This window comes from Micromys minutus, assembly GCF_963924665.1.
Source record: "Micromys minutus genome assembly, chromosome: 27".
Taxonomy (NCBI): Eukaryota; Metazoa; Chordata; class Mammalia; order Rodentia; family Muridae; genus Micromys; species Micromys minutus.
The window spans coordinates 38,608,542-38,736,464 of NC_137962.1; the positions used below are offsets into that span (position 1 = coordinate 38,608,542).

General features: G+C 49.2%; 7 protein-coding genes and 1 pseudogene across 12 annotated transcripts in view; 4 read left to right on the forward strand and 4 right to left on the reverse strand.

Moving 5' to 3' along the window:
* Positions 1–1,769: 1,769 nt before the first annotated feature.
* DNAL4 (dynein axonemal light chain 4) lies at positions 1,770–14,800 on the forward strand. Its single transcript, XM_080939930.1, has 4 exons — positions 1,770–1,871; positions 11,230–11,421; positions 12,704–12,787; positions 13,794–14,800. The coding sequence occupies exons 2-4, from the start codon at positions 11,353–11,355 to the stop codon at positions 13,956–13,958; spliced, it is 318 nt and encodes a 105-aa protein (XP_080796056.1). The 5' UTR covers positions 1,770–1,871; positions 11,230–11,352; the 3' UTR covers positions 13,959–14,800.
* Positions 14,801–24,391: 9,591 nt separating this feature from the next.
* LOC308438210 (glutathione S-transferase P-like) lies at positions 24,392–31,767 on the reverse strand (annotated as a pseudogene). Its single transcript, XR_013975676.1, has 4 exons — positions 31,637–31,767; positions 30,906–31,013; positions 28,837–28,979; positions 24,392–27,582 (listed from the first exon to the last, which is right to left on the reverse strand). The product of XR_013975676.1 is annotated as a glutathione S-transferase P-like (transcript).
* Positions 31,516–48,565, forward strand: SUN2 (Sad1 and UNC84 domain containing 2). 3 transcript variants are annotated; one of them, XM_080939516.1, is made up of 18 exons: positions 31,516–31,754; positions 34,259–34,420; positions 35,152–35,342; positions 35,471–35,611; positions 36,382–36,477; positions 36,808–36,901; positions 37,912–37,985; positions 39,491–39,618; positions 42,353–42,607; positions 43,090–43,167; positions 43,582–43,625; positions 44,055–44,220; positions 44,550–44,771; positions 45,049–45,133; positions 45,470–45,585; positions 45,675–45,842; positions 46,053–46,145; positions 47,071–48,565. In XM_080939516.1, exons 1-18 carry the CDS (start codon positions 31,519–31,521, stop codon positions 47,182–47,184), a joined length of 2,463 nt encoding a protein of 820 aa, XP_080795642.1. In that variant the 5' UTR covers positions 31,516–31,518; the 3' UTR covers positions 47,185–48,565. The 3 variants fall into 3 exon arrangements, with proteins under 3 accessions (XP_080795642.1, XP_080795643.1, XP_080795644.1); XM_080939517.1 differs by having other exon boundaries at positions 37,918–37,985; XM_080939518.1 differs by lacking the exon at positions 31,516–31,754 and adding an exon at positions 32,093–32,191.
* A 1,605-nt stretch (positions 48,566–50,170) lies between these two features.
* Positions 50,171–71,635, reverse strand: GTPBP1 (GTP binding protein 1; the record flags this gene model as incomplete). The annotated part of the gene is made up of 12 exons (XM_080939414.1): positions 50,171–51,567; positions 52,394–52,594; positions 53,675–53,853; positions 54,328–54,463; positions 55,175–55,357; positions 55,477–55,621; positions 57,679–57,793; positions 58,739–58,862; positions 61,750–62,098; positions 62,626–62,806; positions 68,537–68,648; positions 71,444–71,635. 12 exons carry the CDS (start codon positions 71,633–71,635, stop codon positions 51,475–51,477), a joined length of 2,010 nt encoding a protein of 669 aa, XP_080795540.1. The 3' UTR covers positions 50,171–51,474.
* A 3,060-nt stretch (positions 71,636–74,695) lies between these two features.
* On the forward strand, positions 74,696–88,481 carry JOSD1 (Josephin domain containing 1). Its single transcript, XM_080939787.1, has 4 exons — positions 74,696–75,815; positions 85,099–85,227; positions 85,344–85,538; positions 86,505–88,481. The coding sequence occupies exons 1-4, from the start codon at positions 75,631–75,633 to the stop codon at positions 86,602–86,604; spliced, it is 609 nt and encodes a 202-aa protein (XP_080795913.1). The 5' UTR covers positions 74,696–75,630; the 3' UTR covers positions 86,605–88,481.
* A 1,152-nt stretch (positions 88,482–89,633) lies between these two features.
* On the reverse strand, positions 89,634–91,359 carry TOMM22 (translocase of outer mitochondrial membrane 22). The gene is made up of 4 exons (XM_080939569.1): positions 91,238–91,359; positions 90,953–91,071; positions 90,461–90,578; positions 89,634–90,272 (listed from the first exon to the last, which is right to left on the reverse strand). Exons 1-4 carry the CDS (start codon positions 91,352–91,354, stop codon positions 90,198–90,200), a joined length of 429 nt encoding a protein of 142 aa, XP_080795695.1. The 5' UTR covers positions 91,355–91,359; the 3' UTR covers positions 89,634–90,197.
* A 1,232-nt stretch (positions 91,360–92,591) lies between these two features.
* Positions 92,592–101,800, reverse strand: CBY1 (chibby 1, beta catenin antagonist). Of its 3 annotated transcripts, XR_013975574.1 has the most exons (6): positions 101,747–101,800; positions 99,951–100,065; positions 96,004–96,109; positions 95,807–95,925; positions 94,035–94,668; positions 92,592–92,655 (listed from the first exon to the last, which is right to left on the reverse strand). XR_013975574.1 is itself a non-coding variant. In XM_080939220.1 (5 exons), exons 2-5 carry the CDS (start codon positions 100,026–100,028, stop codon positions 94,588–94,590), a joined length of 384 nt encoding a protein of 127 aa, XP_080795346.1. In that variant the 5' UTR covers positions 100,029–100,065; positions 101,747–101,800; the 3' UTR covers positions 93,996–94,587. The 3 variants fall into 3 exon arrangements, 2 of the variants coding, with proteins under 2 accessions (XP_080795346.1, XP_080795347.1); XM_080939220.1 differs by lacking the exon at positions 92,592–92,655 and having other exon boundaries at positions 93,996–94,668; XM_080939221.1 differs by lacking the exon at positions 92,592–92,655 and having other exon boundaries at positions 93,996–94,668; positions 101,621–101,747.
* Positions 101,801–106,460: 4,660 nt separating this feature from the next.
* Positions 106,461–127,923, forward strand: part of FAM227A (family with sequence similarity 227 member A) — a gene marked incomplete at its 5' end in the record, with an annotated part of 38,254 nt that continues 16,791 nt past the window's right edge. Inside the window, 10 exon segments of the mRNA XM_080939226.1 lie at positions 106,461–106,584; positions 109,476–109,570; positions 115,114–115,183; positions 115,719–115,798; positions 116,739–116,882; positions 118,457–118,558; positions 119,089–119,193; positions 122,395–122,518; positions 124,307–124,414; positions 125,644–125,726. Of these exon segments, the coding sequence (XP_080795352.1) occupies positions 106,461–106,584; positions 109,476–109,570; positions 115,114–115,183; positions 115,719–115,798; positions 116,739–116,882; positions 118,457–118,558; positions 119,089–119,193; positions 122,395–122,518; positions 124,307–124,414; positions 125,644–125,726 (1,035 nt within the window).

The following is a 127,923-nucleotide window of genomic DNA, read 5'->3' on the forward strand; positions in this document are numbered from 1 at the left end:
TTAAGGAGCAAAGCAAGAGCCCAAGGTGGGAGCCAAACCTGAATTAGAGATCTGGGGGACTCAAGAGAGCGAGGCGGCTCTCCCTGTTAGTGAGCACAAGACAGCCTGTAAGGAGCCCACCTTCCCTCATTCCATTGTAGGAGATCCTGGAATCTGCTCTGTAGAAAGATCTCTACCTCTGTGCTGGAGAACTGTGTAAGGTTCTTTTGCAGTTGGTGCTGCCAGCAAGGCAGCTGGATCTCTGTGAAATAAAGACTAAGAAGGCCTACCAATTGCTGCTGCTTAGCAGAAGGTCACTGGTAACCATGAGAGAGGGAATTTCAGAGACATCGTGGGAGTGGAAGCCAGATTGCGGTGGGCGGAAGAATGAATGGGAGGTGGGAAAGAAAAGATGGCAAACAGGGACCCCTTTGGGGGGCCGTTTGTGTAAGCGACAGAAGCGATAGCATCATCCCCCTCAAAAGCTGCCCTCTGTCTCCTGGAGAAAGTTGGCAAAGAGAATTAAGGAAATGTGGAGGCAGAGTAAGACTTGCCACAGACAGAACTTTCCAGGAAGGCAAGCTAGGAGCTGGCATTGGCTTAGCTGAATTCATGCTGACGAGTTTCAATCCAAGCCCAGTGTGTATTTGTGGTCTGTACACTCAGGCTAATCCAGTGTCCCAGATCAGACCTTGTCACCCTCCCTGAAGCTCTCCAGTAACTACAGTGCTCTAGTCTGACCTCACACCAGGAGGCATTTGTGTCTCAAACCTCTCCATCTACTACCCCCCTTCCTTCTATGACTTCACTTCTACTTGACCTGCTACCACGCTGACCCTGTGCCTGGAGCTACCGCTGTCCCACTGTTCCAATGTTCCCCAGGCATCTTGCTGTCCCACTTGCATTAGCCTTCTGGTCCTCTTGGGCTCTGCCCACCTCAAAGTTACACTTAAAAGAGCCAGTACCCTGCCGGTCTTTGCTATAGAAGCTTGTGCAATAAATGATTCTCTTTCCATTTCTTCTTGTGGCTCTCTACCGGTGGACTGTGCCTTCCCATAATCACCAGCTAGTGGAGCTTCATTAATGAGTACATGTTAGGCATAGAGTAAATGTTTAAATTATGGGGTATTTCACTGACCCTTTGATCCATTCCACCTTTTCACCTTCTCCTCAGCAAGCTGCTCTAACATTCTTTCATCGTTTCTTTCCAAGAATTAGAAGCATGTTCCAGACACCTGAATCTGATGAATGGATGGTACAGGTGTCTCCCAGCCCCTAGGCGAGGCGATTCTGGAGGGTTTGCACAAGAGAAAGATCTGGGTTCCTTCTCCGAGGTTATTCCTTGATTCTTTCCTCAGTCTCTCTAGTTCTATACGTCGGTTCAGACGGCATTACGGATGCTGTTACCTAAGTACTGTGTTGAGAATCAATGAGACAGTCACTGTAAGCACTAAAACACTGCATAAATTCTGGTTATCAGGCTCTTGCGGTCCTTGTAAAATAGCAACACAGTGTCACGACATCAACTAACTGCACTTGTCATTTTCGATGTCGAAAACTCCCAGGGCAAAACAGCTTTACGAAATTTGCTCCTTTCCAAAGACTACTTCTGCCTGAAGGCAGATGCTCCGGCAGGCTTAAGACGACTATGAGCGACGCCCCACCTCCTCGCCTAGGTCTTTGAGCCACGCCCCTCGCGTAAGCGCCGGCCTCCTAGGCCCCTTCGGAATTAATTGGCACTTCTCTACACCAATAATAAGTGAAATTTCTGTCAACGTCCGGTGACGGGACGGGACTTCCGTGATGGTTGCTAAGACACTCTTGTACGTTCCTTGACAACCCTGGCGGGGGTGCGCTGGTAGCGGCCTCGGCTCCGGCCCCCGCGGGAGCAGGTGAGGCCGCGGAGTGCGGTGGGCAGCGCGGCGGGGAGGACTGGCCCCGAGGGAGGGCGGGAGGACGCGCGGGGCGCACAAGGCCTGGCCCAACGCGAGGCCCCACCTAGGTCCCCAGCCCACGGTTCCCGGCCCAGGACTTCCCCTTGTCCCATGTAGGGGACCGCGGAGCTGGGCAGTGACATTGCCCACCATCACCACTCTGCAGGCCGTTCCTCCTCACTCATCTTGGGTCCTCTTTAACCCTATGCCCTCGCATCCTCCCTGTTCTGACTCCCGCAGCACTTTGTCCGCGCACCACCTCGCTGCTGGCTGGTGGTCTGAGTCGCCTCGTCCCAGACCACTTGGGTTTGGTGATTTGGTGACACTCTGGGATTTTAGGCTGACTATTGCCCGACGTGGGGGACTCAGTCTTCCCATCTATAAAGTCAAAATTGGGTTGAATGGTCGCAAAGGCCTTTTGGACTCTGTCGTCCTAGGTTGATGTTCTTGGACTCAACTGTCAGCGCCCCTTGGGATGTGTTCTCCTTCTAATCTTTTACATAATGCAAAGAGCTTGGCAAACCTAACTTGGATTCCCATTTGTGAGAATTACCTGAGACCTCTCTGGGCACCAGTCAGTGCACCTATGAGGCCAAGAGTCTGAAGCTCATCTCCTTTGGCAATTGAAGTACAAAGGGCCCAGTCCAGTGTAGATTCGGTACTTGCTAACTTGATTTTATCCCCCTGTGTGTTTGTGCGATCCCGTGCGTGCAGTTTCATGTACAGGCCAAAAGTCAACACTTGGTGTTCTACTCAATCACTCCCTACCTTGTTGTTTGAGACAGGGTCTCTCATTGATGCCAGGAGTTCAGCATTGGGCTACATGGCCAATGAATTCCAAGGATCGATCTTTCTAGGTGCTTCTCCAATGCTGGGGTCACAGGCATGGCCACCACACCCAGCCTTTTACACGGGTGCTGGGAAGAAAACTCCGGTCTTCATGCTCCACGCCCCTAATTTCTTTTTGTCTCTTACTACCTCACCATTTCCCTCCTGGGAGGAGCCCAGTGCTTTCCTGTGCCACCCACTTAGTAGGTCTGCAGGTGAACCTTAGGGCTGCTCTCTGGCTCTGTGTGGGGTTGGGGAGTGAGGGAACTGGAAGAGGTTGATATGGGGATGTGGGGGTCGGATTCAGAGCCTCCCTTTCCCAAGCATCATGACTCTGCCATCTTTTATTCCTGCTAGCATCAAGCAGGCCCACCTCTACCTGCCAATCTGTTCTACCTGGTTTCTTCCATTCTCTGTTGGCTCCTTCCACTGAGGAAGTTATCAAGTTACCTTGATTCTGTCTGGGCTATTGCTGTAGCTTCCTAGTTGCTTCCTATCAGTCCAACTGCCCAACCACTATGCTACCAGCTCAGAGAAGCCAGGCAAGGTGATGCATGCTTGCAACCTCCAAGTGCTTGGTCATAGCAGCAGTCTCAAGAGTTCAAGATCATCCTCAGCTGTTCAGTGAGTTCAAGGCCACCCTGTTTTGTGAGAGTGAAAACAAAATCCATACTTTTCTGCCAGAGTTTTAGGGCCCTCTACACTTCCATAACCCAACCCCAGCTTTTTTTCTTGCTTCTCAATTGTGTTCTTACTCCCAGTCCAGGGAAGCCTTGAACTTTCTCTCAAGACCACTGTTCCTCCATCTGGAGTCTCCTCCCATGCCCACGTGACTGGATTCCCTTGACGCCTTTCTGCCCTGGACCGCACTCCTGGGTCAGTTTTCATGCACACTGGACCCTCCATGTCAGCCGTGTTGCCTCTTGCTTAGTTATGGTGGAGTTGTCAAAAGCATGGGCGTGAAGTCATGTACACAGTGGGCTCTGGCTCTCCATGTCCAGATGGAGAGTCTCCGTGGGCTCATCAGTAGTTACATGGGGGGGACAGTGCCTGTCCGACAGGTTTTTTGGTGTGATGAATTTTTGAGAGAATTTGTGTAGAATCCTCTGTAGGGCTCTGGTTGAAGATCAATATTAAGTCAATATGTGTTTTTAAAAATTGTGTGTGCATAGACATGTTGTGTGTGTAGGGGTGCCTGTGTGAATGTTTGTACTCACACGTGGAGAGCAAAGATGGATGACTGGTATTTTCTCAATCACTCTCCACTTTAGGTTTTTTTAAGACAGGGTCTCTCCTCAAACCTATAACTCACTATTTGACTATACTGGCTGGCCAACAAACCCCAGGATTCTTCTGCCTCTGTGTCCCCAACACTAGGATGACATGCACATAGCACAGCACTCAAACACCTCTAGGTGTGTGCACTCCTGTAAGAGAGAAAGTGCTCCCCCAATGTGCAGATGGAGATCAAAGGAGAACTTTTTGGAGCTGGGTCTCTCCTTTCACATGGGTTCTGGGTTGAACTCAGGCATCTGACTCATGCAGCAAGCACTTTTGCCTGTGGAGCCATCTTTCCAGCTTCGCGCCCAGCTGTTTGCGTGGATGCTGGGGACCCAAACTCAAGTCCTCATGGATGTCTGGCAAACCAGCTGTGCTATCCCAGCTGCAGTGCTTAGGAAGTATTGTTGGATGGCTTTGGGTAGCCCTGTCCCCTCCCAGGAGGTAGCTGAAATATACTTTAGTTACATTTTGGATATCTTTTGGACTCCTGCCATGTGCCTGCCACTGAAATACTGGTTCTGGGACAGTAAACCAGACCTGGCTGGGGGGGTATTGTCTGGACTCAGGCCACATGGTGAGATTGTGATCACTTGTAAGATGTGACTGCTGATAGCAATTGTCAGCGGTTTCCTAGGAAATAAACCGTGCTGCATGCGTGCTGTGTGCTTCGTGCAATTCGATCCTGTGATAAGGTCACCTTTAATTCCTTACATTCAAATCTGTGGAAGAAGTGGGGCGGAGTCTGTGTAACCCATGCCATAAACAGCTGCTCTCATGCAGTCCACAGCTGCCAGGGCTGTGACTTTTTATTACACTTGTCTCCTACAAAAATGTTTGGGAACACATTTAAATGTGTGTATGGCCGTTGGGGACACATGGTGTGAGTCACTGTTGTTTAGCACGAGGTGTTGGACAAAGAAAATGATGAATTGCCTAGTCAACATATGTCTCTCCTAATCCCACCTCTCCTCCCCTTCCTTCCTTTCTCTTTCCCCTCCCTCTCCATGATCAAAGCATATCAGAGTTTTCACTGGGCCTCAGTGGGATTGAGAAAAAGTAAAGACCTTTGAGAAGCAAACTAGGCAGCTTTTGTATATGTAGAAAGGTAACTATTTTTAAGGACTGAAGTTATCCCCTCCTTCCTGTTAATCTCTCTGGCCTACCTGCCTGCCTGTGCCTTCCTGCCTATTCCTGCCTACCTATGCCTGCCTACCTATGCCTGCCTGCCTACCTATGTCTGCCTGCCTGCCTATGCCTGCCTACCTACCTATGTCTGCCTGCCTACCTAAGTCTGCCTACCTATGCCTGCCTACCTATGTCTGCCTGCCTACCTATGCCTGCCTGCCTACCTATGTCTGCCTGCCTACCTATGTCTGCCTGCCTATGCCTGCCTACCTATGTCTGCCTGCCTATGCCTGCCTACCTATGTCTGCCTGCCTACCTATGCCTGCCTACCTATGTCTGCCTGCCTACCTATGCCTGCCTGCCTACCTATGTCTGCCTACCTATGTCTGCCTGCCTACCTATGTCTGCCTGCCTACCTATGCCTGCCTACCTATGACTGTCTGCCTATGCCTGCCTGCCTACCTATGCCTGCCTACCTATGTCTGCCTGCCTACCTATGCCTGCCTACCTATGCCTGCCTACCTATGCCTGCCTACCTATGCCTGCCTACCTATGCCTGTCTGCCTATGCCTGCCTACCTATGCCTGCCTGCCTACCTATGCCTGCCTACCTATGTCTGCCTACCTATGCCTGCCTACCTATGTCTGCCTACCTATGCCTGCCTACCTATGTCTGCCTGCCTGCCTGCCTACCTATGCCTGCCTGCCTGCCTGCCTACCTATGCCTGTCTGCCTACCTATGCCTGCCTACCTATGCCTGCCTGCCTACCTATGCCTGCCTGCCTATGCCTGCCTGCCTGCCCGCCCACCCTTCTTCCATCCTTTCTTCTTTTTTCTTTAAAAAAATTTTTTTAAGATAGGTTTTATGCTAGGTGTTGGTGGCATGCACCTTTAATCCCAGCACTCTGGAGGCAGAGGCAGGTGGATCTCTCTGAGTTTGAGGGCAGCCTGGTCTATAAAGCAAGTAAGTACCAGAACAGTCAGGGATACTCAGAGAATGCCTGTCTTGAAAAAATCAAGCCGGGAAGGGTTGGGGGAAGATAGGGTCTCCGTCTGTTGCCTTGTTTGGTCTGAAACCCATAATATAGGCTATGCTGGGCATTACATACATGTGCTACCACACTCAGCTAGTCATAGAAATCTGATGCTCTTTGAGAATGGCAGCCTGGCAGCCCTGGCTTTGCTCCTCACTCTGGCCTAACCAGGGTAACCCAGGCCTTTGGGGATCCACTCATCACCTTGATCTTCTGTTGGTGTCCCTGGACCTTTTTTCTTACCTTGTCAGCTTTGTTCTCATTGGTTTGTAGAGGCAGAGGGCGGGCTTGTCAGAAAAGGCAGAGTTGTGATGACCAAGATGCCCAAGGTATGTCCCCGGTATGGGCATGTGGGAGGTGTGGAGAAACCACAGTTTTCAAAGAGCTACTGTACTGTTGCTCAAGCATAATCTTGGTTGCCAGGATTTACTTAAAGCATTAATGTGTCAGGTTTTCTCATACTATCAGAGATTAATGTCCTGCATAAAGAGATAAACATCTCTCAAGTGATCTTTGAATGGCCATTATGGTTGAGATGGCTTTCCCCCTTCCTTGGTCTGGTCCTCTATTGGCTAGAGAATTAATTCACTTATGCTTGCCTATAATAGACTAGCCATGCACGCAGGCTTTAGCCTTGGCCTCTATTACAGCTTCAATTTTCTCCCTAAAACTTTAAAAGGGGGGAGATGTGGGAGCCACAGAGGCCATTGTGGTCACAAGGTCACAAGGCAGACACGCAGAAGCACAAGGGGAACCTGGAATGTTAAACACACAGGTTACTTCCTCAAAGGACTGGTATCCTGCCCAGAAGGCTGGAAGCAGACATGACTAATAGCCTGGGGACTGTTGTCCTGTCTGTGTGGCCGAGATCACACTGGATCTTCCCCAAGACCCCAATCATGAGTTTGTCAATCTCCAGAACCATCTTTATGGAAAATGTCACATGTATCTTACAGAGAGTTAATGCAGTCATGCCTTGAGCTTTATTGTGCATGTGGGATTGAGTTAATTACCACCAGGAAAGTTTTCACCAAAATGTGCTATTAAATATGCCTAAAATAAACTATGCTAGTTCAGATTCCAGAAAGTTGAACCAAACTGGCTACGTAGTTATACTGAACCAAACTACCTTCTGGCCTCCCATTCATTGCTCTGATGACTGTGGTGGTCATGGAGCCCACCCCCTATCGGTAAAGGTGGGAGGCAGGCACAGAGAGGTGGCTAGCCTGGAGGATGCCGACGTTGGAGTTATTTCACTGAAGGTGAAGTCAGGAGGCTAGATTTGGACTACAAATGTTGGCTGTGTACTCTCAGGCCAGCTACCAAAGCTCCGTGAGCACCGGATGCCATATTCTCTCCCTCCCTTAGAGGCTGAAGAGTTGGAAGCCAGTCCAGTGGGCAGCTCTTGTAGTATTGAAATGAAGCAGCAAATGTGATGACGTGGAATGCAGCTGTGCCACTGCCTCCACTGGTCCAACCAAACCAGGCTTCACTGATGTGCTCCTGACTTCCTCCAGTGCTAAAGAAGAGGTCGACCCACAGTGGGAATGGGGAAGTCACAGTGTGCTGGGCCAAATGCTTTTGTGCATGATTGGCTCCTGGGAAGAAAGATGGCAAAGGTCCCCTTCCTGCCACCCCAGCAACAGCTGCTGATCCTTCCTGTGAGGTAGAGCCTGCCCAGTCCCCACATCCCGATGAGCACCTGTCAGACTCAGAACAGATATGAATTCAGACCTACCTACAGAACCTGTTTTTGGAAACACTGTTTCCAAAACTACTGGACACTCTGAAAGGGTCCTGTAGTGTCTTGGTTATGTAATGGGTTATAATCCTAAAGGCCAAGGATGTTCCAAAACATTAAGTGTTAGCACATAATGCACATGAGCACACACGCACGCACACATAGTTGGCAGATAGTTTTGGCTTTAGTTTCCAGAGACCATGTTCTCTTAAAGATTCTCCTCAAATACTCAAAAGCAGAGTAACAGATGGTGATTTAAGGTCAGTGTCACAAAGAACAAGGACCTCCCAGACAGGTGCACCGGCTCTGACAAGGCAATGGGGCAGCCCTGTGTGTACATCCTAGGTGAGGTTACATAAAGGAGTCCTGTGGGGAGGGCAGGCCCCACCATGGGCCAGATGGCGTTGAACTTTTGAAGCCCTGACTGTGGCACACTTACGTTACTAAAGACTGTGGCCTGCTCTGACTCAGCCTCTCTCAGGCATGTGCTCGCTCACACGAGAGATTGATAAGGTTATTAAAACCTCAGTTGAGCTATTTTGGGTAGCATATGTTCAGCAGGGTGTGCTAATCGTAGGAGAAGAACTGGAGCTGCACAGAATGATGCAGGGTCCTAAGAATCTCTTCCCTTTCTGTGTGGGAGTGCGTCATCACTAACAACCCCTCTTCCTCTGTAAGTCTTACCCGTTTGGATTGCCAGGGACATAAGCAGTGATTAGGAAAAGCTCTGTGTGTTTGAATCATGTTCCATAGCTTATCTGTTGAATAATGTTGGCTGAGTCCTGGCTGGAGGAGGGATAGCCCTAGAGGGCAGCCAGAACTACAGAACAGCGGGTGTTTCACACCATTCACAGGCTGTGTCAGCCTGCCAAGAAGGAGAAAGACATGTCCAAGAAGAAACCTGGGCCTAGCTGCAGCCCCTTGTTCAGGTCTCCAAAGCCAAGGAAGTAGGCAGGACTCCATTCTCTTATAGACCTCAATGTTCCACTGGTTCGTTGGCTTATATATCTATTTTGCAGCGTTAGGGATCAAACTCAGAGCCTTTCACCTGCTAAGCAAGTACTTTGTTATATCTGCAGGCCCTAGACATAAATGTTATGACTTGCTGTCCTCTACACTGTTGCTCCCTAGAACCATCCTGGGGATTTTGCTGAAGATTGTACTCTGGTAGCACCCCTGAAGTCCTGTGAGCTTCCATAGATTCTTTTTGAGGCTATAGGCATGGTGGCCTTTAATGGTCTTTAAATGGTATGCGCCATGTGTTCTGTGTCACCCCTGCCCCCACCGTACCCCTCCCTGTCCTCGGCCTGGCAGCCTTTCTTAGCACTGAGGATGAATCAACTTGAGTTGAAATACATAAGTGGAAGATGCTGGAGCAGCTGCTTCCACACTTTAAGTCATTCCCACTTGGGATTTTCAGAGGTAAACAAAGTGGAGAGCCCTGGCACCCCCTGCCGTATGAGGGTGGCTTGGGAGCCAGTGAAGGGTGCTACTAAAGCCAGGAGCAGAAGATGGGAGGCAGGCTTTAATGCTGGTGAGCAGAGATGAAGTCGCCCATTGGATTTTGTGAAACAAGCAACCTGACCAAAAAGTACAGTGAGATTGTGCTTGGTAAACAGCCAGCTCCTATGTAGAGACAAACAAAACCTGCTAAAAACCCAAGTTGTACAAATGCCCAGAGTTGGAAGATAAGGGGAGCCATCTGTCCCCTGGGAAGTCAGAAAACACCAGTGTTGTGGAATGGTGGAATCTGTGCCAAGCTTTGAGCCTTGCTTGAGGGTATCCACCAATTGGGGGCGAGGGGCACCAGTAGTGTCCAGCAGCATCTGGGCAGCTGGAGAGAGTACCCAGAAATCACAGTCACCCTGGGACCACAGGAAGGAGGTGGAGCATTTAAATTACTGCCAGGTCATCTGAGCCACACTTGTGGTCAAGTGTGCAGCAAGGACCCGTGTGAGTTCCTGGAGTGAGAGAGCTGCTCCAGGGTGACACCGGTAGGCCAGAGGTGGCAGCTCTCCTGCCTCCACTCCCAGGCCCTAGCTTCTATGGCCGTCAGCATGAAGTGCAGCACAAAGACCAAGTGCCAGGACTGGGCTGGCGAGTGATAGTTAATCCATAGGACCAGCTCCCAGCCTGTGTCTATAGTCCCAGCTATCGAGTGATAGTTAATCCATAGGACCAGCTCCCAGCCTGTGTCTATAGTCCCAGCTATTTGCAGACTGAAGGAGGGTCACTGGAGTCCAAAAGTTCCAAGCCAGCCTGGACAACCACTGTTTCAAAATTCATAGATATACCTCTTGGTTACTATGCTGGGCGTCTTGGAGTTGGGAGGCCTTTCGGTGAAATCTAATTGAGATCTAGATTTTAGAAATGCTGCTGTGACGTGTGGTCCCGTGTGTGTGCTCAATGGTTCTTCGTTGCAGTGATTTGCCCGCGTGGATGTCAGTATCCCTGAGAGGAAGCCCTTTGGTTTCCTTCTAGGATGGTGAAGAAGCATCCTAGCTTCTGCAGGGCTGGAGCTCATTCAAGTACAGTCTATCTGACTGTGAAAAGCTCTGCCTGTCACTAGATGCCCAGGTCTGGTGGGGGGGGCTCGAGTCTAGAAAGAGTCTAGAAACCCTGTCTGGGGGGTGGTGAGGGAAGGTCTAGAACTATCATTGAATCCCCTGGAAGCCAGAGGAAGGGGACAGCCACTAACTGAGACCCAGGCGCCTGCTTCACACGCCCTGTCTCATTGAGTTCCCTGTCCTTGGTTTGGCCTCAGTCACTGATGAGAGCTCCTCTGCCCCAGGCTATGCTGCTGGTCATTGGCTGAACCGGTACCAGCGCCTGGGCCTTCCAGCTGGACCAGACAGGACCCAATAGCTCTGGGGAGCGTAGGCAGGGACCATCAAGGCACCTGGTGTGCCAAGAAGGCCACCACATATCACTGTTCCTGTTCTGCAGAGCAGGGTCCTGAAGAAGGGATCCACCACTTGGTGACAGGCCTGAATTGTCAGTGGTCACCTGTGCATTTGGCTTCCTTCAAACCAGACAGGCTGTCATTGGCACTCAGAAACTGTCCTTGCTAATTGGGAGCTCTCAGCTCCATCCTGGGCCTGGCTCACAGTATCTGTCTTGACAATGACAGTGTGTTCTTGCAACATCTCGGGTTGACTCACCCTCCGTCTGCAGACATGCTGGCCATTTGGGAAAGGAGGCAGAGGCGTTGAGATGGGGAGGTGTCAGATTGTCACTGAGACAGTTCTAATTTGTGATGTGTGGTTTTGAAGCCAACTCTTCCCTCCTGCTTTTCCTGTTTTCTGCAGCACCCCTTGGGGAAAGACATTTTCTGCTCCTGCCAAGTTGGCACGGCCTGTTTCCCGAGACCGTCAGGAGCTCAGCACCTCCTGAAAGCCCTACTCTCCTCCTGAGGGCACGCTGGGAGGATCATGGGAGAGACCGAAGGGAAGAAAGAGGAGGCTGACTATAAACGGTTGCAGACCTTTCCCCTGGTCAGGGTAAGCCTAAGGAGGGAGGGAAGTGGCCAGCAGGCCCCAGTGCCTGCAGGTGGGTGGAGCTTGCAGTGAAGAGGACAGGGCTCTGCTGGCTCCACCCCAAACATTAAGTCACAGTGATTCATTCTTTCATTCATTCATTCAATCACCAGTTACGTTCAGGCTCCCTGCTGTATGTGGAGCGGGGTCCAGGCAATGTACAGATGGTGGCCAACAAGGCAGATGATGGTCTGGCTCGCATGGCGGCAGGCAATGAGTGCTGTAAAGAAAAACTGAGCTGGTGCAGAGGCCAGTGCCTGGAAGAAATCATATCAGTGCCCCTCATCAAGTTAGGTGACAGGCTTTGCAAGGACTTGAGGAAGCATCTGTCCCTCAAAGAAGCTGCCTGCATAGGAGGCTGAGTGGAACAAGTTTGTCATCACCAACACTGCTGACTTGAGCCCCTGAGGAGTGGCAGGTGTGAGCGTCAGAGTGGTGTGGGGTCAGCCTGTGCAGGCCTGGCTGGCAGCCACTTGAGGAACAGAGTGAGGAATGTAGCTTCTGTCCTGAGGACCAGGGAGCAGTGAGGGGATGGATGTAAGGTGTCATGTCGTTAGAAACTCACTCGCTGTTCTTAGGAGAGTGGATTCAGGGGAAAGTGCTAAGACTGCCAAAGCCCAGTGACGGAGGTGCAGTAGTCAAGCCCTGTAGTGGAGGTGTGAGGCTGGCCCCGGCCAAGGTGCTCACTAAGGACGGGATCTGGATATCAGGGGAAGAAAGTCAAGGAAATTGACTTTAGACAATCAGAGATTTTAGACAACTGCTTGAGGTTCCCCTGGGCAGTGGGACATAGGAAACCAGAGCCCAAGGAGGGTGACCCCCACCCCAGGCACAGCTGTGTGGAGAAAAAACTTGGCTGAAGAGGGAGAGGATGAAGATTGACCCAGGCCTCCATATGGGAGGAAGAGGAACCTGGCAAGCTGCTTGAGAAAGAAGAGCCAAGATTCAGAGGGAGTGGGGCCCCAAAAATGGCCAGGTCATCCCTTCTGGCTCTGAAAGAGCCCACTTCCTCTGGTGGGGCTCCTCCCACACATGTCCCTGGCAGAGGCACAGGCTCCAGAGCCCATTGCCATCGTGCCTGTTCCGCCCCAGCCGTAGGCCCCCAGCCAGGAAGAGCTCATTTGCCCAACGCTGGGCCAGGGAAGCCACCTAGTGTCCATGCCTTAAGCTTAAAGCCGAGAGGCTGGCCAAGAAGGCCAGGTCACGGCTAAGCCTCTCTCTGTTTGTCACCCTGCCCTGTCTCTAGCACTCGGACATGCCAGAGGAGATGCGAGTGGAGACCATGGAGCTATGTGTCACAGCCTGTGAGAAATTCTCCAACAACAATGAGGTATTGGCATCAGTGCAGGTGGCCCCTTGTGCCTCTGGTGACCCTGTGTGTGATAGGGTGGCTCCTGGTAGCCAGCTCCACAGTCCTGTTGGGACAAAGCGAGAGCCTTGTTTGGAGGTGGTCCCTATTCTGGAAGGCCAGTGAGAGAAGAGGGCGGCTCTAGCCAGGGTACCAAGGGCCACACCCAGCCCTTGAGGGAGGGAAGCCAGCAGGGTCTCCACAGCACCTCTGCCCCATACTCTTCAAGGGGGCTATGGGCTAGGCTTCTTGGGCTCTATCCCAGCCATGAGCAGGGGCCTGCCAGGCATTCATCCATGAATTCATCCATCCATTCAGAAAGATATTGCTTTAGGTCCTGGGACTGTGGCCACAGGTAAGTACAGCAGTGCCACTCATGAGACTGTAGTGAGAAAGATGGTGGTGGTGTGGCCACCTTGGCTGTGTTCTCAAGACAAACCATTTCTCAGCTCTGAACCCAGAGCCCTAGCCTGTAGTCTAGGGGTGACGGTGCCTCTTTCCTGAGCTATTGAAGTGATGGGAACACAGTGCTCAGTGTCTCCAAACCTCTTCATGCTGAAGGAAGCTTTTGGAAAGAGCCTTCAGGGAAATGATGTGCCGTTCGTACTGAGGTCTTTCTGAGGCTGCCACACCTGCTGGGAACAAGCTGTTCTCAGGTATCCTGCAGGGCCCATGTTATACCTCACAATGAGCACCCCACTCTTATTTCCTCTGGCCTCCACGACGGCCTTGGGCCCCTTTTCTCTGGGTCACGGCTGAGGGTGTTGGTGCTGGTCTGGAGCCAGAGTGGCTGAGCCAGCCCTCAGCCCAGCCTTCCTCAAGCCGCCATCTCTTCCAGCCTTCACCAGTTCCTGACTGACAGGTGTCCAGGAGCTGTTCCACTGCAGGAGGGAACTGTAGAAACGTCTGTGGTGATCCTGCGGGCAGACTGATGTCAGGCTGGGGCAGCAGCCTGCCACTGCCCCTGATCGCCCCCTCTCCCTTCCAGAGTGCTGCAAAGATGATCAAGGAGACAATGGACAAGAAGTTTGGCTCCTCCTGGCACGTGGTGATCGGCGAGGGCTTTGGGTTTGAGATCACCCACGAGGTGAAGAACCTCCTGTACCTGTACTTCGGGGGAACCCTGGCCGTGTGTGTGTGGAAGTGCTCCTGACCCCCACCCCTGCAGCTCTCCTGCCTGTCCTCTGGGCTGGGGGGCTCCCCAGGCTCCCCTAGGCAGAGCCTGGCTCTTGTGAGGAGAGTTGAGTCTTTTCGTTTGTCCTTGTGTACCAGTTTCCTGAGCCACACCGAGTGTGAGCTAGGTGACCTCTCCACTCCCAGGCTCTTCTTGTCTCCCTCTGAGCTCTGAGCTGTGGACAGGCCTCTCTGTGTGCATGAAGGGTGAGATGTGGCAGGTGAGGGGTGAGGCATGGGATTCTTCTTGAAACAGACTGGTCCCACCTTCCATCCCAGCAGCCCCAAAACCCTTCTGCCCCCAGGACTTCTGGGAAGTGTGTACTGCCCTTGTTGTAAGTGGCCATGTGAAGTGAGCTGAAGACAAAGCTCTTACGTCTCCTCTCATGAGACACAGGGCAGATCTCTCCTTGTCATGGGGAAGGAGTTCCCTCTCCCCTTCCGCAGCCCGGTCCAGGGCTGAACAGACCACCACATCTTACTGGACCAGCAGTTCACAACCCTGGCTTTGATACGAGGATCACAGTCTTCCGGTCCCCTTCTCCCAGCCCGAGCCTCATGAACCTTTCACACCACCTCCACCAGATCAGCTGCATGGCTGAGAGCGAGGGCCGTGGTGTAGACCGGCTTCTCAGAAGTGTTGCTGAGCTCCGGTGAGACACCTGGGCCCGGAGTGACCTCACCGTTAGCAGGGAAACCTGGCCTGCCAGGGACTTCATCAGGGACCGCATGCGATTTGTACTTCTTACCTTGCTGGCTTTTCTAGATTCTTTTTGAGTGTGGGAAGAAGGGTTTTAGTAGGAGGGTGAATCCTATTTTACACAGCGGTCTTATTTATATAAACATCTTGGTTTTTACAATTAAAATGACCAAAAACGAAACGTAGTCTATGGTGTATTGAACTTTCCTGGAACAAGGGCCCCGGCCTGCCCTACTCCACATGCGTGCCCCGTTATCAGGTCAACTGGACAAAGTTGCTGCGAAAGCCAGGGAGGGGTGAGTGTGCTTGTATGTGTGCATATGCACAGGGCACAGGTCTGGACAGGTGTCACCACAGCCATATGGGCAGATGTGAGCAGCAGGAATTAGTCCTCTTGAACCGGGTGGGAGGCAGCTCCCTGGCCCTATTGCTACAGAGAGATGGGCAGCCCTGTGCATGGAACTGGAAGAGTGACCAGGTGGGGTGCTTCAGGAGGTGGTGAGGGGGCACCAGCCTGGAATAGCTGCGGCTGATCAACGCCTGCCTACATCTGTTCTTCCCTTAATGTGCCACACGTGGGTGCTGGCAAATGAGGCTGGCTTAGCCAGCAGCCAAATTGAAATGGTGGCTGGGATTATGGGCCCAAGGTTTTTATATCTGGTCCTTTATTACATTCTAGGCCTCTGCAGCTTTGTCTGTAGAGTGGGTGCGACACTTGTCCCCCAGAGGTTACTGGAGCATTTGCACAGTTGATACCCCAGTGATTTGCACTGGGCCACTACTGTGACAGTTCCCTTGCCAGCTCACACTGGCTCACCTGGGCAGAATGAAGCTAATGAACCTAACCCACATAGTATCACAGTCACAGGCAGCAAGCTTGTCACCATGGATAGTGCTGTCACTGCAGGGGCCCCCTCCTGCTCCCAGGGAGTATGGTTGTGTGGCCACTGTCAGGCAGGTAGGTGATAGGGCACCACAGCAGAGTACTTCCCTGGCCAGTATCTTCTTCCTCCTTAACAGAAACATAATTATAGTGTAAGGGTAAAGTTAGAAAAGGATATTCTTATAGCTCGAAGTTAAGTGTCCCCTCCCAGTTTCCACCACATAAAATCATAGTTTACTACACAATGACAGCTCTGATGGTTAGTGTCAGCTGTCGACATCACCTAGAACCATCTGGGAAGAGTCTCAGTGAGGGACATCTACATTGGGACAGCCTGTGGCATGTCTGCAGGAAGTTAGCTAAGTTAATGGATGGGGAAGACCCAGCGCACAGTGGGTGGCACCATTACAGGGGCCCTGACTGTAAGGGTAGAGACACACCCCTGGCCATGGATGGGATATGACTGTCTGCTTCAAGCTCACTGACCTCCCCACAGTGACTATGATCAGGAAGTCAGATCTAAATCAAATCCTTTCTCCCTAAAACTTTTCTGAGGATATTTTATTATGACAGCAAAAATGAAACCAGGATAAAGCCTTAGTTTTTGTTTGGTACAAGGCAAGCATAGGAACTATCATAAATATTTCTGCACATACAGAGAGTATTTATTATAATTACTTCTATGGCTCAGCTAACGTGCTACACATGACCCCAAAACTATAGTCTGAGACAACTGAAAAGCCAAGGTTCCGAGTTGCAAAACCTCCTCTTAAAACGTACAGAGCAAGCAACATCGAGGTGGCTCAGTAAAGTGCTTCCCGCCCAGGCATGAGGACCTGAGTTCGGTCCCCAGAACCTTTGTAAAAGGCCAAGTGTGGCAGTATGCACCTGTGACCTGTGAGGTGAAGAGGCTGAGACAGGAGGATCCCTGGGTCTCTCTGGTCACCCAGTTTAGTTATAGCAACAAGTTTCAAGCCAATGAGGGACCCTGTCCCATTGAGGCAGGCTCAATGGCTGGGTGGGTGGAGTTGCCTGCTGCCAAACCCGATGACCTGAGCTCAATCTGTAGGACCCACATGCTGGTAAGAGACAGTCGTCACACACACACACACACACACACACATACACACACACACACACACACACACTCTACAGGGCCCTCCTATAGTTACTGCCCAGCCCTCTGCCTTCATGGTATAGTTCATAAATGTTTCTTTCTAAAAGGAGAAAAGGCCTTAGAAGACATACAGTTAAGACCATACTCACTTCTCAATCAGACCCTCAGTCTGCCTCGGCACGAGAACTATTACTAATTTGAATGGAGCTGAGATGAACCATTAAAAGATCTGTTTCTCCACAGCCGGAGTGGTCACTGCAATTGGGTTTGTGTTTACCTTCTTCCAAACACGCTCTACAACATCAACAGCTAACCGACTCCTTCAGGCTCCAAGGACTGTATCAGGTTAAATGGATACAGCATTTGGAAAAGGAAGAAGTTCTACCAGCAGTCAGAATCTAAACCTTTATATTCATAACTGTGTAAGGTGATCCAGCTGTCTTCACTGGCTTTTCCAGAAGAGACTACCTCTGCTCACATACATGGTGTGTGTGCACACACCCATTGTCCTTCTGGCTAATAGAGATTCGCCCCATAACGCTGTGCAGCTAGGTCACAGGGTCCTTTTGAAGATTTATTTTTAATTATGTGCTCATGTGTACGTCTGCAGGTGGGTGTGTGCATGTGCCAGCACAGTGCACATGTGTACGTCTGCAGGTGGGTGTGTGCATGTGCCAGCACAGTGCACATGTGTACGTCTGCAGGTGGGTATGTCCATGTGCCAGCACAGTGCACATGTGTACGTCTGCAGGTCGGTATGTGCATGTGCCAGCACAGGTGTATAGCAAAGTCCAGAAAGGGCATCATCCCCCTGCAGCCGGAATGACAGGTGTAGATGCTACAAAGAAAACTTGGGTCCTCTGCAAGAGCAGCAAATGCTTTTATCTACAGAGCCATCTCCTTAATCCTTTTAAATGTTGTGAACACCAATGTCATGATCTCTCTTCAATGTCCCAGCTTCATCTTTCAACACTAGGAGTCTTGGAACATGCATCTTTAGTATTGTTGTCTTCATCTTCATCACTGCCTGATTGTCCCCAGCTTCTTTCAACTGTTCAGTGTGTGAGTGTGTGTCTGTGTGTGAATGTATGTGTGTATGTCTGTGTGTGTGTGTGTGTGCATGAATGTGTGTATGTATGAATGTGTGTGTGTGTGTCTGTGTATGAGTGTGTCTCTGTGTGTGTGCATGTATGTGTGTGTCTGTGTGTGTGCATGAATGTGTGTGTGAGTGTGTGTGTGTCTGTGTGTGAGTGTGTCTCTGTGTGTGTGCATGTGTGTGTGTTTGTCTGCATGAATGTGTGTTTGTGTGTATGAATGTGTGTGTGTGTTTGTCTGTGTGTGTGTCTGTGTGTGTGTGTGTGCATGAATATGTGTGTGTGTATGTATGTGAGCGCATGTGCATGCCTGCATGTCTGTGGGGAAGAGAGGATGGGTATGTGCATGCATGTGTATAGGGTTGTGGCACTGTTTTAGTGTGTCGTTCAGAGAACAATGCATGGAAGTCAGTTCTGTCTCTTGACCATGTGGGTCGCAAGGACCAAACTCAGGTCAAGCTTAGTGGCAAGTGCCTTTACCCACTGAGCCACCCTGCTGGCCCTAATATTTGCTTTTGCTTGTCTCTTGTAGTCCAGTCTGGCTTTGAAGTCACCCTGCCTCTACCTCCCAAGTGCTGCATGTGTGCTCCCACACCCAGCTCCTTCACCCATCTTAGCAATGATTCTGTGAGGAGCCTCTGACAAGTTCTTATCATGCCTGTTTCTTTCTTCATTTTTTAAGATATTTATTTTCATTTGTCAGTATGTGGGTGATTTGCCTGCATGTTTGTATTTGTGCCAGAAGGTATCATATCACCGACAATGGACGGTTGTGAGCCATGCTGTGGGAACTAAACTCAGGCAACCCCTGTTCCTAACTGCTGAGCCTTCTCTCCAACCCCTCAAGTCTGTCTCTTTCTTTTTCTTTGTTTCTTTCTGTTTGTTTTCGTTGTTGCTGTTTGGAGCAGGGTTTCTCTGTGTAGCTTTGGCTATCCTGGAACTCACACTGTAGATTAGGCTGGCCTTGAACTCACACCAATCTGCCTCCCAAGTGCGGGGAGTAAAGGGGTGTGCCACCACCACTTGTCCTGTGTCTATTTCTTACAAGTTTGTTTTGGCCAGCTCACTGAGGCTATCTGGAGGGCCTCTTTTCTTGAGCCCAGGAGCTCTGCGTTCTGAGGTCCATGCCAGCCATGGTCAGCCAGGACTTCCCCCTCAGGGTGGCTGACAGCTGCAAAGAGAAGGCATGACCAGAGAGCACAGGCCTTGCTAGCCAGGGGGATACAGAGTTGGGAGCTGTATGGGAGCGCCAAGAACAGTGTGTGGGGCTCAGGAAAGCACATGTACTGCCTGGTGGAGGATGGAGGAAAGCTAGGAGGCTCACTGAAGAGGTTGCACCCAACTGGGCCTTAGCATTTTCTGGGGGAATGTTCTTCCTCTGTGAAAGTCCTGCATTTGACAACCCCCGGGCTTCCTCCCTTGTGACGTGTCATGTAATCCTTGGCAGCCCTTTGAGTCAAGAATTGCCCTCCCTCATCTACAAATAGAGGAACTCAGGCTACTTCTGCCCTCCGAGAAGGCACATCCACCTGCGTTGTGGCTCTCCACTGCTATCTGTGGTACTTGGTCCCCTCCTTCTGCTGCCTAGTAGGAGTCTGAGTCTTCAAGGGGAAGTGGACAGCCTTGTCACACACAGTTTGAAACCAAGTGCCTGAAGGAGCAGGACTGGTGCCAGCCATCTCAGAAAGTGGCATCTTAGTGCCCCTTGGGCACCACAAAAACCAAGAAGCAAAGGCTCTCAGGCCAGTAGAGCACACTAAGGGACTGGCTTAAAGGTAGAGGGCAAGGACTCGGTCATGGGCTCCATAGCAACCAAGGAGAGTAGGCAGCTGGAGGTGGGGGGTGTAGCTTTTGAAGTTCAGGGGGCCTTCAGAGAAGCTTCTAGTAAATATTTCATGTTGTCTTGGAAGTAGTTAGAGACGCCCCAGGAGCTCAACCTACTTCCTGTTTCTCAGAGGTCAACCTTATACCCAGCCCGGAAGTGTTTCCTCCCTCAGTGGCATCCTGGTCCAGACCAAGATTGTCCTATCCCAGCAGGCAAGCCTGATGCACAAGAGGCTCACTTCCTCAAGAGCCTTGGGACACACAGAGGCTGGTGGTGGCTGGTTGGTTCCTCCCCCAAGTTTGGAGGGGGATAGTTGGCGTAGGCCACAAACCACCCCCCCCCCCCGTTCTATTTTTCCTTTGTTCTCCTCATCCTATATTTAAAGCAACCACCTCCCACTGCCAGCTGCTGTCACCAATCCTTAGAAAGATGGTGGGGGTGGGGTGAGAGCAAGCCACAGAGGCAGAAGGTTTGTATTATTATTAATAAGACTTCTAGACTCTTGAGTGCACAGATGTGCTGGGCTCCGTGCTGAGCAGTCTGTACTGGGTCTGGTTTGGCTCTTCTGTCTGTTCTGGGATGCTGCTGCCTACGTCTCACAGGTGAGGAGTCGGGACTCAGGTAGTCAGCCTATGACAGAACAGGGCTCAGTTAGTCAGCCTATGACAGAACAGGACTCAGGTAGTCAGCCTATGACAGAACAGGGCTCAGTTAGTCAGCCTATGACAGAACAGGGCTCAGATAGTCAGCCTATGACAGAACAGGGCTCAGATAATCAGCCTATGACAGAACAGGGCTCAGATAATCAGCCTATGACAGAACAGGGCTCAGATAGTCAGCCTATGACAGAGCAGGGCTCAGGTAGTCAGTCAGCCTATGACAGAACAGGGCTCAGGTAGTTGGCCTATGACAGAACAGGACTCAGGTAGTTGGCCTATGACCCCAGAGCCCAGCTCGAAACTGCTCAGGTGGTTGCTTCCCACCTGAACAAGCTCCCTGCACCTCTGTGACGTCATCTGCAGAATAGGGATTGTCCTCCTTCCCCAGGTAGACTTTGGGACCCAGGAAGAAGTGGCCATGAATGTTTATGGATGTCCCCAGTGCTGGGGGCTCATGGATTTGGGACAGGGCTGGTGTGAAGCCTGAGGCTCCATTCCTTACACAGAGCATGGGGGTGGGACTCAGGAAGGCTGGGCTGAGTCTGGCAAGATGACCACTATCTCCATCCCTCCCTTACCACCTAAGCTCTACAAAGCTAAATCAGTAAAGGCAGGGTGACTAATGCACACCCCTGACCAGTGACAGAGACCACACGCAGCTGGGACCAGACCCTGACCTTTCATCTCGAGCTGAGACAGACTCCCAGAGTATGTGCACCCATGTTGGAGTTTTGCTACTGACCAAGCGGCACCCCATGCCATGTGTCCTAACCTCCAATCAGCCTGGTGTAACAGGCCAGGGAGATTACGTGAGAACCTTGATGCTGTGGATGAAATAACTCTCAGACATCTTGTGACACACCAGAGTGGAGCAGACTCGGGTGAGGTCCTTACTGTAAGTCAGTGGCTCAGGGACACAGCAAGAGCCTGACTGGCCCCCACTCTACCTGCCCAGTCATTCTGTGTCCGCTTGTGCCTTGTGTTCCTCCTCGGTGGCATCTGCACCTGCTGCACCTTAGTTACTAGGTTAACTGAGAAGTGCTGGGTCTGAGTTCTCTGTGCTTCCCCAGTGCCTGGCACAGGGCTCCACATACACCATAACGCATGTGCAGGTCACGTGTGCTTCCTCGCACATGTTATGGCAGCACTTAGGAAATTTAAGCGGGAATGTCAGAAATTTGAGGCCAGCCTAAGTTACACGGTGATGTCCAGGCCAGCCCGGACTAAAGCACAAGTTCCTCCATTTCTAACAAATAAAACACGCAGCCAAGAAGCACTCAGGAGGCAGAGGCAGGCAGATCTTTGAGTTCTAGGCCAGACTGGTCTACAGAGAGAGTTTCAGGACAGGCAGCGCTATACAGAGAAACCCTGTCATAAAAAAACAAACTAACTACTACTACTAATAAATATGCATTGTGACTAATGGAGCAAGTGAATAAAAGAATGATAATTGGGTGGCTAGAGAAGTGGAGGGATGGGTGGATAGAGAAACGATGGATGGATGGATGGATGGACAGGTAAGTGTAAGAAAAATGGAGGGATAGATGGAAAGATAGAGGGATGTGTGGAAGTGCTGGTAGAAAGATGAGTGGATGGAAGGGCAAGGGATAGAGGGATGAAAAGATGGAGGTATAGTGGATGGGTGGTTTGGGTACAGGACTCTGAAAGGGACTCCAGAAGGAGAGCTGGCAGCTAGGGGTGCCTGGCAGAAAGACAGGGCTCACATTCCCAGCAGGAGCCCTTTGTGAAACTTCTGGAGTCTTCCTTGACCACACTGAGGACAGAATCTTCTGGCTTTGGGGTCTGAAGGTCTGGAGTACTTGTAGAAGCAGAGGAACCTTCTGTTCTGTATGCATCCATTACCAAGCGTAAGACTGTGTACACAGCTTGGGAAGTGGGGAGGGTCCCAGCTTGAGCCATGATGGACAGGGTGAGACTCATATATCATGGGCAGGAGGAAAAGCATGGAGCAGTGGACAGGGAGTCTTACAAGAGAGCAAGGGAACACAAGAGGGACTGAGAACTCAGGCCTCATCTAGCTTTGAGGGGCTGGCGGGGTGGGGACTCGGGGGAGCAAGAGAGCCAGGCCAGTAAGAACCTGTCCTGCTAGCCAAAAATGGAGGTGGGCTGCAAGCCATGCTGCAGGCACCAGAGAGCAGCAACCTCTTCTCGGAAGCCCTCACTTGTACCCTGAGCATGATGATCTGGATGTAATCCCGAGACCCAAAGTTCCCCGTTGCTCTTGATAACAGCAGCTCTCCAACCCTGGCTCTAGAGCTTGAAGCACTAGAACGGCAGGTCATGAGCCACACTAAGCCCATGCCCTGGGGCACCAGTACCACCCATTTCCACCTTCACATCACCCAGATGAGCTGGACACAGCTGGGTCAGCTGTGACAGAAGAGAAGCTCATGATGTCAAGTAAGAGCAGGCCCATCTTAGGAGCCCAGCCCTCCCCAGCCTTGTCCCAACCATCCTGCCCTTTCTGTGAGTCTACCAACTGAACAGTTTTCTGATGCTGGCGGTGCAGGGCGACCTCTTGTGGCCATATGTGGGCATAACATGCCTATCTGTGCCTGCGGGAGACTTCGGGGTGGAGCGGCAAGCCAACCACTGGCCAGCCACCTCTTCAGGTTCATTAAGCCGAGAGAGAGAGAGAGAGAGAGAGAGAGAGAGAGAGAGAGAGAGAGAGAGAGAGAGAGAGAGAGAGAGAGAGAGAGAGAGAGAGAGAGAGAGAGAGAGAGAGAGAGAGAGAGAGAGAGAGAGAGAGAGAGAGAGAGAGAGAGAGAGAGAGAGTGGTTTTGAGTCAGATAGAAACAGACTTCTGCTCTTCTCCCACAAACATTTATCAAGCACTTCCTCCACACTCTCCCTGCATAGGTGATAGGTGCAGAGTCACAGGCAGCCTAGTAGATTGGCCCCCAGCCTCCTTGAATCTACAGGTCAGCTAGAGCCTGAGACTCCATTTCAAGCTCAGAGCCCACAGTGCCAGTCCAGCAGCTTCTGAGGCGTGCTCATGGGAATCCAGTGACCTGGCTGGTCCAGCACCAGCTACCTCCTTCTTCTACATGCTCTCTTCTTCATCATGAGGGTTGCCAAATCCAATACATCTGCATCTTCCTCCAGGGTCAGCCCCAAGAGGTCATCTGAGTGACAACGAGATGCTTGGGAAGCTTCTGATGGCACAAGAGTCCATTGCCAGGCTCATTGGATGCTTGATTTGGCTTTGCCTACAACGGGGCTATCCTGGGCTATCTGGGTAAATGCTGCTTCCACAAACCCCACAGGCCATGTGGGTGTGAGTGCCTTAGCTAGGGATATCAGGCAAGACCATCTCCTCCCAATTCCCAGTCCTCCTGAAAAGCAAGAGTGACACCTTGGGCTCTTCTCCATCTTGTGGCTGGGGTGTCACCTCCAAAGTGGCCCCCCAAAATCTCTGATCCTCCTAGAAAGTGACCATGCTGGTTAGTTTTTGTTTGGGGTGTTTTTGTTTGTCTTGAAACAAGGTTTCTCTGTGTAGGCCTGACTTGAACTCTCAGAGATCCACCTGCCTCTGCCTCCTGAGGGCTGGGATCAAAGATGTGCACCCTTAAGTCCTTATTTCAGACAGATTTGTCCAGGGAACCCCAATATGAGCATGTAGCATAAGGTAATTACCTTTTCTCCTGAACCTCACTGGATCTTTCCTTTGCTCCCTTCCTACGTTCCTTCCCAGATATCTAGACTGGCACCGTATGGTGCCTTCATGAGAGGCAATGACAAAACTTCATGCTCTGTAGGATGCACACGAGGAGAGGCCAGGATCAGAAGTGGATGGTGTGTGTGTGTGTGTGTGTGTGTGTGTGTGTGCCTGTGTGTACAGTTGCTCGCTCGCGCACTCCCGGGTACCTCTAGCATCTATGTACCTGTGCAGGTCTGGAGGTAAGCACACAGAATGCCATTGGTTCTCTAGGTGAGGAGAGGACCTGAGAGCAGGGAGGCCCACCTTGATGAGGTCTGTGATCTGCTGGACGTCTGCAGCGCACAATGAAGGTCCTGGTACTTCAGAGACAGAAGCTGGTTTTAGACCTGCAGGGGCCCCAGTAACATGTATCCCAAAGCCATCTAAGATGTGCCGCATAGATTTACCAGTTCATTCACTTTATTTTAATGGTTTTTAAAAGCTTTTGAAATAAGGAAGGTTGTGATGGTACAAACCTTTAATCTCAGCATTCGGGAGGCAGATGCTGGTATATCTGTGAGTTTGAGGATAGCCTGATCTACATAGCAGATTCCAGGCAAGCCAGGGTTATATAGAGAAAAGAAATACACACACACACACACACACACACACACACACACACACACACACAGAGTCACCACATTAAACCTTTACACTAACTATAAAGTCATCCTGAGATCGGAGAAGCTTGTCAGAGGCCCATATAACTAACACACCAATTTATGTGATTCTCCATGTAATGACCCCCGCACCCCAAACCTGCTTACGAGGCCTGCCTAGCAGGGCTGAGAGAACCATTGCACCCAGGGAAGGTCCTTGTCCTCTCTGGGGAGGAGGAGGAGACTGAGGCACAGAAGTCAGGTGACTGCCATTAACACTGCCTCATGGTGTTAACTTTGCCTGCTGCCAGATGCTTAGAACAACATACCTCCCAAGGACTAGAAGTCTGAATATTTAACAAGATAGCTGCAGGAGCTGTCCAGCCCCTTCCTGGCTCTTGGCCCACATGCCCAGCCAGTGTCATTACTCAGCAGGCACCCTCAGCCTCTGTCAGACAGTGAATTGTCTGGCCAGGCATGGGCCAGGGCCTACTTCACAAACGGGAGCCTCCACCCACTCCCAAAGGCTGCCTACAGCTGAGTTTCGTGTCAGTGGAAATACCAGGGTGAAGAGCTCCCTCAGCTCTCAAGACAAGCATTTAAAAAGAAATTAGGAGCTGGGTGGTAGTGCATTCCTTTAATCCTAGCAGAGACAGGCAGATCTCTGTGAGTTCAAGGCCAGCCTGGTCTACAAACAAAGTTCCAGGACAGTCCAGGCTACACAAAGAAACACTGTCTAAAAAAACAAAAGACAAAACAAAACACAGAAAGAAAGAAAGAAAAGAAAAGAAAAGAAAAGAAATGAAAAGAAAAACTAGGGACCTGGAGAGATGGCTCAGTGGTTAAGAGCACTGACTGCTCTTCCAAAGGTCCTGAGTTCAAATCCCAGCAACAGCATGGTGGCTCACAACCATCTGTAATGGGATCTGATACTGTCTTCTGGTGTGTCTGAAGACAGCTACAGTGTATTCATATATAATAAATAAATAAATCTTTTTTAAAAAGAAACTAGACCTGTGTATTTTGTGTGTGAGAGTGTTTTGCCTATGTGTTTTATGTGTGTGTGTGTATCATGTGCATGCCTAGTCTTACACAGCTCAGAGGATAGCCTGGAATCCCCTGGGACTGGAGTTACTGTGGACTGAGAGATGGCAAGGGAAAGACCACTGCAGTTACAGCTCATGAGCCTCACACTGGACTAGCATGGTTCTGAGCTAGCAGCACAGGCCCTTCCTGGAACACCAACTGGGTACACTCAGCCACCCTGCTATGTCCTTGGAGACCCCCATCCCACAACCTCTATCTTACATACCACACCAGTCCCTTCCCCTCTGATATTTTCTTCTAGATCATTTTGTCTGACACTCTACTAATCAGTTTTCCTCACCCTCCTAGAGCCATCTCTCCAGCCCCACTACCCCCCCCCCTTTATTTTAAAGACAGGTCTCACTAGGTAGCTCTGGATGTCCTGGAACTCACTATGTAGATCTGGTGGACCTCGAACTCACAGAGAGCCCTCTATCTTTTCCGCTGAGTGCTGGCTGTGCCCTGTTCTGCCTTGTTTTGTAAGAGTCTCTCATTGAACCTGGAGCTCACAGACTCAGCTCCGCTGGCTGACCAGCCAATCCCAAGGGGCCTCCACTCTCTGCCTCCCCAGTGCTGGACTCTAAGCAAGTTTATGTGGACCCTGGGGATCTGAACTCAGGTCCTCATGCTTTCAAAGCAAGTGCTTTACTGGTTGACCCATCTTCCTAGTCCTGGAGGGAGAAGTTTTTAAAATGCTATTGAAGTGATACTAAGAGCCTGGTTATGGGGCTCTTGTGGCCTTGTGACTCAGCTGGGACTTATGTCTTCTTGTGATATGCTGAAACTGGTCAGTAGTTCATCCCTACAGCCTAGTGGCCTGGCCTGCCTGACATTGCCAGAGCAGGGCTGTTCACTGCTGCTGCTGACTAAACAGGTGCTCATTAAAAACGAACACAAACCCCATCACTGATAGCCATCTAGGGAACCACACACTATACTAAGCTAATCCACATACCCTTTGTTAAGATGGGGATGTTGAGGCTGAGAAAAATTAAATAACATCCCACATTGCTCTTTGGGTGGGTCTGAGTCTCAGGCCAGCTTTTTTTTTTTTTTCCCCTTGTCTTATATTAGTCTGGGAAAAGGGGGACAAAAAGCTCTTGTCTCTTTGGTCCACTACTGTTTGCCATTGCCATTGATGGGACAGTTCACATGATCGGGAGAGGACAGAAAGGCTTTCATCTTGGGCTGGGCACTGAGGCAAGTCATATAGGCAGAGAGCAGAGGGAAGCTGTCCAAGCAGCCAGCGGCCAGATCTTGGTGGGTAAGCAGCAGGTCCAGCAAGCTGTAATCGGCAAAGGAGATCTGGTCACCCACGATGAAAGCTTTGCCTCTCTGGTACTGGTACAGCAGGGTCTCAAAAGGCTGCCCGGGCAGGTTCTTCACATAGTCATCCTTACCAACGACATCATAGTTGGTGTAGATGAGGGAGCCGTATTTGCAGCAAAGGTCCTCCACCTCATCATTCACCACATCCACCAGGGCAGCCTCCCTCTGGTCTTTCCCATAAAGCCCAAAAGAGAGGCCCAGCATTAGACTCGTAAGGGGTGAGGTCTCCATCCTCAAACCTGGGGAGCTGCCCGAACAGACAAGTGGGCTTGAGCAAGTCTTGTATCCAGATGTCTACGGTAACCACCTTCTCCTTCCAGCTCTGGCCTTGGTCAGCCAGCAGCATGTGCTGGTCTCACACCGCCCTCGAACTGGGAAGCAGACAGTGGTTTTTGGCGGTATGGCTGCTGCGTAGATGGAGGTGTGGACGGAGAGGTATCTCGGGTACAGATGCTCAGGCCAGCTTGTCAGAGAGACAACCTCCCATAGTCAAAATGTCTGACCTATACAGCCACAGTCAAAGATGCTAAGTCTGCCTCTGCCTTCCTTTTAGATGCTCGACCCATCCAGGCTATTCTCCTGGGGCCCATCCTAGAACAGAGAGAAAGGGGCGCAGAGAGAAAGGGATGTGCAGAATGTGGGCGCAGGCCTGGAAGCCGCTGCTCTGCTCAGCAACTTGAGTTGGGAAATGCCAGAGAAGACACCTAGGAACCTGTTGCTGAACAATTGGCAGGATCTCAAAGGGAAAAGGGCAAGCCAGGCCTCAGCCCAGCCCAAGCACAGGCTTGGCCTTAGGAGAGACCACAAGCAAGGCTCTGGGAGTGAAATTGAGGCCCATAGGGGCTCTGCATCTAAGGCTTCCTGAAGGCTGTGCCAGGCAGTGAGGTAATTAAAGTTCTAGAAGCTGTGTTTAGTTAGCATTTATTAGAAGCCCGGCACTGTAATGGGCGTGGGGTCAGAGATGATGGAGATACAGTCATTCCAAATAGTCTAGGCCAACAGCTGTGTGATGGGAGTGTCCACCTCAGTCAGAGACCTACATCTCTCACCTACTGTCACATCTATCTCGTGTCCTTCTCCTTGCAACAGACTCCTTCCATAAAACAGCTTTACTGGGCTGGCACCTGCTAACAAACTTTTAGAATGGTTGGATTAAAGAGCCTGTAGGTGCCTGCAGCCCCATGGCAGGGCTGGGTGGGGTGCCGAAACACCCCACGTCAGATCCCAAGGAGGCAGAGAAACAGCCTCTGGGTCTTGAGGGCACCAGATTTCTCAGGTCCTCACCCTCAGTTAGCTGCCAAATGTGTTCCTCCAGCCAGGAAGCACGACCTGCAAGTCTCCACCCTGCCAGGCTGGCCTGTGACGGTTAAATGACAGACACCAACACCTGACTGGGGCTGATGCTGACATTGGCAGGGAGCAGTAGGGGTGGTCTTGGCTGCACAGAGGAGAGGGGGCCTCTCACAGAAGTACTGAGCACTTGTCCCTCGCCACGGAGCAGGCAGAGCCACATAATTCCACCATCGTGTGGGGGCATAGCAAGCGAAGCCCCCAAGCTTGGCTCTAGGTCAAGGACAAACTGAGGGCTGTGTGCTCTCCCCACAATGCCTGTTCCTTTCCTTGCCTGACCTCCTGGGGGAGGCAAGAGAGTCCAGAAGGGTTCATTAACTTCTTCAAGGCCAGAGTCACTTGGTGTGTTGAGCAAAACGATGGCTATTATTCATGTTTTATAGAGAGAGAAAATAGTTCGGAGGGGTTAAAGTGACTTGCCCTGTCACAGAGTGAGCAAGCAGGACACGGCCCAGGTCCACCAGCCTCTACTGCAATGGCCCTTCCTCCACTCACCTGGACAAGAAGAGAGCCAGTACCCAGGAACATGGGTACCGTGTTGGAAGGGGTGGTTTAATCTTGGGCTGGCTCCACTGAGCCCTTGGCGTGTCCAGTGCAGGCAACTTCATCAAGTCGATTTGACGAAAACCTAAACATACCTGAGAAGAGGGAAGGAACCTCAACCGAGTGATTGCTTCCATCAGACTGGCCTGTAGGGAAGTCTCTAGGGAATTTTCTTGATTGGTGATAGATGTGGGAGGGCCCACTGTGGGCGGTGCTGCCCCTAGCCAGGCAGCCCTGGATAGTATGGGAGGAAACCCATGGGGAACAGCACGGCAGTAAGCAGTGGTCTCCTCTCCTCTCGGTTCCTGCCTCTGCTCCTGCTTGAATCCCTGTCCTGACTTTCCTCAGTGATAGACTACAATAAGGACACGTGAGCCAGAGAAGCCCTCTCCTGCTCCAAGTTGCTTTTGGCCCGTGCTTTATCACAGCAGCAGGGAACCAAACTAGGACATCAAGTTCATGTCCATTTCTTATAAATCGAGACAAGCATTGCACATGATAATAAAGTATCATTTTCTGCCCACATGGGTAGGAACATAACTGTATTATTTTTCTGGAGCGCTCGTGCTTGCTGTCTGTGCATGTGCTCAGACATGGAACTATAAAACGGGGAAGGCACAACCCAAGGCCAAAAAAAAAAAAAAAAAAAAAGAAAAGAAAAGAAAAGAAAAGAAAAAAAAAGGGGAGGACAATAAAGCCAGAATGTGGCCCCACTCTCCAGGCCAGTGTCATCCACTGTGATCGTACTCTACTTGGGGCAAACCGGCGTCTCTGCCCCTTCCCAACACTGGAATGATGAGAGAAAAAGCAAAGTAATGAGGAACTCGGTGGGTGACAGGGACACAGCTGCCTTATGAATGACAGGTCTCCCCAGAAGGGACAGAGGAGTGGCAAAACACAGGCCTATAAGCTCTCTCGGAGATCTGCAATCTGGTAGGGGCTGTCATGACAATGGATACAGTGGGGATCCCAGCACAGTTTTACCAAAGCCAAGACTTTCCTATGTCTCTCTATCGATTTCCTATAGTTGCTATGACAAATGGCTACAAACTTGGTGGCTTTAAAGCAACAGAATTATATTTCCCCACACAGTTCTGTAGGCTTGAAATCTGTGATCGGTCACTAACCCATCCATAATGAAGGTGTGGCAGGGCCCCACCACCTCCCTTTCTAGAGGGAGAGTCCATTCCTTGTCCTTTCTAGTTTCTGAAGGTTGTGGGTATTCCTCCTCTGTGGGCCTTGGTCACACTGCCCCGCCCCCTTTCCCTATCCCTGCCTTTTCCTGAAATGACTACTTGTCACAAGGCCCCTGATAATCCAGGATCATCTCACTCCAAAGTCTGAAAAGCCCTTCCATTTTGGATCCAATCAGAGAACCCAAGATTAGCACCCATTAATGTGTAGAGGCCTGCCATGCATGGGAATGGTTGCCTGCAGCCAGCCTATGGCATGAGACAGGAACCAGCACCTGCGGGCAGGGAAGCAGGCTCTGTGCTGGAGATAGAGGCTCCCCTGCTTAGTGTTTTCCTATGATCAATGTCTTCCTGACCAGCCAACATTCCCAGCAAGTGTAAATTGTTCAGAAGTAATACCAGTTAGCACCGTTGTCCAAAGATACTGTAAGGGTAGGCAGCACCCCGTTTCCAGATGGGACAATGGAGGTCTAGAAAGGAGGTCTGGTTTTATCTGGCAGAGGAGCCAATCCAACATGAGGGTTTTATGTTTCCTCATTTTCCTATTGCCTTCTTATACCAGCTTTTGCTATTTTACCATTTTCTTCTCTCTGTCTCTCTCTCTCTCTCTCTCTCTCTCTCTCTCTCTCTCTCTCTCTCTCTCTCTCTCTTCTTGGTATTTTAAAGTGAAGGACACTGGATCTCATCTTCCTTAGAAGAGATTGAACAGAAGTGTTTTATCCCCAGCCATCTTTTGGGGGTGGGGGTGGGGTGGAAGGAAGGGGACAGGTCCATGGGGTCAGGAACTCATTTCAGGGGCAAGAAAGTAGGAGAATGTCGCCAACCTACCTTCTCTTGCCACTGGTTGTGGATGAAGCCTTCCTTAAAACAGAAAAGCTGCTGTGAAACTTGGGGTTTCTGACTGGACATGGTGGTGCACTCTTTAATCTCAGCACCCTGGAGGCAAAGAGGTAGGTGGATCTGTGACAGTAAAATCTTGTCTTGGAAAAACCAAACCAAGCTAAAACCACAGTAAAAATTGGTGGTTTGGGAATTTAAAATTCAACCTTAAAATTAAGACAGTATTAATCTTCCAGATACAACTTCCCCTCTGGGTGGGTTCTACCTAAGAAACAGAAAACTTCCACGGACTGTTTCCCTCGGGTAAGGCTGGTGCTGACAAGCGTCCACACCATCCGCGCGCAATCCTTGAGCGCGGGACACTGGAATTAGGACCTTGTGCACCAGCACCTAAAGCCTTTAGGGCCCCGGCGCCGCCCACGCGTGGACTCGGGTGCGCGAAGGAACGCACAGGTCCCACAGCCTGGAGGTCGTACACGCCCCCACCTCCCACGCGCGGACTACAGGGCCCACGCGGAGGGCGGGCCGAGCCGGAGCCTTTGTGTTTAAACCAACCAATGGGCGGCTCCGGAGGGCGGGGCGGGCCGGCTGGGTCCGGCCAATGGTTTGTGGGCTGTCAGCGTTGACTGACAGGCGCACACATACACACTCGGCCACGCGCGCACCGCCCTGCCCCACTCGCGCAGCGCGGGTCTCCGTCGGCGGTATTGTCCGCTTACCGACCCCGCGCCGTCCCGCTTCTCCGCTCTGCGCGCGTCTCAGCCCCAGCCTCGGGCCCGACCCGGCCCAGCGCGCGGCGCCGCCCGGGGGACTCCGACGCGGCAAGAGCCACGCAAGGTAAGGAACGCGTTGGGCCCGCCTCCCACGGCCCCACGCCCGCCTGACCCGTGTCGCTGTCCGGTCGAACCGTAGGCCTGCGCCTCCATGTCCGGCCAGGCCGGGCCACTTCAGCCCCCGCGCTACGCACGCTCCGGGACACTCACGGGCCGGCGCCCTGACGCATCGCGGTCATGGGGAGGGCGCTGTCCCCAGGCGGGACTTCCCCAGCTGCCTCGGGGGAGGAAGGCAGCCAAGACCCAGCCGCTCCAAACCGGACCAGGGCAGTGCCACAGGCCGAGTCCTGGCACTGGAAGTTCCCAGCCTGCGCCACCGCCGCCTGTCACCGTTGGGGGGTGGGGTGGGGGGCATTTAGCTCAGTTCCAAAACAGCCTAACCCAACCAAAACAAAACAAAGCCATCGTGCGCCGGGGTGTGACTTAGAGCCAGGACAGAGGGTGAGCACTTTTTTGTGTCCCAGGGGAATAGAGTGGAAATGTCATGTATAATATTCTCCAGGACAGGGGCCATGTCTCAGGGGCCATGTCTCAGGGGCCAAGGCTCTGAAGTAGGAAAGGATGTTTTATTTGAGGGTTTTGTAACTAATGGCGGGATGGAGGAGTGTCTCTCCCAGCTTCCCACAGTAGACCTTTGTCATCTTGTGTAACCTGAAGGGACGCTATGGTAAACTATTTTGTGACAACAGGATGAAGTATGAAAGATTAAAGATAAGGTCCGCACAGCCCGGGGAGTGCTGGGAGGTGGCAATGGGCAGTGTCCCACCTCTCCACCTCCTCAGAACGTTTAGATTCTTGCCACAGCGGCGTGGGTACTGTATAAACATGTTGCAGTTTTGCCCCCTGGCAAAGGCTTCATGTGCTACAGCGGGGCAGGGGTTAAGAGGTGGAGGGTGTGGGCATCTGGAGCTGTCAGGTGGGGGCGGCAGTCATGGGGGGAACTACCTTATAAGGACTGGAATACAACCCAGGATCAAGGCAACTTCCTGCTTTGGCTACTACCAGTTGGTGCCTTTACCAGCACCAGTTAAAGAGAGTGGCATCCCATCTAGGAAGATGCCAGTTAGCCCAGACAGGAGGCTACTTGTCTTTCCAGCTGGATGAACCTGACCTTCCGGTTTCTGTGGTCGGGCTTTGGGTGTGCTTCCCACCATGGGAGGTTAGCATCCACCAGGAATGTCAGAAGCAGTACAAAGTTACAAATACCAGAAAGTCTTTTTGGATGAGCTTGGGATCTAAAGTTTTGTAATTCTGCTAACCTGGGCTGGGAGAGACCCTGGGTTGATATTCTGAGATTTGAAATTGGGTCCCAATGCTGAAAGATTTGTTTTTCTTCACTCGGGTAGTGGAAGGCTGTCTTTGGCCAGGTCTTTTCACTTTGGCCTTCTTATCAGTTTCACCCCAACCCATGTGGTGACTCTGACTGTCCCATAGGCCAGACTGACTGTAACACCACATAACAGCTCCACCTTCTGCTTTATTTCGTTAACAAATATTGGTTGTGTAACAGCTATGTGGCCATGGAGTTTACAGCTCTGTTCCAAGGGTATGCTGCATAGAGCAGTAACACTCCCTGAAGAGTTTGCAAACCTTTTGATGAAGTACAAATGCCCAGGTCCTGCAGCCTGTCAGGTCTGAGCAGAGACCTGGCTCTCACCCAGGGGCTGTCGCCCTAGGTTCCTCCCCATAGATGGGTGATGATGGCCACCTTGCTTGTGCCAGCATAATTAATAAGTAGGAAAGGAAATAGGCAGCCAGTAGTCATTCATCACTGTCACTGGTACATCAGGGTGTCACAGCACAGTGTGCTGAGAGGTTGCAGAAAACGGGCAGAATAAGATGCAGTCGGGATGTAGCTGGGTCTGTGAACCAGAAACTGTGACTGAAAACAGAAAGAAAAAAAAGGAAAGGATGGGGTCTGAAGAGATGGCTCAGAGGTTAAGAGCACTGGCTGCTGTTCCAGAGGACCCAGGTTCAGTTCCCAGCAACCACATGGTGGCTCACAACTGTAACTCTAGTTCTAGGGGATCTGACACCCTCACACAGACATGCATAGAGGAAAAACACCAATGCACATGAGAACAAATCCTTTAAAAAAAGGAAAGTATGCCCCATGGAAGGGGAACGATGCATGTGAGGTTGGACAGCTGAAGAGAATAAAGCACTGGCTGGGGAGGGGGAGAGAGGCTGGAGGGTACACCCCAGGAAGCATTGCCTGTCAAGTGTCAGTCCCTGCTTCACCTTAGAGGTTGAGTAAGGCCTGATTCTGGCTCCCACAGAACTCAGTGCCAAGGAGGAAAAAGATAAGCAACGTATAACTTAGGAAACCTTGTGAAAAGAGCCATGGAAGAAGCTCCCTGTATCTTAAGTAAATCCCAAGGCAGGTGGCAGACAGGAGTGTGGGCAGATGCCCTGGCTCACAGGGCTGCTTTGTCAAAGTGCACAGGGTGTCTGTTCTCTCCCCCGGGGACAGCCCCACACCTTACATGTTGCCCTGTCTCCCCCAAGTCCTTCTTCGGGAGAAGGGTTCCCACCCTGCCCCATCATGTCAAGACGAAGCCAGCGCCTCACGCGCTACTCCCAGGATGACAACGACGGCGGCAGCAGCAGCAGTGGCGCGAGCTCGGTGGCAGGAAGCCAGAGCACCGTGTTTAAAGACAGTCCTCTCAGGTAGGAGCAGAGCACACAGCCTTTCTGTTGCTGCTGCTGTTGTGAATGGAGACAATCTTGGTCAAGAGGGTTGGTTCTGTCGTATTCACTTCTGTAAGGATCCTGGGAACCAGGATGCTGCCTTCTCTGCCCACTGTGAGCGGGGGCCACCCAGCCTCGGGTTTAGTGTACAGGAAGTGGGGAGAAGCAGCTTCACACAAAAGCCAGGCAGGAAACAACCAAGTGTAAGCTAGGCTCCGGCAGCCAGTTGACTGGGGACAGGTGTGGCAGTCCAGCCACCTTCCCTAGGCCCACACTTTACATCTTCATCATGTGTAGAGCCTCAGTTGCTGTCCAGTGGCTCAGGGCGACATGTCTTGTCCTCCTGCCTCCCTGCAGCCATGAGCCCCTGAGGCTCTGGCTAGGTCTGGGAGGCCAAGTCAGCTTTGTCCAGATTTTCAGTAGGTTATGGAAACTCCAAGTGCCCCTAGGAAGCATGGGAAAACGTTTGGCTTTGAAGTTAGAAACCTGAGTTGGATGCTGTCTCTGTTTCTAACTGACGAGCTTGCCCATCTCTGGTGAGATTCATCGATAGATACTGGGAGCAGAGAAATACCTGTGCTGGATGTAGTTGGGTTGTCGGGCGCCTGGCAACAAGGTCTTCCCGCATAAAACGAGGTCATCAGGGTTGTTGGCTTTCCCTTCCTGGCTGGGCTCACCCCGCTGTCTTTCCCCTCATGGCTGTCCCACAGGACTTTGAAGAGGAAATCCAGCAACATGAAGCGCCTGTCTCCAGCTCCACAGCTGGGCCCCTCCTCTGACTCCCACACCTCCTACTACAGCGAATCTGTGGTTCGAGAGTCCTACATAGGCAGCCCCCGGGCCGTGTCCCTCGCCAGGAGTGCCCTCTTGGATGACCACCTACACAGCGAGCCCTACTGGAGTGAGTACCCCAGATCTAACTCCTAAGACCTGCTCTTCAAATTCCTCCCCTCTCAGTGTTCCTGAGATCCCTCAGGCCCACCAGGATGGAGGCTATGGGATCTCAGCAGAGCCCCTATCTCCTGCCAGGTGGGGACCTTCGGGGGAGGAGGAGGAGAGGAACAGGTGGCTCGGAGAGCAGCAAAGCCAATGGGCTCACCATGGAGAGCAAGGCCTCAGAGGACTTTTTCGGCTCTTCCTCGGGCTATTCTTCAGAGGATGACCTTGCAGGTAGGTGCTGCTTTGTTATCCCATGTGAGTGGGCTCTTGGGCGATGGGGGGAGGGGTGGGGGAAGAGGGAAAACTGAGGGCAAGGGGCACCCTGACAGTGTGAGATGACTTCACAACATGTCATGGGCCATGGGCACTTCACAGCTTCCTTGAGAGAGCTGGGGATAGAGCTTCAGTGAGAGAGAACTTGCCTAGCAAACATGTGGCCTTGGGAGGGTTTGAGTGTGTGAGTGTGTGTGTGAGTGTGCATGTACATGTGCACACCTTACTGGGAGTCTCTACACCAAAGCTCTCCCTCCTGGCCCAAGTTCTCCGTCACCTAGGTCTCTGTGTCTGTAGGACCCTCCTTCACTGGTCTGTGGGTGACAAAGAACCATACCACTATGTTTTGAGCAGTTTTATCTGAGGCTCAAACATGGTTAATACTGTGTAATTTCTGATACATGTCGAAGCAACCACCTAGAGATTGTTGTCAAGGTAAGGTTGCAAAGGGAAAATAAAATGTCAAGACCCGGGGATTTAGTTCAGGAGGCACAGTGCTAAAGCAAGCACAGGTCCTAGGTTCAATCCCCAGCACCAGGACAAAGACATCGGAAACTTCCCATCTCCTCACTTCACAAACATTCCTGGACCTACTGTGTGCTGGGCCTCACTGACACTCTGGGCAGAGGATGAGTGGCTTCAGCTCAAGGAAGAAGCAGGTTTCACATCTGTGGATCAAAGACTCGATGCTGTTAAGGAGCTGTTTGTTTCCCTTCCCTTCCCTGCAGGCTACACGGAGTCAGACCAGCACAGTTCAGGGTCAGGGTTAAGGAGTGCAGCATCTCGGGCCGGCTCCTTTGTCTGGACTCTGGTCACTCTTCCAGGTGCGTGCTGACTGTGTGCTAGACAACTTCTACCCTCTGCAGTCACTTCTTACTGTGATTAGTACTCAGGCTACAGAGTTGGGGGAGGCTTGCAGTGGACTAATCACTGGGCGCCGAGGGCTGTGGGAACCCCCTAGCAGGTTTGAGCAGGAGCTACTTCATAACAGGCTGAGTTATAGGAAGTCTGGTCAGGTGGGCTTGGAAAGGCGGCACTGTGGAGCGGAACAAAGGGGACAAAACAAACGGGTTGAGCAAGAGAGCATGCCGATGGGGGAAGGGCAGTGTGCTGACCGAGACCAAGTCTCACTTAGGCTTAACGCCACTTTTCAGGCCGCCTCTTTGGTCTTCTCTACTGGTGGGTTGGCACCACCTGGTACCGCCTGACAACTGCTGCCTCCCTCCTGGACGTCTTCGTCCTAACCAGGTGAGAGACTCCAGCCTTGATGAAGAATCAGAAAGACCTGGTACCACAGGGCTCAACAGAGAGTCTAAGCTTGGTCGTGGTCCACCATTCCTTGAAGGCTCCCCAGGCTCAGGCAGGCTTAGGCTGGCTTCCCTCCTGGTTGACTACCTTCTAGCAGTGCTCTGGAGCACAGGTTCTTGCTTCACCTAGATCCTTCCCAAGAACAACCAGACCCTTCCAGTCCTCAGAGAAAGGGTGGCTTTGTTCCCACTGGCAAACTGTGAGGCACTAACCCAAAAGAGGGGTTCTCAGAAGTGAAGTCCTGCCTCCGTCTGAGACCAGGACAGGCTACATTCCAGAAGTTCCTGCCCATGATCAGAAGTCATGAAGAGATTGTCTGAGGATGCTGTGGGGTCGTTCCCCAAGCTCCCAAACCAGGATAGAGGTTAAGGACTGGATCCCCTGGGCAGAGTACGAAGGCTAGACCAGGAGGAAATCGGGGTTCTTCTGCCAAGTCCAGGTCAGGGAGCATAGCTATTGCTGCTAGAAAGCTAGCCTGAGGTACATGGAGAGTCCAGGTCAGCCTGGGCTACCAGTCAAAATCCTATTTCTAAAATATATATGTGGGGGGAGGTGGTGTGTCTGGAGCCTTAAGTACTTAAGAGCACTTCACAGGACTTGAGTTCAATTCCTAGCACCCATATGGTGGCTCACAACAGTCTGTAACTTCAGTTTCAGGAGCTCTGAAAGTACCTGCACCCATTTGCACATATGTACAAACACACACACACACACACACACACACACACACACATAATTCAAATAAGTTTTAAAGTTTATAGAACCAAAGTTTTCCTATAACTCTTAGGACCTACAGGTACCATTCTAGTGGCCTGTCTGATCTCAGTCCCATGGGAAGCCCAAGGAACATGTTTTAACTCTAGTTCGGAATTCTAGAAAAGTCCCAAGGGACTGAGTGCAGATGGAGGCCCAGATCCTACTGACGTCTGTTTTCTGTCTGTCCTCCTGAGGTCCAGGCACTTCTCGCTGAAGAGTTTTCTGTGGTTCCTTCTGCTCTTGCTACTCCTGACTGGTCTGACCTATGGTGAGCAGGGGTGCAAGAGAGGGAAGCTAGAAGCAGGGGTAGGGTGTGGCAGAGTTGGGGCTAATAGAGATCCAGCAGACCATGCAGAATCCTGGGCCTACTTTTCCTACTCTCCCAATCCCACCCCAAATCTGCTGACTCAGGCTGCTCTGTCTGACAGTGTCCCAGGGCTGAGGGGCTATGCCGCATCTCCTGACCTTACTCTTGCTATAATACAGGGAGCTTCTGGGAGAAACGCCCCCAGACAGCCACTTTCCTGGTAGCAAGCAAGAACTCTGAGCTATTATTAGGAGCAGCTATTTTCCCTCTATTCCAAATCAGGACAGAGTCTGTGTGACTGGATTGTTTTCACAAGATCAAGTGAAACCTTTGGCTGCCTATAAGCTAGAAACAGCCAGAAAGGCTCTGGTTGAGATCGTAAGAGCTGCTTATCCAAGGCTCTGCCCTTTGTGCCTGTCACAGACCTTGTTTTGGTCTTGTGTTCCGCCTCTTATTGGACAATTTAGCTGAGTTTCCAGTTTCACGTGAGTTGGCTTTGTAGACCTAGGCTCACTCTGAACAACGGCAGCAGCAGTGCTTGCGTGTGTGGTTTTAGAGAGTTGGTTTGCTTTCATAGTCTTGTACTTCTCTTTCTGTGTAGCCCTGGCTGTCCTCGAGCTCACTCTGAACACCAGGGTGGCCTCAAACTCAGTCTGCCTGCCTCTGCCTCCTGAGCACTAGGATTAAAGGGGTGTGCCACCACCATGAGGCTTCTTTTATTAATAAAGAGGGCAGGGCATTTTTCCAAATGTTGGTTTCCTTTTTGTTTCCCGTTACAAGAACAACTTGTTCATACTCAGTGGAAACTGGCACCACCCTTAAAATAATATTACTTTATTACTCACGACCATGCAGTGTTTATCCTGCCGGCCCTGTCCCAGGTGTTAAGCACAGCTCAGTCTGAGCTGCACCAGTTCCTCATGGCTGATAAAGCCCATGTTGCCAGAGCATGTGGAGATGTGAGGTGAGAGGGCCCAGACCTGCTCAGGGAGTGTGTGGCCATGTTCACTGCTCCCCTCCCCTCCTTGCTCATGGCCGATAAGAGGCAAATGTGAACTTAGGCACTGTTTCTCTGTGGCCCGATCCTGGGCTCCCCACACCTTGAAATAGGTGCATTGTTCTCTGTGATGCCCAGCCATGGAGCCAGGGAGCTGCTAAGCCCACTCACAAATGTTCCCCGAGCCAGCTAACCCTTCTGGACAAGGCAGTCAATGCTAGTTGTGGTCAGAGCTCCCAGGGGACTGTTGGTGAGGGCATCCATCAGGGCCTGGGCTCCACCCCTGAATCTGTAAGTGGTAAAGGAAGGCGCTTTCTCCTAAGTCTAACTGTGGGCTGAGTGAGTGAGGACACGTGGAGGTGCTCTGAGGTCATGGGCTGTTATTTCCCAACTCTGGTAGAGCAAGACTCACAATGTGTGATAAAGGCAGTGACCAAGAAGATTCTAAGCACTCTCTCTCTGTGCCTAGGTGCTTGGCATTTTTACCCCTTAGGGCTACAGACATTGCAACCTGCTGTGTCCTCCTGGTGGGCAGTAAAGGAGAGCAGGAAGCAGCCAGAGGTGTGGGAATCCAGAGATGCCTCCCCTCACTTCCAGGTGAGTCTGAGGGTGGTGATCAAACTTCTCCAGCCTTGCTTTGCAGGTTGGAGAAGTCACACAAAACTCACACAAAGCCACAAAGCTATAACATCCTTCCTGGGCTGTTTGAGGTCATGGGGTAGCTAACTTTCCTCTAAATGCAACTTAACAACCCAAAAGTTATGTACATCCTCAGAAAGCAGAAGGAAGGGGCTGGCAAACGGTCTCATTGCTTTCCAATACGATTTCTCCATATTGCCAAGGCTTCTGTGTGTAACATCCTGATCAGGTACCTCCCACCCCTCCCCTAACTTCCACTGTAGCTTGAGACCTCAATATGCAGTGGCTGTAATTTGGAGAGCCAAAGGCACCAGGACAGTCTGTGCTCACTGCTTAGTAGGCCAGCTGGCCCAGGCCCTCACAGGGACAACTGCCTCTGCCTGATCTTTGTCCACCTGCCAAACTAGCCTGGGCTTTCTCCCATAGCAATTCAGCTGTGTTCTAGGAGGGAAAAACAACCCAGATGAGTTGGAACCTGGGGAAGCAAGTAGGAGGACCAGAGCAGATTCTAGGAGAGGGTGTGGGTGTGAGAGACAGCAGTTAGTGTCTTAGATCAGGGCAGGCCTAGGGTGTGCTCCTCAGGGGCCTGCATAGTTGAGGGTGACGTGGACATAGTACCAGAATGTAGTAAAAATATAGTTCATCTGAAACTGTCCCAGGGCTGGGGTGCTGGCTCAGTGCACAACATGCTTGCTGTGCGGTTATGAGACCTGAGTTCATATCACTGGCATGACTAGCACAGGCCTGTAATCCTGGTGCTGGGGTGGTAGGGTGGAGTCAGGTGAATCTCACTGTCTAGTCAGTCTAGCCAAAATGCTGAGCTCCAGGTTCGGTAAGAGGGCTTGACTCAAAGAATAAGACGGAGAGCCAAAGAGGGAGACATCTAATGTCTACCTCTGGCCTCCCCTTGTGCATGCACAAGCAAATGCACCTGCACATACATGTACATACATACATACACCTGTTAAGATCTGGTTCTTCCTCCAATCCATGTTCCTAGAAATGAGACTCAGACTCAAAATATATTTACAAATACCTTGGCCATATGGCTAGGGTTCTACTCTTACTAGATCATAACTAAAACAACCCAATTATTTTAACCTACATTCTGCCATGTGGCTGGTTACCTGTTCTTGGGTACCTTGTGTCTTGTCTCCTCACATCTTCCCCGGGCCGATCTCCTGTGCCTGGCCTATTTCAGAATCCTTTCTGCCCTCCAGATATCCCACCTTCTATTTCCTGCCTAAGCCATAGGCCATAGGCTTTTTAATTCACAGGCAATGCATTCATTACAATACACAAGATATTCTCTCTACACACATGCTTATACCATACACAAGAACATGGCATACACCACACACAAACCTCTTGGTCTTAGCAGGGCATGGTGGCTCACACCTATAGTCCTGGCACTTGGAAGGCTAAGGCAGGAGAATCACATGTCTTTACAGCTAGCCTGGGCTACATAGTAAACTGCAAGACAGTGTGGACTAAGAGGGAGACCCTTTCTCAACTGAACATCAACCCTGTTGCCCCACCCCCAAACTCTTAGTCCTCTAGCAAAGTGAACTCCACCTGCGCAGCTGAATTAAGCTTGGCACATTTTAAATATGTTCCAGCACAAATGATCTTATTTCTTAAAATAATGCATATTCTGTCATCTGCACATTCTTTTTTAAATCGATTCTTGAAGAGATGAAGGGCAGTTCAGTCTTGGACTACCTTTCATGTGACAAGGAGAAGCAAGGCCAGCAGAGCACAGCCAGGCTCTGCCCGTGGGAAGACTCAGTGAAGACAGTGCCTGGGAGGTGATGGCAGGGTGGGGCAGGGAGGCTGAGAATGGGATTCTGTGCTTGCTGCCTTAGGAGTTGTACAAGCATATGTTTAAAACAGCACGTCTAAACCCTGAGACCTCTGCCCCAAAGTCCTTTGCCCTTTAAGGGACAGTTGGAAGACTGGGTTTTGTAATTTCTCTTGGCAAAGATTTTGTTGTTTGGCCAACAATAGTCCTCATATTCATGACACACTCTTAGGTGCCACCCTTAGGCCTGAATGACTACATCTTCTCTAGCTCGTTCATTTAAATGAGGAAAGTGCAAAGCTTTCAAACAACTTCCTCTTTTTGAATAGTCATGTATGGAGGAACAAAAGCACTTGAAAGCCAAAAGCTGCCTCCTGCCACCTTACACAGCTCATGGGGTGGAGGCTGCTAGCTGGGCCCCTGTGACCATCCTACAAACCCACAAAATGTTCCTTGCTAGTCCCTGTGCTCAGATTCCCTCTCCCTGCCACCTTTCCCTGTCACATTGGGTTCTGATGGTGACAACATGTGGAGGGGGCTGGAGGCAGGTGGCCCTCCTCAATGCATACCCAGTATATTCTGCCAAATGCTACAGCTGCTAGCCATGTCCCACTGGTTTTTTCCTGTTTGTTTTTGTCCTAGAGAGAGTTTCACTAGTGCTGGCTGTCCTGGAACTCACTATAGAACAGGCTGGTCTTGAACTCACAGAGATCCACTTGCTCTGCCTCCCAAGTGTTGGGATTAAAGGCCTGTGCCATGTCTCAACTGTGCAGCAGGAGCCCTTAGAATCTTTCCCCTCTGCCAGCTGTCTCAATAGCCACACTTAGGAAGCCTTCTGGTGTGTATGCTCCCCTGGGCCATACCTCTGCTTTTTCCTTCTGGCCCCAACAGGCTGAGCAGCGTATTCTCTCCCGGGTTCACTCTCTGGAGCGGCGGCTGGAAGCTCTTGCTTCTGAGTTTTCTTCCAACTGGCAGAAGGAGGCCATACGACTGGAACGCTTGGAGCTGCGCCAGGGGGCTGCTGGCCATGGAGGAGGCAGTAGCCTGAGCCATGAAGATACCGTGTCTCTCCTAGAAGGGTTGGTGAGCCGCCGTGAGGCTGCCCTGAAGGAGGACTTGCAAAGGGACACAGTGGCTCGTATCCAGGTGGGGGACCATCATTGCCTGGGGGTGGGACTGCACATTTCATAAAGGTGATGACATAGAAAACCCTGACAGTCGCTGTGTCACATAGGGTCATTTTCCAGGTACCCTGTCATCTTCCATGGTGGGAGTCCCTGGCACAGTGCCTGACACAAGTGAAGTGTGAGGCACAGGTGGTGCTCTTTGTATTTCAGAGCCTTATAGCACAAGGCCAGGAGCTGAAACTCGGGAGTTAAGTAAACCCTAGAAGGAGCCCGGTTAGACTATGTCTAGTCACGGTGTTCCTCCAAGTGCAGCTGCAAAGCCCTCTCAGTGTGGTGGCACACAACTTTAATCCCAGCACTCAGGAGGCAAAAGCAGGCAGATCTCTGAGCTCGAGACCAGTCTGGTCTACATTGGGAGTTCAGGGACAGTCAGAACTATACAGAGAGACATTGCCTCAGAAGAAAAAACCACCAAAACCAAACAATTCTCATATCTGGTAGGAAGAACTGGCTACCCTGAGGGCAGAACATCACCAAGACTCAGAAGACCTCTTCAAGAAGATTGTCCAGGTCTCTCAGGTCAGTGTGCTAGGCTAGTGCACTGGGATCTCACCCAAACTTACATCTGTCCTTGGTTCTACCATGGATACTGCTGGGATGTCTGTCAAGTAGAAGCTGGTAGTCTCATGCCTTCCCTAGGGCCTGGACTTGCCACAGACAGATGTTCCACAGTGACCCCAGGGATGTGCATGGGGCAGGATGGTATTTGTGATTGGTGTGCCCAGTGAACATAAACTTACCGAGGTGGAAATGAGTCTGATAAGAGCTCAGGACTCACCTGAAATTCACAGGACTTCACCTGCTTTGATCTTTGCTGACAGGCTGGAAGACCTGTTTAGGGACATGGTTAAGCAAACACTCCGTTATAGAACAGGCTCTTGGACTTCTCCGAACTCATCATATCTTGTCCTTGCCCCTTCTTCCTGTTCCCAGGAGTCTGAAGCCCGTGTCCATCAGCTGAAGACAGAATGGCAAAGGTAATGGCAGCCATCTGGCCAAGGCCTGCTCTGACACCCCATTAGGGTTCTGCCTGGTTGGCTGAGACTTAGCTTAGGATCTTGCCTGTGGCCTCTAAGGTACAAGGCAGATTTGTAAGACCTGGGGGTGGCAGGGACAAGCACAGTAGTGAAACTGGAGCTTGTGGTCTAGTCTTTTCTGTATACCTTCTACTCCTATGACCAAGTTGTGAAGGCATGGGAGGCTGTGGCATTGTGAGCTGTGCTGTCCAAGCCTAGAGAGAATCAGGCCAGCATTAGCTGAGACAGGTAAGCCCAAGATCCTAGGCTGTGATCTACTGCCAGGCTCCAAGGGCATCCCTGGACATACACCTTATGATAGGAGTCAGTCAGGGGTTCATCTTCCTTCCTCAGCATAACCTTACCTTGCTTCCCTCCATCTGGAACTAGCATGACCCAGGAGGCCTTCCAGGAGAGCTCTGTGAAGGAACTGGGACGGCTGGAAGCCCAACTGGCCAGTCTGCGGCAGGAGCTGGCTGCCCTGACTCTGAAGCAGAACTCGGTGGCAGATGAAGTGGGCCTGCTGCCACAGAAGATCCAGGCTGCCAGGGCTGATGTGAGTGGGAAGTACCAGAGCCCTACAAATCATCCTTCCTCTGAGACCACCCACCTGGGAGGGGTGTCTGTCAGCGGGAGCAGTGTCTTCAGCCTGATGTTCTGGAGCACATTCATAGCTGATTTAATACAGACCTGGGCTCTGGGGAATCCTTTCTAATCCTGGTCACTGTTCCCTGGAGAGAGTAGTTCCTAACCTTTAACATCTTTTCCAGGGTCTCCATCCTTCCCTTCCAGCTCTGCTTCCTCCTCCAGTGACAGCCCACCCACCCTGTCACAGCAGCCCCTGCCATTCTTGCAAGCTTCTGAGTGACACTGCTTTGTCCGTAGGTGGAATCCCAGTTTCCTGACTGGATCAGTCAGTTCCTTCTTCGAGACAGGGGTGCCCGCAGTGGGCTCCTGCAGAGAGACGAAATGCATGCGCAGCTGCAGGAGCTGGAGAACAAGATCCTTGCCAATATGGCTGAGATGCAGGGCAAGTCAGCCAGGGAGGCTGCAGCTTCTCTGGGACTGACACTGCAGAAAGAAGGCGTAGTTGGGGTGACAGAGGAGGTAAGGGATGTCTACTCTCCCAACAGGCTGCTTTCTCCCCTAGAAGCTGTAGACCTGGTCATTCTTACACTGCCAACTCTTCATGTGTGTTAGAACATGATAGACCTTCCTGGCTGGAGGTTCAGGTGTATGTTCTGGGCCCAGTGTGGGAGGTGGAAGTGAACACAACCTGCTTGAGTATCACTGGTGCCAGGCCAGCGGGGCCAGCCCATGGATGTGCATGCAGTACCTATTATGCCCCATTCACAACCCACTGTCTGTCTGGGGTATGTTTTAGCAAGTTCATCGGATCGTCAAGCAGGCTCTGCAGCGCTACAGTGAGGACCGTATTGGAATGGTGGACTACGCCCTGGAATCAGGAGGTATGTGCTGCCTTTACCACGTCACCTTACCCTGGTCCTTACACTGGTGAGGCCCCAGGTCTGCCAGGAAGCACAGTGCTAAAGCACAGAAGGCTTGAGACCAGCACAAACTAGAGTCCCAACCAAGGCCAGGGATGGCTGAAGGAAGCCATGAGACACTGAGTGGACCCCTGCCTGGGAGTGGTTCCGTGAGACTGAGGTAGAGCTCAGGGGTGGGCCTGAGACATTTGTCCCCATGCCTTGGAGACAGGCAGTAGCTATCTGTGCTACTGAAACCACCATCTGAACTTACTGGGCCTCCCCGCTGTGAGGTTTAAAACCATTTTCCTGTGACAGGAGCCAGTGTTATCAGCACCCGCTGTTCTGAGACTTACGAGACTAAGACAGCCCTTCTCAGCCTCTTTGGCATCCCCTTGTGGTACCACTCCCAGTCTCCTCGAGTCATTCTGCAGGTGGGCACTCTGAACACAGTGGGGGATGCCCTGTCTCAGTCCAGAGCTCAATTAGAGGTCCTGTTCTGACATGCCTCCCACCCCTCCAGCCAGATGTGCACCCAGGCAACTGCTGGGCCTTCCAGGGTCCCCAGGGCTTTGCAGTGGTCCGCCTCTCTGCTCGCATCCGCCCCACAGCCGTCACCTTAGAGCACGTGCCCAAGGCCTTGTCGCCCAACAGCACTATCTCCAGTGCTCCCAAGGACTTTGCCATTTTTGTGAGTACCTGATTTTCATTGGGGTGGGTGTGGGGGTCTTTGCGAGAATCACACTGAGATGACTTTGGCAGTGAGAGACTAGTTTATTTAAAAGAGAGAGCCAGGGAGAGACCTGGCCCTTCAGCATGGCTGTCTGAAGCTGCAGTGAAGACACCAAGCTGGGAGATTGAGGTGGCCCTCCCTGACGCCTCCCTGTATGCTTTTCTGTAGGGCTTCGATGAAGACTTGCAGCAGGAAGGGACACTTCTTGGCACGTTTGCCTACGACCAGGATGGGGAGCCCATCCAGACCTTCTACTTCCAGGTACAGGGCTGTGTGCTTGTGGGGTGGTATCTCACACTCCCAGTCAACAGCAGACATCTTCCAGTATCTAGTATTTGCACTGCTGGGCAGAGGATTCAGGATGGCCCATCTTTCCACCCTCTCCTGTCAGTGACAACAGCAGCATCAGAGCTCTGATGAGGGGCTCCGCTGAAGTGAGTTCTTTTAAGGAAGAGTTGTGACAAGGAAGTGACTGTGAAGGTGTTCAGGATGATCAGTGTGCTAGGGCCTCGGGTTGGGCACATGGGTATCAGAGCTAGGCCTTAAAGGCAGATTCTGGGGCTAGGGATGTAGGTCAGTTCATTTTAAATTTTGGTTTATTTTGTGTGTATGAGAATTTTGCTTGTATACATGTCTGTGTATCATCTGTGTACTGGTGCTCTAAGAAGCCAGAAGAGGGCTTTAGATCCCTTCGAACCAGAGTTACAGACAATTACAAGCGACCATGAATGCTGGGAATTGAACCTGGATTCCATGGAGTAGCCAATGCTCTTAATTGCCTTAGTTCTTTAGTCCTATTTCACTGTAGCTTTGAGCAGAGTACAGGCTAGACACTTGAGAATAGAGCAAACTGTGTCCACAGTGTCCTGTGAACATTCTATGCATTGGTAATGCTCACTGTGACTGGGGATGAATTCACCCGTTTCAGGTGAACTGTGCTGGTCCTCAGTACTCGACTGTTCGGCCAAGGGCTGGCTCATGTGGGTAGTCACACTTAGGAACCCCAAAGTCCCCCAAGGCCTTTGGCTTGGAAACTCTGTTCTAGGAAACAAACTTTAGAAATTAAATTTTTTGTTTTTGTTATGAGCCCCAGGGCAGGAGACTGGCTGTGGAGTGGCTCCCACCCACCCCTTCTGCTGCTGAGGTCTCAAAGGACTGTGACACTGAATTCATCTTTTCTACCTAGGCCTCTAAGATGGCCACATACCAAGTTGTGGAGCTTCGGATCCTGACCAACTGGGGCCACCCTGAGTACACTTGTATCTACCGCTTCCGGGTGCACGGAGAGCCTGCACACTAGCCCTTTGAGATCTTGTGCCTGTTGCTAGCCACGTGGGAAGCTCACCGTTCCCAGCATCTACCCCTGCTCTGAGAGTAGGTGCACAGCACCCCACCACTGCTCGCACATGCTTGTTAGCGCTGACTTCCAGGAGCAAGAGTGAAGAGGCAGCATGTGTAGGACTGACTCCCTGCATAAGCCAAACAGCTCGTGGCTGCCTACAGGCTCCTGTGCTTCTCTTAATCTTCCCCCTAGAGCTAGGCGCCTACCAGGTGTATATATGTACCATACTTTGGGGGACTGTGAGTCAGGAAGTGAGGTGGAGGGACTGGCACCAGTGAACTGGTAGGTGCCAAAGCCATGGGCATACCAAGCCAGAGTCCCAGGGATAAGCTGGGGGTCTTGTGGCCTTTTAGGACAGTGCTTAGCACTATGCAGCTGGGACTGTCCATGGCAGGTGCCTGGTAAAGGACTCAGAAGCTGCATTGCTTCTCCAGCATGGAAGGTACCATGGCCCATAGGACCCCTGGGGTTTCTTGCAAACTGGATGGAGCCAGCTCCTGTGTGCCTGAGCACTGTCTGTGCCATCCTAAGAGATTCCCAGTTCTGGGGACCACTGCTTTTCCTCCTGATGTGGGGTGAGGGTCTGTTCTGTTTCCCATTCCTGTTGCATCCTGCCTGTGCTCCACAGCAAACTTTCCATAACCCCAGGGGAGGACCTAGCCCTGTATTTGGGGCTATTCTAGCAGGGTAGTCTAGAGGAGGGGGGAGGGACTTCGGGTTCCCTAATCCAGTGCCAATAGCCACGGTGTGGCCAAGATACCAGGTAGTGGGGCTACACTAGCCCACCCCATTTAGAGTGATCCTGTACACTCTAAAGCAACTTCCTTGGGCTCTCAGCTCTTGCTTAGATTGTTTCCTTTCTGGCTCCTCTATGGTGGCAGTTGGATGGGGGCTAAGAGGGACAGAGGGTGGCAGAAGTTACTTTGTATGAGGAGGAGGAAGAGGCTTTTAGATTGAACAGCCCTGCTGTATTATATATAGAATTCTCAAGGTCTGTTTTTTTTCTTGTTATTGTTCTTGCTTTTAACTGAAAAAGCTACAGGCTTTATTTCTAGCCCCGTTCTGAGGGGCACCAGCTGTTACCCAGTTTCTTGTTCCTGGCTCTGAGAGGGGCTTGGTCCTGCTTGGTCTGTGGAAGGGGCCAGGAGGAGTGGCTAGGCAGGGGCAAGCAGATGTCCCGTTAAGTGTTCTAGCAATGGCAACCTGTAGCCCTGCCCTCGGGGCTGCTTTTACGCTCTCCTGTCACAAATGCTGCACTGTTGATTCTTTCAAAACAAAACAAACCTCTCCAGACTCTAATTTACGCCTATGCAAAAAAATAAAGGATGCCCAGGATCAATGAATTGTCCTTTTTTTCTGATTGTCACAGAGCAACTCCGATGCTCTTGGGGGACACAAGGAACTGAATTCTTAGCCAAACCACAGTACCTAAAGATTTAGTCCTAATGCTCAGAGACCCAGGTCTTTGGTTTAAAACTCCAGCTAAGGTCCACTCCAGTGTTTTCTGGATTGGAGGGCTGTCAGGAGGAAATGAAATTACTTTAAGAGCAGTCAAGAACACCTCTGTGGAGGGTGGTGGAGGAGGAGGAGGAGGAGGCTTTTCTGTCTACTTAAACACAGGCAGAGGGCCTCAGGCTGATAGGTGTCTCCTGAAGGGCCAGGCTCTGGAAGGTGCTGGGGGAGACGCCCTGATGGTTACCTAGATTCAGCTCAGGTGATGCTTCACCAAGCCTGAGGTGCTTCCTACTGACTGTGGCATCTTGCTCAGAGCTGGTTCTTGCCATGGCTGAGAAAATGGCTAGAGTACAGGTTGGCCCAGGGCTTAGTCCAGAGCCCAGGGACACTAGGTCTGTACTTACACCAAGGGCATAAAACAAAACAGGCATCATGGGCACGAGAGCCCCAGCAAATAGCCCTGTAACTTGACATACACCACCAGGGTTCAGTGCCTCTGCCGCCTGCCCACATTCAAATCTGGGCCTCCCAGAGTCTGAGCTTCACACCATTATCTCCAGTTCTCCCCAAACCCAGCCAAATACACCCCTGCACCATGGCACATTCCTGACATACCATCTCAGTGCCAGGCCCCGATGAGCCTGAGCAGTGCTGTATGTGATATGGCCACCTTTACCCCAACCCACCCCACAGCCTCAGTTCTAGAAAAGATGTATACACAGTTGCACATACAGAAGGCTGGGCCTTACGCTTACGAGACTGATTAAAATCTTTATTCTTTATTGACTACAAACAGGCTGGTATTTCCTCTAGATGGAGAGCTGAGAGGGCTTAGTTCTGCAGGGACCTTTGTAGTCCCTATTAATGACAGTTCAACACTGAATTCAGTTGGCTCCCTTTGCCATGTGCAGATCTACCTCCCTGAGGGGCAGAGTCCCGATTGGTAGTTACGGCTCATGAACACAAGAGTTCTAGTGACCACTAATGTTGACAGGGTACAGTTAAGTTCTACTGTGGCCCAATGCTATAAGAAGTCACAGCTGCTACTGTGCCATGCACCACCATGCTAAGGCCCCATTAATACAAAGGCACCAGCCTAAGTGAGCCAGTCACGAAGCACAGAAGAGCTGGAGGAAGAGGGCTGGCCCCCAGTTGGGCAAGGCTGCAGGGTGAGCAGGAACTAATGCCACAGCACACAGCCCTTCCTTGAGCTTCAGTGTCCTCATCCTCAGAGACGGCAGCAGCGAATGTCCAGTTGAGCAAGCCCACCCACAGCAGCACCACACTGCCTCCATCCTGTTCAGAGCACCTGGTTCCCTCACATGCTCAATGAATCTACACAACCCAGAAGTGGGGATCTGTACAATGAGGAAAGTGAGGTTGTGGAAGAGGGGTTCCATCAGGTGCACAGGGCAGACAGAACCACGGCATGCCCACGGTAGGCAGTACCCCCACCAGAGGGCTGGGCAGGGAACGTGACACTGTCAACTTAGAACAAACTTTTATTTTGAATGCTGGTCTGATCAGTCCATGGCCACGGGGCAGTGGTAACTAGAAACAGCTGGAAGGACAGGGAGGGAAGAGCAGTCAGGAGAAGACAAAGGAGACTTGGGAGGGGAGGGGGCTGTAGAGGGCCCCAGCCAGCTGTGCATCTGTCCTGGCTGAGGTTGTGGTGCTCGGCTCTGGTCTGGGCAGCCCACCCCACCCTAACCCAGCAGCAGTACTTTTGATGGCGTCCAAGAGTCTGCACTGCCGCCTGCCCTTGTACACCTCAACTGGGGCATCCAGGCTCAGGCCCTTCACTGCTCTGTGGCACGGCTGTAGCAGCTGTGTTGGGTTGACATGTGGGAAAGGAGGATTTCTAGTCCTGGCTTAACTCAGGAGTACCTCACCTCCCCCACCAAAGGAGGTACTATAAAACCCGATTCCAGGAAGACTCCGGCCCAGTCTAGTACCTCAAACTCTGAGGCTCAGCCAGAGATCTAAGTGGAAACAGGAAGAGCCTCCAGCAGGCATAGAAGCCAGAGCAGCCAGGGCCAGCCAGGCAAGCCCAGGATTGTCTCTTAGGATAAGCCCACCTAGTTCTTTGGATCCATGACAAGGGTCAAGAGTCAGAGTAGGCAGTCCTACAATGCAGTCACCTTGACCTCCACACATCACAGGTGCCACTGAAGAGCTCAGAGGGAAAAGGAGACAGAAGAGACTACCATATCCTATTAGACTCCCAAAATCACAGATTGAAGGAATCCTTGCTCTGGCAAAAGCTGTTAAGCCCAGAGGTCGGCCCCAAAGAAGGGCTTCTAGCTAAGAGGGGCAACTGGCCAGGGAAGACAGGTGCCTTGGGCTCTGAGGTTCCCTAAAGGTTCTGAGGATCTCATCGAGACAAATACAGACAGATGAAAGGACAGGCAGGCAGTCAGCTCTTGGAGGCTGGTGTCCACTTAGAACTGAAATGGAGACTGACAGGGTCAGCTGCACTTCTGCACACACCGGCTACAGATGTGTGCATGCACACACTCACACAGACACACACAGACACAGATACATAGACACTTGGAACAAATATATAATAAAAAGATAGAAAGCTGTGAGGAAGGTGACAGGTGGCAAGTGGTCAGTCCTCAGACATCTAGTCCCTCATCTTATAAATTACAACCCCCTGGAAAATTGGGGTGTGACAACAAGGGTGCTCTGCTGTGGACTGGAGTGGGCGGGTGGCGGTCAAAGATGCTCTGCCCAGTCGGTGAGCAGTGAGCAGTGTGGGTCCCATGGTCAAGTGGACCAGGGGGACATTCAGCAGCCGCTGGCAGGAGTCACACAGGCCCCCTGGGACTTCACCTTGTGGCGCTGGCCCCCTCGTCGCCGGCCCCCACTGCTGGGCTTGGGCTAAAAGAAAGAAAGCAGGCACTTGAGAAGTGCTGGTCCCTGAGGCAGGACAAGGTAGTGGAGCAGGCAGCAGCCCTAACCTGGTCAGTTTAGAAGGAGAAATGGAGTCTTCCTAGCAGATATGGATTTGTGTGGTACTGGTGGGGGAGTGAGTCAGAGAAGCACAAAGGAACAGGATCGGCAAGCACCTCTGCTCACTGGAAGGGGCTCAGATGTCACACTAAGGGTCAAGGGGTACAAGGAGAAAGGAGAGAGAATGGGGTGGGGATGGAAGAGAGGAAGGAGCACTAGTTCTGTGCAATAGGAACAGACACACACAGGACAGGCAGCAGGGAGATTGGGACCAGGCCTCTTGTTAGGTCAGGAAAGAACTGGAAAGAACAGGCAAGTGAGCAATGGAGTGATGGTACAATAGTGGGACAATGACCTGACAGGGTCACCTTGACTCTGTGTCTCTCAGCTGTGCTGGGTCTCAGTCACACACAGCACCAGCACATCCTCAGATATCCTTATTATGAAGGGGAAGCCTTGGCTGGTCATGGTGGCTCCTATGTGTGACCTTAGCGTCAGAAAAGCTGAGGTGGACACAAGGACTGCTCTGAGTTCAAGGCTGGTCTAACCTACATAGTGAGTTTCAGGCCAGTGTGCTATACACAGTGAAAGCCTATCCCTCCCCCCCCTCCAAAATCAAAACAACAAAAAGGGGAACCTTAACATTTTTCTATTCTGCTTTATTTAATTAAAATCAAATGCCAATCAGGACCAATTAGATTACCAGCCTTGCTACTCCCACCACCATGCCAGAGGCCAAAAGAGGCCTGCTTACCTGTGGCTGGAGACCACTGGATGTGGCAGCCTGTGTAGTCCCTAGCGAGGAAGCTTCATCTCCGGTTGGGGGGCCCGCTGCCGCTGGCACACCAGACGGACCTCCTTCTTCTCGCTTGCTCAGGGGACCCTTTTTTGTGGACTGCATTTTAATCTGCTGGGGTTTGGAGTTCATGGGGGAGTTGTTGGTTGTCTGGAGGAGCTGTGGAGGCCAAGTGGATAGCAGGTCAGAGCTGCCTGCCCAGTTCCGAGCGAGGCAGGGCCATCCCAGAAGGCAGAGAAAAGAGGCCTCCCACCCTACTCTGAGTCCAGGACCACAGGGCCAGTACTGATGCCTCAGTCTGCTCTCCCTGCCCGGAAAGGATCCTGCCCTTGTTGGGCCCAGCTGCCACTCCTGCAGAGAGCTCTCTGAGCCTCTGCCACCGTATCCTCAGCCCTGTCACTGAGCCAGGGTCTGGGCTGCCCAGAGTCTGTTATGGACCATACTTTAACTTCAGGCCCCCTGAAGAAACAAAATAAATGTCTGTCAGAAATCGTAAAAGCTATCAGCTAGGAGCAACTGACTCAGAATCGTCCTTGTGGCCCAGGTTCAATCTCAAAGACAGGAAAGGAGACTGGCTGGACACCACAGGACCCCTCAGTGGGGGTCACAGACTTTACCACACTATCAAGAAGCCCAGCTCCTTCAGGACAGCCTGAGGGAAGTTTTTCATGAAGAAAAGGCAGCCTGAGGTTCATTCCAGTCTCAGACATGGAAAGCCATGTCTTACTCTATATGGGGCAGAGGTCAATTTCTCTACTAAATGTCCCACCCAAGATCATGGGTAAAGTCCACAGCAGGCTAAAGGTGGGCTCCAGAAAAACTCAAGCACCATGAGACCTTCCAACCATGTCATGTCCCCATGATACCCAGCACTCATTACAAATGGACCTACCATGCAGTGGGAAGCCCTTGGAATAGTCCCAAGCAAGCCCCAGGACCCAGAGGGAGCAAGCACCTCAGAGGCCACCTCTGGCCTCCCAGGCACTGTCCCACTGCCTCCTACAGCACCTTCTTCAAGACAGCCTCCAACACTCAAGACAGGCCTAGGGACAAATCCTGGGCAAAGTCATCCCTAAAGTCCTACCCTAGTATTGGCTCAGCTCTGCCAGGGCAGGGACCACACCTCTGTCCCACAATGAAGACAGCTCCAGGGTTCTCAAGAGGAGCTTGTGGTACTTGTGGTTACTGGACTAGAGTAAATTGAAGCTTCCTTGGGCAGGTAGGGCTACCCCATAATACCTTGGTGATGGTGCCAACAGCCTTGGTTCGACCTTCCCGGAACACCAACCGCTGGTCTATGTGCAGGTATTCAGGGGTCTTGATGAAGCGGAAGTGAACAGTGGCCTTATCTCCTGTGCGCAAACAGTCTTTATCCATGCTCAGAATTGTAGCTGTCTGCCGGATACTCCCACAGTGTACTGCCAAGAGAACCAGAGCCAGGACGTGCGTGACCTACCCTGAGGCCTCTGGCTAGAGTGCTATCTCCAGGGCAGGACAACAACTCTGAGAGCCAGATACAGTAGGGCAGCCTACTTTCAGATCTGACTCTTTCTCACCCCTTCCCAGACCTACATGGCAGAGCCTGAGTTCCTCTATGTACACATATGCCTTCCCACAGGACTATTCCTTGAGACCACCAGGCACACAGTTATGCTCAACAACCCTGGCTAAATGAACATTGGCACATGAGGTCCCCGAGGACAGGTGTGGCTCTCAGAGCATCCGCAGACTGATCACCTAGTGCTGCTCAGGGAATGAACTATAGGAATGGCTTTGCTAAGCAGGTAGAGACCTTTTTTGCCTGATGCTGGAGACATGGCTTAGATTGAGGAGCTCTTTTGGGAGGGTGCTAGCACAGAACCTCTGGGGCTTGCAGGACCCTGGAAACCTACCCATGGCTTGGTATCGTGGACTAATTGTGGTGGGGTGGTGGAGGACAAGAATCTCAGCTTCAAACTCCCAGGAGGCCTGGGGATTCAAGCGTGGGGAAACCATCACCATGCCTTTCCGAATGGATGAGCGCTTTATCTGAAAGGAAAGAGGTGAGCGCAGCTCAAGGACCAAGATGTCTTTCAGGCTTACCCAGCCTGGTCCTAGAGAGCAAATGTCTCTCTAGGAATGGGAACCACTAAAACTCAGCCCTGTCCCTCACTACCACCCAATGCAGACAGCACACGGCAGCCTCAGTGCTGGGCAGCAAGCTAAACACAGCCACTAGGAGGCAGGAAAGATGCACAGGAACTCAGCATTCCAGTTGCTGGGCCTGAAAGACGAACCTGAAGCACAAGTAAGCACTCAGGGAGAAATTAGAGGTACATAACCACCAGAGAAAGCAAACCATATGCCACGTTTCCTGGTCATTTCGGCTTACAGACTAATAGCACTGACCCAGACCCAAGGAGATGGAAGACTGAATGGAGCAAGAGTGTGTGGCACAGATCCCACTCATCCAAATGGCACCGTGTGCAGGACAGATGCACCTATCTGACTGCACTGCAAGCAAGAGATAAACGCTCAGGCCACAGTGGGAGGGAGGAGCAGAGACCACAAGACAGACAGTCCCAGGGACAAGTCCTGGCTTGGAAAGGTTACTAGGCTATGAGCCTCGGTCTCCTCCTCTGTGAAAACAGGGTCAGTAACCCACACCTTGCAATGCAGCCACAAGAACTGGAGACAGCAGACTACATGGTCCAGACTTAGTAGAGTTCAGGAAGAGTTTCTGAAGTTACCCTCACTCACCTTCTTCAGTGCAAAGGAGGCTGTCTGGCCCCCCCGCACCTCCTTGACAGGCATTCGTTTGCGATGGATCGACTTGACAGCAATGGACAGGAAGTTACCCAAGGGGTCTGGGCCCAGCAGCAGTGTGTCATTCAGCTTGATCAGGCCCCGAAGTGTGGTCCCAGATACCACTGTCCCCACACCCTGCCAAGGAAAAGACCCCAGCCTAGTACGCCCATCCCCACCACAGATTCATTCCCAGGTTAGAATAGGAGGTGCCCACCAGCCACCCACCCTTTGCAGTCCTAGCCAGAGGCACTCACGGGGACAGAGTAGGTATCGTCTATCTGGAACTCAGCAGGTTCTTCCTCCCTGTAGCTGGTGCGTGGGGACAGGAGGTTGAGGAACATCTTGAGCAGATCAAGGTTCTCACCTGTGACATTGGAAATCTGGAATATCGGGCACATCCTAAATGGAGAAAAAAATAAATCTGTTACCTAGTCCCTTTGACTCTATTCTTTGTGACTTACTTGTCTTGCACATTCCTGGGTGCTTCACAGGCTAGACCAAAAGGAGCTGGAGTGGGGCCATACCCTGAAACATAGCCCCTCATTGGACAACTGTTGGTACTGAACAAAGCACCAGGCTAGAGAAACAGACAAAATGCCAGGCTGCTCTAAAGCACAGACTAAGGCAGAAGGCAGGTTGCTCCCATGAGACCCTGGCTGTGGCCAAAGGGAAGTTATCAAAAGATGATCTTGGGTTGGGGTGGTAATAAAACATATTTTTAACCCCAACACTTAGGAAACAGAGGCAGTCAGATCTCTGTGAGTTCAGGCCCAGCCTGATTTAGAGTGAGTTCCAAGACAACCAAGGTAACACAAAAAAACGCTGTGTGGTGATTTGAATAACTTTGGCTCCCACAGACTCATGTATTTGAATACTTGACCCACAAGGAGTGGCATTAGTAGGAGGTGTGGCCTTGTTGGAGTAGTGTGTCACTGTGGGCATGGGCTTTTGAGTTCTCCTATGCTCAAACTATGTCCAGTCTGTCAGTCTTCTACTGTCTGTGGATCAAGACAGCTTTTGGTTCCTCCAGCATTGTCAGCCTGAACACTGCCATGCTTCCCACTGTGATGATAATGGACTGAAATTGGAAGCCAGTCTCAATTAAATGTTTTCCTCTCTAAGAGTTGCCTTTTGGTCATGGTGTCTCTTCACAGCAATAAAACCCTAAGACACCCTGTCTCAAACAAATAAGCAAACAACAACAAAAAGATGACCATGGACCAATGAGCTGAAGAGCTTTAGACCATGTTCAATCTCTAGAATCCAGATGCATTAACATCAGGAAGAGCCTGGTACAACAAATGCCTAGTAAACATCTATGCAATGAAAAAACTCACTAAATAAATGCTGAACAGACCTGTGATTAGAGGGCTTTTGAGAAACAGTATAAAAAGTTAGTGAGTCATAAAAAGACAGTGTTCCACCAGCTGGCCACAGGCTGCTGCCTTCTATGCTCAGGACGTCCAGAGCCCAAGCACCCTAAGAGAAGCATGAGGGTTAATTATGGTTGCTGACTTGACTGGATCTAGAATCAACTGAGGAACAACCATGGGGTGGAGTTGAGGCTATTTCTGGCAAGACACAATTGTGTAAGGAAGCTCCTCCCCAAGGTGGGCGGGGTTGTGGCTATGTAGAATGATGTAGTAATGTGGCTGTGTAGTAATGCAAGGTGATGGCAGTTCCCCTATGAGTGGTCAATTCAGAACACTGAGCCCATATACAAAGGAGTTCAAGAGAGAAGGCTATGCTTGGTGGCTTACACCTTAATTTTAGCACTCTGGAAGCAGATGCAAAGTTCAAGATCTGAGTTCAAGGCCAGTTTGGTCTACAAAGTGAGTTGCAGGACAGTCAGGGCCAGGTAGAGAGACTCTGTCTCAAAAAAGCAAACAAACAAAAAAGTAAAATAAAGTGAAAATAAACAGAGACCTAAGAGAGAGGCAGCACTGCCTCTGCCTGCCCACCCTTGCTCCTTGCTGGTGTGTTCCTACTGCTACGGCTGCTGTGGCTGTCCTGTTTCACTGACATCACAACAAGGACTTGTGGATAAAGCAGCTATGAAGTTCTCAGCCTCTCCATCAAACAGACAGCCACTGTTGGACTATTCAGCCTGTATCATGCAATTCAACTTAATATATCTCCGTGTGGTCTATATTCATTCCACTGGTTCTGTGCTTTTAGAGAACCCTGGCTAGTCCAGGAAGTTAACCCCACTTCCTGGGTAAGGATGCTGATGACCCAACTGATACTCCAACCCGAGACGCCAGTAATTCAGAATGTGAGCCACATGATTGCTGGCCTAGGAGACTGCAAAGACAACCTTGCATTTCCTCCAGCCATGCCTACGCGACCTCATGTCTGACTGGCTGCTTCAGGTCAATAGCTCACTTTGGCTAGGCTGGCAAAGGCACCTGCTTAGAATCAGGTGCTCTCACACCCTTTAGTCCCACCCCCATTACCTTTCAGAACTGAAGTTGGAGGCTGTGACAATCACATCATCTTTGCTCTGCACCAAGACAGGGATCTTCCGGCAGCCTGGTGACTTCAGCAGGCGCTGTAGCAGCTTCAGGGTTTCTTAAAGGGTGAAATGGAACAGAATTAGGGGACACAGCCTTCTCTCTGACCAGACTTCCAGGGTAAGACAGGTGCACTCAATACTGATGCAAGCAGGAGACAGACAGACAGACGGACCAGTATTAAATGCCACAATGCCTGGAGAAGCAAAAAGGATGAGCAAAGGTGGGTGAGAACGTGCTGCTACATAGAGAGCACACATGGTCTCTTCTCTAAGGCCATGACATATAGACAAGTGACTTGAGTTCCCAATATTCTTTCCCACAATGCTCTGCTTCCTGGAAAGTCTCATCTCAGAAATATCCTGGGCATTCCCAAATCTGCAAAGATGCTTTTGTTTTTTGTTTTGTTTGAGACAGGGTTTCTCTGTATAGCCCTGGGTGTCCTAGAACTTGCTCTGTAGATCAGGCTAGCACAGAACTCTCAAGAGATCCACCTGCCTCTGTTTCCTGAATGCTGGTGTTGAAGGTGTGCACTGCTACTATTTGGCTGCAGAGACCATTCTCATGAGAACTTCTAATGGGGCAATGCTCCACTCAGCTTGCAGCACCAAGAGGAGGTGCAGAAGCCTATTCCCAAGGCCTGTGTGTGTGTAAGCTTTGTTGGCTAAAGGCCACCAGACTCTGCCTAAATTCCTTCACATACATCCTGCTCCAAAGGTACTGCCCAATATCTGCTGCTGGGGACAGAAAGGGGTGTGTGGGAGGGGTCGCAAACTAGAGATTCCATAGATCCTGCACTTGAAACCAGGAGGGAAAAGAACAGCGGGGAATTCTAGTCAAGAGCTAAAGGGGAGAGTAAAAGTAAAAGACTCTGGCTGATGGACATGAGGCTAATCTAGCACACACAAGGATGCAGAAGGTGCTGTCTGAGGCTCTGAAGCAGTCCACCTTAAATTGCAGTGTCACAGCCCCAGAGGCTGCTGCAGCTGGAGGTGTCACTTACCTTGAAGGATGTTGGCAGGACACATGTCAATCTTGGTGACGACCACAAAGACAGGTACACTGAGTGCCAATGCCAAGCCCAGGTGCTCCTTGGTCATCCCCACGATGCCAGCATTGCTGCCCACCTGACACAACAGAAAGGAACTGTCAATACAAGGACAAGATTGCTGTGGTCAGCAGACCCCAGCCTGCTGGTGAAAGCTGGGCAGGGCAGTTCATTGAACCAGTCCCTGGCGATGGGAACATCTGAAAAGCAGGTGACAAAGCTTGAAACCCTAGCCACTCAGAAGCCTGAGCTTAAGGCCTGCTTGGGCTACAAAGAACCTTCTGAACCAAAATGGGAAACTCTGGCAGGAAACAAAGAAGGGACATGCTCTCTGTTGCTTTTTAAAAAATCGTTATGCTGGGAATGGTGACATATGCTTTTAATCCCACCACTTGGAAGACAGAATCAGAGGCAGGAGGATCTCTGTGAGTTTGAGGCTAGCCTGGTCTACACAGCCAAGTTCCAAACTAGCAAGGGCTACACAGTAAGACAAAAAAAAAGAAAGAAAGAAAAAAAAAAAGACTCATGGGTGGGACCAGGGAGGGTAAGGATGATGCTAGGCATGCCACAGTGATGTCTGGAGGATGGAGGACAACCTGTGCAAGTCGTTTCTTCGAGGGATGCTTCCTGGGTATCAGGCACCTTGAGCTACTGAGCCATCGAGCTGGCCTTCCTCATTGCCTTTTCTTTTTCTTTACTAAGTAAGCAAATGCTTACTAAAATAGAATTAAGAGAGAAACCACCATCCTGTGCCGGTGTGGCACTTTGAACATGCCAGACAGGATGCCTTCACTGTGTAGCTTTTACTCGCTCCCACAGCCTGCAGGGGAGTCTCCAGAAAAAGAAACTACTAGTACATAATCCAGACTGACTTCAAAGCCATGATCCTCCCAAGGGCTGGGATTCTAGGCATAAGCCATCACCACGCTCAGTTATTTCTCTGCTGTGAGGTGGGAACTTTTGGGTTCTTTGGAAAGTCGGTTGGATGGTGCTTTGCTGGGGCAAACACTTGAAGGAAGTTGCATTAAAGTGGACACAGGTGAGAGGCTAAGGAGACTTATGAAGGATGTTCTGCTAAAGCAAGCACGTGAAAGGACACGTGATGAAAGGTTCTTTGCTAATGACATGCACATATTGGTATAATTTACACTGTGTAGCTGAGTTGCATTTGTTGGGACTCCATAGAGAAACGCACCAAAAAAACCAAAAGAACAAAAACAAAACAAAACAAAACAAAAAAACCCACAAAAAAAACCACACCCCCAAACCCTCTGGTGGTGTGCTGCAGTTTCTTGCCACTTCCAAGAACTCGGGCTGATGAGGCACGTGGAGGGTATAACTGTGGGTCTCCTGTCTTCTCTGGCTTTCACTTCCCTGAGAGAGACACAGCTTCTGGTGTTTCTGTTGGTCCCTCCTGCTGACTTGGAACCAAGGCTGAGGCCTGACTGTCTCTGCTAGGTCATGTCACCATCGTTGCTAACCTGAATCTACTAAACTGGACCACTGATTTACCTGTGAAGTGTTTACAAGTGGTTTGAGCCGCTGCTGCCTAATAACCTATGAACTGAACTGCTGATTTCCAGACAACACAGACAGGAGTTGTTCCTAAGAACCTTTCCAAACAGGTCCACTCCTCCCCCACCTCCACTGTATCCTTTCTTTTCCACTACCCCTGGTGGGTGGGCTACAAGGGAGGCTAAAGCATTTAAGAACCATCATTAAAAATAAGGTTTGAGGGGCTGGAGAGATGGCTCACTGACTGCTCTTCCAGAAGTCCTGAGTTCAATTCCTAGCAACCATATGGTAGCTCACAACCATCTGTAATGGGATCTGATGCCCTCTTCTGGTATGTGTGAAGACAGCTACAGTGTACTCATATAAATGAAAATAAATACATCTTAAAAAAAAAAGGTTTGAAATAATTAACGCGATACTGCTGTCTAGAGAAGTCTAATAAATGGATGATGACCTACAACTCAGACAGAAAAATGTGGTTTGGTGAAAAGATTGTCTCATCATTGTCTTTAATCTTACAGCTCAGCTAGAAAAGACTTTATTGTCTGAAGAACATCAGTTTCTAAGTGAACACATGAGAGTAGTGGCTGCGATCGTCCCCACAGCGCATGCTGCATCCTTTCCTCTCCAGTCTGAGGCTTAGCCTAAGAACCTGTTTGTGGGCAACTTGAGCAAGTTTCCTAGAAACAGATGTCTGTGTTTACCACACTTATTAGCACAGGCAGCTGAGGGACCAGGAGAGTAGAGGGACTTTAGAAGGACAGCTTGTGACAGGAAAATCCCTTACTGTGCATGGGTGCACACTCTCTCCCTCCCTCCAGCTTTCCTGGAGCTGTACAGGAGCTAAGCAGAGCCCATGAACACACACAGCAAAGCCAAGCCTCTGCCATCTCCTTTTTCAGTGATGCTACTTGATGAACTGCTCAGGCATCCAATCACAAGCTCTCTCTGAGTCCTAGGACCAGGGAGGGAGGCCACCAGGTGAACACAGGGCCAGGGCCACAACAGCTTCCCCAAAGAGTTGTACAATGATATCATATCTCTCTCACAGGCTCTGAAGACACCACCTTAGGCCCTGCTGACTGCTGCCCTTGGTTCCTGATGTGAAGTGCCCTTTTCTTCCCCAGGCTGATCTCAGAGTGCCACCTGGGGTCACCCTCTGGAAGTACCCCAAGGTGAAGGTGGAAGTACATTCTAAAGGTGCAGCATAAATAGAAAGTCTCTATGCCTTTTCACAAAGGAAGTCTGCCAGAGATGCTGTGCCTTATACAATATGGTCCCTCTGCTCCTAATGCAGAACAAAGGTTAAGGTTTGCCTGTGGAGAAGACCAGAGCTCAGAGGACAAGGGCTCCCTGAAACCCCAAACCCACCAGCAGGCCCCAGTCTCAGAATGATCCCAGACATTTGCCTAGCTTCCTAGATCCCATTGTGGGGGAAACCTCACACTTACCATGAGCATGCAGAAGTCAGGCAAATGGCCAGTCATGCCAAAAACAGTGGTCTTAAGGTACTTCTCGTGGCCAGCCAAGTCAATGAAGGTGATCACTTTAGAGGACTTCTCACAGATCTTTGTCCATTCGAGGCTGCCGCCATGGCTGTCAGGCTTGTTCACTACATTGCCTTCACTGTCAAAGCCCAGAATGTCATTGCCCACGCTGCTGGTTCGACCAGATTCAATTTCATGTTTGTGGCGAAAGAGTTTTTGGCGGGCAAAGCCCCGGCCATTGTCCAGCTCCCCATGTGTTAGGACGCCCAGGAGCGTGCTTTTGCCAGCATCCACGTTGCCCACCACTGCCACCCTGCGTGGACATGAATCTGAGGTGAGAGCTAGTTCCTAAAGAGACTACTCAGCCAGAGACTGGGCCCTGAGCACAGGCTCACTCCAGCACCCTGTCTCAAGACTTCCCCATTCAGGATGAGCACAGCAGGGGATGTTCTTGGAGCTGTATCCAAGGAATACAAAGTTAGTCAGGAGACCTGGCTCCTTTAACACCAACAACCCTAACTCCCCTGCTTTGAGAACACCCCAGAATTATGAAAGGCACAGAGTATCTCCCCAGCTCCCGACTTTTACCAACTCAAGCAGACAAACAGAGGTACAGGGTGGCCAAAGAATGCATGGCTGGGCCTTCTCCCACATCCCAGACCAAATACCCAGAGATGGAACTCAGACACAAAGAGCAGAATCACCAAGACCATGAGTCCCTGTACCTTCCCATCTTAGGCAGAGGCAGAGTTGACAGGCAAGTGCCATAGACCCTACTATGTTATCTATGAAGACCCCAAGTCATGTAGCAGAACCCCTGCAAGTATTCTGAGATCTTACCTGACCTCCAGGAAGTCATTGTCTCCGACTCGTTTCCTGACTAGGTAATCACGCACACGGCCGCCTGCTTCTTGACGTTCCCGCAAGAGGATGACGTCAGCCTCTATCTGCTCTGCCATGCTCTTCACTGTGGCGTAGGAGGCCTCCATGTCAGCTTCACTCAGCCCATACTCAGTCCCATCTGGTGACAAGAGCCCAGACATCAGCAGGAGAGGGAGTCCTGACCAACCAGCCTGCCAATACGCCAGCCAGTCAACTCTACCTAAACAGCCTCCTTCCTGGCACTGCAGAAAAACAGCAACAACTCAGGCACACACAGAGCTAATGTGGCAGGGCCACAGCTTCCCGTCGTATCAGGGTACTGGGTAAATTCATTCACGAGTCACTGAGCTTCTCCTTGAAGTTATGCCAAGCTTCGTATTGGGCTCTGGGAATACAGGTGCCCTTGGTGAGCTCACAGCCCCAAGGGAGAAACAAAAAAATTAATTAATCTCAATTTGATTGGATCACTACCCTGCAGAGCTGAAGGAAGAGAATGCACGGCGCAGTCTAGGGATGTAGAGGGAAGCTGTGGGTATGCTGACCACAAACCAGGTTTTTACAAGTTGAGACGTGAGCATGTGGAGAAAAGACATTGTACCGAAAAAGCAAAGCCGGCAGTGTGGCAGACCATGAGCGTCAGGGACCGGGAATAGGCACAGTGTGTGGAAGATGGTGTCGGAGAATGACAGCGGAGTGGAGGCCGATTTGACACCAGACTGAGGCAAACGTGGTCAGAGCAAGTGGGCTGGAAGACCTAGGCAAGAGGCCAGAAGCAGAAACCCAGCAAGGGAGAAATTCCAATGCCTTAGGCAAGCAAGGAGGGCAGGAAGATGGAAGGAGATGAGGGTGTCTCAGAGACAGTTTTTAATTAGGATGGCTCAGGTACTGTACCAGCCACCAGCTGGAAAAGAACTGGAGCTCAGGTCATGAAGGAAGCTAGGGAAAGTCTGAGCAACTAGCTTCCTAGAGTCTAAGAACAACAATGTCTAGGTGCTTCCATGTAGCATGGGGTTCAATACCCACCATTCCCTCAGCCCCTTCTAAGTAAACCCCATAGCAGGGCACCCTCTTCTGTTTCACCAGCCAGACACCTTGCCAGGCCAAGCCAAGCCTGTTCCTCTCCTCCCCTCTCAAGTTCCCTAAAGCAAGCTCATCGACTCCAAGGAAAGGAAAACCACTCCTGTCGTCTCTGCTCCCACTCTTAGTACTAACTGTCTCTTCAATTCTTCTTACCACCAAGGAACTCAGAAGATAAGCCAACCCTTGCTGACATTCTTCCCCAGTGCTTTGAACTGACCAATCCTAGAGAAGCTACTGTCACCAAATGTCACCAGTGGCCTCCCATCATTCTGCATGGCTACAATCTTGCCCACCATTCAGCCAGAGCTCTCTTGATGTCTCTCCCCTGTTCCCATTCCCTGAATGCCAGCCTCTGCCAGTCTACCTACTGAAGACCCTCTTCTTCCTCCAACCTTTCCCTTTAGTTCTCTTATTCTATGGCCTCAACTGTCACTGTCAAGACTTCAAAAACATTCTCATTAGCCCTGGCAACCGCTCTAAGCTCCACATGGACTCCAGTGGGCTAGATGAGAACCCCTAGAACTCTGATGTTCAGACTCGCCACTCCCCCTTTAAGCAGTGGCACACAAGTGTTCAGCATCCGCAAACACTGTCTACTACTCCCTGCCCCCTGCAAGGCAGGCTGCGCGGTTGCCTTTAATAGGGAAGTAAACAGCTTGACAATTCCACAACTTGAGGCAGGACAAACATAAATGTGAGTCTCCCCTCAAACAGACAAAAAGGGGGAAGAGGAGAGGAAGGGAAGACAAACAGGAAAACAGAAACCAGATACTTCAGAGCTGGGAGGCTAAAGGTGGGACACAGTGTAAACTGGGGTCCTCTGACTTCAAGCCTGGATGCTTTTTCTTCCTTGCTCCCTGTTGCTTTCTCTGTCTGGCTGTTCATTTTCTCTTGCTGTCTCCATTCTAATAAATACAGTATTTTGCTTCTGCTTCTGTGCATACCTAAGCATAACCCTTTCATCAGCCCAGCCCTGCCAATTCCAGTTCTTCATGGTGTTGCTCTTTTGCTACCTGATTCCGGCCTATATTCTATAGAAGAACTGATCTCAGTGAATCTAGTCTGTGTGCCTTCCCCCTGTGCTGCCCTCCACAGCACCCACACATTTAAGCTCCCAAAGAAACCACAGTGCTTATATTGCTACTTTCACCTTAAAATCTGAGACTTTCCAGAGCCAATAGAATTCCTTCCAGCTTTAATTCCCTTAAGTCCCGCCCCCCCCTCCCCCCCATCATCCTACACCCTTTAACACAGGCTTCCCTCTCAGCTCTATCCCAGTGCAAATGACCCAGGGGCAGATCGTAGGTCTTGGACAGTCCTGGCTCTACCCTCATGTCTCGCCCTAAACAGCTGCAGATCAGCATCTTATCAGAGGCCCCACAAACATTGACTCTCATGCAACATTTGTCACTCCTTGCCCTTGTGCAAAGGTGATTTTAGACACATGTCCTCTGACTATAGACCTGTCTTAGAACGGGGACCATAGCTTAACCATTTTCTAGTGAATAGTTTTCCTATGTTAGGCACTCAAATGTCTAGAAAATGTAAAACATCTGAACCAAGAAAAAGCAAAGGGCAGCCAGCAGAGGGCAAAAGGGTTCTGAATGAACAGCTGAATTCTAGTACTGTCTAAACCAGGGAAAACTGCCATCCTCACCAGACTATCTACGTCCCTGCTGCTTTCTAAGCTAGGGCCGGCACCAATGTTACCTTGGCCATCAGAGCTCTTGGGTGGTCACATTATCCTGGTCTAGCATGTACCACTTTCATTGTGTTAGGAGTAGACAAAAGCCAAGGAGAAAAGCCAGAGTCCAGTTACTAAAGACTGTGCCAGCCCTCATCAGATTTCTGTCCTGCCAGTTCCCTTACCTTTCCCACAGCATTCTTCTACTCATAAGTGACAGCTTCCCAGGCTTCAGGGACACACGTCTCAGCTCTTTGACATGAACTTCAAGGACTATAACTGTACCCTGCCTACATGTCCAGTACCTTACATTCTCCTCTCCTTACTAGAGTACATTTGACCCCCTACATCCTTCATGGCTCTGGGCACGTGGTTTCCTCTGTTCACTTGCCAGTGCTCACAGAGAAGCAGCTCCTTTGTGTGGCTGTTGCTGACTCCCGTGTCCCTTGCTGTACCATCTGTCACTCCACTCACCACCAGGGTTGATTAGACTCATCTGGCTGGCTGAGCAGGGATGCCCTCCCTCTCTCAGTGCTCCATGTGTGTCCCTCCAGAAACTGTGCTCAGTAGAGGAGGACAACCTTCCCTGACAGAGAACCACTCTTCAGTTATGGGTGTGAAGAAACAACCATGATCCCCGCTGGAACCTCCAAACGAGCTCTCAAGTCATGACTTTTAAGAAACAGTCGAGGTTCTTTTTGCAAAGCGGTCCCCAAAATAAATCAGCTACAGCCTTGGACCCTGAAAACCTGGCAGTGCTAACACTAACACTCTGGGCCAAGTGCATCCTGGAGCGCTCACACCACTCTTGCTGTGGTACTGTGGGATCATCACTCATATCTCCCTACTAGTTATTTATTTTGAAAGATTTGAGTTCTAATTAAATGTATTTATGAGAATGGGCACGTGAGTGTAGATGTCTAGTAGGTATCGGATCCCCAAGAGCTGGAGTTATGAGTGGCTCTGAGCCTCCTAACGTGCATGGGAACTGTGCTTGGAACCTCTGGAAGAGCGTACACACTCTCCAGCTCATTACTGCCTGCATTTTAAGGCAAGGAAAAAAGTCAGCAGGTAAACTCAGACCTTCCAGGCTCCAAACCTCAAACCACTGGACCACTACTAACTTGCTTCCTAAAATATCAACCTTAAATGAAGAACATAAAGGTATAGAACACAGTCCCCTAGATTGTTTACATGGTTTTAATATGTTTATCTGAGAAAGATTTCTTCCAGGAAGGTCTCTTTGTCTCCCTGCTACCGTGGAAGACCCTGGGAGAGGGGTGAAGCACCTTCACACAGGAGAAGCTGAAGCTAACCTCTGGGGGCCTTGTCACTGACTCAGTCCTGTTTGATGCTCAACTTGTTTAACCAGTTCAGATCTCTCTGCCTCCAAAGAATCCAGCAGAAGTCACCAAGATGATGTGTGGCTAATGCTCCGGTGTGCTGGAGACGGGTCAGTGAGTGAGTATATGGCATTTTACCTGCCGAAGTAAGGTTGGTGGGTATGGTGAAATTCGGACTGCATTAAAGGACGGGGGAAAAACTTCGCATGGCTTGGGAAAGTTGAAGCTAAAGAGCATCAAGAATTCAAGGCCAGCCTGGATTATAAGGCAAAACCCTCTTAAAACAAATGAACAAATAAATAATAAGAAGTCTGGGTCTTTAAAGACTCACCTTGCCACTTGTCAAAACTGACCTTTATGTGGTTTCCTACAACGCAGGAAGTGACCTATAAGTGGTTTCTTGTCACCAAGTACACAGGCCTTTTCTGAAGCTGCTACCCAGCAGTTTTGACAATACTGACTGGTCCCCTCCCTTCCTTGACAGGTGACCCTTAGCCCATCTCTCAAACCAGGCCTTCTTCGAGGTGTAGGGTTGGAAGGAGTCAGAGGAGAAAGGTGATAAGGCGTTGGGCACGGTGGGATTCAGAAACCAAGTCTTTGTCCCTGGTTGTCATCTTTCCTCCTTGGGGTCGAGGACCAGCTTTATTCTGCTTTCTTTGGTTTTCCATTGCTGTGGACAGAGCTCAGGGCCTTCAGCACACTAGGTGAGCCTCCTACCATTAACCTACAAGCCCAGGGAACCAAATTTTAAGCACCCAAAAGAACTTTGGAAGATTTTTAACATCATAGGTCAAATAGTTGTAGAACATTTTTTCCCCCTGCTGGTGCTGAGGATTCAGCCAGGCCTTGCATAATTAGGCAATGAAGCACTGCCCCCTGAACTATACCACCAGCCTTTTTTTTATAATTCTATTTTTACACAGACTGGTTTAGAATTGGCCATCCTCCTGCCTCAGCTTCCTGAATGGTAGGATCACAGGCATGCATTCCCAAGTCTGGCTGAAGGCTTGTAAGAGCTCCTGAACTCAGACTCAGTCTGTCAAAGAACTATTCTGTGCCTTTCTACAAGTCTGCTAAGCAAAGAAAAGTACCCTAAGGATGCACACAGGCTGGCCTGGGCTTCTTACAATTTCAGTTTTCATTTCAGCAAGGATCACTCCGTGACGATGAACAAGTAGGCTGGAGGACAATAATCAGAATGGTCTCAAGACTCCAAGCCCGACTATATCTAGGGCCAGGAGGGGCCTCTGTTATCACAGCTACCCAGACGGAACGGACAGTGCGCTCTGGGCAAAGTAGCTCAACGAAAGGGAGGAATCCTGAGAGTCTTTTCCTTGGTGGGTTCAAGAAGAACCATAGAGATTCTCAGCCAAGTAGGAAACAGAAAACAATAAGAACCATAGACAGGGCCTGGAGAGGAAGCAGGGTTAATTCTAGACCTAGCTAGGACCTACTCCCTTACATTAGACAAGAGGTTTCCTTGCTCAAAGCCTCAGTTCCCTGTATGCTGATGAGGAATCCTGAGGTAGAGAGGAAGTATCTCTAGGGTTCCCTGGGCAATGAACCTGGAACCCCCCCCCCCCGAATCTGTCCTGAATGCTAACACAGAAACTGGTGTGTTCGGTTGCTGGTCCCTCTGTCCAGGTAATTCTGCAGATACTACAGTGTGGCCACACAAGAGACACATGAGAGGAAAAGGTGGTGGTGAGGAAATGTACACTAAATAATTGTTTCAAACAAAGGAAAGAAAAACTATGCTCACCTGATCCCTGCCCAATGACATATATGGTCTCTCCGCATCCCTCGTCCATCCTCTCCCACATCTGCCGAAGTAGGCTGTCATACTGCTCTGATGTAGGGCTCACTAGAACCAGCTAGAAGAGAAACAACAGCCTTAGAACCACACTCACTAGAGAGTGCCAAAGGCAAAGCTGATCAACAGCATGACCAAAGACCCTGACCATACCCCAGGGCACCCTAATGGAACACAGCTGCATAGCCCCCTCACACACTCGCCATCTCTCCTGAAACAGCCTTATATGACCCAGATGATATACTAAACTAAGTATGTGTCTGTGCCACAGCCCACAGGAGGAGAGGTGTACATAGCCTGCTTCCTGTTGCTTCATAAGAGGAATAGATCTCAACAAGGGAGAAGACAGTCTGATACTGGGAGAAAGCTGTCCAGCAGTGCTTTGCACCTCTGCATGGTCACCTGTCTGCAATGTGCATCAGAGAGTTCAAGGACAGATTGCTCTTACAGCCATGCCCTCCATCCACAGCCCAGTGCTCTCATAATAACAGAAGAATTCTGTTCTACCTTGTCTAAGCTGTTTTGCTTACTGCAGTGAAAACTGCCTGCAGAAGGCCATCTTTGTCAACCAAACCCTACTGCCACTAAGGTTAGTGTTATTAGAACCTGGGCAAATCCTGTCAATAACAAAGTATCAACTACTTACTTGGGGAGGCCACTGCCATGAGGCAAGTGGATTTTATTCTCTAGCCATGCCTATGTGACCTTGGGGGAAAAAAAAATAGAAAGTGTCTAGGCTGGCTCAAATCTGTAATACCAGCGCTGGAGTACCTGAGGCAAGAAAACGGCTATGAGTTTGAAGCCATCAAGGGCTGTAAACTGTCTCAAACAAAACAAAACAAAACAAAACAAAAGCATCTGGGCCGGGCTCAACATTTAGTTATCTTCAAGCAGTCATTTCTTCAAACACTTTGCATGAATCTCACACCTTTAATCATTAATTGGTTTTCTTGCTGGAAGCTCTCAGAGACATAGCCTCCCCTCTCCCCTTGTAGCTGTAGTGAGGGTATACATATCTAATGTCTATGTTTTTCAGGACTTAACTCTAACCAGTTCACCCTTCTCTCCTTTACATGGTCAGCTTTTGTCCCCTCCCCCCTTCAAAGGATTTCCCCAGATCCTAGATGAAGTAACAGTTCCTTACTCAGGCAATTAACTTAAATGGTCAGAAAGGTACCACCCTCTTCACAACTCTGTCCCAATTTCCCACTAGGCTTTCAGATTTCCTCAGCTCCCTGACCACGTGACAGTACACTTCCAACCTGCCCATTTGACTCATCAGCGCTTTTAATTGTAACCCAGATGCTGCCAGTGTTACATTGTCTCCTGCATCTTGGAAGGAGGTCTCCCTGAGCTAAGCTACCTTTATTATGTTATTAGAGGCACTAGACAGGACCATCACAGGGCCCAGCAGAGATGAGTAGGAGAAAAAGCAGTTGGGAACTGCTTACTTGGGTTGTGGGAAAGGCTCTTTTCAGTTTAGAGCTCAGTTTTATGTAGCAGTGAGAGGTCACATTTTCAAAGCACCATAAAATCTCCCATCCAAGTAGTAATCAGACCAGACCCTGCTTAGCTTCTTCGATCAGACAAGATCAGGCTCGTTCAGCATAGTATGACCACAGACATCAAAGCTCCATAAAATTTCTATTGTAATTATCCTACAAAGGGCAGGGGGTAGGGCTGCTCTATCCTCCATCAGCTGGTTTTTAATCCTCATAGGGAATCATCATCTATCTAGTCCAAACATTTACTGGGACTTTGATATGCATCTGGTACTATAATGGGTCTTAACATTCACTTTGAATTTTTGCAACACATCTGCACATCTTGATAGGATAGCTGGAGAACTGAGAGGTTAAGAAAGTTTCCTAAAGTCAGATGCTTTAATGGCAACAGTCAGAAGGGAATCCCAGTCCCTCCCTTGGCATTAGTTTCTTTAGTGATGTTTCTAAACACCAGTAACATCTTATAGTTACTTTCTTATTTTCCACAATGCCAAGTAAATGGTGAGATCTTAACTTCTGCTTACCTTCTCAACAATGCTGAAGACGCTATTTAAAGACACCCTTCCATATTCCATGAATACAAGAGGTGGCTCCACTCCTAGGTGGCATAACTGGGGGTCATGCCTATTTTTTTAAATTTTATAACAAGGCAGAGGTGGGGGAAGGCCACGTGAACTTGTGGACATCAGAGGACAACCTGTGGGAGTCAGTTCTCTCCTTCACTAGGTTGGTCCAAGGGATCGAACTGAGGTAGTCAAACTTAGGAGACAAGCCCCTTTACTGCTGAGCCACCTTGTCAGCCCTATCATTTTATTTTATTTGGGTGGACACGGAAAGTGGACACTCCTTGGACATCATTCTCACCGACTAAGCAACTACTTTCTGTTTCCTTTCCAGAGATCAGGAACAGAAACGGCTGCCACCCTTAGACTGGCTACCTGTCTTCACGAGTATCCCGCCCCCAGCCCAGGCCACCTTGACACTTGGTCCTCCGGGACGCTCCTAGAGGAAGACCCCGTGTTTCAGGGACTCCTCCAGGAGAGGGCGGGCTGGTCCACGCAGGGACAGGGACGCAGGGCGCGCGGCCGGAGTCGGGAGCCCCGTTCCACGTGGCGGTGCCAAGGGGCAGCGATCGAGGCGGGAGCGGGAAGCGCGGGAGGCCGGGTGGACGCTGCCGGGTGCGGAGAGTGGGCCTGGGCCCCGCACGGCCGGAGTGCGGCAGGTGGGCGGGCTGCGTCCCTCTGGCGCTCCGGTGAGCCGCGCCACTGGACAGCCGGCTGCCTGTCGTCGCCTCGGAGACCGCCCGGCCCCTCCGCGTCCCTCTGGCTCCGCCGCCGCCTCCCGGGCCTACCTTGCTGGTGAGGTCCAGCTCCGGCTCGCCGTTGAGCGCCTCGCCATCCTCGCTGCAGTCCGAGTCGAAGCCACCGTGGAGTCGGGCCGCGGCCGCGGCGGCCCGGGCCGCCCCTGGAGAGCTGGGCTCGGGGGCGAACATCGAGGCCGGAACCGGCGACTCCACCGGGGAGCGACTCCGCTCCGCCGCCATCTTTAAGAACTTAGGCTAATTCGCAGCCGGCCGGCCGCCCTCCCTCTCTGGCTCATTTAACTAATTTATGCTCGGTCCCGCCCCTTGTTGGAATAATTTATGCACAGCTTCCCCCGCCTCCCGAGGGTGTCCTGTACCTCCAGCGGAGACACTGGCGACCCAGTCTCTCAGCTACCAATCGCTGCAGCTCACTCAAATACCTTAATGAATAATTAATGAGGCCCAAACCCCAACAACAAACGTCGTAGTCGACCGGAGCGGTGGGTGGGGCCAACATGCTACCTGCCTGGATCCTTTCCGCCAACGGGAGCGAAGCAGAGGTTTGACTGACTGGACAGCAATCCAATGAAAAGAGACATCCGTGCTTTTTCTCTGGCCTCCCGCCCCCCTCACTTTCCAGAGGCGGGGCCAGCTTCCAAATCATACAGCAAAACAGTCCCGCTTAGAGTCTCAGAATGATGGACAGGGGCTGGACCCAATCTTGTCCACCCTAAGTCCCGCGCGTCTGGCCGCGCAGATCCAGATAGTAAACTGCAAAATGAGCCTGGCACTCCGAATGATTGAAGGCAGTTGCTGCAATACTATGTCCGGCGTGCTGGCATGCGCAAGGCAATTTTTATAGTAGAATCGATGCTATGTATTCCAGGAGTTGTAATATTACAGCAGCCAGACCAAAACAATTAATTAAACGCTGACCGTAGGGAGTTCCATTCATTGATTCCTCAGAGAGCAATTGAGAGAACAGAAAGGAGATGATGACAGCCCAAACACCAGCGTAAATCCCCTCACCACGTTTTTGGGGAACAGTTAAACCACAGGTCTAGGATCTGTCAAGGTAGTTTCTTGTGGCTTATTTTTCAGTTGTCACTTGTGGAAAGTCCCAGTCCAAAAAAACGCAGTCTGTGTGCCTGCAATTCCTGTCTCAAATGTCTGAAAAGCCTAGACTTTGTTAGGTGAGTTCTGGTTTTTACCAAGGTCTAATTATGCTGGCTGGACCTGATCACTCGTCTTGGTAATAGAGAAAAAAGAGCAGCCATTTGAGAAAGTACGGGAAATTTAGGGTTTGGACTACAGGATTGTAGTGAGCAAGGAAAAGGGTTCAAAATAGCCATCACCTAATTCTGGGAGTCTATCTGAGCAGCAGAATCTTATTCTCATTTTCAACTATGTAACTCCAAGTCTCTGAACAGATGCTACTGGAAACCTGGTCTTAATGGTTTGTTGTTATTGAAATTTACTTTTTATTTTGTGGGTAAGAATAGTGTGTGTGTGTGTGTGTGCGCGCGCGCGCGCCACCTTTGTGCAGGGCCTGTAGTGTCTAGATGGAGCATCGGAATCCCTTTGGACTAGAGTCATAGATGATTGTTCATCTCCATATGGGTACTGGAAATCAAACCCAGGTCTTCTTTCTGGAAAACCTTTCAGTGTTCTGAACCTCTGAGCCATATCTCCAGCCCCAGAGATTCTGACTCCTGACATCTACAGTGAGTGGCAGTCTTGTGGAATGGTACCTTTTATTTGTGGGTTCTGACAGTATCTCCCAGTAGTAAGAAGAATTCAATTGGAGGTTGCTCACTGCTTGTCTGGGGTGGTAGGGGTTGCGGGCTGTCTTAACTCTATTGCTTCAATTGCAATTTAGCATTGTATGGCCAGAAAGAGTTCAATTTCAGAATACATTTATATCTGACTAGGGGAAAAGACTGTCCTCCCCACTGTAGAGTTTTGCCTAGAAAGGATATACATTCTGAGTACTTGTTTTCAAACTGAATGGTTTGGAGAATAATAATAAAAAGTAACAGTTGAGAGGAAATTCCCTATCTATCTTTACATTCTTTTTCTGAAAACAGTTTGGCCCAAGCTCAAACCCTTAATTTACTACAGACATTGTGATTTCAAACAACTCGATCGACCGTCTTTGGCCTTCGGTTTTCTCTCTGAAAGAGAAATGTATAATTTACTTGGCAGTAATTAATTACTGATCACTTAATTAATATATGGAAAGTGTTTACAGTAATTCTAGTTGAACAGCAAGTCCCTAGAAGATAAATCCTATGTAAATATACGGTAACAGTTTGGTAGTTTACAAATTACACTAAAAAAAAATTAAGATAATTCAAAAGTAGTCTATGTTGAGTAAGAGGACTCCCTATCATGTGATGTTGTACAGCACTGTTGATTGGGGTGGTCCTGAGGATTAGAGAAACCATCACTTTAAAAGCCAAATATGTTGTTTTTCCCTAAAAAAAATCTGAAAGGATGGCAGCTTGAAACAATAATTTAATTTAAATCCATGGGAAACTGCAGATAGTCTGCCTTTGGACACGGTGTACTCAGCTCAACTCAGAAAATAGGGAGTTCTAGTTGGTAGAGCTGGTCTTGCATGTACCAGCCAGGGTTTGATCCCCTGCCCTACACAAATTGGACATTGTTGGTTATGCAACGGGTTTGAGACCAGCTGGACTAGAGAGAACACACACACACACACACACACACACACACACACACACACACACGTCTAAAAAGGATCGAAAGGGAAAATAAACACAGAAAGGAAGGCTTTGTGACAACCATCAAGAGGAGGTTGCTGAGCAAAAGGGTCGTGGTTTGTGTGAAGTGAACAGGAATATGACACCAAGGATCTGAAACTCAGGTTTCCATTTGAAATATGACTCCTGGCGAGACTCCTGCCCTCCACTCTCAAAGAAAACTGAAGGCTGGGTTCACAACCAAGATTATGCCCGACCGCGTCAGTAAAGTGCTTAGAAATCTGGTGAACATAAGTGGGACAGGGCAGCCGCTGCCCTGGCTTAGGAAAGCACTCCGCCAGGAGGAGGACCCTGCGGCGTCCAGGCGGGAGTGGGAGCCCGGGCAAGTGACAAGTCGACCCTGAAGCCCGGCACAACCGCCTAGGGAACCACAAACGCGGGGCAAACCTCCACCCCCACCAACAGTCCACGCCGGTTACGTCACACAACGTCAGGGGTGACGCGAGGTTGGCGGGCGGGGTCAGCGCGGGGGCGTGTCTGGGTCGCGCGCCGAGTGAACGCCGCTGACGTCGGGCTCAGGTGCGCGTGCCCGCCCGCTCTGCCTCCTGCTTGTCCGCGCGCGGCCCAGGTGGCGGCCCGCAAGCTCCAGGTGGTGGCGTAGGGGGTGACGAGCGGTCCCCGCCGGGCGGGCAGCGAGACTCACGTGACAGCAGGAGGTCGCGGCGGGGACGGTCAGCCCGGTGGGCCAGGGCTGCACCGGGCGAGGCAAGGCGTCCGGCCGCACCCTCGCGGGCCAGGCGGGACCTCCCTGCGGCGGCGCCCCGGCCGCCGTTCCCCTTCCGCGGCTCCGCCCGCGCCGAGGCGAAGCGGCTCCTCCGCTGGGCCGAGTCCGCCAGCCCGCCGGCGGGCATGGAGCGCTACCCCCGGAGTCCCCGTGCGGCCCGCGACCGCCAGCCCTCCGGTCCTCGCTAGCTCTTGGCATTGGGCCTTTTCTCCACCATCCAGCCGGGTCTTCGGAGCCTGTGGCGTTGTGATTCGGACGAAATGGAAGAAAAGGAGCGATGTGACCCGTTCGGCTCTGCCCTCCTGCATTGAGGCCTAGTTGGCATCTGCAGAGAGGAAAACACAGCCAGGAAAGCGTGGTGTTTTCTTTTTTTCCAAAGGAAGGGGGTGGGAGGGGAAGGTAGCGAAAGGGAGGAATCCTACGTTTTATGGTTTTTTTTTCTTTTCTTTGTTAATTCTGCACTTTGAAAGTGGTGGTTAAGTAAACTAATCCAAAAGTTTTTGTTTTTGTTTTTCCTATCCAGAAGGCAGATAAGGGAGTTTTTGTTTTTTTTTTTTTTTTGGTCCCTTTTGATTCCAACCTTTCCTCCCAGTGACAAAGCATAAATCATGGACACCAGAGAATAGGTGAACCTCAAGACTCTGAAGACAGAGATACCTAGACTTTCCTCAGGAGGAAAGGAGCGAGGTGTTTATCGGCTCTGCCTGGAACCTAAATCGAAAAACATGAGTTGCATGCCATGGAAAGGCGACAAGGCCAAATCTGAATCCTTGGAGCTTCCCCAGGCATCACCCCCACAAATCTACCATGAGAAGCAGCGCAAGGAGCTCTGTGCCCTTCATGCTCTCAACAACGTCTTCCAGGACAGCAACGCCTTCACGCGGGAAACTCTGCAGGAGATTTTCCAGAGGTAAGGCTCCCCTGCTTGGCATCTTGATCCCCACTTCTTGGTATTTCTGAATTTGTGTGGGTGGTGCAGTGTCTCAGGGATAGAAACCTTCAAACCCACAGGTTTGGAATTACGATGCTGTGGGCAGGAATAAGGAACCCAGGAATGGGAGATAATCACCATCTAAGGTCCAGTCTGTTGTGGACTAACCTCAGTTGGGCTGTCTCCACAGATGTGGTCAGACAGGTGACTCCGTGTTGCATGTGTTATTCTCATTTTGTGACGAAGATAGGGCTCTGTGGAGCTCCTTAATGTCCTCCAAATAGCCCGACCAGCCTTGGACTCAGGGTTGAGTTCTCCACTGGTGACCACTGCTATAGCGCCTCCCTTCCAGACCCTGCCACCAAGTAGTTTACAGTCTAGGAGGGACAGACACAACATACATCGACATCCAGCCATCTGTTACCAAAGGTGGGACATGATGGGAATCTCAAGAAAAGTGTACCACAATGCTTAGCTGTTCTGGGGCTATGTGCTGCCTACGGTGTCCTTCATACATTGTTCTGTATGACTTTCCTCACAGTCATTTTACTGATAGAGAAATGAACAGAAAGGTTAAGAAATTTGTTCATAGCAGCTTCTCAACAGCTCTGCTGCGATGAGAGCAGACTCCAGGTCTCTCCTGCTATATGATGATTTTCCGGGGGCTGGGGAGAAGTTCGGTGATGGGAGTGCTTGCACGTTACCTAGGGGGTCCTAAGTGCAATCCCTAGCTTGGCCTCTCCAAAAGAAAAAATGGCCTCCGAAGAACAAATATGCCACTCCACAAGTGGTCAGGGGTACAGGCTTATGTCCATTGCTTTGGTTTTTGAACTCTTACCAAGGGCCTTGAGAGTTGGTTCTGTGGTGTCTGACTGGACCCAGCAACATGACTGAAGTCCATAGCAGCTTTGACAGTGAGCCTGGAAAAGACCTCAGGACGGAGAAAGTTCAAGGATGCTTTCAGCAGTAAATACACTGAGGTCCCAGAGGACCTCTTGACGGTCCTCATTTGGAGAAGAAAAAGCTGCTGCACTGGACTGTCGGTCACAGCTATGTTTTCGGTGATTTGTAAGCATAAGTGTGGACCACTTATCTTGAAAGAACTGTAGGAGTCTCCAAGAAGGGCCCTACCCGGAGTGCTCTCCCAGAACTACAAGGAGAGTAATTACTTTCTAGTGCCAGTTAAAGATCAGAGTAGCACCTTTGGGTAGCACGGCAGCTGTGCCATTTGCTTCATGACTACTATCTGTAAGTATAGTTCATTCCTCAGAAGATGAAGCTCTAGGAGTTAAGAAAAGCTATCTTCCACCACCCAGTCATGGGACAGAAGGGAGGGCCCAGGCTTCTGAACTACTTCCCTTTGGACAGTTTTCTCATCACAGTCAGGGAGAAGGAAGTGACTGACCGTGAGCATGTGCGTATGCTTGGTACTTGGACGTGTGTACTGACCATCTTAGAGCAGCCTTAGTAATGTGCTGGGGAGCCAGGACAGAGCTGATGCCATTTGCCTGGTTTTACCCACCAGTAAATTAATGTCAGACTGTATGTAGTTAGTCATACTCGGGTTGACAGATTCTGACCTTTATGAGATTGGCTCCTGGACTGACAAGGGAGTTAAATCATCTTGAGACACTAACAAATCAACTCTTTGCATCATTCTTAGGACTCTCTCTGTAGCAGCTTCACACCCAGCTTAGGAGGTAGGCACCATTGTTCCCTATTCCAGATGAAGAAATCAGAACGAGGAGTTTGTATTTGTTAATGGCCAGATTCTGCCAAGCTTTATAGCTCTAGGGCCTGCCTCCAAAGGGCTCCTCCTGGCTTCTTGCTGCAGCCTGGAAAATCTCAGAGAAGCAGGAACTTCAGTAGCTGCCTTTCTGGCTAGTAAGTCAGAAGGACTGGGAGGTCTGGGCTTAATGTTTGTGGATAATTATGTATCTCTCAGATATGTTTTCCCTGAACGAAAGGGGCTAAATATTTGCCAATCACCACAAGGGACCAAGGCCCTGTTCCTTTTGAAGCTTTTGAAAATTGTATGTTTTGTGTTCCCAATCAGCACAATACAGGCTGACCAGTAAGAAAATTCCAGAAAAGGAGTTCTATTTTAGAGCATTCTTATTTGTAAAGGTTCTGTATGGATAAGTAGGGACCTCTCCCCCAAGTGTATGTAAGGAAGAAGAGAGAGAGAGAAGGCTAGCCACTTGCAGTGTGCCTGTGAGAAAAGCTGAGCAGGGCATCTCAGGGCTGTACATGGGACAGGTCTAAGAGCCTGAGGCACAGAGAGGGCCGTAGACACTGGGACAGTTTAGAAATGAAAAGATGGTCTCTTTAGAAACTGGTATTCAAAGACAAGAAGAGTGAGCCATGCTGTTGTAAACTGAGGCTCAGGAGGTGCAGAGATGGACAGCAGTGTTGGTGAGAGGAAGTCCGTCATGCCGAGGAGTTCCAGCCGGTTGAAGGAGGAGAAGTACAAAAACAGGGTGGAGTCTTAATAGAATTGTGGAGATGACTCATGCTCAGAATAGAGATGAGTTAAGAATTTAGAACTGAGCTAGTACTGATTAGCAACAGACAGACAGGGAGGGGAGGAATCAGATGTGACTGAGGCTTGATCCAGGAGAAAATATCTCCAGTGGTGGGCTGACGTTACCAGTGTGTGTTTCACTGTACCATGTATTCGTCTAAACTTTGAAAAGGAAGGGCTTAGAGGTGCACTCATAGGTTTGAACTCACGGTCTTAGGCATGCTCTTGAGTGTCCTGCCACTCTACGCCCTCAGTTTCAGTAGCTTTTATTCTGTTATGTGCCTGGATGTTTTGCCTGTATGGATGTCTTTGTACCACATACATGAGTTAGATCCTATGGAACTGAAGTTGCAGGTGGTTGTCAGCAGCCACATGGGTTCTGGGAACCAAACCTGGGTCGTGGGTACCAAATATTAAATTTAGGGATTAGAGTAGTTCATCTAAACTCATGATGGGAATAGCTGACACTTACCTACTCCTGTGATCTGTGTTTTATTTAGAAACATATCAGGAAATGATGAAAGAAAGAAGGGAGAAAAAAGTTGATTAAATCTCTCCCTTCCGCCCTCCTTTTCCCTCTTCATTAAAATCCTAAGTCACATAGCAGGCCCAGTAGTAACTCTGCAGTGGACTGAGGACATTAATGGTCACCTGGGCTAGAGCCCACCTTAGAGACCTCTAATGTTTGGCAAACAGGGAGGTTTGCTGTAAGCTCCAGGATGTCTGGAAATGGGTAAAGCCATCCTGAGCAGCAGCCACTGTGCCCAAGAGGCTCTGATGGACCATTGTGGAGAAGTAATCCTGGGCAGGCTATTCAGTGTTGTCTTAGAGGCTGGGTCTCACTGTGCCACTGACCAGCTATGTGTGACTGGGCAAGTCACAGTAACCTTTGCACCTCAGCTTCCTTGTTTACAGTATCTAAAGATTGTTGAAGGATTAAATGGTAACACCTATGAAGCAGCTAGCCTAGTTGAACCATCAGTTAACCTAAAAGTCAAAGAAAGGATGATTGTCGGTCAGGGAGAGAATCACAGGGGTAAACAATCCCTCATCTTCAAATGACCATGGGTGAATAAAAATGGGTGCAATAAAGAAACCAAACGAGCTGTTTTGTGGGTAAAGAAAAAATTATTCCAAACCACTTTGCCCTCTCTCAGGAAAGCAGAGGATTTCCAGGGCTTTAAGGGGAACAGGTACTTAGGAGGAGGGTAATCTGTAAACTGGGGTATAACAGAACTTGTTGAATGGAGATTGGAGGAACCTAGAGGCATAGACCTCAATATGCTAATGGACACCATAGCTCACATGTTAGTGGGAGGCCCCGTTTGCCAGAGATAAGAAGAATGCTTATTTTTAGTAGGTAGAAGCTAATTTTCCAACCCTGGCAGGGGTGGCAGTTGGGTGCTGGCTTTTGTCTAAATGCCAGACTTTGGGAAAACCAATTTCTTGGGACCAGACAACTAGCCCTGTAGAGTGGAATGGAAATTGTTGTTAGCAGTTCCTATACTGATCAATTTGAGATTTCTTTGAAAGATCTCATAGTGCAGACTGGTTATATTGGAAGATAATCGTGGGTTTCTGATCCGCCTCCCAGATTCTAGACAGCAGCCCCATGTCAACATTGGCCAACTTGGGCGTGTTTATTAGATGCCAAGACCTGGCTGAGAGATAGCACTAAAAAGGTTTCAGGACTTACTGTTTGCTTGAATGTATGCCAGATGAATCCTTCAGTAAATTACTATTGATGGTATTTAGATAAGTTGGTATTATGTGTGATCCTGAGTCTCCCTCCATTTTCATAGACTCAGGAAGGATTCTGTGGAAGAGACCATGTGAGGTTAAGTCTGAAGAAGCTGTGGGATTTGGCTTGTAGTCAGAAGTAGGATAAACTACTACAGGCCACATAGTTTTAGTGCCTGAAGTGTATTTTACTCTCTGGAGAAGAAGCAGCAGACTGAGCAGGTGGGACTTGGAGTTGGCTAACCTTTAGTGAGTTTGTGTAAACCTAGGCTTGAACTTGCTTAGTTTTGTCAGCTGTTAGTGTTCATGGACAAATCGGTTAAAATCACCAAACTTGAGTGTGGTGGTGTGGCACAAACCTAGCATTCCCGGCACCTATGAGTTGGAAGCAGGAAGATCAAGAGTTTTAATTTATCTTCAGCTAAATAGTGACTTTGAAACTAACTCAGGGGGCTGGAGAGATGGCTCAGCGGTTAAGAACACTGACTGCTCTTCCAGAGGTCCTGAGTTCAAATCCCAGCAACCACATGGTGGCTCACAACCATAATGGGGTCCGATGCTCTCTTCTGGCGCATCTGAAGATAGTGATAGTGTACTCACATAACATAAATAAATCTTTTAAAAAAGAAAGAAAGAAAGAAACTAGCTCAGGCTACATGAAACCTTTTATAAGAAAAGAAAAAATCACCACCTAACTTTAGAACTTATATATAGGGCTGGAGGATGGCTTAGCAGTTAAGAGCACCGATTACTTTTCCAGAAGTCCTGAGTTCAATTCCCAGCAACCACATGGTGGTTCACAAACATCTGTAATAGGATCTGGTGTGTCTGAAGACAGCTACAGTGTACTGATATACATAAATAAAATCTTTTTTAAAAAGTGTGTGTGTATATAGATAGATAGATATAGATATATAGATATATATTACTATCTGGGTGTGGTGGTACACACTTTTAATCCCAACACTGAGAAGGCTGAGGCAGGAAGATCTCTGTAAGGCCAGTTTGGTCTTCAAAGTGAGTTCAAAGTGAGTTCCAGAACAGCCAGGTCTACACAGAGAAACCCTGTATCAAAATAAGCAAACAAGCAAACAAACATGTAAACGAATGACTAGATCATCCACAATCATGGCCCAAGTAGGGCTGCTTTCTGCCATATTGGTGCCCAGTTTCTGGATGCCTACCCAGAAGTAGCTTTTTTTTTTTTTTAAAGGTTTATTTATTTATTACATATAAGTACACTGTAGCTGTCTTCAGACACACCAGAAGAGGGCATCAGATCCCATTACAGATGGTTGTGAGCCACCATGTGCTTGCTTGGGATTGAACTCAGGACCTCTGGAAGACCAGTCAGTGCTTTTAACCACTGAGCCATCTCTCCAGCCCCAGAAGGAACTTTTTTATTTTATGTTTTCCTTGTTGGTGGTGGTGGTTTGTTTTTTTTTTTTTTGTTTTGTTTTTTGTTTTGCTTTGTTTTGTTTTGTTTTTTGGTTTTTTGGTTTTTTTTTTTTTTTTTTTTGAGATGGGGTTTCTCTGTGTAGCCCTGGCTGTCCTGAAACTCGGTGTGTAGACCAGGCTGGCCTCAAATTAATAGAGATCTGCCTGTCTCTGCCTAAATAAGTGCTAAGATTAAAGTTATGCCTCACCACCACCAAGCCAGGAAGGAGCTCTTGGACAAGGCCAACAAACACCCCTTTTTATATGGCCTGGTCCGTTAGGGGGTACCCTATTGCAGAATGCCCCTCTCAGCAGGTTACTGCTAGCTTCCAGAACTACCTCATTCTATGCCAGCTTTTACTAACACGCTCTGGGTGGAGACTAGCATCCAGATTGTGGGGCCTCTTGGAGGGAACCTGCTAATCTTGGGCTGGCTTGCCTTGTCTTTTTGAGATTTGTTGTTCAAGTGCTTAGTCCTGGGCTTTTTGGTAATCTTGGGTAATTGGTAGATGAGACTTGAAACAGAAAAGACATTAAAAGAAAAAGGCACATTTAAAAAAAAGTGTGTGTGGGTATGTGGCCATGAGTGTGTGGGTATGTGGCCATGAGTGTGTGTGGCTATGTGGCCATGAGTGTGTGGCTATGTGGCCATGAGTGTCAGTACCTGTAGAACCTAGAGGCATCAGATCCCTAGGAGCTGCCGTTGGATGGTTGTGAGCTGCCTGAGGTGGACCTTGAGATCCACTCGGGTCCTCCAGGAGAGCAAGCAGCCCTAGCTGATGAGCTGCTTCTCCAGCCCCATGCCTCAGGCTTTTTACCTACATAAAATGAACACATACCTCTTACTGTGAGGCTTAAAACAAGGCACGTACTTATTAAGGCAGCTCCCCTAGTGATGGGTATCAGAAGAAAATGATATTTGCTTCATGTGTGGGAAATGGTGCCTTTGCTCTGGAGATTAACAAGTGAGCCCTTTTTCCTTTAATGTTACTATTTTTTAAACGTGTAGGGTGGTGATACCAATTTTCTCCAATGATTGTCACTAGGTATATCAGCCACACTCCAGGATAGGCCTCATGGTCAGGAGCAGCTGGCCAGTACAAAACAGACTATGTTTGCATTGTTTTTTTTTTTTTTTTTTTTTTTTTTTGTACAGTTTTTTTTTTTCTTTTTTGTTCTTTTTGTATAGTTGTTTTTTAAAATCTTTCTTTCTAGGTTGGTTTTCCTTTTTGTTTGTTTGTTTTGAGAGAAAAACCATGAAGTTGAGTGATTACAGAGATGAGAAGGATCTGAGAGGAGTTGGGAGAAAGAAAATGTTACCAAAATATATTGTATGGGGGAAGGGGAGTAGAGAGGGAAGCAAAGGGGATAACATTTGAAATGTAAATACATAGATATTCAATAAAAATGATAAATATATATAGTATGAAAAGAATTAAAGACCTCAGTCAGAAAAAAAGTTTAAATGCGAAGGGTATTTTACCTACATGTATGTTTGTGTACCATATATGTGCCTGGTGCCAGCAGAGGCAGATGGCATTGGATCCCTAGGAACTGGAATTACAGATTGGTGTGGTCATCACATGGCTGCTTGGAATCAAACCTCGGTCTTCCTTAACCCCTGAGCCAACTCTCCAGTCCTGAATCCCTGCGATGCCCAGTATGGTGGCACAGACCTTTAATCCCAGCACTGAGGAGGCAGTGGCAGGTGTATCTCTGTGAGTTTGTGGCCAGCCTGGTGAATGTGTTTTTATTTTATGGGTATGGCTATTTTGGCAGCATGTATGCTTGTGACCCATTGTGTCCACCGCTTGTGGAGACCAGGGAAGGGCTTCAGACGCCCTCGAACTGTAGTTACAGATGGGTTTCAGCCACTGTGTGTGTAAGTGCTGGGTCATCCTTCAAGTCCCTTCATCCCCCTTTTGTTTTTTGAGACAGGGTTTCACACTGTAGTCCAGGCTGGCCTAGCGCTCTTAGCAGTCCTGCCTCAGACTCCTGATTGTTGGAATCACAGGCATGCACCACTATCCCTTGCAACAAGAGTTTTAAGCCGTGTCAAGGGCATGTATTATCTTTGAAGACTGGAGTAGTGAGGGTCAGTTGGCAGTTTGCTTGGCATGTGTGAGGCTATAGCATTGCTAACACCACCCCCAAAATAACATGGGCGCTATGCTTGATGACTTTTTTGATTTTATTATAAGCAAGAGTTCTTAAAATTTTAGAATTATTTTCTTTTGGAAATGACGTTACTGCCTCTGGACACCTTCCTTCTTGAGGAACCCGCCACAGTTTTTTTTTTTTTTTCTTTTCCAAGACATATTGTGACACATGCCTTTGATCCTATCACTTGGGCGTCAGAGGCAGGAAGATCTATCTCTTTGAGTCCCCAGACAGCCAGGGTTATGTAGAGGGACCCCTGTCTCAAAAACAAACTAACAAAAGAACTAGCAAAACCCACCCCCAACAAAAAGACATGTTGACCTTTCTCCAGTCAAAATGTCCTTTTTCATCTGCTGGCTTGGTGAGACGGAAGTAATCGGGTTGGGAATGTCCTCAGCACAGGCCTCACTGGAAAATGGAATTGCTGTACACCAATAGTCTCGGCACTCAAGCTGAGGCAAGAGGATGTTGATTTCAAGGCTGGCCTGAGCTAGTGTGGGAACCTTAACTGAAAGCTGGGTGGCCGCCAGAGCTACAGTTGGATACCTTTTTCTTTCTTTTTCTTTTTTTAGACAGGGTTTCTGTATGTAACTCTGAAGGTCCTAGAACTTGCTCTGTGGACCAGACTGACCTTGAACTTATTCACTTGTTTTTACCTGTAAGTTTTTTTCCCCCAATTGATCCTTTGTGCTTTTCATGATTCTTCTGTTCAGGATACACAGAGGTATATACACATGCACACTGACTATGGGCTCCACATTCCAGTGTAATTTAGGCCTCATTACTCTTTACTGCCTTTCATTTGGCTCTAGTTCATGCAGTTATGCTGTCTGTCTCAGCTACCACACAAGTTAACGATTACAGAAGTGTAGGCCTTATAGCATTTAAATTACAAAAAGCAGGAGTATCAGTTAATACTTCTGCCATTTAAAACTCCACATACCAGTTACTGGTGCATTTTGCCTTTAAAGTAAAGGTCTCACTGTGTAGTTCCACCGGTTGGACTTGAACTCAAAGACCTGCCTTGCCTCTGCCTCCTGAGTTCAAGAACTATAGCTGTGTGCCACCAGCACGCCCAGCTTTGCCAGTGTTTTATTATAAGGTTTGTGTCCAAGCACAGGAGCATCAGCAGTAGGAGTGCTGCAGTGGCAGGAGGCCAGTGCCCCCGAGGATCATCTCCTGTCCTTCACCGTAACACTCCTCAGAAGGCCAGAATAGGTCTCAACCGCCCTCTGTTGTTTTGCATCAGGAGAGGCAACATCTAGGCCAGCAGGAGCCAGGCATGCAGTGCTTGGGTAGGAACTTGTGAGACTGTCCTGCTGAGGGAACCAGCTTCTAGAGGCAGTGCTGGGGAGGCTGGGCAGATCCACAAACCTAACCGTTTTTTTTTTACATTTGTAGGCTGTCTCCGAACACTATGGTGACGCCCCACAAGAAGAGCATGCTGGGAAATGGGAACTATGATGTGAATGTCATTATGGCAGCACTTCAAACCAAAGGCTATGAAGCTGTTTGGTGGGACAAGCGCAGGTAGAAAACCAAACTTGATTTGTCGACAAGAACAGGCTGTGGTTCCAACCCCAAGCAAATGGGGGCAACCATGGAGTGTGGCTGTCCCACAGCCTGACACCTTTTCTCTTCTGCAGGGACGTGGGTGTCATTGCTCTAACTAACGTCATGGGCTTCATCATGAACCTGCCCTCCAGCCTGTCCTGGGGTCCACTCAAGTTGCCTCTCAAAAGGCAGCACTGGATCTGTGTTCGTGAGGTGGGAGGGGCCTACTACAACCTTGACTCCAAACTCAAGATGCCAGAGTGGATTGGAGGCGAGAGTGAGCTCAGGTGACCCTGCAAGGCTGGGCTGCGGAGCTTTTAGCTTGGCATGCTAGGGAAGTTGAGCTTATCTGGTTATTTGACAAAGGAAATAAAATTCCTGTGTCCTGGGATCCTCTCCCCGTTCCCTTGGAACCATAGGGTTTTGAACTTAATTAGGACTCCAGCCCTTTGATGAACAGGTTTCACATCCTATGGTTCTAGCTTTCTGGTTTGATAGGACTGACATTGTCACCTCTCCACTTAGACAACTGCCAGTTAAGAGAAAGGAAGATGACATCATTCCAGAGAGGATTGAGTTTCTATGTGACCTATTTGTTCTTTTGAAGACAGGGTCTCTCTGTATTCCTGGCTGTTCAGGAACTCCTCATGTAGACTAGATTGTCTCAAACTCAGACATTGGTCTTCTGCCTGCCCTTGCCTCTTGAGTGCTGGGACTAAAGGCATGAGTCACCTCCACCCCAAGCCCTATGACTGAAGTTTTTCCTTTTATTTATTACTGTAAGTGTACAGGTGCCTGTGAGCTCCTGGGCATGTATGGAGGTCAGAGGACAGTTTTCAAGAATTGGTCCTCTCCTTCCACTATGGGTTCCTAGGATCTTGGTTAGATTGTGAGGCCTGCTTGGCAAATAAGTTTTACACTGAGGTTTGATGTTGGTAGGTTTGAAGCTTAGTAACCATTGGAATATGTGATGTTCTCGTTCTTATGCTGGCCACTGATGATGACAGGAATGTATGAGAACATGCAGAAACTGAGACTGGGAGTCTAGCAGGAGTTGGAGGGGTAACCAAACATGGAATCTCTTAAGTCACCCTTAGAATTTTAGGATTGTCACTGGTGTAGCTGGGTGGTGGCGGGAGAAACCCTTAGTCCCAGCTTGTAGGAGGCAGAGGATAGTGGATCTCTGGTGAATGGGTGGTCCAGGGACTGCAGTCTGGCCTCTCATTTCTTCTTGCCTGTTCCCTCTTCCACAGGAAATTTCTAAAATACCATTTGCGAGGTAAAAACTGTGAACTCCTACTGGTGGTACCCGAAGAAGTGGAAGCCCATCAGAGCTGGAGGGCCGACGTCTGACAGTTCTGCCTGACCCTTTTTGCCTCAACCCTCCAGACCTCTTTGATGTGCTGTGGCCTCTACAGTTCACTTCCCCAAACATCTCATTGGGTTTTCCCTTCAGATTTGCCAGTGCAGTAGGACAGATGTGTGGACTGTCACAGAGCCACCCAGCAGTATGTGTCTGGGGGAAGGTAGGAGCTCTGAACACTTAGGGCAAGCCATCGAACACCCTTTGCTAAGGGAGCTGAAAAGGGTCCATTGAGGGGGGCTTGGTTATTTTCCCCTTTCTATAAGGTCTTGACACAGGTTCTGCTGGTGGTGTCACTGATGCTTCAGGCTCACAGAGGGGCTTGCCCCCTTTCTCTCCTGTGGCACCATGGTGTTTCAGGACATAGTACATGCAGAGCCCAGTGACTGGCTCAGAGGAGCCAGAGCCAGGAAACTGTCTCTCAGGAAACTGTCTAGATTCCAGCAGTGGCCACATGCCATCTGCAATCCATTATGCCACCTCTTAGCCCTTTTAAGTCCCAGCCAGCCTTGCAGTTTTATAATGAAAAGTTCTGATATTCCAAAGTAGGTGAATTGCACAGTATTCTAGCAAGACAATGGTGAAAGATATACCTAATACTATGTGGGTAAAACCACAGTAGGGTAGGTAGTCACTGGTGGCTCTTCACTCTAATATGTCCCTACCATTTCACTACATTGATTAGGGAGGCTCTGGGGCAAAAGACAACAGGGCTAGTATTCAAGTTGGCCCATCTTTGCAAAATCAGAAACACATCTACTACTGACATCAAATTCCATAGTTTGGGACAGAGTTGGGCAAGGAAACTGCCATGAAGGTAAGCTTCAGGGTTTGAGACCGGTGGGCACGCCCTGAGCTCAGAGCTGTGTCAGCAGTCTTGGGTTGATTGTGTGCACCGAGCTAGAGCCTCTGGGTTTGGCATCTGGTGTAGTTTCTTTTACAAACAGGGTTGGCTCACCCCACCTCAAGTAGTTCTAGACCATGTTTTCTCCTGTAATTTTGGAAAACGAGGGGAAATAAGTACCATACTCCCATACCAATCTGTTTGTGGTGGCCTTCAAGGCAGGTGACCTGGCCAGCCCTTATTGATCCATGGTCCTGCAGGTCTGAGAGCTGCTCCACTGGCCTGCTTCTCCCTTGGCAGTGGAGCTACCTGGGGCTTGCATGTTAATCCTGAGCAAGCTTGCTGGGGTGAAGCAGGGGCTGTCTCCCCACTGTGACTGGAGTGCATGTTTACACCAGCACTTTTTCTGCACATGTATCTTCAATCCAACAAGGCCGTTTTTTATTCAAGTAGCAGAGGCCTCAAGTGGCTACTGCATTGCTCTCAGCCATGGTCATCTGCACCATTTTCTACACCAGATCTGCTTGGCACCATGGGGAACTCTGCCCCTGCACAATGACATTCCAATCACTACCAGCCAGAAGTTACAGCCGACCTTGCTGATCGTCACAAGCAGGACCTTGGGTCCATTGGCACTGTCGGTGATAGTAAGCCATTTCTTGGGAAGAGGAGACTCCTCCCTACAGATCTGCTCGGGCCTGTGTAAATGGCACTGCAAACAAGTCCCAGGCACACGGGAGCCCATGAGCTAGTGAGATGTACAAAGATGCTTAAGCAGTTCAGGGCTGGTTCTGTTCATATCCAATTCTGGTGCTTAGGAACAGGGACCCATGTTGATGCCCAAGGGCAAAAAGCCCTATTCCTGTTAAGGAAGGGGCATCCTGAACCTGATGCCCAGCAAGGGGCAACCCTAGGCTTTGGTTTTCTTGCTTTATTTCCTTTTTCTGTTGGCCTTGTGCTGGGTTTGTTTACAAAAATGTATTTTGTTTAACCAAATATTAAAAATGAAAAGCTGAACACAAATCTACTTGTCTGATTATGTTAAAACCTTTGCTATGACTTTGCCATCTGAGACACATTAACTCTCCTACCTGAAAAATCAGGAGAAAGCACTCACTTAGTAAGATTAGTTCAGAGATACTCAACCATGATGTTGTGTCTGCAGTGGGGAGGCTGAGGCAAGAGGATCAGTCTGGATTACAGCTGACTATACCCTGCCTCAGCCCGAGGCATCTGAATTTTTTAGTTTCAAAAATGAGACTTCTGTTGGGGTTTGTACCTTGCTGTGTTTTCCCTTACTATTGAGTAGAAGGCCAGGTACTCTGGAGCCACTGGCCTAGAGAGCACCCGGCAGGCTTTGTGCAGAATCCTTAATACATAGGAATAGCACATCCTAAGCCACTTCTAGGGCTTAGGAAACCTGCACAATAAATCAAAGCCGAGCTAGATGTGGTTCCTATAGCATTGGACTGAAGTGTCTCAGAGGTAAGCAATTCTGAGTTCCAAGCTAGTATGGTCAACATAGACCCCATTTCAAGAGAAAAACAAAAGGCCAACAATGAGTAGAAAAACTGTAGGGCTCAAAGATAGGGCTTCAGTTGGACCTATTACCAGAGACCCTGCAAATGTGCATGCCCATAGTCTCTCAGCACTCGGGAGGACCAAGCTGAAAGCTAGCCTGAGCTCTGGAGAGCCTTTCCTCCAATAAAAACAAGTTAGATTAAAAAGCTCAACTCAAAAACTTCCCCCTTTCTCAAGATCAGAAGGCAGGCAGACACACTGTACAGGTTATAAATACAGTATAGACTGCACATTCAGTCTTGCCTGCACTTTCCATGGGGAAGTCCAGAAGTGACTTGAATTTGCAGCCATAATTATTACTATGTTCAATAATAAATGTTTTTTCCTTTTTGAAAACACTCAACAGGCATTGTTGACCCATGCCTTTAATCCCAGCACTAGGGAAAGAGGTAGGCAAGCCTGAGTTCTCAGCCAGCTCTGGTCTACAAAAAAGGAAGAAAAGAAGAAAAGCAAACTCCACTATCTTAGAAGCATGAAATGAGGTTGAAACTGAAGCTAGGGCTTAAGCAAGAAAAAATTTGGCAGGCAGTGTCCCTGGCTTTCTAAAACAACCTAGGTGTGAAATACTATCAAACACAGCAATGACACTTTCAGTTTGAGTTCTTTTAATATTTAAATACAAAAAGTGAGCGCTGACTTCTTTTTTTTATACACACGCAGGTCTAAGAGCTGAAATGTGCAGAGGGAGTGAGTGCTGCTCTGCCCAGCCCCTCTGGTTAGAGCTACAGCCAGCCTCCCTTCGCTGGCACACATAGGATTCCTGGTGACTTCTGTACTACAGGTGTAATGGATTTGTCAGTCCCACACTGTTTAACATGCCCTAGGTGTTTCCATTTTAAAAAGTCCTTATGGTCAGGGGTACTTACTTCTTTCCCACAATGGGCACGTAAGAACTTCCTTAGGAGCAATGTATTAAAGGAGTGTGGGATACCTTCCACATGGCTGTATTCCAACAGGAAGTATGTGAAGGCATTCATTATGAAGGGCACGGGTATACCTGGGGTCTCTCCAAGAGAAATGGAGAAAGTTCCCTCTACGTTCAAATAGATCGATGTGCCAAGTTTAACAAAAAAAGAATACAAAGTTCAAACAATCAGCCGTTCAAACACAAATGAATTTCAGAGTTCTCCCACATGGACAAATACCGAAGAAAAAAATCTAGATTTTTCCAGGAAGTGGAGGTAGAGCCCCTGGCATTCCTCCTGACAGCCCTGTGTTAGGCCCTAAAAGTATCTGGAAAAGAAAAATTAAGACTGTTAAGACACTGTATAGTTCCAGTAGATCTCTTCTGTCACACATGAAGGGTAGGCAAATTCTACACTGCTGAGCACCTAAAAGTACTGGGCCTACTCCCACTTGGAGTTAAGTGCCAATTTCCATGGGGCTCTGCCTCTGGCCCAAAGCCAAGAGCATGTGCTTACCTGCCGTTGTTGCAGTTGCTGCTGTTGCTCCATTTGCAACTTTTCTGTCTCAAAGACAACAGGAAGAACCAGGATCATAAAGGAAGTGGTCCCAATCCACAAAGCTGCCCTGGAAAATCTGCAGAGGGAGTGTGTATGTGGAGCCATACCAAAAAAAAAAAAAAAAAAGGCAATTTAGCTAGGACTTAACCTATGACAGAACATCCAGTAGCACCCTTGATTTTCTGAAAGCGCACCCTACCTTGCGCCATAATCCTAGCAGAGGCAAGAGGTGCAGTAATTACCTAGTGATTACAGTGCATTCTCTTAAGCCTCGTATATAGTAAGGACCCTGCCAGCTAAGAACTCCACTCTGCACAAGACCAACCACGCTGGGTATGACAATGAATCCAAGGTCAAACTCTAGTCTTCGACTTCCGAGGCCCGGTGTCCTTTGACAGCACCAGTCACCTTTCCATGCACATTCCCGGTGGATCTACTTCGGCCCTTTACCTGTACATCTTCTGAGCCACGAAGAGCGAGAGATCAAAGGTGGCTCCAGCGGCTGATCGGACCCTCTCGGGAAACATCTCCGTCAGACCCCAGAGTCTCTCCGATATGGTCTCATCTAGCTGTGGTGGAGGAGTGAGAGTCGTTGGCGAAGCAGCAGCAGCAGCATTGGAGCAGCCGAGCCCGAGGCCTGGCCCTTCACTAGCGCGCGGAGAAGCCGCCTTACCCGCTCGCGACGTCCACGCCCCGACCACCCGCTCCCGCCCTGGTCCCCGCCGACCCTAGCACCTCGTCATCGTCGTCGTCTTCTAGCTCCTCCTCGACTTTCTCTGCCTCAGCTTTCGGGAGCAATTCTTCGGGAGCCACAGGCTCCCCAGCGCCGGCTGCAGCGACGGCGGCGGCCATGACTGTAGGACACCGGAAGCGGAAGAGAGCAGTCGAGAGCAGCCTCCCACCTGTGGACAGAGCGTTTTCCGGAGGCGAGCAGCGCTGGCTAGAGAGAAAGTGTTGGTATATTCTCCTGCTCGCCCCCTTGGTGTCGCCAGCCTCTTAATTTCAGCTGACAGTAAGAGGATTTCAAGGAGAGATGCAGGTGCTTCTCAGCTATTCGGTGCAGCTGGGCTCCGAAACTGCATATTTTAGAGAGATCTGGGTTTTGTTTGTTTTTGAAACAGGGTTTCTCTGTGTATCCCTGGCTAACCTGGAGCTCTCTCTGTAGACCTAGAACTCAGAGATCAGCCTGCTACTCCCTCCTGAGTGTTGGGGTTGAAGGTGTGCACCATCACAAGTGAGCAATACTTCTCCTATAGATAGGTCTCACTATGTAGCCCACGCTAGCCTCAAATTTATACCGCCTGGACCTACCCAGAGATTAAAAGATACTGCATTGGTAGCCTAGACTGGCCTCAAACTTCTCTTGCCTCAACCTCAAAGTATAGGGATTACAAGTGTGTGCCATTGTACCTAACAACAACAAATTTGTCAAATTTATTTTAAATGATGTGTATATGGCACATGAGTGTGGGTGTGCTTGGAGGCCAGAAGTCTTTGATCCCTGGAGCTGGAGGGAATACAGTCAGTCATGAAGCCACCTGACATGGATGTTGGAAATTGAACTTGGGTCTTTTTAAAGAACAGTAAGTACTCTTTAAATGCTACATCATCTCTCCAACAACATAATTGGAAAAAATTAATCTTATTTTTAAGAAAGTACTTTTCTGTGTGTATTAGCACAGGCACAGATGTCCTATGCTGTGATTATGGAGGACAAAGGACAACTTTCAGGAATTGATTCTCTTTGTAACAGGGCCCCAGACTTGCACAAGTGACTGCATGATGGAAGTGCCATTCAGGCTGTAAACCTCAGCACATAGAATCATCAGCCAAAAATGAAAACAAAGACCTAGTTCAGCAAAGACTTAGTTCTGGGAATGTCTCTAATAACTTATTCACTGTGCTTTTTGGCTTCTGTAGTTCTGCATCTGACTAACTGTTCTTGTTAACTGAAGTATGTCAACCCAAAACATGTTTTTGGTGTGTGTGTGTGTGTGTGTGTGTTTAAAAGCTCACCCTGAGAAAGGCTTGCTGGGCTACACTGGGATCCTGAACACTGGCTAATAAGATTTTCTACTGGCTTAAAACCCATCTCCAAGCAGTCTTTATTCTCTGGTGAATATTCATAATCCTCTTCTTCCACCATGTAGGTCCTAAGGATTAAATTCACACTCAGCAGCAAGCATCTTTAACACACTCCCTCATCTTTAACTTTATCTCCCTCATCCCCCGCCCCCACATTAATGTAGCCTAGGCTCTTTGAACTCATTCTGTAGTCAAAGATGACCCTGAGTTTCTGATCCTCCTTCCTCCACCTCAAACTAAGACCACAGGTGTGTCGCCAAGTGGCCTTATTCTATCAGCTGAGCCACAAACATGATCTTTTATTTTTTATTTATTTTTTTAAGAGACAAGGTCTCTACGTAGTCCTGGCTGTCCTGGAACTCTATATGTAGGCATTCAACTCACAGAAATCCACCTGCCTCTTCCCTCCAAAGGATTAAACTCATGCAACATCATGTTCAGTTTATACATGAGTTTAAAAGAGTATTTTAACAGTGAAAGGATTTTCAACTATTGTAAAATTGCCAAATCAGTGGGATGGTGCAATGCCACCTTCAGACCACTAGAGGGCAGACAAGATGATCCAGAGTGGGGAGCAGAGAACAGACCTCCAGAATCAGGGAGTGTGACTAGCTTCTTGGGCTCCAAAGACAAATGCCCAGCACCAAAGGCCACATACAGTAAGTGGAATCCAGACCAGGGGTCACAGGGATAAAAGGACCTGTCTGAGTTCCAGTGAGTAGTGATGGTCCACCTGGGTGGGAGGGGGTTGTTCTAGAACCCTTGGCCTCTGGCTGGTCCACTGCCTCTTTCCTCAAGGCCACAGTAACTGCCTTTCCTGTTCTGGTCCTGTCAAAATTTGAAGCTGGAGGTAAAGATCTTGAGGTGTGGGGCCACACGGGCCTCTACTGCCTTGCACCCACAGACATTTCTATTTCAGCTCTTCAGTGACGATCCTTACTGATCCAGCTCAGTACAGAACCTCATGACATTGTTGCCTCGGTTACAAGAAATAGTGTCAACGGGCCAGAGTCAATTTCTAGTTTGATTAAGAAAGACTTTGAGGGAGAGTTTTAGCTAGAACCTGAAGGCGATAACCCAAAAAGGAAACTTGTAAGAATTACACGCTGGCAGGCTGGAGAGATGGCTCAGTGGTTAAGAGCACTGACCGCTCTTCCAGAGGTGCTGAGTTCAATTCCCAGAAACCACATGGTGGCTCACAACCATCTGTAATGGGGTCCGATGCCTCTTCTGGTGTGTCTGATGACAGCCACAGTGTGCTCATATACATAAAACAATAAATAAATCTATAAAAAATAATCTGTCTTTTGGTGGAGCAACACAAACTTAGAACCCAGGCTCTGGTTACTTCATGCGGAGGAAACTACACCTTTTTTTTTTTTTTGTTGATCTATTGTTGCTACACAGCGATTATTGAACACCATTTAATAAAAATAGAGTAAATTACAATGTGCTGTAGAAGGCTGGAGCTTGCTGTTGGGAAGCTGATGTCAGAAGAGTCTGTGGACCTAGGGATGAGGGTACTTTAAAGGCAGAGAGATTACGGCTGGGGGCTTGGGGGCTGGGGTGCAGACAACGCAGAGCCACTTCCTGTGCACCCTCACATGAGGTGCTCTCTGGAAGGAGTGCCAAACCCCAGGCACCAGTGTCAAGAAGTGACCTGCCAGCTGTCTGAACATGGTGATTCTGAGACATGGTTATATACTGTCACCTATTAACAGCAACCAAAGGCTCACACTTCTAGACTTTCCTGGGGTATGCTTAGATTGACACCCTGGGTGTACCTGGGGTATCTCCTTGGCTATGGCCCTGGCCTGGCACCTTGGGTTCTTCTATCCCATGCCTCCTCCCTATCCCCTGTCCAGGGGAGCCAGAGTTGTTAATACTCTCTCCTAGGGCAAGTCTACTAATTAATTTGACTAAAAATCAAAGGGCTCCGCCACATCCTCCTCCCCTGGTCGGTGGGCTCTTTCTCATCTCCTAGCAAGGGTCCCCAGGCTTCACTTCCTCCTGCGGTTGGTGACCTTCAGTTCATCCAGTTCTTTGTCCTTTAAGTGGGACTCGGCAGTGGTTTCTGAAAGCTGGAAGAAAGAGAATCAGACAGTTACAAAGAAAGCTCCGCCCAGGCCACGCCCAGGCCACACTGCAGACTTGCACAGCTACTGTGCAGCCAGGAAAGCCACCATTCCCCACCTGGCTGGCCTCTTCTACAGGAAAGCCTCGGTGTTCAGAGGGATTACTCCTCCTCACACCCTCACACACTTTATGCTGTATAGCTCGGATAATGGCACTTAGCGAGCAATGCCATTAAAAAAAAAAATCAGAGGGATGGATGCTCTAAAAATAATGTTCCTTTCCTCATCAGCATCTTTGACTAGGCTCTCTAGGAGAAGGGGGCAGACACTGAACATGAAGATGGAGGCTGAGCGAGTGGACCTGCTCCCAGGGTGTGTTTGTGGCTTGTGTTAGCTCCAAGAGCAAGGTTCTACTCTGAATCCGGAGATGAAGTCACTGAGTACTTAGCTGGTGGAGCAAAGAAGCTTCCCATCAGCTCCCTCATGCCTCCTGTCCCCTGCACACACACCACCAGGCCCAGAACACACAAGAGACTGACACTGGGTACTGATTCAGCCTATTTGAGGTAGGGTACCTCCAAACATGAGCATACACCCCCACCACCTGGGATGCCTTCATCTAACCTTCATTCTTGCCACTAGCCTGGGGCGTCGTCAGAGAAACTCTCTCCACTGTTTAGACCTCTTTTCCTGTGCTGATATTGGACTTGACTTGGACTAACGGATGCTCTTATGACAGGCACAGGAATTGTGGGTACCGTAATTCATCCCTGGCTCCAGCCTTTGGTGGCAAGGTTGGCTTTTATGTTATTTATTTATTTTTTTTAAAGATTTACTTATTGTATGTATGTGAGTACACTGTCACTGTCTTCAGACACACCAGAGGAGGGCATCAGATCTCATTACAGATGGTTGTGAGCCACCATGTGGTTGCTGGGAATTGAACTCAGGACCCCTGAAAGAGCAGTCAGTGCCCTTAACCACTGAGCCATCTTTCCAGCCCAAGGTTGGCTTTTATATTTGTGTGTGGATACCTGGGAAATGACCTGGCAAGTAGACCCTGGAGAAATCAGTTCGATGGCTTGACTCAGGTAGGGCTTCTCTAAAGGGGAAACCTAGGTGTCACTTCAGACTCCTTCCTCACCATGTCCAGCAGAATGTCCACTTTGAGCCGCAGAAGATTGTTTTCTTCTTCCAACTGCTGGTTCCGTTTGCGCAGGCGCTGAGTTTCCCTCCGGTCCACACCCCCACTAATCACCGAGTCTAGAGGACACGAAACACGAGTGAAATGGCTCTCCTGCTGCCACCCTGACTGACAAAACATCCGGAAGGGACACTCACCTGCCACCCACTGGCCATTTTCAAACTTCAGGCTTTGCCCCGCCAGGGTCATGGTGGGAGTCCCATAGTCAAGGCCCAGCTCCAGTTCTCGTGTTGACCGGTCTAACTGTGGGAAGACACGGCGATGGCTCAGGAAACCATGAAACAAGAAATGACATCAGAACAAAAAGGATGCCCCCAGCTTGTTCCACCAGCTCTAGACCCAACAACACTGGCATCTCTCCTCCCACCGGGACTTAGCATCTTTAAAGACATGTTCTTCTGAGACAGGGTCTCGCTATGCAGCCCTGGCTGTCCTGGCTGTCACTATGTGGACCAGACCAGACTCGAACTCACAAAGATCTGCCTCCCAAGTGTGGGAGTGTGCCAGTGTCCCCTCGTAAACTGAGTATTTTTACATGTACTTGACAGTTCAAAGAATCCCACTGTACACTTTTATATATGTAATCATACATGGTTTAAGTTCAGTCTCCTCCTCTTCAGTGTCTACTTATAATACAAGGAAACTTGTAAGTTGTCGTTTGCTTAATATGAAACACAAAATCCTAACGGTTCCTGCTAGGACTGGTTTAATGCGCGGCGGTCTAATTTCTGTATTCATTGACAGAACTCATCAATCATCCTAAGTCAGGCCTGACTCCTGCACATTCGGATCTGAGTATGCCCAGCTCTGCCAGACAGAAGCTCTCAGCCCTGAGAGGAAGACATGGACAGCTCAACAAGCTGGCTGTATGCACACGGGCGGGCAAGCGTGCATGCGTGAGTACGTGGGTAGAAAGAGAGAGCGAAAATGACAGGGAAGAACTCCTTCGAGTGTATGTTGAAATGTCCTTAGCTTGGTTAGGACTTCCTTGGGGAACATATTTAAAGTGACCACTCTGTTTCCACATCACTCTCCTTGTTAAAAGGTCTGCCTACTCAACAGATGCAGGGACTTGGTTCCTCCTTATCCTCCCTGACCCCTGCTTCTTTTTTTTTCTTCTGCTACTGGGGCTTGAACCATGGGACTTGAATATACTTCCACTGACATATATCCCTTACAGTGTGTGTGTGTGTGTGTGTGTGTGTGTGTGTGTGTGTGTATAGGGAAATGTTTGCACACGTGTGTGGAGGCCAGAGGACAAGCTCAGGTGTCATTCCTTAGGTGCCACCTAGTTTGAAAAACCATGGCAGGCCAGGCATGGTAGCTGCACATGTCTAACCCCACATTCAGGAAGCAGAGGCAGGTGGATCTCTGGGAATTCAAGGCCAGTCCAATCTACACACAAAGGTCCAGGGCAGCTAGGATTACATAGAGAAACCCTGTCTCAACTCTGCCCTCCACAACAATAAAGGAGCCAGCAGATAGGGTATTAGCTTTCATGATGGCATTCTCAAACAAAGGCATGTTGTAGGGTCTCTTCCCCTCTTCTCTGCATTTCCCCTAGTAACCGACTTCTTTCCAGTCACCCTGTCTCTGCTCCGGCCCTTCTTCAGCACCTATGTTGAGTGGATTTTCACTATTCTGAAGCTCATCAAGTAGGCTAGCTGTTTGCTCAGTGAGTCCCAAAAATCTTCTTGTCCTCAGCCTGGTGTCTTCTTCCTACGCCCCGCACCCTTCTCAAGTGCCACAATACCCAGTATTTTACTTAATAGATTTGTTTGAGTATGTGTGTGTGTGAGACTCTGCTTGTGCGTCTGTGGGTGTGTACGTATACCATATGCACATCTGGTATCAAAAGACATTGGATTCCTGGTCCTGGAGTTATGTATGGTCATCAAACACCAAGTAGGTGCTGAGAATCTGACCTGGGTCCTCTTCAAGAACAGCAAGTGCTATTAACCACTGAGCTGTCTTTTCAGCCCATGCACAGATTTTAAAATGTTGGTTCTGGGAATTAAACTTAGGTCCTCATAACTCTCCATTGAGTCAATTCCTCATTCCCCAGGAACGCCTTTTTTAAAAAATACTACCAATTTTGAGAGGGTCTTGTGGTGCCCAGGCAGGCCTTGAATATGTAATAGCCTCCCAAGTAGCTGGAATTACTACCAAGCCAGGTCCGTCTCTTTTCCTTACTAGGAGTCTGGCTGATACACAGAGTTATCAATTAGCTGATATGAAACTGATGAATAGAGAAGATGGCTGTGGGCGGGCAGAGCACCATGCGTAGAGGAGGCTCCTGTAAGGTTGGGTGGCTGAAACAAAAGGTGCACAGAGGACAAGGCCATAAGGTACCTTAAGTGCCTTTCTAAGAACCTGAGCCACTGCTCTGCACAACAGGATGCTATTAAACCCCTGGGGGTGAGAGAGATGGTTCAGAGGTTAAGAGCACTGACTGCTCTTCCAGAGGTCCTGAGTTCAATTCCCAGCAACCACATGGTTTGTGGTTCCCTCACAACCATCTATGATGAGATCTGGTGCCCTCTTCTGGCATGCAGGCATACAGGCAGGCAGAACACTGTATACATAATAAATAAATGAATACATAAATAAGTACATCTTAAAGGGACATCATGTTTTGTGTTTCCTTATCCCAGCACTTGCCTGTGATAGCCTGCAAAGCTGCAGGGAGAGTGAGCTTCGAGTCACTCTCAGACAGTAGCTTTATATATAAGCAGGCCTTTAGGACAAGGGCTTTCCCACTGACAGTACCAAGTGCATCTGTGTTGCTGCTGTCTGGAAGGAGGCTCGAAGCCCAAGGCATGGAAAACCAGCCCTGGCCTTAGCAAGGCTGCCATCATGATCTTAGGAGAACAGGGGTAACTCAGAGCCTTCGGAGCTGGTGTGAGCCTTGCTACCTCACTCACAGACCCGTAAAGAATTGGCTAATCTGCATAAACATCATGTGGGGAACTAGGGTCTATCGTCTTTTGGTATGAAAGATCCAGTAGTAGCACCCGGAATCAAGGACAGGAATGTGGTGGGGACATGGACCCATGTGGTCACAGATGCTCAAAGGGTTGTGTGTGTGGATCTGTGTGTATTTGCACCATGAATGAGAGGGATATCTCATAGCTAGGAATGACATTATGTATTTTCTAAGTGTAGGTCATACGTTCAGGTGGGCTCCATATTGCCTTGGAATGTTTCTGGACCCCCTCTTAGAACTGTTATTATCCTTTCAAATGTCACTAATGGTGGTAAGTCAACTGTTACCTTCAAAAATAAGCTTGATTTTTTTTTTTTTTGGCAGGTTGTGGGGTGCACACCATTAATCCCAACACTTCAGAGGCAGAAGCAGGCAGATCTCTGCGAGTTTGAAGCCATCTTGGTCTACACAGTGAGCTCCAGGACAGCCAGGACAGCACAGAGACTCTGTTCTCAATACAACAGTAGATTTATTTTTATTTTATATGTATGAGTGCTGTGCCATCACGTATGTCTGTGAACTTTGTAAATGCAATGCCAGAAGAGGCCAGAAGAGGGCGGTGGATCCCCTGGAACAGTAGCTACAGATGTTTGTAAGCCATCATGTGGGAACTGGAAACTCAACCCAGGTCCTCTGCAAGAGCAAAAAGTACCCTTAATGGCTGAGCCATCTCTCAAGGCCCTGAACTTGACATTATTTTATTTTATTTTTGGAGACAGAGTCCTTGTACCCTGGATGTCCTGGGACTCTATAAGTAGATCAGGCTAGCCTTGAATTCACAGAGGTCCTCCAGCCTCTACCTCTTGAATGCTGAGGGTAAAGGTGTGTCACTATACCCTGCTTGAATTTGATCTTTAAACACAATTAAAATTAACTATTTGAACAAGTTTTAAAATTGAAATGTAAGTCTGATTGGATGACATCACCTAGAACCATATGACAATGAGGCTGGCTGTTGTAGTAGGTTCTTGAATAAACTCTGACAGGAGTTCCTATGCAGGAATTCAAACTTGACTAATAATATAAACTCCGAGGATGCCCTCCCACAGTGTGCCTTTCCACCCAGAGACCGCTCATGCCACCCCAGTCTCCACTCACAGAATGTAGGTTGGAGAGAGAGGCCGACTTCCGAGGAGGAGTCTTCTTTGGGCTGAATATGCTCCCAAAGAGAGGCATCCCTGACTCAAGGAGGAAACACCGGCACTTCCTTCTCCTAGGGTCAAACACATCAGTGACCTTATTTCATTGTTCTCTAACCACTAGGCCATCTCACCCGTTGATGATTACCAATCTTGGCAATACCCACTGGAAAGACAGAACAGCAAAAGAAGGCCCGAGGTCCTAACAGTTCTGGTAGGAACTCCCATGTGCTGGGTGCTCCTGTGTGCCAAGCGGTGTATGCTAAGGCCTTTGCATGCTCTCATTTGACTCACAGCTACTCCTCAACACACACCTCCTGTTCACCCCATTTGGTTGGTGGCATCTGGAAAGTCAAGGCCTTCAGTGGGACCAGGCTTTGGAACCAAAGTTTGTGTGGCTTCACAGTGAGGCTAAGCTCAGACAACTCTGTCATGTGTTGGCATCACCAGCATTACAGTGTGCAGCATGGGAGGAAATTTCTACTATTCCTGTCAGCCAGTGAGTGCAGCACCAGGAATGCTAACTTCTGCATAGAAGTCATTCTAAAGCCATGAAGTGACCCTCGGATTTCACTAGAGTGGGACTTTATCACTCAGTCCGTTGTCAAGTCACCTGCCCGGAGAGGTGAGGTCTTAAGGAGAGCCAGAACAGGCTGGCGCTGACAATGACACTAGCACACTAGCTTTAATCACAGCACAAACTCCTGCAATGCTCATAAAATCAGTACTTAGGCTCAGGGAAGAGGTCAGCTTTTGAAGTAAAGCAAGTAAAGAGAAGTCATAAAACCACAAGGCTTCATGGTAGGCTTGTTTTTTTTAAATATGTGCTTATGTGCTATATTCACGCACATGTGCAGGTGTGCATGTGTGTGTGTGTGCTTTATGAATATGTGTGTGCAGATGCAGAGTCTGGAGGGGGACCTCAGGTGTCCTGTTGTATTTCCTTTAGACGGGGTATCTCACTGAACCTAGGATTTTTTGGTGAAGCACTCTCATAGAAGACTAAGGGCCAAGAAAGTTAAGGGTTTGTACCTGGTTTTCAACCAACACTGTTGCTCACCCTCAGGGGAATCCCAGCATTTTATCCCCCAAGGGTCTCAATGGCTTTGTTTGTTGTTGTTTTTAATGTATCTGGGTGTTTTGCCTGTGTACCACATCGTGTTTTGAGTCTGCCAAGATTCCTGGAACTGGAGTTACTGGCGTTTGTGAGTTGGGAATTGAAGCCGGGTTCTCTGCAACAGCAGTCAGTTCTCTGAGCCTCTGAGCCATCTCTCTAACCCTTGAGTCCCTTATATCAGGAATATAACAGCACCCAGCTCGTAGGTTAAGAGTGCTTTTATGTTTACAAATTGTTAGGACATTTGATGTTCACCACAAGTTACCCCCCTTTACAGGAAACTGCACTTATTGTGCGAAGCATTCGTTTGCATCAGGTTATTAAGTACATTATCTTCATTCTGACAAAAAGGAAGCATCTCTGGTTTTCACTGGATTCTCAAAGGAAAGGTGTCTGGAAAAATTTAAGAGCCCACCAGTCTCACGTCTATAGGCTCACGGGCCACAGCACCCTAAGAGTTCGGTATTGGTTGGGGGAAGACCTTCAAAGGATGAGTCAAAACACCATCTCACCGTCTCAAGATGCACCCGCGGAGCACGCCACCACCCGGCCTGCCCGCTATCCTCTCCAAGGGTACCCGGGCATCCTACCCACCACCATGACTGGCGCGGTCATCCGCCCGCTGCTCCCAGATGTACCTGTCCGCGAAGCCAGAGTCCAGAGCTAGCCCTCAGCCTTCTGCAAGGACCCGCCCAGGCCGCGTCAACCGCCGCGACCGCGATTGGCGAGCGCCCGGCTCCCATCGTGCGCTTGCGCAGTTTTTTTGGCTTCTACCACTGAGGACGGAGGGGAAGCCATGTTCGAGACGAGCCTCCGTGAAGCAGCGGGGGTCCCCGCGGTCTCCCTCCGGTTCACGAATAGAGGAAAGCCTTGGGAACGTTTTCTGTAGATACATACACGCCTTGTGGCATAGGCCGGGAGAGGCGTGCCCCCCTAAATATGTTGGTCTGGTCCCCCGGTCAGCGCCGCCGTCGCCATAGTAACCATGTACATTGGCAACAAGGCAAGCTGAGAGCTGCTTTGTTGTGGTAAAGGAGTACGTGGTGACCCGGGGCTGGACTCACAGTAGCAAAATGTCCCAACCTGCGGCTTCCCCGCCCCGGCCACAAAGCAAACCGCGCCCCTTCCTGGTGGTTTGGGGTCGCGGGTGCGGGCGGCCATCCGGAGCTCCGTCAGGTCACCGGAGGGACTGGTGGCGGAACCCGCCCTGAGGCTTCGGGATTCCGCCGAAGCTTTCAGGTAAGACAGACAGACAGACACGACGACTCCCTGCCAGTAGCAAACTGGCTCCTGCCAGGCCTGCCTCCTTCTCACTCCCATAAGCAAGGGAAACTGAGGCCCAGGGAAGGTCGCCCAGTGAACAAGGGGCAGAGAACTGGAGAGTCAGCTCCAGGATTCCTAAGGGTCGGTATTGTAGCTCAGTTTGGTAACTGAGGCGTTTCCTGGCTGCCTAGTGGGTTACACGAGGTCATCCCAGACGGAAAGGACAGGAACGAGCGACCGGTCTGTTTCCCGTTTTCCTCCACCTTTGCCTCACAGCATTCAAAGAGAGAGTTCCACATCAAAATCAACATCTAGCGTAGTAATCCCCACAGAAACATCAAGCAAAACACATTTGTAAATTGCAGTCATTCTAGCAGCTTTTTGATGTTGAATCCAGAGCCTGTGCACGCTGGTTCCGGTGAATCCCCCGGAAGCACCTGTCTTATTTTGAGGTCTCACTGGATACTTCTTAATCTCATCCTCCTGCCTCAGCCTCAGCCTCTCGGTGCTGGAATTACATACAGCCAGCCTGGCTTCGGCCCCCTACTCTTTTGTTTTGCTTTGTTTGAGATTTGAGACTGGGGCTCGTTATGTAGTTCTGGCTGGTCTCCAACTTTAAAAATCCTCCAGCTTCTGTCTCCACAGTACTGGGATTAAAGGCTACTGCTACCATACCCAGCCCTATGCTTTTAAAAGTCAATTCAAAACAGATTAAATTCACTTGACTATTATTGCGTTTAACTCGGTTTGTCCAAAATATGATCAAACAGATATTTTAAATTTACCATGTGTTGGTTTTTTTTTTTTTTTTTAATTTTAAAAGAAATTTTACGGTCCTCAGTCACGCAAACCAAATTTAAAAACTTTTGTTTTCCTGTGTGACTAGTGGCCTTGTTGCCCCCTGTCTGGGTGGCATTTCTCCTCCCCTTCAACCAATTAACTCCTCCTCTTCCTTCAGTACCTTGACCAAGTAACTAGGTAAAACAAGCTGTTGCGCACTCCAGAGGCAGAAGCAGGAGGATCTCTGTAAGTTGTAAGCCAGCCTGGTCTACATAGCAAGTGCCAGGCCAGCCAGGGCTACATGGTAAGACGCTGTCTCAAAACAAAAACAGAGACAACAAAAACCCCAAACCACACTGTCATTTCATATCCCTGTGTACTTTCTTTGGAAGCAGTAGTGAGTTATGATTCATCATTATATGCGTCATTTTTATGAACTATATCTTATAATTATGTACTTATTTTAATTTTACAAGTCTACCCCTATGGATCCAGTCTGGCTCAGTTTACCGTTCTATGCTCAGTCAGAGCACACTTTCTGGTCTGTGGGAAGTCCTCAGTAAATAGTCCCTGAGTGGCTGAAAGTTGACAGTGAACAGAGGTCTAATACCACAGTCTGCATTTTTGTATGCTATCACATGCTAACTCTGAGCTGGGAAAGTTAATCCCACTATCACAGTGCCCCAAGGGGACAGGTTCCTCAGCGCCCACTCATCCACCCCAGCACCTGGCATAGTCCTTGATATAGCATGGCTTTCAATGAAGCTTGCCTCCTCTGCATGCAATGACAGTAGAAACCCTAGTGGGCCCCAGAGCACACAAATCCTTAAATGGTGTGAGGGAGAATTCAGCCTGGAGCAATGTGTGTATTTTAAACATTCCTCTTCAGAAACTACTCAGTTCTCACATTAGGTGTGAGTAATAGCATTAGGCTAAAGGGAGAAGCTTTCTGACAGAGTCATTGGAGCCTAGCTTCCCAGAGAACATAAGTGTAATTTTCCAGCCATTCTGGGCACTGGGTAGGAGGATGATGAGAAGCCCTGAGATGCACTTGTCTCTTCTCACCTCCTGCTGCTTGGCCTGTGAGGCTAACGGCTAGTATCTGCAGAGGCCAGAAGGGGGTGTCAGCTGCCCTGGAGCTGGAGTTACAGGAATTTATGATCCCCCTGACACAGATGCTTGGAATCTGCAAGCGTAGTAACCACTCTATCCACAGAGTCATCTCTGTAGTCCCACTGTTAACTGCTTAATAGAAACAAATTAGTGTGGGAGACTATCCTAGGCCCAGTGGTGGGTGGTGTCTGGGGCCGCTCTTCCCCAGCTCTTACATGGCTGGTGCTCTCTCTGTCTTACATAACTCTCAAGCCTGTATTCTCCATCCTTCTTCTTCAGTCCCCTTGTCCTCGTATCCTAAAGTCCTGCCTCAGTCTCCTTGCCCAGCCATTGGCCATCGGCAATTTTATTTATCAGTTAGAACCAGCAGGGGGCTGGAACCCTCAACTTCTCACATGCCAGATTGTTGTGCATTTTGGGAACCCATAATGCAAGCATTAAACCTCAGCAAGTCTTACTTTGTAGCTCTGACTGATCTGGAACTCACTAAAGACCAAGATGACCTTGAACTCAGTGATCTTTCTGCCTCATCCCCCCCCTTGAGTACTGGGATTAAAAGGGTGCACCACCACACATGACCATGTGGGGCAGTATACCGTGGGAACTGGCTTCTCCCAAGGGAGTTCTGTTTGCTCAATAGCTTCTATTCTCAGCCATAGGAGACTCAGCACTGGCTCACACAATCATTATCAGTGACAAAGTGACTACTCAGATTATCACTGCGTAGATTAATTCTACCAAAATTGGGTATGTGGGGTTTTTTTTCTTCCCTTTTTTGGGTACAGCTGTAAGATGTTGGGATATAGGGAATGTGCTACTCTTACAACCTTGATTGTCAGGGTGGATTGTAAAATATGAATTTTGGGGACTAGGGGCACGACTCAGTAGATGGGAGCAATTCCTGCTCTTGCAGAGGACCTCAATTTGCCCCTCTGGTATCACTCAATCTCTACCTGGTCCAGTCCCCTTGATTCTCATCTCACGGATGAACTGTATCCCTGTATCCCAGAACTCTCTCTGAGGAGCTCTGAGTCCATCCAGCAAATAGCCCTCCTAGATTAGAAATAACCCAGGCTTCCCATTGCATATACTATGTCTATATATAGTAACATGACATACAATATATGTTTCATTTTTAAAGGATTTATATATTCTTATTTTATGTACATTTTATTTTTATTATGTGCATTGGTGTCCTGCCTGCATGTGTGTCTGTGTGAGGGTGTCAGATCCCCTGGAACTAAAATTACACACAGTTGGGACCTGCCATGTGGGTGCTAGAAATGAATCTGGATTCTTTGGAAGAACACCAACCACTGAACCACCTCATTGTTATATTTTTTAAGCCATGCTGCCATTAGGAAAACTACATCTTTCACATGGTGGCTCACAACCACCTATAACTCCAGTTCCTAGGGTCTCAGTTCCTCCAGTTACCAGGCCCTCAAGTGCCACACACACATGCATGAAAAAAAAAAAACCCCAAAAACTCCTACATAAAGGATAAAGAAACACCCTGGTCAGGCAGTGGTGGCAAGTGCCTTTGATCCTACAGAGGCAGGCAGGCAAACCTCTGAGTTGGAGTCCATCAGGCCTATACACTAAGAGACCCTGTATCTGAAACCAGCCAACCAACCAAAGAAACAAACAAAACCATACATGGTCACCAGTCACTGTAGCCCCAGCATTTGGGGGCAGGGACAGGTGGAACCTAGTTCCCTGGCCAGTCAGGCCAGCTAAAAGTGTTGAATAGAAAAATCCCATCTCTAAAAATAAGGTGGAAAGTTACAGAAGAAGCTGGCCAGTGTTGTCCTCATGTACATCACATACATATATTTCAAAAAATTGTGAGATATCAAAGGCGAAGATTACCTGGTTACAGTCCTCGCAGATGTAAATGCTGTGGTTACAACATGGCTGTTGAGGGTAAGGCTACCTTGGAAAACATAACTTTGAATAAACATTTTGCATTCGTTTGGAAAAAAAAAGGGGGTTCCCAAACCACAGCCGTTCTTCCTACATGATTGTTTGTCCCCTGAGCGTCCAGGTCAGCAGGCTAGTGCTTTTAAAGATGGTTTTGTGCCCTCTTTGCTCCCCAGCAGGCTGACTGGATAAAGAACAGGATTGCAGCAGAAAGAGTGGAAACTTTTTGTCTACCAGTTTACAAAAAAGTGGTCAGTGACGTCTGCCAGGACGATGGACAGTATCAATGTCACCGCCTTACCAATGCTACCATTGGACGAGTGCCTGGTGGTCTCTGTGAACACGAGGACAGTACTGGAGAATGCCTTAAGGAAGCAGCTGCAGGAAAACCCACCCTGTATCCTTCGAAAGCTGCCACCCATAGTCAGACCACAGGTAGAATGGGTGCTTATAGTTCATGGAAGCCACCCGTGAGCCCACTGTACATGCTGTGGTACTTAAGTGCTTTCTACCCTCAAAAGGAACGTCATGTTTTGTTGTTGTTTTTAAGATTTTATTTTTTATGTATGTGAGTACACTGTAGCTGTCTTCAGACAGACACACCAGAAAAGGGCATCAGATTCCATTACAGATGATTCTGAGCCATTTTGTTGCTGGGAACTGAACTGAGGACCTCTGGAAGAGAAGTCAGTGTCCTTAACCACTGAGCCATCTCCCTTCCCTTGACTCAAGGTTTTATTGTTTCGTTTTGTTTGCTTATTTTTTGAGACAAGGTTTCTCTGTATACTCTCGGCTGTCCTGGAACTTGCTTCTTAGACCAGGCTCACATCTAACTCCGAGATCTGCTTGCCCCTGCCTCCTGAGTGCTGGGATTAAAGACATGCGCCACCACTGCCTGGCTGAGGTTTATTTTTAAGTAGAAAGAATTCAGAAGAAAGGATCCTGAGTTGTATCTGTTAAAGGAAAGGAAAGGTTTTGTTTTGGGCTCTCTTTAGTTCTCCTTTCCAAAGAATAAGGGCTGTATACATACTAGATAGCAACTAGGAAGCCAAGAGTTGTGTCCCCAGACAGGGGAGCTCCCCACCCACATTCTTCATTTCCTCTGGCTGACCTGGCCTCTCCTCACCTGCTAGCCCTCCTCTGGAGGCTCAGTCTGGGCCTCTGGCCTATTGCCCAGGCTCTACTACAACTGCTTTCGCTCTGGTCTCGACATCACTGATCCCCATCACTCCATTAAACTGTATCCCTGCATCACAGATCCCTGTCTCAGAGTCTGTCCAGCCACTAGCCCTCTCTAGTTAGACATAAGCCCAGACGTTGAGCCATAGTTCCACCAGGCCAACAGCACCATCTGCTCTGCCTCCCTCACTGAGCACATGCCCTTTCAAAGTCCTTTTAAGACATCATCTAATGTGATCCCGTCTCAGTCTGCAAAGGGTCTTTCTTGGGTCTCCTTCTAATGCCACACTCCATTTGTTCTTATCTATGGCACATGTCCTTCTTGGCACCTTCAGTGAACCTGGTTGAGTGACAGGATTCTGAGACTCACATGGCTGTGTGCTGGGAGATCCTAGGCTAAGACCAGAAAAGCAGAAGGTAGAGAGGTAACAGACTTGGTAGGTCTGACTGGATTCAAAGAGAGGTTCTGTAGCGGTGAATTAGTTAATCTGATTTGACTTCTGGTGGCAGGTCACTTGTGCACGCTCTGTACCCGGCCAAGAGCTTTGGCTTCACGAATGAAACACACAACACATACACACACACACACACACACACACACACACACACACAAACACCAGCTAATTTTGATATGCTTTGACTAGCTAGATCACTGGTTGGGCACTTCTAAACCTTCCTGTGGCTAGCACACATTCATTCCCCTCCAGTATTCTTGGCTTAACATCTTCTAAATCTCTATTTTATCTTTGCTGCCCTGTTATCTCCTGTAGAGTCCCTCTCCTAGGGCTGCTTTCTCTTTCTACCTGCATTGTTGCATGACTTCTGTCCTGCTGATGACTTCTGTCCTGCTGCTTTTAAACCTGATTTCCCTGTCTCCAAGTCTCTTCTTTCCCTTAGGTCCCTTGCCAAAAATCTAAAAGTCCAGCCCTGTCTCCCTGACCAACCATTGGCTGTACGGCAATTCTTTATTATCAATCGAAGGCAGCTGGGGGCCAGGACCCTCAGGTCTAGAAGCTCGGTTTTTGGGAGCTGAATTAAGACAAAACATTAGAACTAATCCCCAACAAGGTTCAACTAAGAGATGACCATAACAGGGTGCCCTTTGGCCTACTCAATCACTCCTGAAAAAAAAAATCAAAGAAACAGCCCAAAGGCTGAAGAGATGACTCCCCTACGAGAGTGTTCTCTGCTCTGGGTTCAGTCACCAGCACCCACATCCGGCTGCTCCTCATTGCTGGTGACTAACTCCAGGGGATCCACAGGTACGTGGTGGTGTTGTTACAGTTGAGGTTTCAAAGTTGACCTTTAAAAAATGAGAAGCTTTTAAAAAGCTGTAGCTCAGACACAAACATGTATACACAAAATAAAAACATCTTTAAAAAGGAGTATTCCAAAATTCTAAAGTGTTCTCTGTGGCATGCCCATCGAAGTGTTGCTTATCACTGGGAGAGCCGTAAATGGCTTCCAGAGCAACAGCCCTGAAACAGGAGAGCACACTAAGGGGCGTCTTCTAAGTGGCCTGTGGGAAGTCACCAAAATGATGTTGGGAACATTATCCAGCTGACAGGCAAGTTCTTGTGGGAAAGGTGAACCAGGCAGGCGCTGACATTGTAATCATGGGTGTTCAGAACGCTGATGCAGGGCACATGCCTGAGGCAGGAGGATCCTCTCTATCAAAAACTGAAACAAACCCCTCCCAAGACTAACAGAGAGTAGAGGCAGTGAGGATGGCCTTGTTCCTTGGATAGTATTTTCCAAGTTGACTGCAACACAGGAAATGTGTTCTCCTTCTCTTCTTTCTCTTCCTGCTTGCTCTTTATTTTTCTTTTAGATAAGATATTCAGAGATCACTATGAAGCTGGCCTCTGGCTGGCCTCAGGCTTGTAGCAATCTTCCTGCCTCAACCTCCAAAGTGCTGGAATTACAGTTATGAGTGCTCAGTGCCACTTCCCCAATTCCCATTTATAACTTACAAAGTGACTCACCTAAACAAGAAGTCACCAATGTTGTCAAAGGGACTGAATCAGCAGAGAGACTGTGGTCTGAACTACCCCACTCCTGACCGAGGAGCCCTTCCGCCCTGACTGCCTCCTGGAATTTCCTTAGCAGCCTGTCTCCCAGCATGCATCATCGGCTCCATGAGCCAGGTGAACCAGAAGATTATGGAAGTAGAGCTGGGTTCCAGCCTGGTGATGAGCACCTTGGTAAGTTGGAATAGATGCCAGGGCTGCGGTAAGGCCTTTGGGAACGCAGGGTCCTGGGGAAGGGAAGAGAGGTTGCTTGAACTTCTCCAGAAGCATGCTGGTTACAGTGAGGTTTCAAAGTTTTTTGTTTGTTTGTTTGTTTGTAAAGTATGTCTGTGTGTCTCCGTATGCCATATGTGTGTCACTGCTTTTGGAGGCCAGAAGAGGGTGTTTGATCCTCTGGAGCCAGAGTCACTCAGTGTGTAGGATGGGTACTGAACTCAGGTTCTGTGAACGAGTAGCAAGTGTTCCTAACTGCTAAGCTGCCTCTCCAGTTCCAGCAGGCTGCTTCTTACAGAAGGAAGTTAGGTTTGCAGCGAAACCTAAATATGCCCCACCCCCACCCATACATAACCTGGCCATCAGTCTCCACACCTGAGTTACATTAAAAAAACACCCACTCACCCACCCTGATTCAGCATTGTATTCGACCTTCCTAATTTATTCTAGGCTTCCCTCCCGATGGTGTATATCGTGTGTGTGTGTGTGTGTGTGTGTGTGTGAGAGAGAGAGAGAAAGAGAGAGAGAGAGAGAGAGAGAGAGAGAGAGTATGTGTGCACATGTGACACCTAAGGATGTGTATCTGCCTCTGCGTCGTGAGTGCAGAATAGCTTTGGTGGCCCAGCTATTGCACACTGTCCCTTGTCTCTCCTAACCTCTGCCTGCCTCTGTCTGCTTACTGTCTCTGTCACAATACCACGATGCTGGAATCATGCAGCGTCCATGAGAGTTCTAGGTAGTAGTGGGTAGTGAAGGTTCCTCGGTTTTTCATGGATCGCCCATTTTAGCATTTGCCGACGTTCCCATCACCTGGATGTAGCCCGTTTGTTGATCCGCTCCCCTCCTAGGGGCATCCTGGTTGCTCCCTGGCTTTCGCAACCGAGAGGAAAGCCTCACATCCCTGTGCAAGCTTTTTTGTTTCTGTGAGTTTTCAGATCTTTGTGGACCTTTCAGACGATTGTTGGACCTTACGGGAAGAGTGTTAGATTTTTAAGAATCTATCTGAGCCTCTCCCAAGGTGTTGTCTTTCCACCACTGAGGTCTGGGGGTCCTCTGCTCGGATTCACCAGCAGCAGCAGCTGGCCGTGGTGACGTTCTGAACTCCGCTGTTCTGACAGGTGTGTGGTGGTATCTCACGTGTTGCTCTGGAAATGCAGGCTATGTGGCCTTCTATTATTCATTTTAATCTCTTCCTCCTCCTCCTCCTTTTTTTTTTTTTTTTTTTTTTTTTTTTTTTTTTTTTTTTGAGAGACAGGGTTTCTTTGTGTATCCCTGGCTGTCCAGACCTTTCTAGACTAGTCTGGCCTGGAACACAGAGAATCTGCCTTCCTTTGTCTTCTGAGTTTTGGGATTAAAGGTAGGTGTGTGTGTGTGTGTGTGTGTGTGTGTGTGTGTACCACCACCACCTGGCTTTCTATGTTTTTTATGAGAGTGGGGCACTCAGGGTTAACTGTCAACTTGACAGCACAGAGAATCACCTGGGAGATGACCTCTGTTGATGCCTGTGGGAGTTGTTTTGATTGTGCAGTTAATTTGGGTACTCTGCCCACTGTGGGTGGCACCCATATGCTGGGATCCCGCATGCTGACCGTGGGGAAGAATTGGACATGATTTTAACCTGCTCTGCTTTCTGGTTGGGAGCGAGGTGAGGCTGATGCCTCAGACACCTGCTGCCATGAGTTCTCTGCCGTGCCGCGTTCTCCTCTTGAGCTGAAATAGACTCCTTACCTCTTAACTTACTGTGGTTAAATTATTTCACCATGGGCTGGAGAGATGGCTCAGGGGTTAAGAGCACTGACTGCTCTTCCAGAGGTCCTGAGTTCAATTCCCAGCAACCACATGGTGGCTTATAACCATCTGTAATGGGATCCAATGTCATCTTCTGGTGTGTCTGAAGACGGCAACAGTGTACTCATATAAATGAATCTTTAAAAAATTATTTCATCACAACAACAGGGGAAGAAACTAAGAGGCATCTCCTAAATTTTAGGTCTGTTTTTAAAAATTAGGTTATTAGTTCTTTTGTTTTTAGATTTGGATTATTCATTTATTGAATATGCCTTTTGCAAATATTCTACCCCAGCCTGTAGCTTGTCATTTCATTGATGTGACAGTGTCTTTGGAAGGACAGATGCTTAAAATTTGGATGAAGCCTGACTTAGCACTTGATCTTGGCCTTTGGTATGACATCTAAAAAGTCACTGTCAATCCCAGGATCCTTCAGGAGCTCTCTTACTTTATCAGCAGTGGGTTTTAGACTCTTCCATTTAGGATGGTGGGCCATCTTGAGTTGTCTTTTGTGATCCCTGCAGTCGCCCCCTTCCTGTTCATTCATGCTGAGCCTCCAGCAGCTCATCAGCAATGGGGGAGGGTCTCCAGTGGCACCCCAAAGCTGCTGCCTCCAGAATTCTGCTTCAGTGAGTTGCTCCCCTGTCTCTTCCCACTTCTCAGTTTAGGGGCAGCCACTTGCTCGGTGGTTCCACTTCTCCGGCAGCTCTAAGAAGAGCTGTTATTTTTCTCTGTTCAGGCTTTTACTTGCTAGTGGTGACTGTGGTTCTCTTACGTGATGACTTGGAAACCAGAAGTCTGGAGATTGATTTGGGTTCATTTTTATCAAAACATAAAGCCCTAAGGTATTTCTCAAACAGACAGTGTGGCTCACTGGTCAGCGCGGGAGCTCTTCAGTCCCCACTGTTCCCATTGTTCTCCCAGATTCCTGCACGTGTCATTTGCCTAGTTCTCTTCTTTTTGTTTGTTTGTGTTTGTTTTTTAAGAAACAGGGTTTTACTATGTATTCCTGGCTGTTCTGGAACAGTATCTGTAGACCAGGCTGGCCTCGAACTCTTGCTTTTATCTTTAGAGTGCTGGGATTAAAGGGATGTATCAAAATATCTGGCTCACATTTTTAAAAAACTGAAATAGCCAAGTAATAGATGCTTTTTCTCTACTATTCAGGCTGTCTCCCCGTGAGAAGGGAAGGGAAGAGAAGGGCTGTCTTTCTTTGCCAGCTTTCTTCCTGAGAAGTAGCCAGTGCTAGTCTGTGCGTGGGTCCTTCCAGAAGCCTTAGAGGTCTCCATTTTCACACGGCATGCTGTAAATGCTGTCTTACGGCATGCTTTTGTTTTCCTAAGCATTGCTTCATTTATTTTTTAATAAACACCTCTCTTGGGGACTTCTTTAATCAGTATTATTGGCCTGCCCATTATTCCAATGGTCACAGCATTCCAAGAGTTAGCTCTAGCACAATCAATGTATTCTCTAATGATAAATTATCTCGGTGGTATTTTTGTTGTTGTTAATTTGTCTTGTTGAGACAGGATTTCTCAGTGTAGCCCTGGCTGTCCTGGAACTTGCTCTGTAGACCAGGCTGGCCTCAGACTCACATAGATCCACCTGCCCCTGCCTCCTGAGTGCTGGCACTAAAGTCGTGCCTCACCCTTTCCTGCTTCAGTGGTATTTTAAACTATTTTTGTTTATGCGTGTGTCTGTGAGTGTATGCGATGTTTGTGTGGATGTGCACAGGGCCAGAAGAGGACTTTGAACCTTCTGGAGCTGGAGTTTCAGGCAGCTGTGAGTCGCCTGAAGCAGGTGCTGGTATCTGAACTCCGTCCTCTGGCACTTGGGACATGATGAGCAGTGTACATGCGCCTTAGAAGCTCAGTTTGCTTTTCGTTGTTGTGATAAAACACTGGCCAAAAGGAAGCTGGGGAAGAAAGATTTATTTCTTTTCACAACTTAACAATGTTGCTGAGGGAAACCAAGGCAGGATCTCACAGCAGGGACCTAGAGGCCCAGCCTGGAGCTGCCCACTGGTTTCTTCCTGGCCTACTCAGCTGCCTGGCTGCCTGGCTTTCTTCTTTTTAGATTTATTTTACTTTATATGTATGGCTGTTTGCTTACAAGTATGTATGTGTACTGTGTGTGCCTGGTGCCCAGAAAAGGACACTGGAGGCCCTAGAACTGGAGTTATAGATGTCTGTGTAGGTTCTGGGAATTGAACCTGGGTCCTCTGAAAGCACAGCAAGTTCTCTAAAGCACTGAGCTGTCTGTCCAACTTCTCAGTTTGCTTTTTTATAAAACTCAGGATGCCTGCCCAGGGGTGGCACTACACACATCGTTCATCAATCAAGAAAATACCCACAGACACCCCCACAGGTCAATCTGATGGAGGTGGTTCCTAGGTCCCATCTTCTCAGATGACTCTGTGTCAAGCTGACGAAAACTTAATCACCACAGGGCTGGTTTCATATGTCTGCAGAGTAGAACCCCAGAAGTGGGATAAACAGAGTCATATTGCTTTTAAAAAATAAATTGTGTGTGTGTGTGTGTGTGTGTGTGTGTGTGTGAAGGGGAGGGGGAGAGAGAGAATTATGTGTGCATGCCGTGGCATATATATGGAGGACGGAGAACAACCTGTGAGAGTCAGGTCTCTCCTTCTACCATGTGGGGTCCTGGGAACCAAACTAAGGTCATCAGGTTTGGTGGCAGTCATCTGTCATCTTTATATGCTGAGCCATCTTGCTGGCCTGATAGTCTTGTCTTCCGTTTCCTTTCTCCCTCCCTACTTCTTCTCTCCCTCCCTTTTCCCTTTCTGTGTGTGCTTTAAGACAGGATTTCTCCATGTCCTTATTCTTTTTATACAAGTGAATGCAGAGGGACCGCCAGCATCCGTGCCCAGCCCACTCCGAGCCGGGACTGGAGTTGTGAGTCACAGCAGAGCACATGGGCCACTCCCTAGAATGACTGTGCAAGTGTGGATCCATGTGATGAGAGTAGCTCTCGGTGTGTGAGCGTTCCAGTCAGATTGTCAGTCTAGCTCCAGAGAGTTCTCTTGAGTTCTGACAAGAGGAAAGGATCCTGATCCTCAACATCCTGTAAAAGGCTTGACAATAACCCAGCCACCTCAGGGCGTTCACATGCCTGACACAGTTGGGGCTTAAGAGAACAGCAGGGACAGTGAGTGCACTGGACAGAGGTCTGCATAGGCCCCCATGTCTCAGGCTTGAGTGTGAGGTCACCTCTGCCAACCCAGAATCCCCCCTGCTGGCAGACATGGCCACCATCTGTATAGATAACTATACCCAAGCACAGTGCTAGCCCCTTAGCTGACAAGCAGTACATCTTCTCATGGGTCCTTCTAGAGACCTTGGAAGGGAGGAATTATTATCCCCTTCTTAGAAGGACCGCACTGTGTACCTGTGGGCTACAGTCAGAACCCTGCTCTGCATCCTGTGCCCCTCTGAAGTGGATCCAGGAGGACAGCTCAGTGCAAGGGCACTGACATGAGAGATGTGTTGACAACACTCAATGGGACCATGTCAGTGACACGGATGGCCAAGGCCCTTATCACCAGCAGGGAAAAGAGAGGTGCTTAGCTACATACTTTGCTCCAGGCTTTTGGGTGCCAATAAGGAAATGATCCAGTCCCTGACCCCCACCCCCTTCGCTGACTATGTCATTCTCTAATGCCCTATTTTTTTTTCTTCTTTTTCTGGTTTTTGAAGGCAATTGAGGACTATGAGTTGGAGAAGAAGTCTTTAAGAGAGAAAACTCACGGCAACCTGGGAGACAGAGGCAAAAATCTTTTCTCAGCCTAAAAGCCTATTTTTGTGGGGTTTAATTTATTTTTAATTTTGTTTAGTTTGGATACTTTTTAGCTGTCTTTTGTTTTGTGGTGCTAGGCATGGATCCCACGGCCTTGCACCCACTAAACACATGCTCTGCCACTGAGGTAGACCCTGGTGGGTTTTCTTCTTCTTTCAGTTTTTGAAATAATGCAGTTGAGTAGGAATCCAGAGTTCCACTTGAGGAGAGGTTTTGTCCTCTTCTGCATTAGACTTTCATCAGACTTGACAGAGGCCGGGGAAAGAGGGAGGGACAGGATCACAGAGGAACCTTCTGCTAGGTGGCTGATGGTGGCGCCATCGGATGTATTTGATAGAGGGATCCCTGCTGGGGACGGGAACTTGTCTAGTGCACAGATTCTGGTCGTCCCTGCTGACGCTAACCAGAGAGGCCAGGCCATAGCTGTGCCGGTCACCTTGCAGCTCTCTCGAGTGTTCCAGTAGCAGTGCCACCCCCCTCACTTCCAACTTTCTTCCATTCTCAGTCAAGAAAGTGGTGGAAGAGCCACCGATATCCTGTCAGTTCTCAGAGCTCCAGAATGCCAAAGTGGTCCCCACGAAAAGGGTAAGAGCCCAGTGTCATGTTGCTTTCCCAGGGGTCTCTATCGTGTAAAAAGTGGTCTTTATTCCTCCGAGGGAAGATTTGGTGCCTAGTTAGTGATTCATACAGGAAGTGTAGGGTTGTTTTTTTTTTTTTTTTTTTTTTTTTTTTTGTTTTGTTTTTTTTTTTTTTTTTTTTTTTGGTTTTGTTTTTCCAGCGACCTGGCAATACTTTAAATCTAGAATTGCTCATGTTACTTTTGAAAGGGCAGAGCTGACCCCAGCCTTGGCAACAGGAGGGTCTGTTACTGTTAGAGCTGAGATGTCTCCCTGGAGAAGCAGAGTCCTCTTTTCTCACTGAGAGGTGCCACCTAGCTCCGTGTGCCTTCTACAGAACAAGTCCCCGTGATGTCGCTGCTCCCCTCGCCAGCCAGGCTGGTTATGGCGATCTCTGCAGACATGCAGGCAGCTGAGGTGATTGTCATTCAGCATGTCAGAGGGAAATCACTGCCTTCCACTCAGTTCTGACCTGAGGTCAGCCCCCTCTACCGCCAAAAGGTCCCATGTCATCATCGTCCTTGTCAAGATTCACGACCACAGGCTGGGGTTGTGTCTCCTCCCAAAGCTAGTTGTTTATTCTGTCTAGATCACCTGCCCAAAGCCTTAGGAAAGAACTATTTTGTGTAAGTGTGCAGGGGGTGGTGCACATGCCTTGGCACTCATGGGGAGGCCTAAGGACAACTTGCAGAAGTCAGGTCTCTGGTTCTACTGTGTGAGCCCGGGATTGAACTCAGGCCCGTCATCTCAGCAGCCGGCCCCTCCCTGCCGGAACCATCTTGATAACTGCTGTTTACATCCTCCATTGTTTTCTCTCTATGAAACTGTCTTTATCTGAAAGAGGAAGGAAGGTACCCTGTTGTTCTAAACTGTCAAGATGATGGAGCCCACATACTTTTGATTTTCAGACAGCAGATAAAAATCTGCTCGCTGAGCTACATGAACACCCCCAGTTTGATGAGATGAAGCCAAATAAACTACCCAATGGTGTGGACTTCTGCGACATGGTGGCCAATGTGATCCGGTCTGAGAGAAACCCCCTGAGTGGCAAGGTAAGGAAGGGGGGATTCTGCCTTGGGCCAGTTCTGCCTGGACCGCAAGCAAAGCATATGTGTGCAGGTCAAAGGATGCTTTGTGGGAGGGATGGGACTCAGTCATCAGTATTGTCAAAGGTGCTTTTGCCTCCTATTAAAAATCCTGGAGCACGTACCTTCACAGACACGTGTCTGTCTGCGGACTGCGTGCTGTGCTGTCAGCTCCCCACAGCGTTCCAGCAAGCCTGACTCCTGTTACTTTTCAGTTAAAGCAACTATGGATTGGGAGTGAACTGTCCCCACCAAGGCTCATGTGTTAAAGGTTTGCTTCCTAATGGAATGCTTGGAGGTTGGGCTCTGAGGAAGTGATGTCACGAGGACTCTGCCTTCCTCATGAATACACTGATGGATCCCCACTTTGATGCCCTAAGTGGAGGATTCTTCCGGTTGCTTTTCTCATGGCTGTGACAAAATGCTCGACAGGAACAGTTTAAGAAAAGAAAGCTTCAGTTTAGCTCACGGTTTCAGAGTGGATCAGTCCCTGTGGTGGTGGGCTGTGGTGGCTGAGTGTTTGCATGGCAGTAGGCAGGACACAGGGCAGAGTGGTAGCGGAACTAGGACTGGGCTAGGAACCTTGAGAGCCGTGGGTAGAGCTCTGGCAGGCAGAGGGATGCTGCCCACAGATGCAGGAGACAACTGTGCAGAGGGATGCTCACAGTGCTCTGAATTCAGGTAGCTGGGCCTCTTCATCTTTTGTGGTTACGTAATCTCTGTCCCCCAAACAACTCTGGGCATTGCTCCATTACCACGTAAACTGTCAGTCCTCCATCCCAGCTGGACTTATTGCTGCATCTTGCTCCCTTCTCTTCAGCCATCTTCCTCTCCTTCTCCTCCTCCCCTCCCCGCTCCTCACTCCTTCTTTCCTGCTGCCTGGCTGTGCTGAGTCAGTCCTTCCTGAGTGACATGAAGAATGAAGGTGTGTGACCCAGTGGTAGACACGTAGGCAGCATTAAATGTGCATTATATATATACACATACATTATATATGATGGGGCAATACAAGCTAAATTTTCTGCTCCTCTGAGCTTGTCAGTAATTGCTTTGATCTTTGACTTACACATGCCTTGTACTGAATCAGTAGAATCTCAGGGTTCTGTTCTTTGCATTTACATAGTAGCCTCACGAATTTGCAACTGTTGCTGTTTAGAGCTGAGGGGAGGAGGTATCTGGGTGCCTCTGTCCAGAGCTATAGGTTCCCAGGACTGGCTCTGCCACTTGCCATTTGCCATATCATTTTGGACAAGTCCTTTTGGCTCTGTGGCCCTCAGTGTCCTTACTGTAGGGCCTCTGTGTCTTCATTTGCAATAAACGATGTAAGCTCTCATCACCATAGACAAGGAAGGATTCACTTAGCCTCTCTGAAACCATAAGCTAAAATAAAACTTTCTTTCCCTAAGTTGTTTCCTTCAAGCATTTTGTCACAGATTAAGAGAAAATACAGTCGCAGGCATGGCTGACACAGTGAGTCCCTGTCTCGAGCAACAGTGGTAATAACACCTACGGTAGTAATGTGATCTTTTCTTCTTTTCAAGTCTTTCTGTTCGGACAAAGAACTAGAGAAGTTTCTGTGTTCGCCTTTTCTCAACGCCATCTGGCTGGATAGCTTTTGGTGGCTGTTTCATGAGAGGTACCAGGTAAATGTGTATCTGTGCTTCTTTCCTTGCTTAAATCACTTTCCTATGGAACAAAGTTGTCGCTTCTTAACATGAGCAATAAGTGCCTTCAGTCCCAGTCACCTCTGCAGACTCAGACTGTCACCTCCCTCCTCAGGCCCCTCTCTTGTACCTGAACTTCAGGTGTAACCCAATGGCCCGCAGCTCCCCTGCGCTTGTCTTTGCTAAGTAGCTCGCGGGTCAGGGCAGGGCAGAAAGGAGAACATGGCCCCAGCCTAGAGTCAAACACTTCCCTTCGCTAGCATGTAAATGTGGGCAGCAGAAGAGCAGCTTATTCCCCCAAAGCATGAGGTCAGCTCTCTGTAGAGAAAGACTTCAGGTGTGAGAACGACGTGATGCTTCGCCTGAGTCATAGACCCAGGCCGCGCGTGGTGGTGCTTGTTCGAGGCCAGCCTGGCGTTATCTGGTGAGGCCGTGTCCGGTGCATCAGCAGGGCAGCTGCAGCCAGGATGCTAGTGCTAGTGACTCTCTGCTTGTCTCTCACCCGGCAGCCAGACAAGGAGATCCAGAAAAAGCTGTTTGACCGAATAGCCCGAAATTATGCCGCTCTGTTGTCCAAAATGTATCGGTCTCATTATGAAGAGGCACTCTTAAAGGTGAGTGTCACACACTGCTTAGAAAATATCTAAAAGAATGCCCCAAACAGGTCTTCCATAAAGGAGTAATGAGTACTCCTGCCCTGGTCTATAATTTAGTCATTGCAAAGAAGTATGGCTGAGTCCTGCCCTCACGGGAAGATGTAACAATGTGTCTTGGGTGGTGGCAGAAAAGCAAGTTGTTAGACTGTGTTTTGAAACTATACATGTATATATAGCAGTTGTACACTTTGTAGCAATTCCGTTCATAATAGATTAGTCTCTGGCAGTGGCCCCATGAGATTATGTCCCATAAAGGTGACAAGCCATTATAGTCTATAAATACAGTCTGGGATGCTCACATGATGATGACATCATCTATTGATGCAGTTCTCAATGTGCCCTCGAGTTTAGGTAACAATACTGTTAGATACACAAGCACACACGTGCATACCCAGGAACAGGAAAAATCTGGGATATATTTGCCAACTTCTTTGTTTTAAAGATTTATTTATTTATTTTATGTATGTGAGTACACTGTGGCTGTCTTCACACACACCAGAAGAGGACATCGAATCCCATTACCGATGGTGTGAGCCACCATGTGGTTGCTGGGATTTGAACTCAGGACCTCTGGAAGAGCAGTCAATGCCCTTAACCACTGAGCCATCTCTCCAGCCCTATTTGCCAACTTCTTAGCAATGGTTATCTCTGAAGAGTGAGGACATGAGAGTCCACTTTTTTTTTTTTTTTTTTTTAAGAATTAAAACCTTAGCTGGGTGGTGATGTTTCCTTTAATCCCATGCAGGCAGATCTCTGAGTTCTAGGACAGCCTGGTCTACAGAGCAAGTTTCAGGACAGCCATAGCTACACAGAGAAACCCTGTCTCAAAACCTCCCCACAAAACAACCAAAATCAAAGCCAAACCAAACCAAAAAACTTTAGCCCAATGGTGGTGGCCCATGACTTTAATTCCAGTACTTAGGTGGCAGAGTCAGGCAGATCTCTGAGTTCAAGGCTAACCTGGTGAGTTCTGGGATAGCCACGGTTATATAGAGAAACCCAGTCTAGAAACAAACAGCAACAACAAAAAGAATGAACCCCTTTTTATTTATATGTGTGGGTGCATTGTCTGTGTATATGTTATGGGTATATGTATGTGCTGTGTGCACAGCACCAGCAAAGGGTAGACATTAGATTCCCTGGAACTGGACTTAGAGCCAGCTATGAGCTGCCATGTGGGTGCTGGGACTCAAATCTGGGTCTTTTGGAATAATAGTAGTGCTCTTAACCATTGCGCCATCCTTCCTTCTAGCCCCTTTGGCATTCTAGTTTATGTTTCTATGGTATGTAAATAAGCATGTAACATTAAAATGAGAAGTGTAAACATACATATACCTTTTATGTGTATTCAAATTAAAGAGTATTAAGGGGAAGAAAATATGTCAATATTTAGATAATTTTTTGGTGAGGAAGGACAATGTAAACAAGGTCCAGAGGAAGCAGCCATTAAGCAAAAGACTGATAGGTTGAACTGTATTCAAACTGTGTGTGTGTGTGTGTGTGTGTGCGCGCGCGCGCGCGCTCATGTATTTGTGTTTGTATGTATTGTTTGTGTGTATATAAATTTTTTTTCCTAAAACAAGGTCTCATTCTAGCCTAGTATAGCTTCAAACTGATATGTGGTGTTGACTGACTTCAAATTCTTCATCCCCCTGCTTCAAAATTTCCAAGAGAGGATTACAAGCCTGTGTCATTACACCCGGCCATTAATTATAGTATTTTTGAACTACTGCACACAAAATTAAGATATAAATAACAAATTATTTGAAAATACTGGTGGCATTTTTTTTAGATTCATGTTTTTTTTTAATGTGTATGAGTGATTTGCCTACATGTTTATCTGTTACCACATGCATACCTGGTGCTTCTGGAGGTCAGAAGAGGGCAGTGGATCCCCGGATCCAGTTACAGATGCCTGTGACTTGCCTAATGGGTTCTGGAAGTTGAGCCTGGGTTTTCCGAAAGAGCACCTAATAATGCTCTTAAGCAGTAGCCCAACTCTTCAGTTCCTGGTGATGTGTGTGTTACACACCATAAAAGGACTCTTACAAACCAGTAAGGAAAATTAGAGATCTTGGGAACTGGAGAGATGGCTCAGCCATTAATAGCCTTTGTTGCTCTTGCAAAACACATAGGCTTGGTTCCCAGCACCCACAGGGTAGCTCACAGCCATCCTTAACCCCAGTTCTGGGGCATCCCGTATACTTTCCTAAACACACTCAAGTCTAAGACAGACTTTTCGAAAATTAGCTATTGCATGGCTTCATGGATAAAGTAGTTAAAGAGAAGTTCACCAAGAAAGAAGTTTGGGTAAGAAAGAAGTTTAGCCATACCCTCTAAAAATGGAAATAAAACCAGCACTTGAACAGCCTTGGGGCTGGGGATATAGCTCAGAAATGGATGCGTCTCAACTCAGCCTCCAGTGTCACTCAAAGTGGAGAGAAGAGGAGGGGAGGGGAGGAGTCTCTTTAAACCTATATAGTGGTTCACACCTGTAATTCCATCATTTGGGAGGCTGAGAGATGGTTTTCTCTTCTGTTTTTTTTTTTTTTTTTTCTTCTTCTAAAAGATTTATTTTATGTATGTGAGTACACTGTAGCTGTCTTTAGACACACCAGAAGAGGGCATCAGATTCCATTACAGAAGGTTGTGAGTCACCATGTGGTTGCTATGATTTGAACTCAAAGCCTTTGGAAGAGCAGCCATTGCTCTTAACCGCTGAGCCATCTCTCCAGCCTGAGATGATTTTTATAAGTTCTTGAGCTGCATAGTGAGACCTTGTCTGAAAACAAAGCAAAATGAAACTCACCCTATTTGGGGATGTGGTAACTGAGAGGCGCATGCACATCTTTGTGGATATGTCTTTGGGTCTTGCTGTCTCCCTGGCTGTGCTCTGGGCAGAGTGCAGAAGCACCGAGCTGAGCGATAGACCATTGCCTGCCTGGGGTGGGGGTGGAGAGAGACAATGGTGGCTAATGGCCACACAGATCAAGGTTCCTAGGGAGCATCCTCAGTGACACTCAGGGCAGGGAGGCAGCCCAAGGCAGAGACTAAAGCAGCCTGGTATTGGGAAGGAGTTTGGTCACAGATCCTTGGCTCTGGCAGGGCTCTCCTGGGTACAGGGACACTGGGATTAACTCTGAGTTCTGCCCCTCCCAGAGACTCTCTTCACTTCTGAGCAAAGCCATGTACACCAGCTTCTGCTGCTGCTTCCCCCAGTCCTGGTTCAACACCCATGAATTCAAGTCAGAGATCTGTAACACACTGGACCTGTGGATTTCAGGTGAGGGGGGCAGGTCCTGCCAGTGGAGCAGGAGGCTGGTGTGCTTTCTGTTCCCTCCTTAACAGAGCTTAGTGTTGAGTGCCTGCAACCCTAGTGTTTGAGAGGCTGTGACTGGGATCTTGTGAGCTCAAAGAGCCTGTACTTGTGGCAAGACCCTGCCTTAAAAACAAACAAAAACAAAACAAACAAGCAAACCCAGCCGCCAAAATGAACTATTACATTAAAGCCAGGCATAGTGGTTCGTGCCGTCCTGGCCCTTGATAAGCAGAAGCAGGGAGGCTGCTATGAGTTCGGGCCAGCCTGGGTTACATGGGAGGTATCAGGCCAAGCACAGTACCTTAGACCCATCTTAGAACACCAGAGAGAAAGAAGGAGGGAAGGAAGGAGGAAGGGATGGAGACAGAGGGAGGGATTGAGAGAGAGGATGAGAATGAGTGAATCGAGCTGCAGCCCAGATTCCCCTCTCCTTGCAGACTGTACCCCACCACATCTGCAGGGACGCTCAGCCCTGTTACCCACATGCCACGGGCTGCCAGGCCCCAGAGCAGCCTGGAACTCCAGGCCGCCACAGCCCACTTTGGCAGACGCCCCGCCAGCTCCACATTCTCTTTCCCAGCTATCTTCGTTCCTTCCCACAGCCTTTCTGCCCCGGTCACTGAATGCTGCTGTTTATTGTGAGGGAGGGCAACAAAGTCACTTCCTCCTAAGGAGCTTTGTCATGATGGCTAAGCAGTACAAGTTCTGTGCGGAAGCATGGTTGGGTGTCGGGAGGATGGGCATTCTTTGGAGGATCCCTGTGCAAGCTGCCTGGTGCTCACTCTCCTTCCCACAAGGACTCCTGCAGAGCGCATTTATCTCCCTGCCAGGAGATATAGCTACTAGTGTGTGAAGGCTCTGCCCTGGAGAAGCATCTCAGAGTCGGTGGCCAAGGTTTGAATTCAGGGTCATGGAGATAGCTCTGTTATCTCGTATGGCCTCGAGGTTCCGGAAGGCAGGTGTTGAGCTAAGCCGCACTGAATATACTGTCCGCCCGGGAACGTTAGCTTACTTATTAGATATACTTTTATGGCTGTGTTCCCAGACTCTATCCAAAGACCAGCTTGCAGGCCTTTCTAAGGCCAACAGCCTTGGGCTGCTGTGTTAGCTCTTCACTGTACCCCCATCCAGCCTCTGAACATGGAGGGTCATGTTTTAGACCTCGGGTTGTTCCCCTCCAAAACCAAGTCTTGGGTCACTGTGACAACCTGCCTCTCATTTCCTACCCTGTTCCTGCTGCTCCTTCTCCTTGTTCCTGTGTTTTTCTTAACCAGTTGCCTCCTGCCCGTTCACATTGCCCAGCGGAGGCAGCAGCCTTGCGCAGTTGCAAGCATCATTTCTGATGCTGAACTTAGCATAGCACTGTGTTAAAGACCTTCTCTGGGCTCTTATTTACTGCTGCCAGGAAACCTTGGAGACATGGAGACATGACTGTCTCTGCCTCAGCCTCCACCCCTAGACAGGGGAGTTCAGGGTCAGCAAGAACACGAGGAGTCAAGGAAACTGGGCACCCACCGCATCTCCATTAACATTTGTCACAGAGTTACACAACCAGGCAGTGGGAGATGATGGGGCAGGTGGCATGGTCCCTCTTCTGCAGGTGAACAAGCTCTCTAGAGAAGGCCAGGACAATGCTGGCAGCAGATCTCAGGGTTCTGTTTAAGCAGCAGGAGGCTCAAGGTCTCTGCCGCTCCTGGTCCTGCTCCATTCCCATTGGTGGAAATGTCCATCAGCATTCTTGGCTTCTTTCAGGGACATATCCTTGCCCACAGAGCTATAACAATTGGGACTACTCAGAACTGGATCCAGAGAGGTTCCGGAGAGAAGAATTAATATTACAGAGCAGTCGACTTATAAGGGGTAAGCTCCCGGCTGTGACCTCACCTCTTCTGCCTCCTAACACAACCCAGCCACCATATAAATGAGGCAGGGGTACTATGGTGTTGATGTCCCCACCAGATTATCTCTCAGACTTTCAAACTAGCCACTAAAGGAATAAAACACCAGTGCTTATGGATTGCATATGAGGAATAGAATTTTACATGTGGTTGAAAGGCTGGGGACACGCAGCTCTGGTAAAGGGATAGCCTAGGATGTATAAAACCACGTGTTCCACCCCTAGAGCTATAAACAAACAAGATAAACCCACCCTCTTGTTGATTCTCTTATACTGTATGAAGTCTGTATGTCCTATTATCATCCATGAGGTCTGTATGTTCTAATATCATCTAAGGTCTGTGTTTTCTATAAACTATACGGACTGTATGTTGTACTAGAATATAGAAAGTTCATTGATAGGAGCTTAGGAGTTAATGGTGCCTGGGACCTGCTGGAACCTCTGTGCACTGTTTAATATTCATGACAATCAACATGCGTGTCACAGATGAGGACATGGATGGTCTGAGGAATAGCTTGCACATCACCGACCTTTTTATTTCTCTCATGTGTCATGTCATAGACATGTCTTGGTGGCACATACCTCTAATCCCAGCACTTGGGAAGCTGAGGCAAGAGGATTGTAAACTAGAGGCCAACCTGGTCTATCCAGAAAGTTCTAGGTCAGCCTGGGCTAGACACTAAGACCCTGTTTCAAAAACAAACAAAACAAGTTTAGGAGTCAAGAGGCCTGGCGTAGTGGCGCAGGCCTTTAACCCCAGCACTTTGGAGGCAGAGGCAGGTGGATCTTTGTGAGTTCCAGGCCAGCCTAGTCTATCACTAGAGTTATATAGTAGAGACACTGTCTCAAAAACAAACAAAGAAATCATACAAGTCAGGAATTCATGGAGAAATGTCATCTAAAAAGCAAAAGGACAAATGAACATTTGATCTGGTACTTGGCTGTTTTTAGGATTCCAGGTGGTTAGTTTTCTGTGAAGCCACTGTGATGTGGTATTGTTTTTTCCTGTACACTGTGCACCGCACATGTGGCCTCATAGACATTCTTTGGCTAGCTCCTCAGAGGCCTGTGCTTGCCTGGGGCCAGGTCTGGTTTCATTTTACTCTTTCGAGTGCTTCTAGGATTGTCATAATGCCCCCACAACCCAACACGCAGTGGACAAACCCTACAAAGCAGCTTTTCTCTCTCCTAGCAAGAGAGTTCACCATCTTCACCTGTAAGCAACCCTCCATCCTGAAGCTACAACCGAAGAGAAAGAAGTTACATAAACTTGTGGTAAGTGGGGAGCACAGACATGGACCATGAACTCCCCAGAGCCCCGAAGCTGCTACAGCCCTGCGTTCCCTGGAGCATCGTGTAGCTTCTGTGGAAGGCATGCTCTGTACCTCTGTTCAATTCCAACCCATTTCCGCAGAGCCCAATACCCAGACAACCCACAGAAGACGAGCATGGGCAGTAACTGCAGGACATAAGAAAGGAGGTAGCTTCAGCCTCTGAGTCCGGGCTGAATCCCAGATATACAGGCTCACAGCTCTAGATGCATATCTGGCTTTCAGTCTCTCTCTGTCTGTCTCTCTTTCCACACTCCTCTTCTTCCCTCCTGTCTTCCCCCCATTCTTTCCTGAGAGCAGAATCAGACTCTGCTAGACAAGCCCTCCACTGCTGCACTTCGGTTGTTTCATTGTCATGCTCAGAGCTGCTCTTCTCTGCCTGGTCTGGAGGACGCGCCTCAGGAAGCAAGCCCAGTCAGTCCCCTTTCTATCTTAGCATTCTCGTGGTCCGGTCACCACCCTGACCACGGCCATGTCCATACTACTCTTGAAGCCCTAGGCCAACATGCCTGTTCTGATGTCTGGGTGCCCATATCCAACACTGCATGAAACCTGGTACTGTGTTAAATGGGGCTTCCCTGGCTTCAAGCAGGGGCCATGTGTGTTTACTCTGGCGTACTCAGCACAGAGACTTAGCAGCCCATCCCCCATGCCCTGTGTATCTCTTGTGACAGTCTGCCATTCTCACTGAGGGTTTCTTTGTTAGTTGGAGTCCTCCCTCTGCTAGAATGTAAACTCCACGAGGGGGGTGGTCTGTCTCCTGTCACTTGTCTTCAGATGTAGGCATGCCACCAAGAGGGCACTCTGTAGGAGATCAGGACTTCATGATGATCACCTATGTAAGCTCTAGGCCCTGTTGAGCATAGGATGAAGCTCTATAAATATCACTTCTGCCCCAAGCACAGACAAGAACCAGACAGAACGGGCATTGCTGAGAACCAGCTGTCCTTCAGACCAGCATCAAAATATTATTCACTGTTTGGGCACTGCCAATCATGGTGCCCAAAACAGACAGGTTTCTGTGTACTGGAACACACAAAGCCTTCTGACATTTATTGCAAGAACCCAGCTGAGAGGTCCCATCTTCTGTCCTAGAAAGTCTGTCCTGTCAAAACCTGGAACCTTGAACGCAGCTGAGGTGTGCACGGCGAGCCAGGACAAGGCAGCGGCAGTGTTGGATATGCTGGGGCGGAGCCCCTTGCCATCAGCACGTTCTCCGTCTGCTCGGCAGACGCAGCTGGCTGCAGTCTTGCTGTCCTGCATGTCAGTGGCTTCAGACTATCTGAGAGTTCAGAATTCAGGGCACCAAGCAGAGATTTCTCTAAGATCAATATACCATCTGCCCTTGGTTTGCTCACGGTTCTCCCGGGGCTTACCTATAAACCTGAGGCCCCGGGAGCCCATCAAAGACTTGGTCAAGTCATCCATCTCTTTAAGGGTTTTTAAAGAAGATGGGAGGCAGATTCTCTATAAAGAAGAACTGCAGTTGGAAGGAGGCTCTGTTTACAAAGTGCTTGGTATATAGGCATGAGGACCAGAGTTCAGTCCCCAGGACCCACGTGAGAGAAGATGGATGTGGTGTGTGTGACTGTCCTCTCAGTGTTGGGGAAGCAGAGGCAGGCAGATCCCTGACCAGGAAGTGCTGGCCAGGCAGATACATCTAATCATTGAGTTTCAGGCTTCTGAGAGGCCCTGTCTCAGCATTCGTCCTGGCTGCCAGGGTCGGGTGTACATAGGAAGGGTTGAAGAGAGGAGAGCAGTCAGCGTCTTTGCCCTGCATGTGGAGAGAAGTACATGCCTGTCACAAATGGCACTCCTTGAAGGTGTCACATGAGCTAAGAACCAAAGGTACTGTTTTAGGGCTTTATTGCTGTGAAGAGACATTGTGACCATGGCAACTCTTGTAAAGGACAACACTTAATTGGGGCTGGCTTACAGTTTCAGAGGCTTAATCCATTATTGTCATAGTGGGAAGCAGGGCAGCATGCGGGCTGGCATGGTGCTGGAGACAGAGCTGAGAGCTCTACATCTTGGGTGTCACACTGAGTGTACCTTGAGGAATAGGAGACCTCCAAGTCCACCCCACCAGACATGCTTCCTTTAACAAGGCACACCTCCTAACAGGGCCACTCCCTATGGCC

Bases quoted from the DNA above. Each gene is read 5' to 3' on its own strand.
- DNAL4 (XM_080939930.1), top strand. From the start codon at position 11,353: ATGGGAGAGACCGAAGGGAAGAAAGAGGAGGCTGACTATAAACGGTTG. The intron at 11,422-12,703 runs GTAAGCCTAAGG...CCCTGTCTCTAG, and splicing joins AGACCTTTCCCCTGGTCAGG to CACTCGGACATGCCAGAGGA. The intron at 12,788-13,793 runs GTATTGGCATCA...TCTCCCTTCCAG, and splicing joins AATTCTCCAACAACAATGAG to AGTGCTGCAAAGATGATCAA.
- SUN2 (XM_080939516.1), top strand. From the start codon at position 31,519: ATGGTTTGTGGGCTGTCAGCGTTGACTGACAGGCGCACACATACACAC. The intron at 43,626-44,054 runs GTAATGGCAGCC...ATCTGGAACTAG, and splicing joins CTGAAGACAGAATGGCAAAG to CATGACCCAGGAGGCCTTCC. The intron at 45,134-45,469 runs GTATGTGCTGCC...TTCCTGTGACAG, and splicing joins CTACGCCCTGGAATCAGGAG to GAGCCAGTGTTATCAGCACC.
- JOSD1 (XM_080939787.1), top strand. From the start codon at position 75,631: ATGAGTTGCATGCCATGGAAAGGCGACAAGGCCAAATCTGAATCCTTG. The intron at 75,816-85,098 runs GTAAGGCTCCCC...TTACATTTGTAG, and splicing joins CTGCAGGAGATTTTCCAGAG to GCTGTCTCCGAACACTATGG. The intron at 85,539-86,504 runs GTGACCCTGCAA...CCTCTTCCACAG, and splicing joins GGAGGCGAGAGTGAGCTCAG to GAAATTTCTAAAATACCATT.
- TOMM22 (XM_080939569.1), bottom strand. From the start codon at position 91,354: ATGGCCGCCGCCGTCGCTGCAGCCGGCGCTGGGGAGCCTGTGGCTCCC. The intron at 91,072-91,237 runs GTGCTAGGGTCG...CCTCCACCACAG, and splicing joins AAGACGACGACGATGACGAG to CTAGATGAGACCATATCGGA. The intron at 90,273-90,460 runs GTAAGCACATGC...TTTCTTTTCCAG, and splicing joins AGCAACTGCAACAACGGCAG to ATACTTTTAGGGCCTAACAC.
- CBY1 (XM_080939220.1), bottom strand. From the start codon at position 100,028: ATGCCTCTCTTTGGGAGCATATTCAGCCCAAAGAAGACTCCTCCTCGG. The intron at 96,110-99,950 runs GTGAGTGGAGAC...GTCTTCCCACAG, and splicing joins CTCTCTCCAACCTACATTCT to TTAGACCGGTCAACACGAGA. The intron at 95,926-96,003 runs GTGAGTGTCCCT...CGTGTCCTCTAG, and splicing joins AAATGGCCAGTGGGTGGCAG to ACTCGGTGATTAGTGGGGGT.